Source organism: Salvelinus alpinus, chromosome 1 (genome assembly GCF_045679555.1).
Source record: "Salvelinus alpinus chromosome 1, SLU_Salpinus.1, whole genome shotgun sequence".
Taxonomy (NCBI): domain Eukaryota; kingdom Metazoa; phylum Chordata; class Actinopteri; order Salmoniformes; family Salmonidae; genus Salvelinus; species Salvelinus alpinus.
The window spans coordinates 46,993,622-47,115,650 of NC_092086.1; the positions used below are offsets into that span (position 1 = coordinate 46,993,622).

The following is a 122,029-nucleotide window of genomic DNA, read 5'->3' on the forward strand; positions in this document are numbered from 1 at the left end:
GACTTCAGCTGTCAATCCTACCAAGCCCTGTATGTACAACACAAAGACAACTACAAATACATTTTTCAGTTCATAGACATATATAGAAATGTTACATATGCTATTGATAATACCAAAAGTGTGTATTCTGAATCCTGATTTTCTCATTACTTACAGTGTCATGGGGCTGAGCGATCAAACTTCTCAGTGGTTGGTACTAGTTCATGATTTTGACCTTTTGAACTTACTGATTCATCCAATGTCATTTGTAACCAGTTTGAATCCATGTTCTTATTCCACTGTGTAGGTGGATGTCCTGCCTATGCTGAGGCCCAGGCAGCTGGGGGAGGTGGCCTCCACACCTGGTCAGCTCAGAAACCCTGGAGATGTCCACATGATACTGATTCATGTGCTTCCCAGAGATCTGGGCGAGTTCTTTGACATTGTTTCTCCAGCTGTTGAGGTATGGATGAGTGATGTCCATGGTCAATTCTTATACCACTGCCTTATTTCCTATATACCTTTGCTTAGTACAATCACCTCATGTGTTTCTGTCCTTCAGGGTCTTCACCTTCCGGTGGATGTGCGTCAGGTGCTGCTCCAGCAGGTGTTTGACAATGCCAACCTATCAGATCCCTCCATCAAAGACCCTGAGGTGCTGGTGTGGTTGGGCCAGAGACTCCGCCCACTTTTACCCAACCTAACAGAGGAGCATGTGGCCCCCCTCTTCAACATCGTCAGACACAGAGACTGCAACACCAGCCAAGAAACGTAAGATCAGCACAGTGTATTATAGAAACACTAATCATTTTCAATAATGTGATGCACGTTTGCAACTGACCTTCGTGTACACTACATTACTGCTCTTAGTTGTGCTTGACAATGCATATCAATGGGTGCTCTTTCTGGTTTCTGTTATCTACAGAGTGGCGTTGCTGAACTCTATCCTACCATCACTGTCCAACGGCACACAGGCTGCTGTCCAGCATCAAATAATCATGTCTCTCAGAGGTATTCACCTAGTCATCATCTCCAGTGGTGTGAAGTACAGCTGCAATCCCGTTAACAAATTAACAAATTCAAACAACAGAAATCTCATAATTAAAATTCCTCAAACATAGATGTATCTTATACCATTTTAAAGGTAATCTTGTTGTTAATCCCTCCAAAGTGTCTGATTTCAAATAGGCTTTTCAGCGAAAGCACCACAAACGATTATGTTAGGTCACCACCAACTCACAGAAAAATTCAGCCATTTTTCCAGCAAAAGAGAGGAGTCACAAAAAGCACAAATAGAGATAAAATGAATCACTAACCTTTGATGATCTTCATCAGATGATGAGATCAGACTCATCATAAACTTTGATGAAAGATACATGTTTTACATAGAATTAAAGATACACTTGTTCTTAATGCAACCGCTGTGTCAGATTTCAAAAATCTTTACGGCAAAATACAATATTCAATCATCTGAAAACGGCGTTCAGCCACAAAAGCAAGCCATACAGTTACCCGCCAAATTGTGCTGTCAACAAAACTCATAAAAACCATTATAAATCTTCACTTACCTTTGCTGATCTTCGTCAGAATACACTCCCAGGACTCCCACTTCCACAAGAAATGTTAGGTTTTTTCGGTAATGTCCATAATTTATGTCCAAATAGCTATTTTTGTAGCGTGTTTGGTAAACAAATCCAACGTCAGGGAAGCGCGTTCACTAAAACCTGGCGAAATGTCCAAAAGTTCCGTAACAGTCCGTAGAAACATGTCAAACGATGTATTGAATCAATCTTTAGAATGTTTTTAACATAAATCTTGAATAACGTTCCAACCGGAGAATTACATTGACTTCAGATGAGCGATGGAACAGAGCTCCCTCTCATGTGAACGTGCATGGTGAAAGCATGGTCAGGTCATGGCAGACCTGACTAATTCCCCTCTCATTCGGCCCCCCTTCACAGTAGAGGCATCAGACAAGGTTCTACAGACTGTTGACATCTAGTGGAAGCCGTAGGAAGTGAAAACTCATCCATATCTCGCTGTGATTTCAATAGGATCTTGGTTGAAAATCGACCAGCCTCAGAATTTCCACTTCCTGTTTGGATTTTTTCTCAGGTATTGGCCTGCCATATGAGTTCTGTTATACTCACAGACATAATTCAAACAGTTTTAGAAACTTCAGAGTGTTTTCTATCCAATACTAATAATAATATGCATATATTAGCAACTATGACTGAGGAGCAGGCCGTTTACTCTGGGCACCTCTGTGCACCTTTCATCCAGGCTACTCAATACTGCCCCTGCAGCCATAAGAAGTTTTAAGTAAAAATACTTGAAAGTACTACTTAAGTTGTTTTTTGGGGTAACTGTACTTTACTTTTACTTCACTATATTTCTAAGGAATATTATGTACTTTTTTATGTCATCATATCATGCAAAACTCATCATACCAGCTGTATGTTTGCCTGCTTGAACAGCAATAGCTCAGATGCACATGAAACATGAAATGACCCCGGAAATGAATAAACAAAGTTCAAGAGATGCAGAAAAATTATCTAACATTTAAAATAGGGGAATCTTTCCAGACAGCTGGGTGATACAACAACATATTACAATCGTAGCAAGTACATCTTTCCTCAACAAAGTACAAGTTACCAGTAACAGTAGTAGTATCTCACTTTACTTCTCATGATCCTTCTCTCTATAATTCTCCCTAAATGCATGATAATATAGAATAATGGGTTTTATATACCATGGTCTGAGGGCTGCAGTTTTGGGCTTAATGCTGGACCAAATGAGGAACGAGTTAATTTACAGTATCTCATTGTTCGCAGAATCAACTCCACTACGTTGCTATAGGAACAACAGCTTCTTCATGTTCCTGAGACAATCCTTCCTCATCTTTACATTCCCAAAGTTGACCAACTTCCTCTCCCTTATTCCACCACAGCGGGAATCTGAGGTACAGTACATTGAACTTGTTTCAGCTACACTTCAACTTTTGGAAAGTGTGTTCTGGCCTAGAGTCACTGTGTATCCTATGCTATCTGTGTTTCCAGCTGCTCAACACCATGCATCCCTCAGAGCTCGGCACCTTCCTCAGGAAGCCAGAGGTGGTGGACAACAAGACTAAGCTCTGCACAATCTTCCAAAACTACAAAAATACTCCAGAGTTCTTGGAAACTGTAAGGACACACACTGCTGATTTGTGGTCACCATTTTCAAGCACTCACTGAGTATCCCTTTCTTAGGATTTACTGAAAGAAAAACCTCTGTTAAATGGTGCATTCTCTCAGTCCTTTGACTTTGATCATTATCTGTCTGTAGGAGAATCTTCCGGATGATGTGAAGCGTCCAGTCCTGCCCTGCGTCTGGCCTTTGGCTCTGGCCACTGATGACAAGGCTGAGGTTGACCGCTGGTTTGACAACAGACTGAGGAACTACCTGAAGTTCCTCAACAGAAACCTGCTCCAGTCCTCTGACACACTCAACGCCTCCTGCTTACCCTGAGTACCCTGAGTACAATCCCTGAGTACTCTGAGCAGTGTTTCTGGATGAAACTTGGGACAGTCCTTGTCCATCATACAGATTCTCATCACCCAAAACTTCCAGGTGATTCACTTTTTAATAGGTTTATTGCTAGTGGCCTATTGGTTGTGAGCATCATTCACAACCATGATTCATGCTTTAAACCATTGTCACGCCCTGGCCTTAGTATTATTTGTTTTATTTATTATTTTAGTTAGGTCAGGGTGTGACATGGGTTATGTGTGTATTTTGGGGTATTATATGGTAGAGCGGGGTGTTGGTTGTAGTGTATGGGTTTGTGTTGAGTGTATGTATCTAGCTGTGTCTATGGGTGTGTGTAGTTTTCTAGGAAAGTCTATGGTGGCCTGAATGGGTTCTCAATTAGAGACAGCTGGTTTCTGTTGTCTCTAATTGGGAACCATATTTAAGGCTGCCATAGGCTTTAGCTGTTTGTGGGTCATTGTATATGTATATGTCGACGTAAGTAGTTTGTGTGTGCACTTGCGGTTTAGGTTTCACGATCGTTTGTTGTTTGGTTAATGTGTTAAGTGTTACGTGTTCATTCTTCGTCGTTATAATTAAAGAAGATGTATTCAAGTCATGTTGCGCCTTGGTCCTCTCTTTCACGTCAACACGATCGTGACAGAATGACCCACCAATCTACGACCAAGCAACATGACCAGCGGCAACAGGAGCAGCGCAAGGAGAAATGGACTTGGGAGGAGATCCTGGACGGTAAAGGACCCTGGGCTCAGCCAGGGGAATATCGCCATCCCAAGGCGGAGCTGGAGGCAGCGAAGGCAGAGAGGCGCTGGTATGAGGAGGCAGCGCGGCGACGCGGTTGGGAGCCCGAGAGTCAGACCCAAAAATTTCTTGGGGGGGGGACACACGAGGAGTGTGGCAAAGCCGGGTAGGATACCTGAGCCAACTCCCCGTGCTTACCGTGGAGTGAGAGAGCGTCGTACTGGTCAGACACCGTGTTATGCGGTAAAGCGCACGGTGTCCCCAGTACGCGTGCTTAGCCCAGTGCGGGCTATTCCACCTTGCCGCACTGGGAGGGCTAGGTTGGGCATCGAGCCAGATGTCATGAAGCCGGCCCAACGTATCTGGTCTCCAGTACGTCTCCTCGGGCCGGCATACATGGCACCAGCCTTACGAATGGTGTCCCCGGTTCGCCAGCATAGCCCAGTGCGGGCTATTCCACCTCGCCGCACTGGCAGGGCTACGGGCACCATTCAACCTGGTAAGGTTGGGCAGGCTCGGTGCTCAAGAGCACGTGTCCTCCTTCACGGTCCGGTATACCCGGTGCCACCTCCAAGTACCAGTCCACCGGTGGCAGCCCCCCGCACCAGGCTGTCTCTCCGGGTTCTCTCTCCAGCTGCTCCCACCTGTCCAGCGCTGTCAGAGCTTTCCTCCTCTCCAGCGCAGCCAGTGCCTATACCACGCACCAGGCCTACTGTGCGCCTCAGCAGGGCAGAGTCGGCCGTCTGCCCAACGCCTTCTGCACTGCCTGTCTGCCCAGCGCCGTCTGAGCCATCTGTCTGCCCAGCGCCGTCGGAGCCATCTGTCTGCCCAGCGCCGTCGGAGCCATCTGTCTGCCCAGCGCCGTCGGAGCCATCTGTCTGCCCAGCGCCGTCGGAGCCATCTGTCTGCCCAGCGCCGTCGGAGCCATCTGTCTGCCCAGCGCCGTCGGAGCCATCTGTCTGCCCAGCGGCGCCTGAACTGCCCGTCTGCCCAGCGGCGCCTGAACTGCCCGTCTGCCCAGCGGCGCCTGAACTGCCCGTCTGCCCAGCGGCGCCTGAACTGCCCGTCTGCCCAACGGCGCCTGAACTGCCCGTCTGCCATGAGCCTGCAAAGCTGCCCGTCTGCCATGAGCCTGCAAAGCCGCCCGTCTGCCAAGAGCCTACAGAGCCTTCCGCCAGACCGGATCAGCCAGAGCCTTCCGCCAGACCGGATCAGCCAGAGCCTTCCGCCAGACCGGATCAGCCAGAGCCTTCCGCCAGACCGGATCAGCCAGAGCCTTCCGCCAGACCGGGTCAGCCAGAGCCTTCCGCCAGACCGGATCAGCCAGAGCCTTCCGCCAGACCGGATCAGCCAGAGCCTTCCGCCAGACCGGATCAGCCAGAGCCTTCCGCCAGACCGGATCAGCCAGAGCCTTCCGCCAGACCGGATCAGCCAGAGCCTTCCGCCAGACCGGATCAGCCAGAGCCTTCCGCCAGACCGGATCAGCCAGAGCCTTCCGCCAGACCGGATCAGCCAGAGCCTTCCGCCAGACCGGATCAGCCAGAGCCTTCCGCCAGACCGGATCAGCCAGAGCCTTCCGCCAGACCGGATCAGCCAGAGCCGTCCAGCCAGGACCTGCCAGAGCCGTCCAGCCAGGACCTGCCAGAGCCGTCCAGCCAGGACCTGCCAGAGCCCCTCAGCCAGGACCTGCCAGAGCCCCTCAGCCAGGACCTGCCAGAGCCCCTCAGCCAGGACCTGCCAGAGCCCCTCAGCCAGGACCTGCCAGAGTCCCTCAGCCAGGACCTGCCAGAGTCCCTCAGCCAGGACCTGCCAGAGTCCCTCAGCCAGGACCTGCCAGAGTCCCTCAGCCAGGACCTGCCAGAGTCCCTCAGCCAGGACCTGCCAGAGTCCCTCAGCCAGGACCTGCCAGAGTCCCTCAGCCAGGACCTGCCAGAGTCCCTCAGCCAGGACCTGCCAGAGTCCCTCAGCCAGGACCTGCCAGAGTCCCTCAGCCAGGACCTGCCAGAGTCCCTCAGCCAGGACCTGCCAGAGTCCCTCAGCCAGGACCTGCCAGAGTCCCTTATCCCGGTGCTGCCCCTTATCCCGGTGCTGCCCCTTATCCCGGTGCTGCCCCTTATCCCGGTGCTGCCCCTTATGACTATGGTGGGGTGGGGACCACGACCAGTGCCGGAGCCGCCGCCGTGGAAGGAAGCCCACCCAGACCCTCCCCTAGACTATGTGCTGGTGCGCCCGGAGTTCGCACCTTAAGGGGGGGGGTTATGTCACGCCCTGGCCTTAGTATTATTTGTTTTATTTATTATTTTAGTTAGGTCAGGGTGTGACATGGGTTATGTGTGTATTTTGGGGTATTATATGGTAGAGCGGGGTGTTGGTTGTAGTGTATGGGTTTGTGTTGAGTGTATGTATCTAGCTGTGTCTATGGGTGTGTGTAGTTTTCTAGGAAAGTCTATGGTGGCCTGAATGGGTTCTCAATTAGAGACAGCTGGTTTCTGTTGTCTCTAATTGGGAACCATATTTAAGGCTGCCATAGGCTTTAGCTGTTTGTGTGTCATTGTATATGTATATGTCGACGTAAGTAGTTTGTGTGTGCACTTGCGTTTTAGGTTTCACGATCGTTTGTTGTTTGGTTAGTGTGTTAAGTGTTACGTGTTCATTCTTCGTCGTTATAATTAAAGAAGATGTATTCAAGTCATGTTGCGCCTTGGTCCTCTCTTTCACGTCAACACGATCGTGACAACCATTCCATCCTCTCTACTTCCAATGTAGAGGATATTTCATAATTAATGTTCTCTTTCTTCAGATAAACAATACAGACAGTCTAATAAACCTCGGCTCTTTAGTGAGAGGTCTTCCTACCCAAACACTCACCGCAATACCCGCGCAGCAGGTTCTAACAACATCCTCCAACCCAAAATTTGTTACCAACATGCTGACTGCTCCAACAATTGTGCAACAGATCTATGTTAATAAGGTATGTACTTGGCTAGCTAACAGTAGCTAGACTAACTGATGTGAAGTAGGCGTTATGAGTTTCCCTCCCAATATTTCTACATGCCTCATTTAAATGTGTTATAAAAAAATCTAGAGTAATCAATCATAATAACAGTATTAATTTTTAAATGTTGACATGTTTTTGTATTACTTATTCAGATCATCACAGTTGACATGAAACCAACAGAACTGATAGTCAATGTCCCAGATGAAATGGCAACCGAAATTCCCAGGAATCTACTGAATTTCCCAACAACTGGAAATCAAACACTCACTGCTGAACATCATCAAGAAAAAATGGAAACCTCAGCAGGTATTGGGGGGTTTGTAGTATTCAAAAGCCATGTAGACCTTCAACATTTACACGATTATACAGTGGTGAACATGTGTATTATACGTCTATAAATGTGTCTGCACCTCTGTTTCTCTCTGTTTAATTTATAGGCTGTGCTGTTCTTTGATACAGTAGCAAATGGATTGGATGAGCCTGATGAGTAAGTGTAACAGTGTTTAGAGAATGTTGGTCCTGACCAATAGCTGAGCAGAAATCATACATGTATCATTTTCACATGGGGATACATTTTTATTATGTACTTGAACAAAAATTGGTTAAAAAATACATTTATAGTTCCTGTATTAACTCTAATGAATGTACTGCATTGATTTCTTTGTAGCCGTTCTGAGTACGTGCTTCAAGGATTCACTTGCTCTCGTGTCCAGACTTTCACCAAAACAAAAAATTAAACCTCTCATCAGAGCTTGCAGACGTAGGGCCGGTCGAAGAAAGGTGGTTCTCAAGGAGACACAGGTGAATATTAAAAATACTACTTTTTCTACATAAACTAAAGGGCCCTACTCAATCAAAACCGGTAGCCAGGCCTCCAGATTACATTGTTAATGTGCCTGTATGAATTATAACTGCTTTAATGTCTTTTTCATGGCTACATGAATCCAAGCATGTATTCTCTCAGCACCAGAATGACAATAGTTACTGGAAACCCAGTAACTGAATATATATTGAATATGTTTCTCTGTTTTCAAGGAGCTTATTTTACAGACATATGAGAAAGTAACATTTTGTTTTACAGCTAACTTGCATGTGGAACAACATCAAAGGTGAAAGTCCTCAAGATTTTGACAACTATCCATCAGATATGTTGCTGTATTACAGGTAAGTTGGTCATGTCACTGACATTGTAAAATGCATTGTAAATGACGGTATCTAATTTCAGATTAACTATTTACTGTTAGTTTATTACGCTGACATAACCAAATGAAAATGCCTTATAAATGGAACCATAAAGACAATGTAAACTGTTTGTATCTTTCTCCAGCTACACCAACATACAACAGACCGACTGCAGATCATACTTCATTGAAACAGGAAGAGCAGACTTCTCCGTCCTGTCCAGCACGTTGGATGGAAGAAAGGTTGATCTACTGAACAATGCCAAAAAGTGCCTGGTGAGTTATGTATTCAAGACGAAAGACACAAGTTTCTGACTGAATGTTTAAAAGCAATGATTAGGATGACATTTGATTTATTCCAGAACATCAAAGGGACACAGCTCAGTCGAGATAATCTCGAGGTCCTGGGCAACATGGCATGTACTCTGGATGAGAACTACATTCAGAGCTCTGACTCTTACATCCTGGAGAAACTAAAGAACTGCAATGACTTCTCAGATCAGCAGATTAAAGCTATGGAGACTGTTATCTGCAGTGGCAACACCACATATGGGTATGTCACATTGCTGATATCGGAGCTGTGCTGATTTCAAATGAATGCATTTTTGTCTATAGATTTTTTCTTATTAATAAGTCTGTCTTTATTCTTATCTGTTCAGAAACTCAAGCACATGGACTGAAAAAACTCTAGAGCAGCTTGACATTCTTCCACTGTACTTAACAGAGAACTTCTGGAAACACATCAGCGCGGTATACTATACATGACAATTGCATAGCACTTTGACAATATGTTGTATTCAAATCAAATTGTGTTTGTAACATGCGCCGAATATCAAATCAATTAATCACATTTATTTTTAAAGCCCTTCTTACATCAGCTGATATCACACGGTGCTGTACAGAAACCCAGCCTAAAACCCCAAACAGCAAGCAATGCAGGTGTAGAAGCACGCTGGCTAGGAAAAACTCCCTAGAATACAACAAGTGTAGACCTTACCGTGAAATGCTTACTTACAAGCCCTTAACCAATAATGCAGTTTTAAGAAAATAGAGTTAATAAAATATTGACTAAATAACTAAAAATAAAAAGTAACACAAATAACAATAATGAATATACATTGGGTACCGCTACCGATTCAATGTGCTGGGGTCAGGTTAGTCAAGGTCATTTGTACATGTAGGTAGGGTTAAAGTGACTATGCATAGATAATAAACAGCAAGTAGCAGCAGTGTTGTCAGGGTGGCCATTTTATTAATTGTTCAGCTGTCTTATGACTTGGGGGTAGAAACTGGTAAGGAGCCTTTTGGACCTAGACTTGGCTCTCTGGTACCGCTTGCCGTGCGGTAGCAGAAAGAACAGTCTATGACTTGGGTGACTGGAGTCTTTGACAATTTTTTGGGCCTTCGTCTGACACCACCTAGTATATAGGCCCCGGATGGCAGGAAGCTAGCTCCCTTATCTTTTGAATAACATCATTTGAGTGACATCATTTGAGATTGTTACCTATCTCAATTTGAAAAGCTCTCATTTACCTTATATGCGTTTCTTATTTCTTAATATGTTCTCTTTTGACTGAAACAGCAGAATAAAAGCAAGTTCCTGAAGAAATTCATGAAAAACCTACGTACAAACAAGACAATGAAGAGGAAACTGAAGAACCTGTTCAAAGAATGCACCATGTCTTTGAGATCCAAACGAAGCACTGGTAGGTTTAAATAATATCAGGTCAATATAGCTGTTCTGTGGTTTTAATAGTGGAGGCTCCTTTATGACATGAATGATCACATTTCTTTTCAATACTTGTCTATTTAGTAAATGCATGTCCAGATTCCCTTGGAAACATTACTCAAGTGACCATAAGCAATGACGCGTTCCCCTTTGGGTATGACACCACCACGTTCAACCACTGTCTGAGCGCTCAAGTAGTAATGGACAATCTGGCCACCCTGACTGAGAAGGTAGATGATGATGACATGCAAAATGTCATTTTGGAGAAGCTACACCAGGTATAAAACTTTACTGACACAAAACAGGAAATCACAACAGATTTCAAACTCACAGGTTGCCAAGAGGTGGTCATTCAGTAACAGGTCTTTATGGTGTGGTCTTGTCCACTAGGCGTACCCCAAAGGTCTCTCAGACCAGCAGGTTCAGGTGCTTCGGTCGGTGTCTCGCGTGGCTTCCATGGAGCAGATTAACAAGTGGAACATCACTACAGTGGACACACTAGCAGCACTGATGGACAATGGCAATGGAGAATGGGACTCCGACAAAGTAGGGATATTTAACTTTACACCAACAATGTCTTTAAATGGTGTTAAAAAAACAACATGATAAACATTTTGCTTCTAAAAGGTGTGCATTTAAATGTATCTTTCATCTTCCTTTTTCCATTTCAGGCCAAAGTTATTGTCACCAAGTTCTTAAGTGCTGGCAATTTGCTTGGTGCCTCTGAACTGAATTCAATTGGAGGGCCTAACCTGTGCGCACTGGACCTCAGTGTGTTGCAAGGCATCAGAAATGACAGTCTCTGGTAAGATCATCAACAGATCTTGCTGTGTGAGAGAGACACCTTGTGGTTGAGTCACTCCACTTCACATGTATCTTTGTTGTGCTCTTGCAGTGGTTGACCTCAACAGAGTATCGAGGCCTAAATGCCCCTTAAATGATGTCGGAACATTTTCATATGCTTTTTTTTGTTTGCGTGTTCATAGTTAGTGTTTTTCTTGTGCACAACAGAACAGAAATGGAACACAACAGAGATGCAGATGCTCTGGAAATCACTAACTGTTCCTCAGGACATAAGAAGGCCTTCTTTGCAGTAGCTGAGAACGCCTTTCCTATCAACTTCGTCCAAATCCGCGCCACTGCAGATCAGCTAACATCCTACCAGCTCATTCAGAGATACCTGGGTAAGGGCTCCCTTTTCTGCATACATACATGGTTTCTTGGATGTCCTGTAATAAATGTGATTTAAAAGATTTAGTTCACTCGGGCTGTGACATTAGAGAACACTTGTGCCACCCCAGTCCTCATTCTCACCATGTTCGTTGCCCTTTTTTAGGAGGTGCCAGTATCACCTACATACGGAGTCTGTCTAGGGTCAATATTAGCATAGACATCGACACTTTTATTGGTTTGGATTCAGCTGTTGTCCAGGTATGTGCTCATTCCCGTAACCATACCATTCATCAATGACCTGTGATGGCAGTGACTCATATTCATTGTCATCTACCATTTTTTTCTGTAATTCTCTGCCTCTAAATAGGCTCTTAGTGTGCGTGAAGTGTCTGGACTCCTCGGCTCCAACCTAAATGACCTGAAAACCTTTGAGAATAACACTGTAGTGCAGAACTGGGTCTCAAAGCAGTTACAGTCCGAGCTTGACAAGCTGGGTATCAGTCTGACTGGAGGAAGGGTGGATTCAAACACCACCCCCATGACAACAAATACTGCCACCACCATCATCAATACAACTTCCGGTAAGGTGTCAAATGTTGCATTAATGGTTCGCATGCTTCGCCAGTGCTAAATCCATTTTAAAATGTGATTCCATTAGAACGTGTACAAATAATTAGCTTTCAATGAGGGAAATTAGTTATCTGTAATGTACCGTAAACATAATTATACTTATAATGTATAGGAATGTGTTTGGGAATATATAATATATAGTGTTTTATCAACTCCATTGCTACAATTGTATTTTCTATTGGTTAATCATTAATATTAATATAACTACTGTAGGTTATTTATCAACTACTTAATTATTATTATTTTTTATATATCATTTTTGTTTATTTCATTTTGTATGTTGGGAATGGGAAAGAAATGCACATTAATATGAGGGTGTTCTGTTGTGTGTTTTACTAAGAAGAGACACTTTAACCTGCCAGAAATGCTTTTCTCAAAGAAAGGGAGAAAGATGTGACTTTTCAATTAAAATGAAAAAGTGTCCAATTTGATTTTCTTGTTTTATATTTGCTCGTCAATGTCATTATTATTTACGGACCATGGTTTTACTTTGTTTGGTTGATGGTTCACAATAGTGATAGGCCTAAGAAACTGCATGGGTCAATCAGGATCAAAGAAATCAAATGGGTACGACAAAACGTGTGTTCCCTATGCCCATCATCAGCAAGTGAAAATACCAGAGAAAAAGAGGCCCAACTCGGCGGAAAATCTTTCTCCCTGCAGCAGGTGGCTGTATTATTTTCTATTTGAGGTTTATTTGGTTGAATATAACTTTCTTAAATTGTTACGAGTGTACTGATATAAGTAGGACACGTGACATCCCGGAAACTTTGAGAAAAAAACACTTTATATAGGAGTTATCTCGAGATAGCTATGCATATTCATTGTATGAGGCTAGTAGCACAGTCTCTCTCCAATGAATACAGGCAGTTTACGTCAACAATCCTCATGGAAATGTATCCACCAATCCAAAGTAAGGATAGGCGGGAGCTAGACAGCCCTCCGTGTCGCTTTGTGAAAAACAACTCCCATTGTCATGTATAAATAAGAAAAAATGCACGAAGAGGTGTGGTATATTGCAAATGTACCACGGCTAAGGGCTGTGTCCTATATTGGCCATATATCACAAACCCCGGAGGAGCCTTTTTGCTATTATAAACTGGTTACCAATGTAATTAGAGCAGTAGAACTAAATGTTTTGTCATACCAGTGGTATACATTCTGATATACCATGGCTTTCAGCCAATCAGAATTCAGGGCTCAAACCACCCAGTTTATAATCTTTGATAATATCCTCTGTTAGCACCACGTGTGCTTTTATTTTGAAATGTTCAAATATTTTATTGTATTTTTATTATTAACGACAAATCGATATAACAAGTACATGGGGGAACACAAGTCTATATATAAACAATACACAAAAGACAAATGTTGAAATCAACATCCCGGAAATTGGTCACAATTACGTCAAAGGTCACACGAAATATTTTTTATAACTAACTCGTTTGAAAGTTTTCACTCGCAGATGGCATGGACTCTGGACAAATTTCAGGCGAAAAGAAGAAAAGTCCTCCTATCAAAGTTCTTTCCAGCCAACTCCGAGAGGGAAAACATAGCCGATTGAATGGCAAGCTCGAATTTAATATAAAAAGACTGGGACAATGGAAAAACACTGCACTCGTAGTCTCTGTGGTTTGGATGCAAGGCACAATACTGGAAGTTCGGTCGGATCATAACACGGTGCTTCTTTTGGACGAGACAGGGACATTCGTTGTCAATGGCGTCAACAACATTCCTAAGGGCAACCCATGCCTACTTCAGGGTGAGATGCACTTTTATTTTCCTTCTAGTTGCAGCTAAAATATGTACAACATTTAACAAAACCCTTGATTTGTTACCCCCTGATTTTACACAGGTAACTATGTCATGGTGATGGGGATGATCCAGGCCCTCTCTCCAGAACCTGTCCTGCGCGCGGTAAAGATGGCAGACCTCTCTGAACGTGCTGCGATTCACAGAAAAATGTGGAAGTTGGAGGTGGAAGACCTTCAGCAAACGCTCACGTAGAAAGAAGCATAAGCAGTATGTTGCTATCAATGCCTGTTTGTTTTCATTTATTTTTAGCAAAATGTAAATATTGTTACTGGTTTTGAGTGGTTTCTGGCCTGCCTGATATTTCATTGCCAAAGGTAATGGATCATAGCCTAGAAGTACGTGCCCATCACGTTTATAATAGAAAGGTTATAATATATGCATATAATGCACTAACACTGTTTATGATAGGCTATAATTAAGCAATAAGGCACGAGGGGGTGTGGTATATGGCCAATATACCATGGCTAAGAGCTGTTTTGTCATACGCTTAGTATACTCTCAGCCAATCAGCATTCAGTGCTCGAACCACCCAGTTTATAATATATGCATATAATACACTAAACATATCAGAAGTGCTGGAAGAGGGTTATGATGGGAAAAAAGCTAGTCCGGGCAAGAAAGCACAAACTCAAACAAAAGACAAAGAATTTAAATTAAAGAATGAACAATGATCTCATTTGGTGGTAAAATGATCTCATTTATTTGTGCTTATGTCATGCATACACATTGAAAAAGTGCCATTAAGTGAATTCTACAGAAGCACACAATTGTATGTGATGAATGAAAATAAATAGCGTCTATACAATCAGTGACACCCTTGTGAATCCATGGAATTGGGAATGCTCAAAGGTGCCTGGATTTAAATTAAAACATCCTGAAATAAGACTTCTTCCGCAGCATAACCACTCATTCATTCAACCTAAAGGCATTTAAGCCTAAGACAGCAAGTGGATCTACGTAGGGCAGTTTGTACGATGAGCTTGATTACTTACCAGTAGCCATCACAATAAGACTGTATTAACAGGTAGTCATGTTGCAGTTTGATTACATATAGATCCTATGAAAATGTACAATCACAATATCGACCAGTCTTACCTCTAACCCCACCACCAACATTGTGCACATCACTATTCAAACTGACTGCATATACAGTGGGGAGAACAAGTATTTGATACACTGCCGATTTTGCAGGTTTTCCTACTTACAAAGCATGTAGAGGTCTGTAATTTTTATCATAGGTACACTTCAACTGTGAGAGACGGAATCTAAAACAAAAATCCAGAAAATCACATTGTATGATTTTTAAATAATTAATTTGCATTTTATTGCATGACATAAGTATTTGATCACCTACCAACCAGTAAGAATTCCGGCTCTCACAGACCTGTTCGTTTTTCTTTAAGAAGCACTCCTGTTCTCCACTCATTACCTGTATTAACTGCACCTGTTTGAACTCGTTACCTGTATAAAAGACACCTGTCCACACACAATCAAACAGATTCCAACCTCTCCACAATGGCCAAGACCAGAGAGCTGTGTAAGGACATCAGGGATAGAATTGTAGACCTGCACAAGGCTGGGATGGGCTACAGGACAATAGGCAAGCAGCTTGGTGAGAAGGAAACAACTGTTGGCGCAATTATTAGAAAATGGAAGAAGTTCAAGATGACGGTCAATCACCCTCGGTCTGGGGCTCCATGCAAGATTTCACCTCGTGGGGCATCAATGATCATGAGGAAGGTGAGGGATCAGCCCAGAACTACACGGCAGGACCTGGTCAATGACCTGAAGAGAGCTGGGACCACAGTCTCAAAGAAAACCATTAGTAACACACTACGCCGTCATGGATTAAAATCCTGCAGCGCACGCAAGGTCCCCCTGCTTAAGCCAGTGCATGTCCAGGCCTGTCTGAAGTTTGCCAATGACCATCTGGATGATCCAGAGGAGGAATGGGAGAAGGTCATGTGGTCTGATGAGACAAAAATAGAGCTTTTTGGTCTAACTCCACTCGCCGTGTTTGGAGGAAGAATCAGTATGAGTACAACCCCAAGAACACCATCCCAACCGTGAAGCATGGAGGTGGAAACATCATTCTTTGGGGATGCTTTTCTGCAAAGGGGACAGGACGACTGCACCGTATTGAGGGGAGGATGGATGGGGCCATGTATCGCGAGATCTTGGCCAACAACCTCCTTCCCTCAGTAAGAGCATTGAAGATGGGTCGTGGCTGGGTCTTCCAGCATGACAACGACACGAAGCACACAGCCATGGCAACTAAGGAGGTGCTCCGTAAGAAGCATCTCAAGGTCCTGGAGTGGCCTAGCCAGTCTCCAGACCTGAACCCAATAGAAAATCTTTGGAGGGAGCTGAAAGTCCGTATTGCCCAGCGACAGCCCCGAAACCTGAAGGATCTGGAGAAGATCTGTAGGGAGGAGTGGGCCAAAATCCCTGCTGCAGTGTGTGCAAACCTAGTCAAGAACTACAGGAAACGTATGATCTCTGTAATTGCAAACAAAGGTTTCTGTACCAAATATTAAGTTCTGCTTTTCTGATGTATCAAATACTTATGTCATGCAATAAAATGCAAATTAATTACTTAAAAATCATACAATGTGATTTTCTGGATTTTTGTTTTAGATTCCGTCTCTCATAGTTGAAGTGTACCTATGATAAAAATTACAGACCTCTACATGCTTTGTAAGTAGGAAAACCTGCAAAATCGGCAGTGTATCAAATACTTGTTCTCCCCACTGTATATATATACAATTATATAATAAGATCCTTCATTTGAAAGTGCAATATTGACAAGTTATCTAGTGGACAAAGGTAATACATTTATATAGATCACTCGAAAAAGAATAAAAAAGCAATACGCAACATAAAAGTATTTAACAAATTTAAATTTAATCTTGATATGTAATACTGTTTGGTTTATACTGTCTGTTAGGTTTATGTACTCTTGTTTGTATATTTATGTTCTTTTGTATTTGTTGTGTTCATAATAAAAAATACTTTACAGTAGCTCGAGCCAACGTTCAGGAACAAGCAGCCTGTATGTATCACGTGATATTTTGGCGTCTGGAGCATGTACCAGTATTTGCATGATACCACCACATAACATTGAGCTAGGACTGATATGAGACCAAGAAGGTAACACGGCAAATCTGAGCTCCTTTAACTATTTCACTTTTCAAAATTGTGTCCATAGACAAACATTAAGTGATATATATATTTTTTAATGTACAAGTTGTCAATGAAGATAATATAGCTACTACTGTTGCTTTAAAATAGAGATTAACAGCACAAATAACATTTGTTTCTATATATTGTGCATCACATGGTCTCATTTCCTGCACTGAAACAGGGGCCTTGAAGTTCGGTTCTTTCGTGAGTAGCTACTAGTGTATTTAATACACTGTATTAGCGTTTTTTTTTTAATGAAATCGGTTCCTTTAGGAAGAGCCATGAATTTTATATGTTGATGCAGGCAGGGCTGTTGCTGCATAGCACATTGATGAAGACACGCGATCGCGTTGTCTGTCGCAATGGAATTGTAAGGAATCTCATTTAGTGCGTCTTGATTCTCCTTCCGACCCGATGTATCATGCATGTACATACATAAATGCGTATTACTGTGCAATGATTCGGCGTGCACAGTTGAAACATGCGTTAGCGTTGATGGGATAAAGGCGTTCCGTTCATAGTTCATTATTGCATACGCTGTTATGCAGAATATAGCGTATAGATACTATATGATTACCTACCACAGGGTGGTAGGCTATCAACTTAATGTTGTATCAATACATTATTTCAAGCCTTTTGCTTCTTTGGTGGATTTGGAGGTTAGATTCTGTTTTGAGTCCTATTACATAGGTCTATGGTTGAGTCAGCAGATGTCTGCCGAAAATTCATTGTAAACAGATTCAGATGTGCAGATACAAGCACTGACAACAGGGTTTATTTTGTTATTTTTTGTTAGTTAAATATTCAACATTATTTGCTTTATGTGACCCCCAGGTCTCCCAAGCAGTACCGTAAGACACCAAAATCAACAAGGGATCATACCACGCTGTCCTTGTCAAGTACCCTGTTCTGTGACAATGCTCTGAGTCACCTTCCTGTTGCAACATGTACATCACAGACCACAGCCCAACTACTGGGGTGGTGACAATCGTAGTGATCCTCATTGCTGTTGCTGCCCTCGGTGTTCTCATCTGCGGATGTTGGTGCTACCTTCTCCTGCAGCGGATTGGCCAGTCTGAAGATGAGGAGAGTATTGTAGGAGAGGGCGAGACCAAGGAGCCCTTCCTGATGGTACAGTACTCCACCAGGGGCCCTCACGTCGAGCACAAAACCAAGCTCGCCCACAACGGCACTGAGAATCACACTTAACTGAGTCATTAAGAAACCGTGTCATCACCTGATATTAACCAAGAGGATCACCTCATTCACATTTCCTGCTGATCATCATCTTTCATCATGCCATTGAAGGATGATAAACGGACTGCAGCTCAATGTCAATCAATGTCTTATGAGTAAATTTGATATTTTTGTTTCTCATTCCACTGTGGATCTCAGTCAGGATGTGAGGTTGTGAACAGTTCGTTGTTATGTTTCTTAAGTATACATATTTTGAACACAAAAATGTACATCTGATTGGTGTTGATAGTTTTTGTTAACTCAGCAATCCACTACTGAATTGTGACGGTAGACACTAGACAGCGCTCTGAACAAATGAGTGGGCAAAACCTGCTTGTTGGAAGAATGTATGACAAATTGATAACAAAACAATTTACTTAATATCAAGTTGCTCAAATGATTTTAAATTAGCTTAATTTGTTTGCTTATTTTGCATAGTTGAACTTGGTTTTGTTTACCTTCAGTATTCAAATGTGAGTTAATAGCCATTTTAATAATTTGCTAAATGCCAAATTTGCCCAAAGATACAAAGTGTGATTTACTCCCTAGTTTATGTTTGTTGTTGCTACTACTTACTAAGTAATCTTGTGTACAAAATACTGTTTATTTTCTCCTGTGGTTGCATAGGCAACCACTCAACTAAAACCAGTCATTGAAAGGGCAATTCTCCTTTGATAAACCATCACATTTCACAAGCACAACAGGGTCCAGGGTCTGAGTTTTAGTGAGGTCCGCACTCTAAAATACTATTTGGAGAACAGCAAAAATTTGGCCATGATTACTACACATTTAGATAGCTGGCTAGACTAATTGAACAATCTAAAAAAATATATATTGACATGGGCTAATTGAGTGACATATAAGAGGGAAACTGCTGATGCACAACCAAGTTCGAAATTGCACCTTGTGTATTCTACTATTCTAACTGTCAACAGTAAGTTGAGACCCCAACTGTTCCCTAAAAAAATTGATTATTACATATATTTTTTAATGTTGGCAAGGTCCGTACCTCGGTGTCCTCATTTGTAGCTACAACACCGAGTAGCTGCTTCAACTGACATGGGTTGAGAAGTCCTGCCAAGAAGCTACCAAGAGCCAATGACATATTTTCTATATTCAGTTGCAACATAGGAAATCCTGATGGCCAGATTCTATGGTAGCTGAGCAGGTTGATATTTGATGAAACAATGTTATAAAGTATTATGAAATGTAAATAACATTATGAAGACTATTGTTCTCTTTGTCATTTGATGTACCATTGTATAATTTCTTGACTTGCTAAGTAAAGGTCAAATAAAAAAATACAAATACAAATCAACTTTAAATGTTATATCGGTCCATAGGCTTTATGATTCCTTTTAGATTCATTCCTTACAGGTGTATGTATTGTTGATAGTTATTCTTATTGCTGTTTATAAGATGGCGAAATATCAAAATAATGTGACAATTTGTAGATTTTTCAAATGTTGATTTAATTGTAATTAGTCATTAATCTACATAAAGTAATCCATAATGTCAGTGAAAATAAAATTCTATACATTTTTACAAAATTAATTAACTAAAATATAGTAATTGCATAAGTATTCACCCCCTTTGTTTAGGCAAGCCTACCCTTCCTCTGACCCCGATACAAACATCTGTAAGGTCCCTCGAACAAGTATTGAATTTCCAGCACAGATTCAACGACAAAGACCAGGGAGCTTTTCAAAAGCCTCATAAAGAAGGGCAGTGATTGGTAGATGGATAACAATAACAAATCAGACATTTAATATATATCTTTAAGCATGGTAAAGTTAATAATTATACTGTGGATAATGTACTGAACCACCCAGACACATCAAAGATGCAGTTGTCTGGCAAGTGTCTTCACTGACATTTTCAACATCTGAGTCTGTAATACCAACATGTTTCAAGCAGACCACCATAGTCCCTGTGCCCAAGAACACTAAGGTAACCTGCCTAAATGACTACCGACCCGTAGCACTTTGTAGCCATGAAATGCTTTGAAAGGCTGGTCATGGCTCACAACACCATTATCCCAGAAACCCTAGACCCACTTCAATTTGCATACCGCATCAACAGATCCAAAGATGATGCAATCTGGATTACACTCCACACTGCACTTTCCCACCTGGACAAAAAGAACACCTATGTGAGAATGCTATTCATTGACTAAAGCTCAGCATTCAACACCATAGTGACCTCAAAGCTCATCACTAAGCTAAGGACCCTGGGACTTAACACCTCCCTCTGGAACTGGATCCTTCCTGACGGGCTGTCCCCAGATGGTAAGGGTAGGTATCAACACATCCACCACGCTGATCCTCAACACAGGTACGTGGTCAGTCCCCTCCTATACTCCCTGTTCACTCATGACTGCACGGCCAGGCACAACTCCAACACCATCATTAAGTTTGCTGATGACACAACAGTGGTAGGCCTGATCACCGACAACAATGAGACAGCCTATAGGGAGGTCGTCAGAGACCTGACCGTGTGGTGCACCCCCCTACGCTGTTGCTACTTTCTGTTATCTATGCATAGCCACTTTAATAACCCTACCTGCATGTACATAATTACCTCAATTACCTCGATACCGTTGCCCCCACATATTGACACATTGACTCTGAACCAGTACCCCGTATATACAGCCCCGCTATTGTTATTTACTGCTTCTCTTTAATTATTTGTTTTTCTTTTCTCTTTTTGTGTAGGTATTTTCTTAAAACTGCATTGTTGGTTAAGGGCTTGTAAGTAAGCATTTCACTGTAAGGTCTACACCTGCCGTATTCGGCGCATGTGACAAATTAAATTAGATTTAATGATCAATTAGCATTTTAAACTGATAAACTTGGATTAGCTAACACAATGTGCCATTGGAACACAGGAGTGATGGTTGCTGATAATGGGCATCTGTACCCCTATGTAGACATTCCATTAAAAATCAGCTACAATAGTCATTCACAACATTAACAATGTCTACACTGTATTTCTGATCAATTTGATGCCATTTTAAATGGACACATTTTTTTTGCTTTTCTTTCAAAAACAAGGACATTTCTAAGTGACCCCAAACTTTTGAACAGTAGTGTATATTTGTTATCTATTTTTCATTCATCTGTAAATGTTAGAATTTCTACTCCACATTATTTTATGTAGAGTGTAGGCAAAAAAACGAATCCATTTTAAACCCACTTTGTAATACAATAAATTTGAAGAAATCCAAGGAGGGTGTAGAGACTTTCTATAGGCACTGTATATTACATGGGTCGCATTCCCCTGCTCAGACATGGCATGCATCAACCAATGGTATTGACTAACAGATCGCTACAACATGACCAGAATTATGTGGACACCTGCTTGTCGATCATCTCACTCCAAAATCATGGGCATTGATATGGAGTTGGTCCCCCCTTTGCTGCTATAATAGCCTCCTCTTTTCTGTGAAGGCGTTGGAACATTGCTGCGGGGACTTGCTTCCATTCAGCTACAAGTGTATTAGTGAGGTCGGGCATTGAAGTTAGGAGGTTAGGCCTGGCTCGCAGTCGGCGTTCACAATTCATTCCAAAGGTGTTTGATGGGGTTGCGATCAGGGCCCTGTGCAGGTCAGTCAAGTTCTTTCACACCGATCTCGACAAACCACGGACCTTGCTTTGTGCATGGGGGAATGCTGAAACAGGGAAGGGCCTTCCCCAAACTGTTACCACAAAGTTGGAAGCAAATAATTGCCTAGAATGTCATTGTATGCTGTAGCATTAAGATTTTCCTTCACAGGAACTAAGGGGCCTAACCTGAACCATGAAAACAGCCACAGACCGTATTCCTCCTCCAAGCGTTACAGTTAGCACTATGTATTCGGGCAGGTAGTGTTCCCCTGGGATCCGCCGAGCCCAGATTTGTCAGTCGGACTCTTAGGTGGTGATGCGTGATTAATCACTCCAGAGAATGCGTTTCCACTGCTCCAGAGTCCAATGGCGGCGAGCTTTACACCACTCCTTCCGACGCTTGGCATCGTGCGTGGTGATCTCAGGCTTGTGTGCGTGCGGCTGCTCGGCCATGGAAACCCATTTCATGAAGCTCCCTGCGAACAGTTCTTGTGCTGACATTGCTTCCAGAGGCAGTTTGGAACTTGGTAGTAAGTGTTGCAAGACAGATTATTTTTTACGTGCTATGCGCTTCAGCACTCGTTGATCCTGTTCTGTGAGCTAGTGTGGCCTACTACTTTGCGGCTGAGCCGTTGTTGCTCCGAGACGTTTCCACTTCACAATAACAGCACTTACAGTTGACTGGAGCAGCTCTAACAGGACAGAAATTTGACTGAGTTTTTGGAAAGGTGGCATCCTATGACAGTGCCACGTTGAAAGTCAGAGCTCTTCAGGAAGACCATGCTACTGCCAATGTTTACCTATGTAGATTACATGGCTTTGTGCTTGATTTTACACACCTGTCAGCTACGGGTGTGGCTGAAATAGTCGAATACACAAATTTGAAGGGGTGTCCATACTTTTGTATATATCGTGTGTGGTTAGCTGATACGTAAAATACCTATCCAGGCGTTGTATGATCTGGCCGGTGTCAGCAACGTCTGGCCAGAGGAATGGCCCATGTTGTGTTTAGCTGACACCTATCCAGGAGTTGTAAGATCTGGCATGCATCTGCAATGTCGTCAGGCAGGAACTCAACTATTGTCATCCCACAAACCATTGATCAAACTTTGCAAAATGTCTTCCATTTTAGACTTCATGACAACTAAGCACATTGCATAGAATGTCAACCTACATTTTTAGGCTGCTACCCTAATGAACAAGTACAAAATCAATACTTGCAACAAGAAATCAAGATTTTATTTTGGTTGGTTGGCATATTCCAAAACCAACAGGCATAAATGCAACAAATTATGCAAATAATGAAAAAGACCTACGTGAACATAATTTGTGAAAGGATGCAGAATTCCATTTCAAACATTCCAATCTTCAGACTTTTGAATCGTATAAAACAAAAAGGAACCTTTCTTAAAAACTCTAATACAAAAACAAGCCTTTTAAGTGACCTTTCGACATAAGAGCTGTTCTGATGGTGTCTACCCCTGCTTTGGCTTCTCTGAGCAGGTCATCAATCCATTTTATGACAAGCAATCTTTGTGACGCGTCAATGATTGCTACGTTACGTAAAAGGCAATGGTGCATCTCTTTATCTGTGATAAAAGGAACACCGCTATGATCATTTGGAACACATGGCCAACTGTGTACTTTCCATTAAAATCAAGCTGTGATCTGCATCTCTCCTCTTAATGGTACAGACTAGAGCCTCCCAAAGGCTTACCTGAACCTGTAACTCTTTTACTTAACACTGCAAAATATATTGCATCCCAACATAATCATTGTCATCAAATCATTACTTTATGTCTTTAAGCAGAAAACTATATTTGCCAAAGTCATTGTCATTTGGGGCTATAAGATGGTCTTTTCTTGCTTTGGCCAGTTTCATCAAAAGAAACTCCCTGCGCTCCGTCCATTCCTTTAGTTCCTCGTTTCCATGAGCCAGCTTACACAACTCCTCCTCTGTGCAAGTGCCTTTAAGGTATCTGTGGAAATGGATGCAGTATCAGAAATGTCAGTCACCAATAACACCATTTCCAGTAATCAAATTAGGCACCAGTGACCTAAATAAACATTGAATTAGCATAGAAACCTTACCTCTCACAAACTCTGAAGGTGCCAGTAGGGAAGCGATACTGCCAGCAGTTCTGATCGTCTTCAGAGTTAAACACTTTCTCTCTGTGTTTTTCTGAGGTGATGTGCTGCTGCCACTGCCTGTCACTGTTGCAGTTCTTACCACAAAGCCAACAGTGGTTGCCAGCCTAGCATAACAGATATCATCAAGATGATATTAGCATGTTGAAGGTTTGTGGTCACTTACAGCATGTTGAAGGTCATATAACCATCTGGGCGTGGTTAAAACAAAGATTGCTTACCACATCCTCAGCATAGTCTGTGGGCATGTGGATCTGCTTCCCGTTCTCCTTGATGGCGCTGTTGGAGGCCTCCTCGCTCCAGCCAGGCTTCTGAGACTGCAGCCAGTGCTCATACAGCTGCTCCATGTCAGGAACTAAATGGACACACACAGTTTAGTATCTGATTAAGTTTGTATTAGTCATCATAATATATTTACTGTACATCACATAGGCATGAACTGCTGTACAAAAACTACAGTCTATCTGTAACAAACTCACTGTTGTTCTCTTTCATGTATGTCCACAGGTCCCTTTCCTCTGTGCTGTGTGCAAATGTGCAGTTGCCAATGTACTGGCACTTTTTGCCAGTGGACACGTGCATACAAATCTGTAAGTAAAACACACACAAAACATGAGCACTTTACACGAGGACAAAACATGATTCTCTCTGGGAGATTGCCATACGAGTCAGCTGAGTATGTGGTCAGATCAGTTGCTCTGGGAGCATTTTCAGCCCTCCTAGGCCTACCTCAAACTGAGATGGGATGGGCTTCTTTGTTGGGAGAGGGCGGATCGTTGTCCACTTCTTGCGTTCGATGGAACTCACCAGCACCACTCGTTTGTCTTTTGACCACCTGCAACACAGGTCAGATGAAATTCACTATGCTGACCAGGCTCATTATTCAAATTGTCCTGAAATGGTTTCAGGGGAGAGAACTACTCACGAATGCCTGGCTTTGGCAGTGCAGTACTTCTTGTTCTTGTCTGCCTCACTAACTTGGCCGTTTCTCCAACACTGCCCACACACAAACTGCATCTTCAGATTTGGGGGTCCAAACCTCTTCAGTGGTGTGGTGAATTGCTGGAATGACACAAAATAAATGGTTTGTGTTAGGTCATGTGGAAAATCTGCAGTCAAATGAACATTAGAAATACATTTAGGAAATAAAGCATGTTCTGAATATAGTGTTGTGTACAATGACTGTTTACCAGGGATCCTTGGGAGCCTGCCTCCATGTTCCAAAACCTATTGGCCTCATGGACTATATTTTCAGGAGTGATACCTATATGATCATAAACAGATTGCAAATAGTTTTAAGAGGGATGTTCACTTAGAAAACCCACAAAAGTTACCAGAAGGTCCTTAAAATACTCTTTCCGGCTGTATGTAATAACACAAAAAAACGTTCTGGGCTAATAATGTAAGAAATAACACACAAAAACAAAATACTACAAAGTTGCTTAGGAGCTAGAAGCAGAGGTGCCATGTCTTACAACTGGTAAAAGTAATCTTGTTGAATTACCAATAACATTCTTTGATTAGATGCTATTTGAAGGCACCTTTAATAGGTGGTAAGAGCTTACCTAGCTGGTGCTGCATCATCCACACCTTCAACTCGATCAGGCTGTGGGCATAGAAGCACTCGTCTTCCCGCACGCAGCCGTAGCGCACCTCATGCCGACAGATGTCCATCTGGTTCTGCGGACTGTACGGACGGATTTTGGAGTAGCGCACAGTGTTCTCCCTCAGAATGTGGACCAGGCACCTGGAAGCACAACAACTCATCAAGTTCACAACCCCACTGTGCAGGGCATAGAATCATGTTACAATATACACTAGTGGGCTTAATTACTAAAGGAACCAGAGCGGTAGCCACAAACCATCACTTACAAGGTAGACCGCTGCTTAATTCACTTAAAAACCTCTGCATCTCTCTCAGCATGTGTAAACAAGTGAAATGGCTTACTTCTGATCTTCAAAGGCATGTTTTGTCACGGGGTGAGAGCAAAGAGATGGGTTGTCCTTATTGGTTTTGCTGATTATTCTGGGTTTGTGATCAAAACACACCTGGAGATCAGATCAGATGCATTAGAGGGATGGACAACTCTTACAAGACACTGTACACAAAGTAGAGGTTTTAATAAAGGGCACAGCTCCCACTCATAAAACTGACGCTGAAGGTTATACCAGAGGCAGTAATATGACAGTCAACGTCAGTGTTGTATCAAGGTAATTCCACGGTAACAGAATGATGGCAAAAACAACTAACCGTAATTCTGTTACCAAACTTTTTATCTTCAAGTAAATGTTTAATTTTATTTTTTATCAGTGGAAATTGTTAAGTTGTCCTAGTGCATAGATTTGTATGGTTTAACTTTGTAATCATTGGTTTTTGTTTGGTATACTTTTAAAACAGAAATAAAATCGTAGTCTCAGCCTCATTGTTACCGTGAAATTGTATTGCTCATGAGAAGAATGAGGATAGAGGATGTGGTTACAGTCAGGTTATATCAGGGGAACTTCAAGCCAAACTTTCTCTCTATAACACAGTGGTGCTCCACTCCAGTCAGATGTCCTCAGTCCTGCTGGTTTTCATTTCTCCCTGACACTTAAAAAAATGGATTGTCTAGAGTCCACACACTATTACTCTGGGGTTATTAAAAGGCAAAACCAAGCATCCACTGCAGCACTCAAGAACCAGATTTGTGCACCCTTACTGCTCTAACACAACAATGGCAATGCAATAAGACAGACCCAGCAACTTATCAATGAAGACACCCCATTACAGGAGGAACACATCACATTTTTTTTTTTTTACATTAAAAAGCCCAACTTACTCCGCAGAGGAACATGAATATGCCGTGATGCTCCTGTAGGATCTTGGGGACAGTCAGATTGATCTTACTGGTGGGCCCAAATGGATCAAAGAGAAAGTCTCTGCAGATGAAGCCTTTGCGCTCCAGGGACCAAACATCAATCTCCTCTTGGCAATAGGCAAATGTGCAGTGACCAGGGTACCTGCACCCCTCTCCAATGGCGACATCTACAAGGTCATCGTTTTAGTTAATAATCCCCATAGGCAGCTGAACACTGGCACAGACGGACCATGAAGCACATTGGAGTAGTAGTATTGGAGTAGTAGTAGTATTATTATAGTAGTAGTATTTTCAAGGCTTACCTTTGCAGATGTAGTATGGCCCAACATACTGGGATTTTGTCGGTCTGGGTCTGATCAGCTTCCATGACTTGTCTGGTTGATTTTTTATCCTTCCAAGTAATATGTCCTTCTTGCATTTGTGCTCTTCGGTATAGAGTGTGAAATCCAACACTCCAAGCCCTAGTGATAGGATATCAACATGAGCTTTCACATACAATAATTATCATGTCCCATACCCATTTATCAACCCAGTTTCATACTCTTAGATGTCACACAATAAGCAAAACAGACTTATTCATATACACTGAACAGAAATATAAAAACGCAACATGTAAAGTGTTGGTCCCATGTTTCATGAGCTAAAATAAACCCCTGCCCAATCATGTGAAATCCATAGATCAGGGCCTAAATCATTTACTTAAATTGACTGATTTCCTTATATGAACTGTAACTCAGTAAAATCTTTGAAATTGTTGCATGTTGCGTTTATATTACATAAAGCATGTTCTTACCAGTTTTGACATAGCAGTTTGAGCATGCCTGTTTGAATTCATGAGTATCAGCCAGGGGATTTTTGGCCAGATCCACAACAGCAGGGAGGGGGGTTACATCCGGCATCCCCAGGGCCATTCCCATTGGCTTATCATGGTCGGTCAACTGGAGGGGGAACAAATATCATGATTTATTAAAAAAATAGACAAGAAAAACTAAACATATAAAACACAAGGTACTGTTGTGAAAATATCAGTGGGACATGAAGACTAGACTAGCTAGACTCACCTGCATGAATGGATGCTGACTATATCCTAGATTTGGGGGGGGGGGAGAAAAATACATCAGAGACAACATTGACAAAACGTTTATGAAAAGTAAATAACAAAAAATAGAATTTCAGTTGATTGTTTTGTCAAAATCCAAATTTGTTAGCAATTGAGATTTCACTATTCAATAAGAAGTTATTTACATTTTAGTCATTTAGCAGATGCTCTTATCCAGAGCAATTAAGGTTAAGTGCCTTGCTCTAGGGCATATGGACAGATTTTCGAAGCAGCTTACTGGTTACTGGCTCTCAAGCGCTAGGCTACGTGCCGCCCCAGATATAAGACATAAGGATAATAACAAATGTTCAACACATTCGAGAGGTATTACCGTTAAGCTGGCTGTATGCAACTCCTTGCATACCTGTCTGAGGCTCTGACATGGAGAGACTATCCAGTGAGTCCAATGGAGAAGAGACCCCGAAGGTGTCCAGACCTAAAGAGTACCCGCTGGCTTGTGGCTTGTGGTAGGGAGGAGGCAGAGTCACTGTGCACTGTGATGCCACATGCATAAAGGGGTTCATGTGAGATGGCATAAGGAAAGGACTAGACATGGAATTTGAGGGGGCACTGGTTGGAAAAGGGATAGGGCCCTTCATGGTGGGAATGACCTAGAGAGAGAACAATACACTCTACATTAGATATTGTTTTAACATGATAGTGAAAAGGCCAAATTGAAAACAAAAACTAGAATTGAATGTGCAAAAAATAAATAAATAATAAAGTTTTCCTACATTAGCAGCAATCTCCCATGAACGTACAATGGGAGATTCTGTGGGGCCGGGGCCGGGGCCAGCTTGGTCCAGCAGATCATCCAGGTCATCTCCAATAATTTCCACATCGAAGTCCGAGTGAGACTTTTGCATTGGCAAATGATAAGACTGGGTAGGGCTGGCTCTGGCACCGTTGAGCAACGTAGGCATGGGCTTGGAAATGGGCAGGGGCACCGGAACATGATTGGGCTCTGGGGTGTGAACCTCAACAGGCGATACCGAAGGGATGATGCTGAATGGGGGAGATTCAGCTTCTATTCCCTCATTCCGAGGGGGGTGCACCTTCATTGCTGCCAATGGGTCTAGGCTTGGGCGGGCTGGGTCTGGACCGTCAGTTTCCTGAGGGGGCTGATTCACTTCTACAACACAGGTGGGAATATGGAAAGTGCAAACATTATTTTTAGCAACAAGACATTCCACATTTAAAAGGTCCAATGCAGCCGTTTTTCTCTCATCAAATCATTTCTGGGTAACAACTAAGTAACTTACTGTGATTGTTTTCAATTAAAATTAGTTACACAATTTAAAAATAACTTATTCGCAAAGAGCAATTTCTCAAGTAAGATATTTTGCTAACTGTCTGAGTGGGGAGTGGAAATGGAAAAAAAGCTGTTATTGAAAGAGGTTTGGATCGCTCCCTTATGGACGGGTTGGTTGTTGATCAACAAAACTGACGCGTGCGCAACTATGGGGCAAAACAGACAGGGTTGGCTTATTTTGTCACAAAATGTTAATTGAAAACAAATACATTTGCACAATGAGCAATTGTTGTCTCAAATACACTGAACAAATATATAAAATGCAACATGTAAAGTGTTGGTCCCATGTTTCATGAGCGGAAATAAAAAAAATCCCAGAAATGTTCCATATGCACAAAACGCTTCTCACAAATTTGTTTACATCCTTGTTAGTGAGCATTTCTCCTTTACCAAGATAATCCATCCACCTGACAGGTGTGGCATATCAAGAAGCTGATTAAACAGCATGATCATTACAAAGGTGCACCTTGTGCTGGGGACAAAAGGCCACGTTGTGTCACACAACACAATGCCACAGATGTCTAAAGTTGAGGGAGTGTGCAATTGGCATGGGGGGGGGAAGTATTTCTGTCTGTGATAATGCCCTTTTGTGGGTAAAAACTCACTCATTGGCTGGGCCTGGCTCTCCAGTGGTTGGGCCTAGTGGGCCTATGCCTTCCCAGGCCCACCCATGGCTGCACCCCTGCCCAGTCACGTGAAATCCATAGATTTGGGCCCAATTTATTTATTTCAATTGACTGATTTCCTTTATATGAACAGTAACTCCGTAAAATCTTTGAAATTGTTGTACGATAGGTTTATATTTTTGTTTGCCATATCAGCATAGACATGAGTCAAAACAAGACATGGTATCAATAACAATATACAACGAGTTGAAGCGAGCTTACTACAATTCCACACACGACAGCTTCTTGTCAGTTGTTACTAGCCATCTGACCGTTCAGAATCATAACAACGCACGCCTTCCAGCCACATCAATACAGTGCATCACTTACGTGATGTCAGCCAACCCATCTATTGGTCTATTAACTAATTTAGCAAGGCAGACCAAAATTCCATCCCACCAAAACAGCCTGAAATTTCAGGCGGTCTTTTCAAACAGCTCTTACACTAAAAGGGCATTATAATGTACATAATTTCACAGTATTATTCCAACCTCATGGTTGAAATATACACGGAGTATACCAAACATTAGGAACACCTTCCCCCCCCTGTCCTTAGAACAGCCTCAATTCGTTGGGCCCATGGACTCTACAAGGTGTCGAAAGCATTCCACAGGGATGCTGGCCCATGTTGACTCCAAGGCTTCCCACAGTTGTGTCAAGTTGGCTGGTGGACCATTCTTGATACACAGGAAACTATTGAGCGTGAAAGACCCAGCAGCGGTGCAGTTCTTCACACAAACCGGTGAGCCTGGCACCCACTACCATACCTTGTTCAAAGAGTCTTAAATATTTTGTCTTTCCCATTCACCCTCTGAATGGCACACATTCACAATCGTCTCAAGGCTTAAAAACAATGGCGGCTGCTGAGGGGAGGACGGCTCATAATAATGGCTGGAACGGCGCTAATGGAATGGCATCAAACACATGGTTTCTACCATTCCACTCCAACCATTACCACAAGCCCGTCCTCCCAAATTAAGGTGCCACCAACCTCCTGTGCTTAAATCCTTCTTTAACCTGTCTCCTCCCCACCCCTTTTTAACCCCCTCCTCCCCTTTCACCTGGATTTACCTGGTCAGTCTGTCATGTAACGAGCAGTTGTTCTTAATATTTTGTATACTCAGTGTATTCAAAACACAGGGAAACCACATTTGACTGCACTGGGCCTTTAAGTAAATTACTCAAACTAAATCACAGAATCTCTTACCAATTTCTATATCTTCCACAGATGTAGATCCATGAGACTGAAACAAATAAAAAAGAACGCTCTTAAAATCTTTACTTGCTGGTACACCACGTTCATTTGGTGCAAATAATCTGTATTGTGTGCAGATTCCCACAAAGAAATGGAATTCCCTTTACCTTGTCATTGGATGCACCTGAATAGCTTAATCCAGGCAAAACATTTAAGGCAGGCTGTTGAAAGAAATGTCTCACGGTTAGATACCAAGCCACATACTGAAGTAGCCCATGTGCCATAATTCATACTCCACACAGTACACACTCACCTTACTCCTGACATAGGCTTTACGGATTTTCAATCCCAACATTTTGGCCAGGTCCTGAGTCAATCCTATGACATTGGGATCCTGAAAAAACAATCACATATTGACAATAAGGATTATGAACTTAAGACAATAAAAGGAACAATCTACAGAACTTTACCACATGGTATATTTCCTCTGCGGTCTCACCTGAGGCACTGCAAGGGAGCACTTCGCTACAGTCTCATAGGCCTCTTTATGCCTGCCCATCTCTTTCAAGGCTCTGGCTTTCCTATAAAGAGCTCTATGGTTTCCCTCATTCAATTGAAGAGCTTTCTCACAGTCTACTAGTGCTTCATCATGCAGACCCTGAAATACAATTCCCAAATTATACCACTGTTTGAACAGAAAATAAATAGAGAAATAATACATCAGTCATAAATGTAAGACAAAACACACCACTTTCTTAAACTTGACCTACCGGTACAATGTTCAAGTAAGCAGCAGCTCGATTGGCATACAGCTTTTCCAACGTTCCAGTAGGTACACTGATGTCTTCCGAATCTGCATATTCTGCTATGCTCAAGGCCTCAGTGTACATTTCTATAGATCGCATCCATTCCCCTTCATTGAACACGTCATTTCCTTCACCAAACAGATTCTTCACAAGGTCCTGAATGAACACCTGAAAAAACAAATTAAACTTCTAAATACCAAAATATGAGGTGCATTCTGAGCTTCATATGTCATGAATGTAGGTGCTGCCATTTGGCTTGATTGCATAATCACCTCATAGCGTTCCTGAGTTCCAGGATAGGGCAAAGTTGACCTAGAAACAAACAAGTTCAAACTTAGATCTCCTTTCGTTGACACTGAAAACATGAGCATATTCAAGTGTTACACCATTCAAGGACATCATGGAGTAATCTTTTCCCAAATAATACAATTTCAATATTACTCACATTGAGGCACAAGATCTAGAAATGGCTAAACAACATCTGCCTGGAACTGTACAACAAGCCAGTTACCACTATGCAAACACTTAGGCTGTCTCCTGCGAAAATTAATTGTAATTCTCTTCCCCCAAGACCATCCATTGGTGGCTGACAACAGCTCTGTAGCCTGATTTCCCTATGCGCTCAACCAATCTGCATTCCCTGGGTACACTGACTTGGACTGGGGAGTCCTGATCATACTCACTGGATGAACTGCAGCCCATTCTGAATATCCTGCCAGCGACCGCTTCGGTCCTGACACAGGATTGACATGTTCACCTGTTTCTTTAGGTCCTGGTCTCTGTCAACACAATATGTATTTAAAAAAAAGTTAGTTACCTTTCTAGTTAACATGTTTTAGGCCTACTCTGAGTATAATTCTATTATTGTCACACCCGTTTTGTCGTAGGCCTTGCATACCGTAAGAATACGTACAAACATACATTTTCATTAAGTTACTCACTCATTAACTACTCAAATAAAGACGAGACAATTCACATCATGAATTTGTATAATGTTAAACAGGTGAAAATTACTTTTCAGGCTTCACGTGCTCCTGACTCAACAAAGCATACGACAGCCTCGAAAACCCATGGCTTTAAAATTCGTCATGCTTTGAACTTCCTGTCTGTCGTCTTTACAAGCTAGTTAGTTAAAAGTAATCGGTCAATATTTCAAGATAAAAATCCAACTAGCTAAAGTGAGTCTGCTTACGACTGACGAGTCTGGCTATACAAATCTACAGTACAGTAGTTGGAAGAGTTGATCCTGGACGAACGTTATAAAGTGTACATTATCACAAGTTAGCCCCATATCGAACATTTCCTCTGTTACCCACTTACATATGTAGCTAGCTAGTTAGCGTCCAGGTCGACCAAATACCTCAACCTAGGTAGGCTAGTTCAACTAAATTAGACTAACTGATCTGGCACGAGAAAGATGTTGATATTCTAAACACAAACCGTGTGCAATGTGATTGCTAGATAGCCATGGCTATAGAGTTTACAGTTACATGCTTGTCAAAGATAACGTTCACTAGTAGAGTACCTGTACATGTTTCTACAGTAACGTTAGCTAGCTTCCTAGCAAGCTAGTTATCAATATGTCGGGCGGGAGATGCAAGAGCGCTAGCTACAGTACATGACTGTTAGCGGTGTAGCTAACAGCTAGATAGCAAACTAGCTAGTTAGCCATCTTACAAATAATGACATTTAAAATATGCTCACCCTTAAGAAATATTTAGATGTAAAAAAAAGTCCACATCTAAATGAGTACAGCTTAAGATGAACGACTTGTTCCCTGGCCAGCATCAGTGATTTCTTGAGTGTTGGGGACACGAATCATGATGTGGCCTGGTCTCTGGCATGACGTTTTTTTAATGTTTGTTAGATTCCATTCTTATTGGAGGAAACAGGGCCCCCTGTTGACCACAAATTGTGTTCTGACTTTTTACTTTAGTAAACTATGAAATTACAGTACTATGTACATGAGGTCTTGAAATGTCAACAAATAAATATAATTCATATGAATTATTAATGGAAATATAGCATGATATACAACCTTTTGACACAGTTGACTTGCTGGGCCTTTATGAACATGTTTTCTGTGAGGAATTGCCTGCAATAAGGCTGTTGACATGATAAAACAATGACCACAGCCATTCATTTATTGATCAATTAGACCCACTTCTAGTATTCTACATGGCATAAGTCCTGAACTGAAGTTCTTGGTCTTCCAGAATCTGAACAAAAGTCAACTAAAGTCCTTGGTCTTTCAGAATCTGAACAAAAGTCATTGAGCAATTGGCTTTAAGTAATACTAAATAATGGACTCTGGGGTGGTTCTAACAGAGAGGGAACTCAAACCAAGTTCAGATCAGTATTCAAGGATTAGTTTACAGCAGATTTCTCCGGGAGGAGGAGGGAATGATGCTCAGGAGATTATTCAAACCAGACTCTAAAAAAAAAATGTCCACTGCACTGAATGCCTATGTCCACCAGAGTGTAAATAAGCAGCAGTGCATGCAGACTCCCTCTTGCACACCATGCCTGCGCTTTATCGGATACTTCTACTGTTCTCTGGTAAATTGCTGCTTGAATTTCTTTACCTTTTTAACACATTTTCAGGGAATAATTAAGAGGGATTGAGAGGGAGTGAAGTAATGTTAAAGGACAATGTTATGAATGCCTTCAGGGATCTAACATGAAAGGAACTTAGATCTGTTATAGCCTGATGATTCAACTCCTTAATTTCACACAACAATGCAACTGTATCATCTTGAAATGGTTGAATCTTTTATTTCCATAATCTTGTGATATTTATATAGAGCTCATTTTATGGTTGAATTTTTACTTTAATGCATGTTTAATGATTGAACAAATCAGTACCAATGTCAATTGTCATGTCTTGTATGTTGACAACTAATATGCACATTACAAATTCATGTTAATTTGATCTGGGAAAAGAGGTTATAGAACTAGACCATAGTATAAGAGTGTAAAGGGAATTTCCAGCTGAACAAAAAGGAGAGCAGTCCCATAAAAAGTGTGAAGTTGTTTTGTATTGTGGGAAAGGGGGTTACTTTCAAAAAGCTATGGTTGTCTAAAAATATCAGTGTCAGAGAAATTGTAGTCAATCATAAACACATTTGGTTTAATACAAGTTGCAAAAAGGAGACACCCCAGCATAGAAGCATAGAAAACGTTAAACGGGCCTTCTCTGAGAAGGTACTTATATATTAATCAGACAGTATCAAACGTTCTCTAAACATCATCCTGAGAGGCTTGTACGAAGTCAAAACAAAAGACAGTGACTTTGCCAGCTGCTACAGAATCACGATGTTCATAATGTCATTGTGTCCTCAGTCCTTGTACCTTCAGTAGCGCTGGCGTCAATCACTATCAAACGATATGAGAACAATCCATAACATTCAGTGACAAGTCTAGTGACCATCAACCCGTACCCGAATGAGTGTCACAAATAGAACACTGGAAATCATGTGTCTGACAGAAAGGGAAAACTTAAACATTTGCTAAGCATTGCGTTTATTACTCTTGAATATGAACTTTATTCGTCTTAAATATTCCCCATTACAAAGAGCATCTTTCTTGGAAAATGTGAGGGACTTCTCCAGGCTTGCAATTGCAATATTAGGTCGTCACTTCATAAATAGACTTGTAATAATACAGCATGTCCATTCCGACTCTTTAAACACTTAGACATTCAGAATCATTTTCATATGAGAGACTAATCACAGAGCTACACTTCTCAATATTCACTTGATGACAGGACATATGACTAAAGAGATAGTATGAAGCAAATGGCACATACTAAGCAAGGCTGCTACATACAGACAAGTATATGTAAGTGCACATTTTGAACAAGATGTGTGTATATTTGATTGGTGTACATGTGATGCGCTGAGTTTCATGTTCTTCTTCTGTTGTTGTTGTTTTTGCAGTGGTAATAGCCTCTATGGCACTGCAGAGCCCCCCACGGACTAAGAGAGGGCTACTGGAGCTGGCAGGAGTCATCAAGTGCAGCACAGGCAGATCAGCCCTGGCTTATATGATGTATGGTTGCTACTGTGGACTGGGGGGTCAGGGCTGGCCCAGGGATAAAGCAGACTGGTGAGGCAGTTGTAATGATGTGTTATAAATATGTTATAAATATATATATTTTTTGGGGAGGGATAGTGCCATTTCATAACAAACTCCGATCATTTAAAGTACCACTGAATGAAAAACCCCTCCATTAACTTTTCAGTCTGGTAGGCCACAATAACAACCTGCATTATGCGATGCAGTTCAAACTGCAAAGTGTATCATTTTGGGTTTTCTTTTGAGGTTTTGCCCTCCTGTCAATTGGATATTTGGAAATAGACATGCACAACCAGCGCTCCCACACCCAAAATCCTAACCATAACTTCCTTCTGTCCAGTAATCACAGACATGAACTCCAACAAAACCGTTAAACTACAGAACCTCCAGCCTCCAGATCTCTCACAGGCCTGCCTACTAACAATAGTTGGGCCCATCCTCTTTCATTTCCTTTTGTTTTAAATAGAGCTGCTGTTGGTCCAAGCTACAATAATATGGAAAAACACTGTCTATGCCTTTTCAGTTAATAGTTTCTAGAAAAAGGGAATGTATTACTTATGTAGTGCATCACTGAGACAGTAAATAGTTCTTATAATGCCCTGTTTTAAGTGTTACAGTAGTGTATTTTCACCTTCATAAAGGTGCTGTCACAAACATGACTGTTGCTACGGAGATGCAGAAGTTGCTGGTTGCCAAACCAAGACAAGAAAGTATCAATGGACATGTGAAGACAGGACTGCAGAATGTGGTATGCCATCTCAGTGTTATGCACATGAATGAGACATAATGATTAAATCAAGCTGAATAAGTCTATCCCTCCCCTTACAGAGGTGTGGTCATTTAGAGAAAGAAAATACTACATGCTATGACTTTGTCATTTTTGTATAGTTTTGCTGTTGAAAATGAATGGGTCTTTTCAGTGCATGGAAAATAACAGATGTGTGATCAACAAACATCTGAGTAGTTTACAAACACTGCAGACATTATAGGGGACGGGAGTGCTAGGAGGGAATGGGCACGAAAGGAATCATTTCTCACCCACATTTTCAGGTATTTTAAGCTCCCACCATAATTGCTAATCGCAGAAGCACATAGCACAAGCAACACAGTTCAGGATGTTTACGATGTTGTTTTGAGCATCAAACATTTTATAACATTTCCTTCATATCCTCCACAGACCACTCCTTTCACATCAGCTGTCATTTAAGGAAACTACTCACCCACTTAACCCTCTTTTCATTCCAGATGATCTCAAGGACAAATGTGAGAAGATTCTTTGTAAATGTGACAGGGAGGCAGCCAAATGCTTGAGAAAGGCACCTTTCATCCGGAAATATGCTATGTGGCCAGACTTTCTCTGTGGGTGTACACTGCCAACATGTAATATCTACTGATTCAATAAATGTACACTTGTTGATTTTTACATTTGCTGTGTGTCTATTTATGTTAATAGAATATCAGAAGGATCTCCTTCACAACATTATAATGACATGTAACAGCAGTAATACTTCAGGGCATTTTGTATTGGTATCTCCTTTTTTCCATTTTTATAAAAAAGAAAAATATGCTTAAACCACTATCACAGTGTGACTATGTCATTAGATAAACAAACTGTACGATGAGGCTCTCCAAATTGAGTATAATGACCAGAAATGACAAGCGCAGGTAACAAACTAGTGTACAAAACAGAGAGAGCTCAGTAGTGGTTACATAACATCCCAGGGTTTATTCTTAGGGGGTGGAATGTTGCAGCCAAGGTGAGATCAGGTAGCCTAAGTCCTTACAATAGTGTACTTATACCTGGGTGTGTTGTGCCTTACCTTATACTCCCTGAGGTTCTGCCGAGGTCTCTTTTCCACTGCTCTAATCCTCTCAAACCAACCCAGCATGATATTTCACCTCTTAAAAGGATTCTAAAAGCATCCTGAGGTTTTCACCTGATTTACGTTTTCAACTTAATGTTTACATTGCTGGAGCTCAGTAGCCGTAAAGTATCATGTACAGCACGTGACCAACAGATGGCACTGTTGAATGTTTACTGCAAAGCTAAGATGCATGTTCATGTTACAATTTACAGCAACGATGCAAACACGTTCATACACTATTAGTAGCATACTGTATACTTACATCTAGCCTAATGCATTTCTATCTAAGGCAGACCTGGGTGCAAATACTATTTAGGGTATTTCAATTACTTACAAAAACACTTTATATATATTTTTGAAAATACAAGTAGTTGAATTGTCACGGCCGTCAACAGAAGTAGACCAAGGTGCAGCGTGGTGAGCAGACATATTCCTTTATTATATAAACGCCGACAAAAACAATAAACAATCCAAACAATCGTGAAGCTAAAGGCTATAGTGCCAACAAACAAAGACAACTTCCCACAAAGACAGGTGGGAAAAAAGGGCTACCTAAGTATGGTTCTCAATCAGAGACAACGATAGACAGCTGTTCCTGATTGAGAACCCTACCCGGCCAAAACATAGAAATACAAATAATAGAACGAAAGAACATAGAATACCCACCCCAAATCCCACCCTGACATGAATATGTGACATGAATATTGCAATGTACTTGGAAATACACTTTATTTCATGTATTTGAAAATGCTTAAATACACAGACTTGTATATTTTCGAATACAAATATTAAAATACTCCTTGCATTTGTCCCCAGGTCCATTTGGTCCTAGGGGTATTTGAAATAACTGAGGATGGCTATTTATATGATTATTCAAAAATACTTTCAAATACTTAAAATTAAAGTAGCTGATTTGGCAAAATCATTTGAAAATACTCAAATACACAGAAATGTGCATGTATTGAACCCAGGTCTGCTCCGAGGTAGATCAATGTTTTGTCTACGTTTGTGGCAGGTGACATATGACCAGCATAGGGAATGTCAAATTTGAGGCAACTGAAGTCTGTTTTATACTTTATTTGGGCATGTTTTGTCCTGCGACGCTGCATCAGAAATGAATTCCTAACTTCAAATGATTGAGAAGTTTGGAATGTTTTGGTATTTCTGTTTTTGGGCATGGCTCTTTGAAATTATTAAGACAACAATAGCCTTAAAGAGATACAATTCATTAGAAACCCAAACTCCTGTAATAAGCTGGATATATCACACAGATGCTATGACTATAAGTAGTCTGTATAGAAGTCCTGCTTTAGTCTAATCTACAGCGGTATGTGTTCGTATTCTGGGAATGTTGGGCATTCTCCTTCGGCAGTGCAGAAGTAGCTCCACAGATGCTCATGAAAGGAATCTGGCTCCCCCTCTGGGCAAAAGGAAACACAGGCTGCTTGACCTCCTTCAATACAGTCATTGGTATGATGCTTTTTCCCACGTCACTCCCACATGGCTCAACAGTGAGTTCCTTACAGAGATGGCCTCAGTTTCCAGACCTGAGTTTGAGGACATAAGGTTAGGAAGTAAATCCGTTTGTGTGTTAATGGTGTGGTGGTGGAGGATGTTCCCCCAGCTGAATGATTTCCTTGTTTCGTAATCTGCTGTAGGTAGTGTCAGCGAGTACTCAGCACCAGTAGGTGGTGTCATACACATAGTTAACTAGACCTGAGACCAGATGGAGAAGGGACAAGACAACACAGATGTTTATTGTGTCTGAATCATATTTCAATTCAATTGATAAGAAATAAATAGTTGTACTTTAGTTTGGCTGAACATTGTGTCTACTGTTGTACCTCATGTAATGCACAAGGACCCAAAATGAATTCAAATAGTTTTCCAATAAGTGTGAGCAGTAGGGTCAAGAGATAATTATTATGTCTGACTCCTATTTTGAACCCAAACTATATTGCACATAAATTCCTTCCCACTTATATGGCCCGACGATGATCTCTGTTGCTATATACTGTATGACACTACTGACCAGTAAACTCAGAAGTACAGCAGTCTTCATCATGTGAACTAATGTAAACAACCATATTAGTGTAATCTGATTACTTCAGTAAGTGCATCCACTTTTCACAGAGCACAGTGAAGTAGCTAAGTCTCCGTGTCCCATTTTCTAGCTCACACTGGACACTCCCCATACGGAAAAAAAGAACATTTAAAATATATTTTGTAGCTACATTTTGTGGGATGTATGTGAAATATTTGAAATTGGCCCCCCAAAATATTTCATAACTTTTAAATACATTCCAACATATAATACGGAATGTATAAATATATTGTATATATAAACATTTGCTTCACAATATATGTTAAATGCATCAGAAAATGTATTTAATATATTTCAAAATACATTCTGAAATACATTAAAGAGTGTATTTATTGATGTACTTAATGTATTTATTTATGTATTTGGAAATGTTTTGTAAAATATATTCCAACATGCATTTAAATGTATTTGTAAGAAATACATTCTTAAATTAAAATCTATGGCAAATATAAAAAAATTGCCAAATCATATTGTAACAAAATGGTGAGTGTCTTAACAATGAAACTTTAGTAGGCTCTTTAGTATCACATGCACTTTTGTCAGTGTCATTAAGACTGTAGAACTAGCACTGTACAAGCTTAACCGTTCTTCTTCTTTGGTATTATGGCGGTCAGCAAACAAATGTTATAGGTGCATGCTGCCACCAACCGTATCGGCTCTAAATAAGCCTACTAATCTGTAGTATAAATTCATTACACATTGTGAAAAAATTGCCCTGTCAACTAACCCTACACCCATTAAAACCTCATCACTATTCCACTACTTTGGCCCTATCTGATCCTACACCAAGCCAGCAGCCTAGAAGGACAGGACCCTATCATTCAAAACACCTTGTAACTCTTTTGCAGACACTAAACATTACTCCTGCACACTTCTCACATCTAGGAATCTCCCTCATACTCACAGCTGCCACATGACCATAACTTGACTTTATCTGGTAAAAACTCTGCATCAAAACTCAGTAGTACAGAGAGTGTCTTCTCTCTTTCACCACACTCTCCGCCGGGTCTGCATCGCACCAAAAGGAGGGCGTCACAGACACCGGGAATCTTCAACTTCAGTTGGCCCTCCTCAACACTTAACGCCACTCCAGTTATCACTCCTTTCAACAGCGCCATCCACCAGAGAGGAAAGCAAGTCACAGTTCTTGTCCTTCTGGATGGCAGAAATGCAAAAAATCAACATAATTCCACTTCGAGTCACTTTCACCGACCCAACATTCTCCAACCTCTTCTCCACTCAACCCAACAACACATATGGATCAGCCAGAAGGCAAGGACACATTCTCTTCAAAACTCTCACTTCCACTTAGCAAAAAAAGTATTTATCCTCATCTGACGAGGCTCAAACTTGGCGGTCTTCCCGACACCTGCCACCACAGTTAATTCATCCTCAGTCTCGTCATGTTCAATTTCCTTCTCCAGCACTCTATATTTACTCGTAATATGTTCCATATCATTCCTTTTTTCCCTACCCACCTCAATGGGTTCCCCTGACTCCATCCCCAAGTCTGACAACCATTCAGGTGTACCCACCATCTTGCGACTCCACAGCAGCTTAACCTTTACAGAACGCAACTTAACACATTAACTGGCATGACAAACCGTCTCATGGAAGACTACACTCCCAAAAAGCGAAGCCTCCAAGTCTTTTAATAGGCTGTCGCCAATTATTGTACTTGACACATACCAAAAGCATACCAAAAGCACTAAGAAACATTTAAATGACAACATAAATGACTACACACATGATACATTATTGATCATGTAGTGACCGTGTGTGACAAATAAACAAACAAACTTAACGATAGCATTGCAACCAACATCCAACTTAACATGTATTGGGTAGCTTTTGCATTCAATTGGACCTCCCTGTTGCACACAACAAGCTTCCATTCCCCCTGTCATGGCGGATTTAACTAGTAATTACCAATGATTTATAGATACACTAGATGACTAATAGGGGCCACCGTGTCTCCATATAGGCAGTCCCCCACCGTTGTAAAAAATATTGACGAGTGCATTGCAACCAACTTCCAACTGGCAGAACTTAACGTGTACTGGGTCGTTCGAGGAAATGAGTGACTTTTAAATGCATTTCATATGTTAAGTTGAAATGATGCAGCAATATTGCATTTTAAAAGGCTGGTATATGAAATGAAGTGCCCTTTAATATTGGTCACATGGAGAATTCAATAAATCAGATTTTCAATATGAATTAAGACTTGCTAAAGTGCAAATATTCAGCATTTTGACAAATATTCCCCTGTGCACCCTCTGTGACATCTAGTAACATTTTAACCCACCAACCCCAGAAAATACATAAACATGACATAATACAGAACAGTAATAGACTAATCAAATGTTGTTGGTCACATACACATGGTTAGCAGATGTTAATGTGAGCGTAGCGAAATGCTTGTGCTTTTAGTTCCGACCGTGCAGTAATATCTAACAAGTAATCTAACAATTTCACAACAACTACCTTATACACACAAGTGTAAAGGAAGGAATAAGAATATGTACATATAAATATATGGATGAGTGATGGCCGTGCGGCATAGGCAAGATGCAGTAGATGGTATAGAGTACAGTATATACATATGAGATGAGTAATGTAGGGTATGTAAACATTATATAAAGTGGCATTGTTTAAAGTGACTAGTGATACATTTATTACATCCCATTTTTTATTATTAAAGTGGCTAGAGATTTGAGTCAGTATGTTGGCAGCAGCCACTCAATGTTAGTGATGGCTGTTTTAACAGTCTGATGGCCTTGATAGAAGCTGTTTTTCAGTCTCTCGGTCCCAACTTTGATGCACCTGTTGACCGCGCCTTCTGGATGATAGCGGGGTGAACAGGCAGTGGCTCGGGTGGTTGTTGTCCTTGATGATCTTTTTGGCCTTCCTGTGACATAGGGCGGTGTATGTGTCCTGGAGGGCAGGTAGTTTGCCCCCGGTGATGCGTTGTGCAGACCTCACTTCCCTCTGGAGAGCCTTATGGTTGTGGGCAGAGCAGTATCAGGCGGAGATACAGCCCGACAAGATGCTCTCGATTGTGCATCTGTAAAAGTTTGTGAATGACAAGCCACATTTCTTCAGCCTCCTGAGGTTGAAGAGGCGCTGTTGCGCCTTCTTCACCATGCTGTCTGTGTGGGTGGACCATTTCAGTTTGTCCGTGATGTGTACGCCGAGAAACTTAAAACTTTCCACCTTCTCCACTACTGTCCCGTCGATATGGATGGGGGGTGCTCCCTCTGCTGTTTCCTGAAGTCCACGATCATCTCCTTTGTTTAGTTGACATTGAGTGTGAGGTTATTTTCCTGACACCACACTCCGAGTGCCCTCACCTCCTCCCTGTAGGCCGTCTCGTCGTTGTTGGTAGTCAAACCTACCACTGTTGTGTCGTCTGCAAACTTGATGATTGAGTTGGAGGCGTGCATGGCCACGCAGTCATGGGTGAACAGGGAGTACAGGAGAGGGCTGCGAACGCACCCTTGTGGGGCCCCAGTGTTGAGGATCAGCGAGGTGGAGATGTTGTTTCCTACCTTCACCACCTGGGGGCGGCCCGTCAGAAAGTCCAGGATCCAGTTACACAGGGTGGGGTCGAGACACAGGGTCTCGAGCTTAATGACGAGTTTGGAGGGTACTATGGTGTTCAATGCTGAGCTGTAATCGATGAACAGCATTCTTACATAGGTATTCCTCTTGTCCAGATGGGTTAGGTTGGGAAGGTTTTAATAGTCACCGTGGGTACAACATCACCGATGCACTTGCTAATAAACTCTCTCACCGAATCAGCGTATACATCAATGTTGTTGTCTGAGGCTATCAGCTCAAGGACAGAACTACATACATAATATGGTGAAACTATTTATTTTTAAAATATTTATTTCACAAGTCAAAAGTCAAATCATAGTGTAAAAGCAGGTGGACTGGTTCTACTCTTTTTGGCCATTTTATGTTTTTTTATCGTGAAAAACTGAGCGGGTCGAGCATAACACGTCAACCCTGCTCTACCCATAACTAGACGGGCTAGAAATGTTTTAACAATTTAACAATTTTTGTGATTTTTTGCATTCAATTGGACCTCCCTGTTGCACAAAACAAGCTTCCATTCCCCTGTGACAATGGGGACTCATGGTTGATTTAACTAGTAATTATCAATAATTTATATTCAGTGCCTTCAGAAAGTGCCTGTTGTTAAAATCAATTAAATGTAGTTTTATTTTGTCATTGGCCAACACACAGTACTCCATAATGTGGAATTATGTTTTATCGGAATTTTTACAAATGAATTAAAGCTGAAGAGCTGAAATGTATTCAGTCAATAAGTATTCAATTCCTTTGTTATGGCAAGCCTAAATAAGCTCAGGAGTGAAAATGTGCTCAACAAGTCATATACTAAGTTGCATGGACTCACTCTGTGTACAATAAGAGTGTTTAATATGATTTTTGAAGGACTACCTCATCTCTGTACCGACACATACAATCATCTGTAAGATCCCTCAGTCGAGCAATGAATTTCAAACACAGATTCAACCACAAACCCCATTGACGTTTTCAAATGCCTCGCAAAGAAGGGCACCTATTGAATATATTGAATATCCCTTTGAGCGTGGGGGAAGTTATTAATTACACTTTGGTGGGTGTATCAGTACACCCAGTCACTATACAAAGGTACAGGCGTCCTTCCTAACTAAGGTTACCGGAGAGGAAGGAAACTGCTCAGGGATTTCACCATGAGGCCAATGGTGACTTTAAAACAGTTACAGAGTTTAATGGCTGTGATAGGAGAAAACTGAGGATGGATCAAAAGCATTGTAGTTACTCCACAATAATAACCTAATTGAAAGAGTGAAAAGAAGGAAGCCTGTACAAAAACAAAAAATATCCCAAAACATGCATCCTGTTTGCAACAAGGCACTAAGGTAATACTGGAAAACCAACTTTGTGTCCCAAATACAGTGTTCTCGTTTGGGCAAATCCAATACAACACATTACAGAGTACCACTCTCCATATTTTCAAGCATAGTGGTGACTGCATCATGTTATGGGTATGCTTGTAATGGTTAATTACTGAGGAATTTTTCAGGATAAAACATTTACTGAATGGAGCTAAGCACTGGCAAAATCATAGAGGAAAACCTGCTTCAGTCTGCTTTCCACCAGACACTGGGAGATTAATTCACCTTTCAGCAGGACAATAACCTAAAACATAAGGCCAAATATACACTGGAGTTGCTTACCAAGATAGTGAATGTTCTGAGTTACAGGTTTGACTTAAATCTGCTTGAACATCTATGGCAAGACTTGCAAATGGTTGTTTAGCAATGCTCAAAAACCAATTTGACAGCGTGTGAAGTATTTAGAAAACAATAACGGGCAAATGTTGCACAATCCTGGTGTGGAAAGCTCTTAGAGACTTACCCAGAAAGACTCACAGCTGTATTCACTGCCAAATGTGATTCTAAAATGTGTTGTCTCAGGGGGTTGAATACTTATCTAATCAAGACATATTCATATTTTATTTTTCATTTAAAAAAAGTATTTTGTGTATATCAGTGACACAAAATGCCAATTAAATACATTTTTATCCCACTTTGTTACACAACAAAATGTGGAAAAAGTCAAGGGGTGTGAATACTTTTTGAAGGCACTGTATACACTAGGTGACTGATAGAGGGAGCTGTGTTGAAGCCAGTGTGTCTCGATTTTGCAGCTCCCCCACCATTGTAGAAAATATTTAAGAAACTATAGAAATGCATGTATTAATGTCTACATTCAGGTTTGCCGCATTTATTATATTACAGACAACTTGATGCATAGTTTTACAGTGTACTATGTGAGCTAAACATACAAATAAAAAATACAAATATATAAAAACATTTTCCTTAAAGTATAATTTACAGATGACTAATGTTACTGTCCCCACGACAACATCAAAAATACTTAAATACATGTTATTTTGTCCGAAATACTATAGAATTACATTAATTAATATGGAGGACTGCTCCGACAAGCCAATATGGCCGACTGGTGGCTTCAAAGCCTCTCAATGGCCAATACATAGCTTCAACAATCCAGGGTTTATATACAGTGGGGAGAACAAGTATTTGATACACTGCCGATTTTGCAGGTTTTCCTACTTACAAAGCATGTAGAGGTCTGTAATTTTTATCATAGGTACACTTCAACTATGAGAGACGGAATCTAAAACAAAAATCCAGAAAATCACATTGTATGATTTTTAAGTAATTAATTTGCATTTTATTGCATGACATAAGTATTTGATACATCAGAAAAGCAGAACTTAATATTTGGTACAGAAACCTTTGTTTGCAATTACAGAGATCATACATTTCCTGTAGTTCTTGACTAGGTTTGCACACACTGCAGCAGGGATTTTGGCCCACTCCTCCCTACAGATCTTCTCCAGATCCTTCAGGTTTCGGGGCTGTCGCTGGGCAATACGGACTTTCAGCTCCCTCCAAAGATTTTCTATTGGGTTCAGGTCTGGAGACTGGCTAGGCCACTCCAGGACCTTGAGATGCTTCTTACGGAGCCACTCCTTAGTTGCCATGGCTGTGTGCTTCGTGTCGTTGTCATGCTGGAAGACCCAGCCACGACCCATCTTCAATGCTCTTACTGAGGGAAGGAGGTTGTTGGCCAAGATCTCGCGATACATGGCCCCATCCATCCTCCCCTCAATACGGTGCAGTCGTCCTGTCCCCTTTGCAGAAAAGCATCCCCAAAGAATGATGTTTCCACCTCCATGCTTCACGGTTGGGATGGTGTTCTTGGGGTTGTACTCATACTTCTTCTTCCTCCAAACACGGCGAGTGGAGTTAGACCAAAAAGCTCTATTTTTGTCTCATCAGACCACATGACCTTCTCCCATTCCTCCTCTGGATCATCCAGATGGTCATTGGCAAACTTCAGACAGGCCTGGACATGCACTGGCTTAAGCAGGGGGACCTTGCGTGCGCTGCAGGATTTTAATCCATGACGGCGTAGTGTGTTACTAATGGTTTTCTTTGAGACTGTGGTCCCAGCTCTCTTCAGGTCATTGACCAGGTCCTGCCGTGTAGTTCTGGGCTGATGCCTCACCTTCCTCATGATCATTGATGCCCCACGAGGTGAAATCTTGCATGGAGCCCCAGACCGAGGGTGATTGACCGTCATCTTGAACTTCTTCCATTTTCTAATAATTGCGCCAACAGTTGTTTCCTTCTCACCAAGCTGCTTGCCTATTGTCCTGTAGCCCATCCCAGCCTTGTGCAGGTCTACAATTTTATCCCTGATGTCCTTACACAGCTCTCTGGTCTTGGCCATTGTGGAGAGGTTGGAATCTGTTTGATTGTGTGTGGACAGGTGTCTTTTATACAGGTAACGAGTTCAAACAGGTGCAGTTAATACAGGTAATGAGTGGAGAACAGGAGGGCTTCTTAAAGAAAAACTAACAGGTCTGTGAGAGCCGGAATTCTTACTGGTTGGTAGGTGATCAAATACTTATGTCATGCAATTAAATGCAAATTAATTATTTAAAAATCATACAATGTGATTTTCTGGATTTTTGTTTTAGATTCCGTCTCTCATAGTTGAAGTGTACCTATGATAAAAATTACAGACCTCTACATGCTTTGTAAGTAGGAAAACCTGCAAAATCGGCAGTGTATCAAATACTTGTTCTCCCCACTGTACATCATTGGTAATTACCAGTTGAAGGGCTGTTCAAGTGGATTTTTCCCAGATGTGGTAAATTCCCACTTCCCACTTGGCTACGAACGCACCATAACACCGCTAACCAACCACTGCAGAGCTGTATAATAATTCATTGGAAGCACAAGACATAGATCTACATTTTGACATATTGTGGAGCGTTGTAAAATGTATTTTGTTTTGTTTAAATCACTAAAAACTTTTTAAAAAACGACACAAAAACAACTCGATTTTTAAATTATTTAATTAAGCTGAAGAGAGGCACTTACTATATATTTTTTGGTGGGAGATAAGAAAATATGTTTTTTATGAAGTTGAACATGTGCTCTTATGAAAGAATGTTAAAATTCGGTGAAGTCCTACGTTTCTTTTTACTCACCATCACAATTTAAATGATATGACTGCCAACGTTTTGGCTTGGAGGCCCCAAAATATTATCTCCATTGATCATTATGTAAAGAGTAATTTAAGAAGCCGAATTAGGAACCACTTTGGCATATTGTCAGGCATTACATGTATTTGAGCAAATATGCAAATGTATCTATATGCATTAGAAATACATACATTTTAAATATATTAAAATGTATTTGTTTCCCGGTATGGGTCATCATGTAAAGCCCCTTGCAGCCTGCAGACAGTGTGGCCAGTGGTGAGTTGGCCTGAAATGGGAGTGGATGCTTCTGCACAGTGGCCAGATAGAGCTGAGGACTGGGAGAAACAAGAATCTAGGGCATGGCCCAAACAACACTCACTCAATTGTGTCCAGCCCTTCACTGGGTAATGAGCGATGAAGTTATGGAAGTCATATGCTGTGGTCGTCACATGGCAAGGCAGGAGGAGAGAGGGTGCTTTTAATTCCTCATTTTCATGTTGGCCTGTTAACTTCCTTTCAAAAGCTCCTCACTTTCATTTGACTAAGAGGACATAATGTGGTGCGTCATTTACATAATTTAACTCCTCTATTCTTTTGCCTTGCAACCCAAATGCTGAGTTTACTCTACTCCTCCAATTTCTCCATTACATTACACAATATGTATATTCATATTACACACAATATGTCAAATAACAGTATTAGCTATAAGATTTTTCTTACCTGTAATTCAAGGTGGCACTGGTTCGTAAGATATTTTAACAAGACACGAGCAAGTATGAGGAACCACAGTAGTTAAAATCTACTGGATTTTTTGAGAGAGGGCTGCTGCTGTGTGGGCCTCCTGTTTTACCATTTCCCACCTCACAGGCCATGCCAAGAAAAAAGCCTCTGACTGCCAAGGAGTTCATTTCTTGGAGCGGAGCAGCCCTTTGTGGGATATGTGGTGTTGCATCACAACACCTATTGTCACATGACCAAAGACAGGCTGAACTGGAAAACATTTCTCATGTGCTTCAATATTTTGAATATTACTGTAGCTGTTTGGCAGGCTCTGCTGTTTCTCATAAAAGTGAACACAACAAGGTTTCACCATCTTGAAAAGCTGTTTACATATGACATTTTTCAAATTGGCTAATACATGATACTCTAATGTTCCCTATACCCATCATGAGGTTGCTAAAACCTAGCCTGTGAATGAAAGTTTACAACATATGTGCACAGGTCGAGAGAAAAATATTAGTAATCAAGGTGACAGGCAGTGACACATTGCACCCTCTTGCCTGCATCTAGGTGATCTAGGGTGTAATCATTAGTCCAACAGTTGCGAACAAGAGTTTCTATTGGACACATTCAGGTATGTTTATCCCTGTTTGGTTCCGTTTGCTTCAGTTTAAGAAACGTTTTTCGACATAATGAATACACCCCTGATCACACGCAAACACAGTTCACTTTCATAGCAGCCACATTCAAACAGCATGATCACAAAAATTCCTTCTCTCATCTATGCGCTCTCCTCTCACCCTTTCCCTTCGCTGGACTTCAGTGCACAACAAATCAGCTGTCTGTGACCAGGCAAAAAAACCTTTCCAAGCCAAACTTTCATATCATAACCGCTGACCACTACACACACCCTACATCTTTAGCTGGTAAAAAAATAATAAAATGAAAGCTTACCTTCACTTGGAAGAGTTCCAGTGTTGGATAGCCAGCTAGCTAACATAGCATCCCTCTTTGTCAATGTACCCAGTGGAAGACAGGAACTCGATATCCTCAGGCTACACCATGGTGCTGCCCTACAGAGTGCTGTTGAGGCTACTGTAGACCTTCATTGCAAAACAGTGTGTTTTAATAAATGATTTGGTGACATGAATATATTTAGTATAGTTTTATCTAAAAACAACAACTTTTTTAGTGTTTCACTATTTTTATTTTTAAGGATAGTCCTCCCCTTCCTCCTTTGAGGAGACTCCACTCATGTAGACATGAAGAGGAGCAGCTGTGATCATTAATGCTACCATCACCCAATAAACCTACCACTCAGGTCCACTCAGCCTGCTGAGTCACCATGTTGACCATCATTCACATGGCAATTTACAGGCTTATAATCAACCGATGACTGGAGTGTGTGTAATCTGATAATGAAGTTAGAGGGATCTGTCTCCTCTCTTTCATGACTTGGAGAGGAAGGACTTTTATCTTCACTTCTTTGGTGAGAAAAGACCAAGGGGAATGTGTGATTATTCACAAGGAAAGTGTCCTGACTTGCAGCAGAAGAAGGTGAAAATGCTTTGCAGCAACTGAGGGTTTTGCTATGTGCAGTGAAACATGTCTCAACCTGTCTTGTGGGATATAACTTTAGCTAAATAGGAGAGAAATGTAAGTTATTTTGATTAATTGAGGTTGGGTTGGAAGAGTATTTCTCATTAAAATACAGAGGGATGGAGCCATGCAATTCTGCTCAGTATAACCTGTATATGGATGCACCCATTATTTTAGAGGGTTCACAAAGTATGTGATGATGGAGGGGGGGGATTGGGTCCCTATCTAGCTGGCTAGCTAAAGCAGAGCTATAGCTAGTATTACAGAAAAAATAAATGTTTTATGTATTCATCAAGAAGGAATCAATAGCCTACATAGCTTGATCAAACTCATTTACCAACATACCTCCTGCAAGTCCTGCTCATCACCAGCAGCTAAAATCGAATCAAACGCTGTGTGTCAATCAACACTCTATCTCCTCCTTCACTGGCGATACTGTCTGCACGCACTAGAGTATCGAGCATCCTGCCTAGCATATCTTTGCTCATGATGCACCTTGGAAGGAACCACTTACTAGGGGGGATGTAGGGGTACTCTTTGCCTGGTCCAGTCAGTGTGCTCGCTTTGCAAAATACCGCTGACAGGTATTTTAAGAACTAATTCATGCATAATAATAAAATGTTTAGTAATTATTTGAACAAAAACAGGACAAATATGAGGTGCCCTTGTGGCCCCTATGGCCATGACACCTCTATGTGGATATAGCATCCTATTTTTATCAGGTGTTCACCATGAGAATGCATTTTGGCTCTATTTTATTGCACTTTTAACAAGAGACATTATAGACGCAAACATAGATGGCCCAAATAGATTCTGCCAAACAAGAGGCCATACAACAAAGTTGTCCCCGTCCTCTACTCGTCTCATAATAGACATTCATTAATTTGGTTTGGCTGCAAAAGGCCTGCATGTGCTTCTGGTTAGAGGCTGTGCTGCACTGCATTAATCAGCAGAGGAGGCGTGGTTCAGCTCAGCCCGACCTATCTCCCCATCCCTCTTCCTTGACCCCATGACTTATGAAAATTAGAAGTATGGTTCTGTGTGGACTAGCAATGATCTTCTCTCAGTCAGGAAATACTAAAACAAAGAATGCAGACTGCTAGGTCGCCACACAATTATCCCATAACAGAAAAAGAGGGAGCGAGAGAAAAAAAACATTTGGCCATGGATCATGAAATGTCCCACTGGGCACAGATGTCAATTCAAATCAAATCAAATCAAATTGTATTGGTCACATACACATATTCAGCAGATGTTATTGTGGGTGTAGTAAAATGCTTGTGTTTCTAGCTCCAACAGTGCAGTAATATCTAACAATTCACAATAATACACACAAATCTAAATTAAAAGAATGGAGTTAAGAAATGTATAAATATTAAGACAAGCAATGTCGGAGTGGCATTGACTAAAATACAGTAGAATAGAATACAGTATATACATATGAAATGAGTAAAGCAGTATGCAAACATTATTAAAGTGACTAGTGTTCCATTATTAAAGTGACCAGTGATTCCATGTCTATGTATATAGGGCAGCAGCCTTTAAGGTGCAGGGTTGAGTAACTGGGTGGTAGCCAGCTAGTGATGGCTATTTAACAGTCTGATGGCCTTGAGATAGAAGCTGTTTTTTAGTCTCTCGGTCCCAGCTTTGATGCACCTGTACTGACCTTGCCTTCTGGATGGTAGCGGGGTGAACAGAACATGGCTCGGGTGTCCTTGATGATCGGGTGTCCATGCTCAGCCCCCTCTTGTACTCCCTGTTCACCCACGACTGCGTGGTCATGCACGCCTCCAACTCAATCATCAAGTTTGCAGACGACACCACAGTAGTGGGCTTGATTACCAACAACGACGAGAAAGCCTACAGGGAGGAGGTGAGGGCACTTGGAGTGTGGTGTCAGGAAACCAATCTCTCATTCAACATCAACAAAACAAAGGAGATGATCGCAGACTTCAGGAAACAGCAGAGGGAGCACCCCCCTATCCACATCAAAGGGACAGCAGAGGAGAAGGTGGAAAGTTTAAAGTTCCTTGGCGTACACGTCACAGACAAACTGAAATGGTCCACCCACACAGACAGTGCGGTGTGCAACAGCGCCTCTTCAACCTCAGGAGGCTGAAGAAATTTGGCTTGGCACCTAAAAACCTGACAAACTTTTACAGATGCACAATCGAGAGCATCCTGTCGGGCTGTATCTCCGCCTGGTACGGCAACTGCACCGCCCTCATCCACAAGGCTCTCCAGAGGGTGGTGCGGTCTGCACAACGCATCACTGGGGGCAAACTACCTGCACTCCATGACACCTACAGAACCCGATGTCACAGGAAGGCCAAAAATACATTCAAAGGACAACAACCACCCGAGCCACTGCCGGTTCACACTTCTACCATCCAGATGGCGAGGTCAATACAGGTGTGTCAAAACTGGGACCGAGAGACAGAAAAACAGCTTCCATCTCAAGGCCATCAGACTGCTAAACAGCAATCACTAACTCAAAGAGGCTGCTGGCCACTTTAATAAATGGGTCACTAGTCACTTTAAACAACGCACCTTTAAATAATGTCACAGATTTTTTAACATATCTTACACTACTCATATATTATGTATATACTGTATTTTATACCATCTATTGCACCTTGCCTATGCCGCTCATCCATATATTTTTATGTACATATTCTCATTCACCCCTTTAGATTTGTGTTTATTATGTAGTTGTTGGGGAATTGTTAGATTACTTGTTAGATATTATTGCACTGTCGGAACTAGAAGCACAAGCATTTCGCTACACTCGCATTAACATCTGCTAACCATGTGTATGTGACCAATAAAACTTGATTTGATGATTTGATTTGATATTTTTGGCCTTCCGTGACATCGGGCGCTGTAGGTGTCCTGGAGGGCAGGCGGTGTGCCCCCGGTGTGCCCCCGGTGATGTGTTGGGCAGACCACACCACCCTCTGGAGAGCCCTGCGGTTGCGGGCAGTGCAGCTGCCGTACCAGGCGGAGATACAGCCCGACAGGATGCTCTCAATTGTGCATCTGTAAAAGTTTGTGAGGGTCTTAGGGGCCATGCCAAATTTCTTCCACCTCCTGAGGTTGAAGAGACGCTGTTGCGCTTTCTTCACCACACTGTCTGTGTGGGTGGACGATTTCAGATCGTCGGTGATGTGTACACAGAGGAATTTGAAGCTTTCAATTCAACGTCTATTCCACGTTGATTCAAAGTAATTTCATTGAAATGACGTGGAAACAGCGTTGATTCAACCAGTGTGTGCCCAGTGGAGTAGGTCTTGCACGATATTCTATGTAAGTTGTGCCAGTCAGCATTTTAAATCCTATTTGATCTTTTCAACTGGGAGGATAGAACGCACTCCATTTGGTTTTATATTCAACTTACAGTAACATTTCCCTTAGACAAATGGCCTCTCAAAGGCAAGAAACATGATCAGTTGCAATGATGGATTGAACAAAGGGAGTCTTTCATACTATTTGTCACCATTTGATGTAAGAAAAAAGTCAAATAAGCACCATTGTGCAGAATGGAGCATGTCTGTCATGTGAAAATGGAGCATGTCTGTCATGTGAATAGTCCTCATTTTTCAGAACCCTGTCAATACAGCATCCTTGAAACACTGTCAAGGGGTTTGTTGACATTCTGCCAGAGGCCCGAAGCATAGAGACATATTACCTGCCTCTTTTCCACAATGTTCCGACTACGGTGGACTCATAATAGCTGGCAGTGCAGCTTGTCATTGACCTACAACAACATGGCTACATCCCAAAGTCATAACCCAACCAGCCAAAATATCTCTGAGTGATTTCTTAACCACTGAATCAACAGGAGGATCTAATTTTGCCTCTGTGTTTTTACCTGCCTATTTAAAGACAATAACAACACCACCTGCATTTATTTTCTGGCATCTTTGCCTAATGTAGATATATCTTTAGGTGCCGTACATGTCCGTTGTGGTTGTTAATTAAGCTGTTCCTCCTGGGTCTGCATGCTAGAGAGCACTGGGCCAGAATGCAGTAACCAGGGCCTGCTACGGATTCATTTGGGGGCTTCTCTCCAAGGCCTGGCAGTCATATGAGGAAGCTGAGCTCTACTGCACAGAGCTGGTCTCCAGGGATGTCTGTCAAGGATTATGGATTTAACAAGAATCATAGATTCAGTTCATGTAAATCCTACTTATTGCTCAGTGAGGAAAGTGTGCTATGCTGTGAATTGGAACTTTTTAAACGCCCCCCCCCCACAGTTTTGTTTGGGGATTGTACATGCACCTAGATTTTCAATAGCCGTGTCCAATTGTGTGGTTTGTCCATGCACTTGAGTGTGGTTAAAAGCCGTGCTTAGCAGCATGACAGTGAAAAAAACAGTGCACATTCCCATATGTCTAGCAATTGGACCACTTTTGATGACCCTCCTGGGTGTTCACATAGGTCACAGAACAACAACGTTCAAGTATGGTTTATAGATGTGATTACTACAATGAATGTTGTCCAAATATGCTCAATGCTAAACACATTTTGCCTTCACAAAGAAATCTCAGAAAACGAGACATGTGCCATGAGTCATATGATCCGCACCCCCTAAAGGCATATTCAGTGGTGTAAAGTACTTAAGTAAAGTCGTTTTTTGGGGTATCTGTACTTCACTTTACTATTTATATTTTTTGACAACTTTTACTTTTACTCCACTACATTCCAGAAGAAAATGATGTACTTCTTACTCCATACATTTTCCCTGACGCCCAGAAGTACTCGTTACATTTTGAATGCTTAGCAGGACTGAAAATGGTCCAATTCACACACTTATCAAGAAAAGTGGTCATCCCTACTGCCTCTGATTTGGCGGACTCACTAAACACAAATGTAAATGATGTCTAAGTGTTGGAGTGTGACCCTATACGTAAATAAATAAAAAACATGAACATTGTGCTGTCTGGTTTGCTTAATCTATGTAATTTTCTATTATTCATACTTTTACTTTTACTTTTGATACTTGTATTCAAAGTGTATTTGAAAACCAAATACTTTTAGACTTTTACTCAAGTAGTATTTTACTGGGTGACTTTCACTTTTATTTGAGTCTTTTATATTAAGGTATCTTTACTTTTACTCAAGTATGAGAATTTTGTACTTTTTCCAACACTGGGCATATAATAATTTCTCGTGATTCAAATGGGACCTCGGCACGGTAGTTACACAAATGTATATTGTTACGAACCCAATATCTAGCCTATTAATATTGTTTCACTTGCTTTGTCTAGGGGTTCTAGGCCTAGTTACATGGTCTGTTACCTGAATCAATGTGTGCATTTATGTGAGAAATCAGCGTCTGATGACAGTGTTGGATGCACATGTGCCCAGGAGACAACTACTTACCGAGTTAAGGGCCAGCTCCATCTTGACGTATTGGATGGACATATATGAATTTTGTTTAAGTGAGAGCGACAACTTGGTAATATTTGTCTGGACACATTTCTATTGTCATTATTACATTGTCATACCAAGAGAGCACAGCCTACAATCATTAGTCTTACTGTGTTAATCATGTTTGGTGTCTGATTCGAGCATAAGAATCAAGAGAATCCTCTAAATTCCTTCCCATTTAGCTTCAAATGCATCACGATGTCCTCTGTTCGCCGGTTCTACTGAAGCTCTAAATATAACTGCTGAGGCAGAAAGGGTAAATGTATCCCCCTCGCTGTGTGAGGGTGGCTTGTCATGTGAGATTTTTCAATATACTTTACCCAGCAGAGTTCCCCTGCAAGGTCTCTGTGTGTGTCCCTCTCTGTCTAACTAGTCCTGCTTCAAAATGGGACTTCAACAGTGCTCATCGTGAATGACAAAGGAATCTGACATCAGCAACTGTAGAGCACTCAATATGGCCTTATCTACAATAGGATTAGATGTGGGTGCGAGTCTTGGCTGTAAGGATTTCATACCGTGCCTATTGCTTCACACGTGTCTTGATGTTTTGGACAAGGAAATATATATTTTTCCTGACTAACATTGTTATAAAGCATTCCCGAATGGAACAATTCCAAACCTTTATTATCATCAGAATGTGTAACACTTACATTGTAACAAGTGTTGTTTTGACATTGTTCTTACGCTGTATTTAGGGTCAGGATTACTGTAATTACAGTAATTACAATACTTGTTGTATTACTTACAAGTAAGATCAGCATCTGATGTATGCTGAAGGACTGACACTAAATGTGTCATCCCATCTTGTGGTCCTGTTCAAGTATTATGTGCATTGACAAGAAAAGGCACATTTCATCTTGCTATGCCACCTGGTATTTTGTTTAAAAGCTGTGTGTGTGTGTGTGTGTGTGTGTGTGTGTGTGTGTGTGTGTGTGTGTGTGTGTGTGTGTGTGTGTGTGTGTGTGTGTGTGTGTGTGTGTGTGTGTGTGTGTGTGTGTGTGTGTGTGTGTGTGTGCGTGCTCTTGGCCTGCTAACTCTCACACCCTCAGATTGTTGTATCTGGCAGGCTGTCAGTATGGAGAACTGCGAGCAGAGATTATTAAACAGTAAACTGGGTCTGTGTGCCCTTCTCTCTCTGCTCTGCCTTGTCTGAAGACCACTAAATAACACTAGGAGGACTCATGTGCATGAGCGTAGTGAAAGAATACATGCCACCATCTTCTATTCACTCATACATACAAATCCATTCATCCTATGATGAATAGAGGGAAGGTTCTTGAAGAAACACATACACTGAGTGCACAAAACATTAAGAACACCCTTTGAATGGCACACATACAGTCGTGGCCAAAAGTTTTGAGAATGACACAAATATAAATTTTCACAAAGTCTGCTGCCTCAGTGTCTTTAGATATTTTTGTCAGATGTTACTATGGAATACTGAAGTATAATTACAAGCATTTCATAAGTGTCTAAGGCTTTTATTGACAAGTACATGAAGTTGATGCAAGGAGTCAATATTTGCAGTGTTGACCCTTCTTTTTCAAGACCTCTGCAATCCCCCCAGGCATGCTGTCAATTAACTTCTGGGCCACATCCTGACTGATGGCAGCTCATTCTTGCATAATCAATGCTTGGAGTTTGTCAGAATTTGTGGGTTTTTGTTTGTCCAACCGCCTATTGAGGATTGACCACAAGTTCTCAATGGGATTAAGGTCTGGGGAGTTTCCTGGTCATGGACCCAAAATATCGATGTTTGTTCCTCGAGCCACTTAGTTATCACTTTTGCCTTATGGCAAGGTGCTCCATCATGCTGGATAAGGCATTGTTCGTCACCAAACTGTTCCTGGGTGGTTGGGAGAAGTTGCTCTCGGAGGATGTGTTGGTACCATTCTTTATTCATGGCTGTGTTCTTAGGCAAAATTGTGAGTGAGCCCACTCCCTTGGCTGAGAAGCAACCCCACACAGGAATGGTCTCAGGATGCTTTACTGTTGGCATGACACAGGACTGATGGTAGCGCTCACCTTGTCTTCTCCGGACAAGCTTTTTTCCGGATGCCCCAAACAATCGGAAAGGGGATTCATCAGAAAAAATTACTTTACCCCAGTCCTCAGCAGTCCAATCCCTGTACCTTGGCAGAATATCAGTTTGTCCCTGATGTTTTTCCTGGAGAGAAGTGGCTTCTTTGCTGCCCTTCTTGACACCAGGGCACCCTCCAATTGTCTTCGCCTCACTGCGCGTACAGATGCACTCACACCTGCCTGCTGCCATTCCTGAGCAAGCTCTGTACTGGTGGTGCCCCGATCCCGCAGATGAATCAACTTTAGGAGACGATCCTGGCGCTTGCTGGACTTTCTTGGGCGCCCTGAAGCCTTCTTCACAACAATTGAACCGCTCTCCTTGAAGTCCTTGATGATCCGATAAATGGTTGATTTAGGTGCAATCTTACTGGCAACAATATCCTTGCCTGTTTAGCCCTTTTTGTGCAAAGCAATGATGACGGCAATTGTTTCCTTGCAGGTAACCATGGTTGACAGAGGAAGAACAATGATTCCAAGCACCACCCTCCTTTTGAAGCTTCCAGTCTGTTATTCGAACTCAATCAGCATGACAGAGTGATCTCCAGCCTTGTCCTCGTCAACACTCACACCTGTGTTAACGAGAGAATCACTGACATGATGTCAGCTGATCCTTTAGTGGCAGGGCTGAAATGCAGTGAATTGTTTTGGGGGGGGGTTCAGTTCATTTGCATGGCAAAGAGGGACTTTGTAATTAATTACAATTCATCTGATCACTCTTCATAACATTCTGGAGTATATGCAAATTGCCATCATACAAACTGAGGCAGCAGACTTTGTGAAAATTTATTTTTGTGTCGTTCTCAAAACTTTGGGCCACGACAGTATACAACCACGTCTCAATTGTCTCAAGGCTTAAAAATCTGTCTTTAACCTGTCTTCTCCCCTTCATCTACACTGATTGACGTGGATTTAACAAGTGACATCAATAAGGGATCATAGCTTTCACTTGGATTCACCTATGTCTATATAGGTCAGTCTATGTCATGGAAAGAGCCGGTGTTCTTAATGTTTTGTATACTCAGTGTAGAGTACTATACGTTGATGTAGAAGAAGGTTGTACAATTAGAAACACAACAGTCTAAGGACTGGCAAGGACCAGGATATATTGGTCACATCTGGAATCTTAACGGTGGTTGTGACAATCCAAACCATTTTGTAGGTCATTGTGAATGTACATTGCTAATTCAGAAGAAAATTAGGTTCTCCAGTGCATTCCTCTCCTCTGACGTCAGTTTGTCATAGCAAGAGTCATTTGGGGATTCATTTTTGCAAAGTTAATTAGTTTATCACAGAATATAATCAACATAGTTTTGGTTTATGCACAGAAATGCATCAGAAAACATTCTACACCGTTAGGATTTGAGGGATCATTTAATAGAGATTACTCAAAGTATTACATCCATTGGAAAAAAGTCAAACAAGCTTATGCTATTATCTCATTATATTGAACATCAAATGTCTCAGATGAATATCTGAATATCTGAATATCTCAACTTTGACAGTCATCATCTACTTCTTGAGGCACCAGGCACCTGATGCAGAAATTATACCAACAATTAAAGTTTCTACTTTCATTATTAATCAGTCTATTTAATAGTTTATCTGTTGTTTTCTCGTCTTGTCATTCACAGTTTAATATTTTAAATTCTCATATTGCAATATTCATATTTCAATATTATTACCATAGGCATTCGCTGTGATGTTTTATTTCAAATCAATAAAGGCACAGATCCTTTCTGCCATGTCATTTAGACTGGAACGTTCTGTTGAAGGTATAAGGTGTCAATAATGACTTCCCCAGCTGTAACTGCCTCCCTCACGATAAGCAACGACAAACCTGTCTGGAAAGCCAGCAAATGCTGTGATTCAACACAGCCTGACCATATTCTTCATACACAGCGCCTTCACAGCAAGGGAAGGTGTTTACGACTTCACAGTCACATCTCACGATGCAAATTATTACAGTTTTGATTCCATATGTCCATGGCTAGGATATGTTTACAATGATATAGATGTGTTTATTTACTGATATTTTGAGAGTTTATTTAGATGGGCTTAGTTATAGAGGGTTCTCCTCCACTGATATTCTACTATGAACGCAAATACAACAATGAAATCCCAAAGACTTTTGTTTCATGACCCATTCTGTCAAAATCATTCTGATTCCGTCATCAGTTACAAGGTAAAGGTGAAGAGAGCTAAATATCTATTCTGCTCACTCACAGTATATCCCACATAGAAGGAAGTGCTCTCCTGATAGCAGTAGCTACAGGCTTGTGGACATACAGAGAGCATGATGGGTGTGAATGACCACTGACCACCTGTTTTATGTCTTAGCCCGCTTGCTGTGCAGCATATTTCATGAAGATGAGCAGAATTGCAAATGGCCTACTGAAAGTGTTCCTTTTAATCAAAATTCCATTGGTCTTTAAAAAATATATATATATTTCACCTTTATTTAACCAGGTAGGCCAGTTGAGAACAAGTTCTCATTTACAACTGCGACCTGGCCAAGATAAAGCAAAGCAGTGTGACAAAAACAACAACACAGAGTTACACATAAACAAACGTACAGTCAATAACACAATAGAAAAAGACATGTACAGTGTATGCAAATGTGGAAGAGTAGGAAGGTAAGGCAATAAATAGGCCATAGAGGTGAAATAATTACAATTTAGCATTAACACTGGAGTGATAGATGTGCAGATGATGATGTGCAAGTAGAGATACTGGGGTGCAAAAGAGCAAGAGGATAAATGATAATATGGGGGTGAGGTAGTTGGGTGTGCTATTTACAGATTGCCTGTGTACAGGCACAGTGATCGACAAGCTGCTCTGACAGCTGATGCTTAAAGTTAGAGAGGGAGATATAAGACTCCAGCTTCAGTGATTTTTGCCATTTTTTCCAGTCATTGGCAGCAGAGAACTGGAAGGAAAGGCGGCCAAAGTAAGTGTTGGCTTTGGGAATGACGAGTGAAATATACCTACTGGAGCGCGTGCTACGGGTGGGTGTTGCTATGGTGACCAGTGAGCTGAGATAAGGCAGGGCTTAACCTAGCAATTAATCTGTTCTCCCTCATCTAATTTACAAAACATTTTGGTAATCGAACTAAACCATCGGTTTGGTATTTCAATTAGTTGATCATGAATCCACAGCTGCTGTGACTGCACTACACTGCACAAAATTATTCAGGGGCTTAGTAAATATTATCCCCCAAAATATATGATTTTCACATACAAATTCAGGTTTTACTTCAATATTTGTAATACCTTACTTCATTTGTATGTACTCAAAAAGCATGACATTTGAAAATGTCAATTCAATTTAATATTCAGTGAATAATTTACTACAATTTCATAATATTTACTCTCAGCTTAATAATATATTTTTTTCGCAACAACTTGCCATGTGGCCTCGTTTTTAGAGGATTGTGGGTAATTCTAAATTGTTTGACTTTATGATACTTTTACAGAACTTTATATGCATGTTTCTGTATCAGTATTAAGCAGCTTGTTGTGCTATGAGGTATAATGGATCATGATGAACTGATATGAAAACCATCAGGCAAATTGACGTTCAACGATGAGACCACCCATTCCCACCATCAACAAGGTTACACAACCCTTAATGCTAGAGACACATGCAGCATCTTAAAATGCCTGCAGTTCTACCTCCACTGACTGCTCGTGGAATGGGCACTGTGTTCAGCAATGGGTTAAAATGGCAAATAATCAAAGACATAAAAAAATATTTGACATGATCACAGAAAGTAACTGATCAAAAAGATGAAGTAGACCTAACAGTTTTGGAATTGTATATTATATATAGTAATACCTCATGTTGGAAATACTCAAAAGGCTGATGCAATTAGTTCATTTAAAAAAAGTAGAATTAGCACAATATTTTTTTTTTTACAATGTATACAATGTATAGTGATCCCAGTCATCTGGAATTTAACAGGAAAGTGATACACACACAGGGTCTGTGAGCGGACCTTGGTGCAAAACAACTTAATTGTGCACTCAAGGCCATCTGTGAGAAGCACAAATTGTAGGCATGACATTATGTGAACTCCCTACCAAAGGGCTTGTTCAAGCCAAGGAGATACATTGGTAATGTTAACACAAACAAATATTGAGCAGTGGCTTGTGTTTGTGTCACATGCTCTGAGCACTGAAAGAGTGTGTTCTGGCCTTTGCCTCAGGACTAGGATGGAACAATCTGGGCTTTGAAAGAAGACATGGCTCCTTTCTTTAAAGGGAAATGCTAAGAAGTCAAAACTCCCCTGCGCTTATATTTAGAGGAATTTGAACGCCTCCTTACATGTTGTAAATGATGCAAACCTCTCACAATTGATATAAAGCCAATAACCATACTGAATTATGATTTATGCAATGCAATCATTATTTATTCATCATTAGAAGTGAGATAACAATCTACAAAATTATAATTTTTCTCCTACCTACAGTACATGTAATACTATTTATAAACATTACACTGTGGATCTAATTGCATATATGACAAATAAACAAAATACAGGTATAACCTTTTCTTTATCCTTAGGCATGAAATTAACAATTTGATAGAGATGTACACTCCCGATCAAAAGTTTGGGGTCACTTAGAAATGTCCTTGTTTTTTCCCTTGTCCATTAAAATAACATCAAATTGATCAGAAATACAGTGTAGACATTGTTAATGTTGTAAATGACTATTGTAGCTGGAAAAGGCTGCTTTTTAATGGAATATCTACATAGACGTACAGAGGCCCATTATCAGCAACCATCACTCCTGTGTTCCAATGGCACGTTGTGTTAGCTAATCTAAGTTTATCATTTTAAAAGGCTAATTGATCATTAGAAAACCCTTTTGCAATTATGTTAGCACAGCTGAAAACTGTTGTTCTGATTAGAGAAGCAATTAAACTGGCCTTATTTAGACTAGTTGAGCATCTGGAGCATCAGCATTTGTGGGTTTGATTACAGGCTGAAAATGGCCAGAAACAAAGAACTTTCTTCTGAAACTCGTCAGTTTATTCTTGTTCTGAGAAATTAAGCCTATTCCATGTGAGAAATTGCCAAGAAACTGAAGATCTTGTACAACGCTGTGTACTACTTCCTTCACAGAACAGCGCAAACTGGCCCTAACCAGAATAGAAAGAGGAGTGGGAGGCCCCGGTGCACAACTGAGCAATAGGACAAGTACATTAGAGTGTCTAGTTTGAGAAACAGACGCCTCACAAGTCCTCAACTGGCAGCTTCATTAAATAGTACCCGCAAAACACCAGTCTCAACGTCAACAGTGAAGAGGTGACTCCGGGATGCTGGCCTTCTAGGCAGAGTTACTCTGTCCAGTGTCTGTGTTCTTTTACCAATCTTAATATTTAGTTTTTATTGGCCAGTCTGAGATATGGCTTTTTCTTTGCAACTCTGTGGTCTACGTTAGTTCATGTTTCAACTTTATTTGTCCCAGAGGGCAATTGGTTTTGCAGCAAGGGGCACATACGACGTAAAAACATAAAAAACACATATGAATCACAAAGATACTGAATGTAAAGGTAGTACATACAATGCTAGTGCATTAGTCATGGGTTGGCAGCCATAAATATATCAATAGTAATGTTCAACAGCAATAGTACAAAGTAAGGCCTACATAGAAGGTAAGTACATTTTCAAAAACATCAAGTCAACATCATCATCATCAAAAATATGGTGACCTAAAACTAAACATCAAAAATTATGATTACATTATCATCATCATCATCATCATCATCATCACCATCATCATCAGCCCATGTAATGGAATCCAAGACAATAAAGCTAGTTAGGACATTAATCCAAGGGTACTGTGAAATGTATAGAGCGGAAAGAGTTGGGTTAGTTTAATCTGATATATATTTTAGTTTAATCTGATATATATTTTAGTTTAATCTGATATGTATTTTAGTTTAATCTGATATATATATTTTAGTTTAATCTGATATGTAGTTTAGTTTAATCTGATATGTATTTTAGTTTAATTGGATATGAATTTTTGTTTCATCTGATATGTATTTTCTACACCCCTATAAGCACAACGATAGGAGATCAGTGCAAGAGCAATAAGGATTTTTAGGGGCATTATGATGGTGAAACTGAAACACAAGTGCCCCCAAAAGCCCCTTATTCTCCCTGCGGCGTTACATTTGAACTTCACTGGGCACCACCGCCTGCCATTATTTTGACTATTTATTCTGTCCCTACATAATCACAGTATCATACAAACAAACATAAAGTTGGGCTAATTGGTTTTAAGATGAGAGGGTGAGTCCCAGAAGCGGGACTTTGCGGGCCAGTTGGATTCTGATCAAACTCATCTCGCTCACAAGATCCCGTGACTGAGACCACACTAAGGCCACCTGACATTCTCATACACATTACAATTACTTATAGATACGATATTACATCATCCTCAGCTTTTGTCCTCAACTCATTTTCAAAGAGTGCAATTTGTGTGTAGGCTATTGCATAACTGACATTGGGTTATGGTCTAGGTAGGGGATTTGTCTGGCTATAAAACAGATTACACACTTCCACTCACTGTTATTGAGAATGTGTCAGTGTCAGCCTGCTATAATAATTAGTTAATTTAGCTACATCCTACATGACCTACAATAAGGCTGATTTCACAAGAACGGCTTTACAGTAGCCTGCGTATTTTCTACAAATTATGTGATTACTGATTATGCAATCCTCATGATTTGAATCACTGTGCAATCGTTGAACATGTCCTTTCATAAACTACACACTTGATTAGGATCAAGCTGACATTTCCTGTACAATAACTGGATTACAACATGCACATTAATATCATATTGCTGCAATATACCCCTCTGTTTAGAATGTAAAACAACATGTTTTAATATACAGCTCTTGTGTGCATTTAGTGAATTCACTGGGCGTTAGTTGAGTCCCAGACAGTGTCTGGTGGTCCATAGAGAGTTCAGGTACTCTCAGACACAATCTGTCTGCTACTCTGAGAGACCACCCCCTGAAAAGAACAGCACATTTAATACGACAACTAATCATGCAAACCTAATATCAACACAATAGCATTATCTTAACATTCACAGACAAGTTTAGCGTTCATTGTGCTATTCAAAATGATCAATAACAAAGTCCTATAATTATTAGATAATCGGAGTGACAGTAATACAAATTACCCTCACACCTGCTGGCCCTCCCAGCCCTGGTAGACAGACGACATGACAGCCGCTCCGACCTCTCAAGCCAAACATCTTCCGTGTGTCATGGATATAACATCGCTTTAAACTTACCATGATGATATCAGACCAGTCAGCAGGATAGGAAGGAACGACTGTCTGATTTTATCGGTTGTTGTTTCTTTAAGTATCCGTGCTCCTAGTGGTGAGCTCAGCAGTGTCTGGCGGACTTGACTCAATGCATTTAAATAAAATCTCGATTACCAGCGCCTCAAACATTGCTTCATGGTCTCGCCACGAGGTAAGAGAGGCCGTGAAGGGGGTAATGCAGTCTCAAAAACAGACAACAGCAATATGGCATTTATCCAAATATATTTGTTTTTGTTGTTAATTATAGGCTGTTGGAATTCAGAAAAACATTCTAGGGGAGTCGTATCAGAGTCAGAGATGGCGTTGTCCTGCGTTGTTTTCTGCAGCTATTGGGGGGGAAAGTTTGGCATATGCTAGGCCTACTGTAAATGGAATTATGAGTTTTATTTTCCTAAAAGTATTATACAAATATTGAAACTGGGAAATGCATTCCTCGAAATCTATGGAGCTTCACACTGTTTTGTGCGTTTATGGTGCCCAGAACAGGGCTCCGCGCGCGCCAAAAAGATTCTCACAATAAGGCTAATGATGAAAGGGTTTGAAAATGCAGATGAAATGGGATGTAACAAAAACAAAACATTGCGTTGTTTTAATGTACAATTCTTACAAAAGTCCCCATGTCTCTTTTAAAATATGAATATATTGCGCAATTTAGCACTAATTTAGGCAGTTGCTGCCTATATGTCACATTTCACTCTAGCTACAATGTTATGTACACATTGTAAAGAAAAGATTGTATGGACGCATTAAAAACATGAGTGTTTGCTGCCCCCTATTGATGGTAAAGTAGTCCCACACAATGTTTCAAAAGTCATGTATGCAGTCGAAGTGAAAATCAAATAAAAATTGGACTGTTGTTGTGGCTAATTACGCTTTCCATTATAAACTCTATTTCGAGTATGGTAATGGTACATTGATTTTTTATTTAGCAGAAATGCTATTGATAATCTCCTAAAAGGCACGGACGGGGTTCGAACCCGCGATCTTCGGTTTACGAGACCGACGCCTTACCACTTGGCCACCGCGCCTGCGCTGGTTAGCGCATGAAAGAGTGTTCCATATCTCATGTAGACGTACATGTTACACAGTGAACTCGTGGCGGACCTGTGCAGTTAAATTCCACTGAAAATGTTTAATTTAGAATCATTTTTTTCATGGCTTATGCCGTGTTCATGTATTTTTTTGTATGTTCTACACTCAAACTATTAAAATTGGAAATAGGTAATGTTTTGTTTAAGACAGAAGTAACACAATTTCACTTGAAAGGGAGTAGCTTGTAGGGCCCCTACCAATGCATGTCAAATATAATGTATTTTAGCATAGGCCTATTTAAATTAACTGTCACTTTGGAAGTTACATTTGGTGTGAGTAAAAAAAAAGAATGAGGAAAATATTTTTATTTACATGAACCACAAGGGGAGGCTATTACACTGCAATGTCTTTCAATACTTCACAAGGCTTGCGAGTACACACACACAAACACACACACACACACACACACACACACACACACACACACACACACACACACACACACACACACACACACACACACACACACACACACACATAATTTATGCAATAAACAGTTCAATTAAAATTATTATTCAAACAGCTTTTTACATTTAAATTACCCTTCAAAAATGTGATATTCAATCAGGTTTTCATTGTTGCAGACATGGGACACATTTGTCACAACATTTTAAGAATGACCCAGCTAGTAATGTAACATTTATGTAATTGCGATTGGCCAAACATTTATATATTTTTTAGGTGCAGTGAAATATGTTGTTTTACAAGGTCAGCCATAGTATTACGGCGCCCTTGAATGCCTTGTTCAAGGGCACATTGACAGATGTTTCACCTCGTCGGCTAAGGTATTCAAACCAGCGACTTTCTGGGTTACTGGCCCAACGCTAACACGTCTGTAATTTTCATCCATCCAAGCAGTGCTAAAAATACTTATTGAGGCCTAAACAGGAATGCAGAAACGACAAGGCGTCTAAGCAGAAATGCAATATAATCTGTAAAAATATATAATCTGTAAAAAAACAAAAATGTTTTGTTTAACGGCAGTGTGTGTTCTGTGCTGTTGCCGATGTGTTCTTAGAGGCACAGATGGTTTGGTCAGTTGAGTTACACCAGTTGTTTTACTGGGTCCTTTAATCTTCTCTGTTGGTGGGTTCTTTGACAGTGGGAGTGGGCTTCAGTCCTACAGCCTGGAGGGAGGAATAAACAAACACCTTTGGGAGAGAGGAGAGAGAGAGAGAGAGAGAAAGAAAGAAAGAAAGAGAGCGAAGAGAGAGAGAGAGAGAGAGAGAAAGGAGAGACTGCTAGTGATGGGGGAGGGGAGAGAGGAGAAGGAGAGTCATGAGACAGGAAATGTAAGCGTGAGATGTATCCTTATTTTCAGACTGTTAATTGCAGAACACTGGGAACAGACGGACCAATATTCAAATTAGATTGCCTGTCCTAGGGGGGAAATGTTACATTGTTACTGAGGGTATATCGTTATAGAAATACAAATCTGTATTTTAGAATACTGCAGATATATGTATGTGTTATTTCTGAGTCTGGGAAAATGCACCCCAGAAAAGGAAAGGAGTTGAACTGCTCTACGGTATTGATATGGCAGGTCAGTACATTTGTATTGCCTCTACATTTAGTGATATAATATGCATGAGGCTGGTGGAGCTCTCACTATCTTCTTCTTCCCCGAAACCTCAGAGAGAAATGCTTGCCTTAGGGCTTTCATTTGATCAGATATCCTAGGGGTTGTTTCAAAGGCTTTCCAAAATGAATAAGACTCATTACCATTGGGAATGAGTCAGTGTTGAAAACCAACAGATGTTGTGGATGAAACCTTGACCTGCTTATCCCTAATCATCAGTACCTAGAGACGAACAAAAGCTTGCTCTGTTTTATGTTAAACTATTCTTGAGGTTTGCTGGTGCTAACAATGTCTTTATTACACTAGTGTTACCTTTTATGCTTAGTAAGTATAGGAAGCAACTATACTGAGCCATATTTTAAACAAAAATGAAATCTAAACGCACACAATGAAAAAGATGAGTTGTGTTTAGTTTGTCTTTGCTTGCTACATCACTGCACAGGCATGGCCAATATCAATAGAACTTCCACCACAGCTAATGAAGTCCCAAATAGTTGTAATTGTTTCGGAAGAAACATGAGCAGAGTGATTTGAGAAGGACAATGGAAATGCAATATGTCATGATGCAATGTTCAGGACACAAATGGTTTGAATGAGCTCTGCTCCTGCCATAGTGTCTATGACATACAGAATGTGTCAGTCAAGATTAGTTGTGGAGGGTGTCTATTGTTTGTTTCCGTGCTCATTGTTTTGTTTCTGACTGAATTGTAGGTTGAGATTAAAAATGACTGCAGCTGCTGGCTACTTTGTCCCCTGCTGATCATTGGTGGAATTTCATTGTGCGTGGTTTATCTCAGGGTTCCATGTTCTGTAGTCTGGGGATGCTGATAGGTGCAGGGCTGCCCAGTTAGTAAAATGAGGTAAAAACAACACCAATAGTAGGAGATTATTTGTTGGTTCACAGGAATTGTGAAAGCCATAAATATAGGGTATACAGTGGTGAAGCGTGGAAAGTTATGGAATTTGTGGATTACAATAATCATCAACCACAACCCAAAGCATTTCTGAGGCCTAAATGAGGATCCTTGAGCTAAAAAATACTATTGTTAAAACAAATAAAATTGGTAACAAATCTGTAGATCACTAACCAAATTCGGTATAAGAAAGTCACTTGTATAATGAGGATGGATCTTATTGTATTCAGTAGTGACTACCCACAGACATCAATACATTTGAGTCATTCTTATCCAGAGTGACTGCATACATTTTTGTACTGGTCCCCTATGGGAATCAAACCCACAACCCTGGCGTTACAAGCTCCATGCTTTACCAACTGAGCCACACAGGACCCTCAGTCAACATCTATTCCACGTTGGTTCAACGTAATTTCATTGAAATGACACGGAAACAACGTTGATTCAACCAGTGTGTGCCCAGTGGCTAGAATCAACCAACACAGCAACACACAAGTTAGGTTATTCTTACTTTTCTGCTCTGCCAGGCCCGTATTATAAATGCCAAGCACATACACCTAAATGCCAAGCACATACGCCTATAACATCCAGAATATATCACACTCTCCAGTAGCCAGAGCTCAAGGTTCTGTCCAGAGCACAGCTGGTACAGAAAATGAGGCTCTGGCCTTGGACATTCTGATCCACACAGGAGGACATTCATCCTTCTAGCAGTCATTACCAGCCATATCCATTGTCCATTGCACTTCTGTTGATAGGATTTTGTTCAGTGACTTTAACTGGGCTTTACTGCCCATTATGGATGAAGAACAAAGGCCGCAGAACATCTAGGCTTTATAGTAAAGAACAGGTATTTGAGGCATGGAGAATGTAGGGGAACATTTGAAATGAGACTGAAACAATGGTGCCTGCTCCCGTGTTTGAATCTTTATGACAAGAAATTGTATCCCTGAAACTAAAATAGTATGGAGTTTGTAATTTTTTATTTTATTTTATTTAACCTTTATTTAACCAGGAAGGGCTCATTGAGATTTAAAATCTCTTTTTCAAGAGCGTCCTGGCCAAGATAGGCAGCACCAAGTCATTACAAAAAATTACAGACAGACAACAAAAAAAAACTACAAGTAATCTAGTAAAAACCATTGAGTTCACAAGAGTATAACAATATCAAAAACAGCAAATTAAAAACATTGACAGGTCAGGGAATCAGCCTCAAAATCCTTCATCAGTGATTTAAAAACACCAATCGGGACAAGTTCTTCCAGTTTAAAAGTATTTTGTAAGGTGTTCCAAGACGATGGTGCAGAGTACATAAAAGACCTTTTACCAAATTCAGTTCGGACATTTGGAACAGTTAGCAGGATAAAGTCTAGCGAACGAAGAGAGTACCCACCACATTTCTGAACAATAAAAATGCCCAAATAAAAAGGTAGTAAACCCAAAATGGCTTTGTAAATAAAAGTATACCAGTGACTGAGCCTACGAGTGACTAGAGAAGGCCAGCCAACCCTGGTATACAAAGTGCAGTGGTGCGTAAGGGTTTTGCAGTTTAAAATAAATCTCAAAGTGCCATGGTAAAGAGTGTCAATTGATCTCAAACACTGAGCGGAAGCATTCATATATAAAATATCCCCATAGTCTAGTAAAGGCATAAATGTAGCTGATACTAGCCTCCTTCTGGCTTCAAAAGAAAAACAGGCCTTATTCCTAAAATAAAATCCCAATTTCAGCTTCAATTTTTTTGTAAGTTGTTGAATATGCAATTTAAAAGAGAGGCCGTCATCAATTAGAATTCCAAGATATTTATATGAGGTTACAACCTCAATCTCCTTGCCCTGACAGGTAGTAATAGGTGAAAGGTTCAGAGGTCTATTTCTTGCATTAGAAAACACCATTAGTTTAGTTTTGTCAGTATTGAGGATAAGCTTCAATTGACACAAGGTATGTTGAACAGTATAAAAAGCAGTTTGCAAGTTCTGGAAAGCTTTTGTAAGAGATGAGGCACAACAGTAAATAACAGTATCATCAGCATAAAAATGAAGTTGTGCATTTAAAACTTTTGTAATGTCATACAGCATTGATTTTGTGCACAGAACAGCTCCGTAAATCCGTAAACAGAATCGTAAATCAATTCAGTTGTAAACCCTGAGAGCTATTTCTTAGCCTGAAATTACATCATTATGAGGCATTTTTATTCATGTGATGAAACACCAAGAAACTCACTTTCTGCCTCTGAGAATAAGACAATATTTAATGTGGCTATCTTTTTAATAATGCATTGCTCCTTGTTATAGACACAGTGGCCAAACTGCTCTTTGATAAGCAGGGCTTGTTTTTCCGTTCATGAGGGGAAATATGGGAGTGAGTGTGTCCATGAAAACACAGTCGGCTTCAAATGAGAAATCCACCACGATGGAATATTACCTGATACACACACAGAGTACAATATAAAACACTTGTGTGGCCAGAAGTCGTAGCACTCGTAGTTTATTTTGTCCAAACTGAGGTCTGAGTGTTTGTCTCTGTGGTCATACAATTCAGATGTCTTCATTTGTGTACATGGCGGGGTAATGTTTGCTTTGTATTTTTTGTGGTAGTGGATCTGTTTGACGAGTCTCTCTGATGTAGTGAGGACGTCATAGTCAGAGAATGTGCAGAGAATGCTGGGAGGTGGCAATACGAACAAAATCAAACACGATATAGAGAGGACAATATGTTCCTAACACACCCATGCACACACAGACTATTTTGTAAAATGTGCATCTACAGTACTATAATAGTCACTTCCACCAAATGAAAGATTTGTAGACTGTACTTTAGCTCTAGATTTCTTTTCTTCTCTAATCCATCTGTTCAGGTAAAAATACAAAAAATGTCAGGCAAAACTTTAGATCAAATTTCCTCTCCGTGAATATTTCCTCTCTGTAGGTCTGCGTTCCGCTGGGGGAGTGTTAGAGAGAATCTGCAGGATAAGAAACAAATAAGACAAAATAAATCCTTGTGTCCATGACAACTTACAACTCATCTTCGATGAAGAGCGAGGTAAATCAAATCTTACTCCCCAAGCCAGGACTTGACTGCTCCAACATCTCACCCCTCCCGAACATGAATCCCGGCTCTCCTTGATACCACTGGCCAGCTGTTTGTCCTGTGGTGCTCTCTTCTTTTTAAGAGTTACATGTCTTTGAGTTTTGTAGCTTCTCTTGTTTCTATTACAGATGCTGGCCAATGTGCCCAAAGGAGCGAAAAGAGAACCACTGAAATCAAGCGAAAATCTGAAAGTAAAATTTGTTTTAGTGTGGCGCAATCAAGGCAAATGCAAGTGGCAGCCATGGATGTTCGTTGGGGTAGTGTGAATGGAAAATCGGTCATTGTGGGAAGGGTTTGTAGAATCTGACCCTGGCTGCTACAAGACAAGCAAGTGTGAAATTCATATGAAAGGTAAGCAGCTGATAACGCTATACAACAAAGGCAATAATCATCTCTCCCCCTTTTTCCCAATGTTCTTTTCACTACTCTCATCTGCTTATACCTCTTCTCAGTGGCTGTTGTGTGTTTTGTGGCATTTCGCAATCTTCCCTATCCATTAAACACATGCTAGCTTTGATCTAAAAATAACCAAACTTCAGGTTTTATAACAAAGCACAGCTATTTCCACCACTCTCCATGGCTAGAGAGTTTATTTTTTAACCAGACTGGATAAAACCAGACTGGATTGCGGAAGGGGACTCTGTTCAGCTTTGTTTGTTCAAAGCCACTTTCATTTTTGTAATTGTCACCCCTAAGTCTCATCACAAACTGTGATCATATCTGCTAATAGTAAGTGGGCTATTTCTAATGTTTACCCAGCAATTAGGTGCAAATCACTCATGCCTGCGGGGTCTGTTGCTATAGTTACAATAGGATTCTGCAGACTATCATCTGGTCCTCGCATCCTCCAATGGGGTTGCAGTGAAGAAGCTGCAACATGAAGTAAAGATGCACATCTTTCAGCAATCCACTAGTAAGAAGCAGAAACAGGTTCATGAGTATAAGAAAGTAGTCTAGAGTGGCAAGCAGGCGACTGCGCCCAGTCATGGCGGACCAGAGAAATCAGAACCGACGACACACTCAGCAGGAGAGCCAGGTAAGAGCTTCGACCATTTTGAGACTTAACTGGTTATTGTACGAAAAAAGTACTTTACGGAACAACAAAAAACTGTGACAGTTAACAAGATTATTCTTAAAATCGAGTCTTCGACCATAAAAGAGTCATGTGAGTGGGGTGTCAGAATGGATGAAGAGCATTGTCGGGATGAAAGCAAAAAAAAATGTAGTCAAAGGCCTCTCAGAATTGTTTTGGTTTCAAATGGCGCGATCATAGAACTCCAGCTGAGCCCTTGTTTACTTACGATATGTTTTTTTGCTCTCGATTTTCGTACATCGGAAGAACGGAAGAACAACAAAGTCGGATTGGTTGGATCAAGCGTTTGTGTCTCTAATACCTTAGTTATCCGTAAAATATGTGACTGAGACTGTACGGGTGACAACAAATTGGCCTAGATCAATCAAAGTCCTCTAAATCTCATTACTCGGAACATCTGACAGAAAGATGTATTCAACAGACCCTATTGAGGAGCTTTGAATTCGGCCTTCCACACATCAAAGGCCTCGGTGCTGAGATTAATTTTTGTTTGGAATCGCTATTTTTTGGAGAAAAACTAGAAATGTGGTCAGTGAATGTGCGGCGAGGTAAAGGAGAGCGGCCAATGCTGCTGGTTTTGAGCTGCCCCCCTACCAGGCGGCACATGAGCCTGTCGATATGGCGGTTTGATGTCAGTCAGAAAAGAAGAACCCCCACAACAATCGCAGAGGGGGCCGGGACGGAGAGACAAGAACAGAGTAAGAGAGGGGAGAAAGGAAAGAACCATCGACAGATGAACTCAGTTGTGATTAAAGATGGCGGCTCTGCATACCGCAGACTGCGTAGCGCGGGACGTGATCCATAGCAAGACAATCGGAGCAGTCTGCATTTCAGCAGAACAAAAACAAGCATCGCGTAACAAGGTAAATTCAAATGGAGATGGTAGTTATGCTGTCTGCACAGCTTTGAACCTTTGAGAGCGATGGCTGCTTTTGCATTGTTTATCGCTCCATTTCTTTGTCATTTCGAAACAGTTTCCGTTTTTTCTTTCCCAGATGATCTTGCTACTGTCACGGGCCTCCTTGTTTGCCAAGGCAGAGCACATCAATTGTTTTGACTGCTTGAAGTGCATCCCAAGCCCAAAATACTGGGCATAATGACAAGCTTTCATGCCTAATTTCATGTGCATTTGTGTCCAACCCAACAGATCTTCTATGATCAGAGGACTTTCGCCATTGGGTGCATGGCCACCGCTGCATGTCACTTCAGGGTTCCATTCCATAACAAACATAAAGCAGCCTGAATATGTAGTTATATTATATGCATGTTTCGAAGAGTAGAAACTATAAGTAGTAATATAAACTCAAGACGGCAAACCGTTTAATCCTCTGTGCCTAATCCACTCTTGGGTTTGTTAGTCACGATATATTCAGCAATGACAAAGAACATCAGCAGGACTCCAGAATACATTTTCTGACAGTCTTTCACGTATTGCTCTTTTAAGACGTTCAAGCACTAAAAAGAACAGCATATCAATACACCAAAGAGACACTCTTTCTTTTAAGTCCCTTCTATTCAAGTAACTTAATTATTCTTGACCAAAGCTTGCACTGTGGTTCAAAGTATCCGCAGCTGAAAAATACCCTCAGCCGCTGAAAACATTTGTCCGTGTTTAATTTCATTGAGTCTTGTTCATAGTTTTTTAATGAGAACCTTGAGACAAATACATATTTTTTTATTGCTTTTGTTCTTATGCAAACTACATTTTTTGTGTGTGACTTGAAAACTACTGGTTTTGAAACATGATACCGCCGTGTGTGTACAAAGAAGTAGAGCATTCATTTTAATGTATAGATGGGCTATTGTCAAGTGAAGAGGCCTCACCAGAGATAAGCCTATTTCAAGCAAGGCCTACAAGGGAGTGAAAATCCACATTGGCAGCTGGAACAAAAGGCAATAGAAAAGAAGACCTGGGGATGTATTAAGTTGTTACGATTATTCTATGAAAGGAAGCTTGCATCATTCAATTAGATGATTGCAGATTTTTTGTTGTTGATTGCAATCATTTTTTTATCCTGTCACGAAGGAGAGGAAACAAAACATTCTGATGAATGTGCTTTTTAATTCTTCGTTGTCCATATTTTAACCTCAAAACCACATTATTTATCTTGGTTTATCCTAATTCAGTCCAACGATAATGCAAACAAATTAATCACATCAAGTAACAAATGTGAAATTAAGGATTTATTCATGTTTATTAAGAAAAATGACGGTGTATGCATTGTATGTATGCTTCGTCCATCCGTCTCTGCATCTTAAAACTGTTCGTAGTGGAGCTAGAATGGTGGCAATTACTATATTTACAGTAGTATTGAGTCGATGCCTATTTTGAAAGATCTCTCTACAGCCAACAGTGGTTCTCCAGGGCAGTGTGAAAGGAAGTCAAAGGAACATCTGCAGGTCTCATTACTGTTCCCTCTCAATCTCAATCGGCCGTTATGGCTGTCATTGCCTGTTTATTGAAAGCTTGAGCCGCGTATTATTCAGTCACGGCCACTGAAATAGTTGGAACAGAACTTGAGCATTTTGAATGGGTACATGAATTAGTGACATACAGCTGAGAGATCAGAATGTCTTTTGTCTTCGTTCCTGCTGATTAGGATGTAGGAGTGATTGTCCAGCATGTCCTCAAAGGAAGTTAGAAACTCTGAAATAAAAAGCAATGAATCAAGTAAGTAGGCTTAAGTGTAAAGTACATGTGCACAGTATCCTAAACTGGGTCGTAAATGCCATACACAAAATAGGAGTTTATGTGTCTGGACTTTTGGCAAAGTGGTATATAGCATGTTGGGTTGGCAAGCATCATGTAACTACAGATCCCATTCTCAATACTATCCACATTTCTTCAGCAATGAATAATGTGTCACATACTGAAGTCATTTAGAGAAATAACTCTGCAGTCAGTAAATTATCCCAAAAAGGAGTGAAATTGCAAAAGAAAGGCATGCCTGTTGTTGCTTCATTCCATTTCATGAGTTGATATTCTGTGATGTGACCTTTAACATTGTCACTTTCGAACTTGCACATTGGTCATTTTTTCCCCCTCACCAATGAGACTTTACTGTCTTTAAGCAAACACAGCTCTCAGATGTGCAAATGAGATAAAATGGGCAGGCCCGTGGGAGAGCCCTGAGACTTATTTTGGATTTACAGGAAATGTGTCTGGAAAATGAGAAGCTAAGCAATCTTAAGGAGAGGAGGAGGAGATGAAATTGAAATACCACTTGCTATGCAGAAAGCTCATTTCATGTCATCACGGTCTAAGACAGTGCATGAATTCCCTGCGCGGCCTGGCCCAGGCTCCATTCTTGTGTGATATAACTCACTGGAGGGATCCCTGTAGAAGCATTTTCATCTGCTGTAGGTGAGCAGATGGCTGGGCCACAGACAATGGAGAACATGAAAGACACCTAGAGGCCTGGTTTAGGTTACCTTATCATCTTCGGCAGCTGTGAATTGCAGCACAGGAAATCAAGTCCGCCATAGCCCATAGGTGGCAAATGTTTAAGCTGCTGTTAATTCAGATATGAACATTTTGACTTCTGGTCTATGAGATACAAATAAAGATGGAGTATTCCGTTGCGTTTACCTGTTCGTTCTATTCACTTGTAACACGGTGGATCTCAGTTCAGTGAATATCTGACTATGGGCTCAACTCAATCAAGCTCACATTGCAGTAGCATAAACATGCTTTTCCACACTAGGTAGTCCCCCCCCCCCCCACAGGTAAATGTTTAACATTTTCAAAACAAGACTTGTAGTCTTTGGTGGAGAAAAAAAAAAACACAATTCTATGTCAGGTCTGATTGAATCCCAAGTTTTACTTGGATTTTACCACTAATGCTAAAAGGCCTCATGTTAAATTATAACTCAATTCATAACACGTACTATGTTGACGGTAAAGCAGTAGGATGAGTAATTGTCCATGAATATTCTCTTGCAATAAAGCAGTATGGTATTTTGCATGCACAGCACAGCAACTTTGTAAACCTTGCACTTTCCACACCGCATGCATTCAATATGTTGATACCTTACCAACAGATAATACATATTACTTGGACCGTTACAATGAATTGAAGGAATCATCCATGGGTATAATATAAACATTGCATTATTGTACCCAAGGGTTTGTCTCCTGATAATTCAGAGAGGAAGACAAACTAAAGCATAGCTGAAACCAAGGATGTGTTCCTCTGTATTGCATCACTTTGTATTGTTTCACGTGTACAGAAGAATCATCAACATTTGAGACATAGTTTAACAAAGGCATTCAAAAGGAAATCCTTCTTATGTACAGTATATGTCCCTGTTTTAGGAGCTAACTACCACCATGATGTAATGATGTCAGGTTAATGTGTAACGTAGAGGGTATGATAGGGTTGGGATTACCACCCTGAACATTGTATCTGATGTCCTGACCACCTTACTCATGCTATTCTCTAGCTCTGCAACATGCAATGATAGGATTTGTTGACCATTTAACTGTTTGTTGATCGCAAAGTGATTATATTACAAGCACCAAAAGGCTCCATTTTTCCAATTATACTTATGAGAATAATGTGTAATATTGTTATGTGAAGTTTTGTGAATACTTATAAAGGAAGCAACCTCATTAGTTACAAGTGGAGACAGTTGGATGGCATGGTGTCAATAAGAAAGTGAGAGCAAGTGCTTGGTTAATGAATGTGTTTTATTTTGTTAGATAATAATACGCTGCAGTGGATGACATCATTGTACACTATGGGATCTATTTTAACAAACTAACCTCTAACATAAATCTAAGTGCACTCAAGTTGTGGGTGTGTCAGAAATATTTTAGCTATTTTGACAGTGGGAATTATGGGCGCAAGTAGTAGGTGTTACGAGGGCTTGACCACTCACTGGCCAATGAAAAACTGCTCCTAAGCTTTTTGTGGTTGCTTTAAATTGTGTATTTACGGTGTTTGGTGTTCTGTTGTCATAAACTCCGGCGGGAGAAAATGGATGTTCATCCTATCTGTGAAAGATAGGGCTACTAGTTTATTAAATAGCATAGAGTATAAATAACATAGGGTAGTAACACTATAATAGTCCTAGTTATGACAAATGTTTATGTATCCAAATATTCATATGCCTTTTAAAAAGGGTAATGTCCTTCAACATGGGAATGTTGCATTCTAATTTCAGTAGCCTTGAGCCCAAATTGCATTGCATATCCGAACAATAGACATTGCCTACCAAATGTTATAATAAGATTAGCCTACCTTCGCAGTGATATGGCCTGTATGTTGACTTTGCCATGTGAAGAATTTTACAGGTAAACAAACAAACAAACAAACACACAGTCAAATATTAGTCTACCTATAGGCAGAGGGGTGGGTTGCCTCCCACAATGTATCCACCTAGGGTTGGGGTTACCAGACTATGCAAATATGAATAGAATAGCGGATTCAGCACCACGGACAACAATCAGAATTCAACTAAATGATAAACGAGAAACAAGCAGACTTTTTAACTACTTGATGTTTCTAAATAGGCTTCCTACAAATAACTACTTGATGTTTCTAAATAGGCTTCCTACACATAACAACTTGATGTTTCTAAATAGGCTTCCTACACATAACAACTTGATGTTTCTAAATAGGCTTCCTACACATAACAACTTGATGTTTCTAAATAGGCTTCCTACACATAACAACTTGATGTTTCTAAATAGGCTTCCTACACATAACAACTTGATGTTTCTAAATAGGCTTACTGACATCTTTCATTCAATGGGCATCGCACGTGTCTAAAGTTTTTTTAAGGGAGCTGGACATAAATATTATCAAAAAACTGCTCCCAAAAGTGTTATTTTAATATAACATTGGTGATATGCTATTCTATTGATAAGGATACCGGGTGCCTCCGCAGGCTAATTCCATGCCACAGACAACTGCCCTACTGCTAAGATCAGCTTTTGGTCTGTCTTTAATACCCCAACAGAGCTGCCTGAAATTGGCACTTTAGTGCACGTTTTTAAGGACACACCTCAAATATTTCCACCCCTCCCAGCTCAGCGTAAGCGAGCTGATATAAGACAGGTAAATTACCGACCCTGGCGCAATGGTTTGAAAAGAGCAGGGTGCCTGCTTTAAGAGGTTGAAATTGCACAATATTGTGCATTTGAGAATTGTGCTGGGTTAACGGCAGCCGAAAATAGAGCCCTACACCTTTACGAGGCTGTCATCGTGACATGTGCTGTGTCACGTACCATTCTGTTCCTTAGCTGGGTTTATGATCAGGGATGCCCTTGAAAGCTAGTTAATACCACTTGAGACAGATAGACTGTGACATGGTGTCATGATTTTAAAGGTCAAGGAGAGACCGTTAAACTCCCTAAGTATATGGTAATGGTGGTACGTAAAAATCTCTTGCCACCCCAAACTTGATGTGTACCCCATCTTTATATTTGTTACTGCACTGTGCTTTCACTTGCATATCAACTGTATATTCCAACCAAACCTTGTAAGGCAGGTAACAAGATTTGCCATACCTGCAAAGCAAATGTGATTTCGTATAACACAACGGTTTGTTGGACCTTCACTGTACCTTTGCTGCTGAGGAATTGGCATTGGTCAGAAAAGTTAGACTGATGCCGGTTACACTTGTGATTACACACTCAGTGGAGTTTTCCTTATTCAGACTTGTTCTGAGGGCAGCTCTGCCTTGAGGGCAGGACAGAAGACAGCCCTTACTGTCAATAACACACCCACCCCTCACTAGCTTGTCAGCTGCCTTATAGAGGGGGCAGGTACTAGCAGCCTGCACCTGTCATGTCATTTGTCAATCAGTCCCAAGGCCAATCAACAGGTAGCTGATTGGCATCTACAGCTGCCAGTCGCAATCCCTACACATCATAGTAGAGGAAAACTGCCGAACACAGCTGTCAAATGATTCTAATAGTTTGCTCTATGGGGGGGAACATGATGTCCATACGTTATGTGCAGACATCGATATAATGTAAAATGAACGTGCCACAAGCCAAACAAAATTCATGTAAGGGTTAACGATTATTTGAAGGCAGCTTCAATGGCTTTACGTAATACTTTATGCAAGACTGACCAGAATTGCAAAGGTAGTTCCTTAATCTGTGTAAATCGTTTCTCTTGCTGGTCAGCTGGTGTTGAGCTGAATTGGTATTCCCTGGACTCCCGGAGCCCTGGGGTTTGTTCGCCGTGGGGGGCCCAGCGATCAAATCCAGGGCCCAGGAAGGCCAGAGAGAGGGCTGTGTGTGCAGCTGCTGATGGCATCTGATGGGAGATCTGCTCTGCCGTTTCCACTCAATTGGGGAACACTGCTACAGACCTTGTGCTATTATTCACCAGGTTATGGTAATGTTGAAATAGCCCCTTATCTGGATGACAGTGCTACATAGCTGAGAAATATTGAAATAAACACAGTCTTGAGTTAAAAGGGGGTACAGCAGTACGTCTCGTTCAGGGTTCTGTTTCTGGCAGGTTTTAGATATTATTTTGAGATGCTGGTTTATTCTCTCAATAATGGCATAAATTCATTTGATGTTTATGCATTTCTTCAATTTCTATTTGAGTGAGGTGTCAAAACTTTGAAAAATAAAAGCACAAGTAAAATTTTCATTAGCATTTCACATCCTCGGAGCATTGTTGTCAAATTGAACATATTTTATATTTGGTGATAATGCAACCAAATGTTTTCTTGTTCCTCTGTTTCAGAACCGAATGGATAAAAAATACATCCTGGTATGGCAAGATTCTCCATGGGCAGGCACCTTCATTTTGCTAGTGTTGAGAGAGATGTTGTCTTTACTGGCACCTGATTTATCCAATGAGATTGCAATGGGAGCCTCAGCAAATGGGTGTCAAATTGGAGGAGAGAAATCCATTAAACAATGGAGTAACATTTTACTAAAGGTAAGGCATGCTGCTTTACATAATTAAGAAATATTTTATTATTTTATTTCAGAACTTGTGGCATTTTTCAATATCGAGCCTATTCATTATGTTATGTCTTCAGTCACATGGGCCTGCAGCCTAAGACTTGAGCTCTTGTTTATAATGAGACACAGATGTCAGGCAGATACCGTATGTCTGTGAACAGTGCTGCATGTCCTCCTCTCTTCATCATCATCATATAGAATAGCCCATGGTTAGGTGTGGTCTTTCAAATGGTTTTCTTCACCGAGAGAATAGAGCATCCTTTTACTAGCACACCACTCTGCTGCTGTTTCTGTATCTCTTCTGAACATATTTCTTGGAAATGTTATACACACCGCACACTGCTTGTTGTGCAGTCATATGTAGACACTCCATGTAGACACTCCAGATAATAAATGCTTATACCATGGCAATGTTTGAATACTTGTTTCTGATTGGCTTGAAGGGCGTTCTAGAGTGTGCATTATTTCCCTATGGCGCACGGTAGAATTTTGAAAACAAAAGTGAATTGAAAACATTAATGGCATTGTTGAATTTGATTTTCGTAATAGAAAGCTAGGACTGATGGTTTGGTTAGCTAAACTAGGAAGACTGTTTGGTTACCATCTAGTAGACTTGCTAGCTACTTCAGTGGATGTTAAATACATTTCTAGCAGCAAATGAACACGTCTAGTGGCAAATGTGTTCAATTACAGCCATGGTATAAAAGGGACAATCAACTTGTTGCTCTATGCGTTCTCTGGAAAATAATGCAACTCCGTGGAAGGTCAGTTCCACTCCGCCAGTGTGTCGTTCATTAGTTTCCATAGAATGCATAGCCTCTTATCCCTTACATAATGAATACATGTACATGTGTCATAGAGGAGGTGTGATTAGTGCAGGGGCACTGCGCTCCAAGTCACTCTGTTGACAGACAATTCCTCTAGTCAGCCATGCTGTGTCATTTGAGACCTCTGGCATGCTGTGTGCCCTTGTGGCTACAACGGTTGAATAATAGTGCACTTGAATGCAACAGCAAGGGCTTCGTCAGGAAATCTTCACAGAGGCAATTCTCTATAGGAGGAGAGAGAAAGTTCTGACTTAAAGAAATGTATGTCACTGTAGTTTACAACTTGTCCTCATTGTTTATGGCTGATTACAGCATGATGGAAATTATATTTGCATGAAAAATCACAACTTTAATGTCTCACAGAAGGGACAAACAAAATATAAATGAAACGTTTCATGTGTGTCTATAGTACCCCTTGGGGTGAGTGTACATTCCCTAAAAGTGGACTTCTAAATATTGGTATGTTGGAGAAATAAAGATAATAAGAAGTGTTATGGATGTTAAATTAAATGGACATCTTTTTTTGGGGAGACTGATGCTGTGGCACAGTGGTCTAAGGTCTAAGTGGCACAGTGGTCTAAGGCACTGCATCGCAGTGCTAGCTGTGTCACTACAGATCCTGGCTTGATCCCAGGCTGTGTCGCAGCCGGCCGCGACTGGGAGACCCATGAGGTGGCGCACAATTGGCCCAGCATTGTCTGGGTTAGGCCGGCCGGGTTGTCCTTGTCCCATCGCACTCTAGCGACTCCTGTGGCGGGCCGGGCCCAATGCACGCTGACACGGTTGCCAGCTGTACGGTGTGGCTGGCTTCCGGGTTAAGCGAGCATTGTGTCAAGAAGCAGTGCGGCTTGGCTGGGTTGTGTTTCAGAGGACGCACCGCTCTCAACCTTCGCCTCTCCCGAGTCCGTACAGGAGTTGCAGCGATGGGACAAGACTGTATCTACCAACTGGATATCACAAAAAAGGGGTAAAAAAATATAACAAAAATAATAATAAAAAACAAACATAACTACAGGCAGCCTGAATAGAATACAAGGCCAGGCACCACCTTTAAAAAAACCTTTAAACATATACAGCTTTCCTCCAGTGTTAGTCATGAAGATGAGATGTTAATGAAGCAATACAGACCCGTTGAATGTTGACACAAATATAAGATGTTTTTGTAATAAACAAATTGTTGATACACTCTTCTCATCTTTCTATCTAAAAAAACAGCACTGCATTCATTGTATGAGTAATCAGAATATATTTTCCCAGAGAACCTTATCTAGAACACATCATTTTCAAGATATCAACAATTACTTCAGGGCAAGTCTGAAGAATACTTCTCAGAACAAGCAGTCATAATGGGGTGAATTCACAAGCTTCTGAAGCTAAGATATGATACATCAATATCCATCACATCCACAACCGTTATGGATGTTAAGGATATCATTGCGCTGAAAAAGGATACTCATAATGAAATGTAAGAAACCAATTATAGACCATATGAAACCTTGTTGAAAGTTGGCTTTACAGAGAAAGTTTCAAGATGATCCAATGTAAGGTGCATTTACATTTACATTTACATTTAAGTCATTTAGCAGACGCTCTTATCCAGAGCGACTTACAAATTGGCATATTTTACAAAAACGTTTCCTGGATGGATGTTACATTGCCTGTTCCAGTCACCCCACTATCTTTATAAGATAGTAGAAAATGAAACAAAACTTTGGCCTGTATTGCTTCATTAACATCTTCAGAACTAACACTGGAGGACAGCTGTGGGTGGAAATACAAGCTCTGTGAGCCCTTTCTGAAAAACCTTTTTTGAGACTTGGCAGCCTACTCTGTAATGGTCCAAATTTCCTACATAAACTGGTCAAATAAAGCTTGAACTCCAACATATAGAATAATTATCAACGTGGTTTCATTTGGAAATGAGTAACTTTATTTGTACATGTTCAGGTTGACCTTCCCACGGAATCACCCTTATCTTATTTGTATTGCACAGTGGTGTACATTGAAGCATACCATGGTGGCATAAAATCTGCACTTCAAAGACAAGACTCAAAAGAATGTAACAAGAATTGACCCTTCAGCCTCCCGGGTGGCGCAGTGGTCTAGAGCACTGCATCGCAGTGCTATGCTGCGCCACCAGAGTCTGGGTTCGCGCCCAAGCTCTGTCGCAGCCGGCCGCGACCGGGAGGTCCGTGGGGCGACGCACAATTGGCTTAGCGTCGTCCGGGTTAGGGAGGGTTTGGCCGGTAGGGATATCCTTGTCTCATCGCGCTCCAGCGACTCCTGTGGCGGGCCGGGCGCAGTGCGCGCTAACCGAGGGGGGCGGGTGCACGGTGTTTCCTCCGACACATTGGTGCGGCTGGCTTCCGGGTTGGAGGCGCGCTGTGTTAAGAAGCAGTGCGGCTTGGTTGGGTTGTGCTTCGGAGGACGCATGACTTTCGACCTTCGTCTCTCCCGAGCCCGTACGGGAGTTGTAGCGATGAGACAAGATAGTAATTACTAGCGATTGGATACCACGAAAATTGGGGAGAAAAGGGGATAAAAAAAAATTAAAAAAAAGAAAAAAAAAGAATTGACCCTTCATACGACTTATTTCTCAGAGAGTCTTTCGTATTTGTCCATCTTACTTTAAAAAACAATAAAAAAATGTATTGACCTGATAAGAAGAGTCAAAGAAAAAAAGGATGAGGTCACTGAATTCTCAGAAGAAGATGGCTCCAGGCCAATCATATAAAGTAGATAATTTACAGTACATGACACACCTGTTTGTTAAATTTTTTTGCCATTGGAGGTGAAAGAGTTTATGAACAAGAAAAGATAACTTGAAAAATACCAGCAAATAGCCCGAGCAAGGTCAACCCACATTTGTATTTTGTAAGTGCACACCAAAATTCAGACCAATGAGAATTTTTTCCCCAAAATAATTATTTTTGGTTGACAAATGTGTCATTAATTGAATAGAAATTACAGTTGAAGTCAGAAATGTACATACACCTTAGCCAAATACATTTCACCTCCGTTTCACAGTTCCTGACATTTAATCCGAGTAAAAATTCCCTGTCTTAGCTCAGTTAGGATCACCACTTTATTTTAAGAATGTGAAATGTCAGAATAATAGTAGAGAGTGATTTATTTCCACTTTTATTTCTTTCATCACATTCCGAGTGGGTCAGAAGTTTACATACACTCAATTAGTATTTGGTAGCATTGCCTTTAAATTGTTTAACTTGGGTCAAACATTTCGGGTAGCCTTCCACAAGCTTCCCACAATAAGTTGGGTGAATTTTGACCCATTCCTCCTGACAGAGCTGGTGTAACTGAGTCAGGTTTGTAGGCCTTCTTGCTCGCACACACTTTTTCAGTTCTGCCCACACATTTTCTATAGGCTTGAGGTCAGGGCTTTGTGATGGCCACTCCAATACCTTGACTTTGTTGTCCTTAAGCCATTTTGAAAGTATGCTTGGGGTCATTGTCCATTTGGAAGACCCATTTGCGACCAAGCTTTAACTTCCTGACTGATGTCTTGAGATGTTGCTTCAATATATCCACATAATTTTCCTTCCTCATGATGCCATCTATTTTGTGAAGTGCACCAGTCCCTCCTGCAGCAAAGCAGCCCCACAACATGATGCTGCCACCCCTGTGCTTCATGGTTGGGATGGTGTTCTTTGGCTTGCAAGCCTCCCTCTTTTTCCTCCAAACATAAGGATGGTCATTATGGCCAAACAGTTCTATTTTTGTTTCATCGGACCAGAGGACATTTCTCCAAAAAGTATGATCTTTGTCCTCATATGCAGTTGCAAACCATAGGCTGGCTTTTTTTATGGCGGTTTTGGAGCAGTGGCTTCTTCCTTGCTGAGCGGCCTTTCAGGTTATGTCGCTATAGGACTCGTTTTATTGTGGATATAGATACTTTTGTACCGGTTTCCTCCAGAATCTTCACAAGGTCCTTTGCTGTTGTTCTGGGATTGATTTGCACTTTTCACACCAAAGAACGTTCATCTCTAGGAGACAGAACGCGTCTCCTTCCTGAGCGGTATGACGGCTTCGTGGTCCCATGGTGTTTATACTTGCGTACTATTGTTTGTACAGATGAATGTGGTACCTTCAGGCATTTGTAAATTGCTCCCAAGGATGAACCAGACTTGTGGAGGTCTACAATTTTTTTTCTGAAGTCTTGGCTGATTTCTTTTGATTTTCACATGATGCCAAGCAAAGAGGCACTGAGTTTGAAGGTAGGCTTGAAATACATCCACAGGTACACCTCCAATTGACTCAAATTATGTCAATTAGGCTATCAGAAGCTTCTAAAGCCATGACATAATTTTCTGGAATTTTCCAAGTTGTTTAAAGGCACAGTCAACTTAGAGTATGTAAACTTCTGACCCACTGGAATTGTGATACAGTGAATTATAAGTGAAATAATCTGTCTGTAAACAATTGTTGGAAAAATTACTTGTGTCATGCACAATGTAGATGTCCTAACCGACTTTCCAGAACTATAGTTTGTTAACAAGAAAATTGTGGAATGGTTGAAAAACGAGTTTTAATGACTCCAACCTAAGTGTATGTAAACTTCTGACTTCAACTGTACATTCCCCTCCACGTGGGCCAGCCCACTACCAATTAGAGTTCTATCCAATGAGCTCTAGCCCCTCGCATTTGAGTGACAGCTAGGGAAAGGCCTGCCCAGCATTATCCAACGAGATTGCAATGCAGGCCCAAAGGTTCAGTGGACACAGGAGAGAGAGAGAGAGCAATTACTTTGTGCACATATGTTGCGTAGTACGCAATTTTCGGGGACCACTTTTGGCTCGTGAGTGATACTTTCAGAACTACTGGCTAAAAAGTATACAAAAGTACACGGATAATCTCTTTAATAAAATGTGTCTTGAAGCACATAGTTATATCTAACCTCAACCAGGTTACAACAACACTGGGTGTAACTAAGTATACCTCAAAATGTTGTTTACTCTGATCATTTTACACAACACCAGGACCTCCAATTCTAGAAGGGCTGCACATATGGCAGATTTGTGTTGGCTCATTCAGTTCAGGTGTAAATCCCCCCCTAAAATATAATGTAGTTGAAAAATATGTACAGTCATTCTCTGTACTTTTTGAATGATCTAATCTAATCAAACCATCAAGACCAGTAATGGCTTTCTGCATTCCAATGGCCTTTGATCTCAGTACAATAAATCCTTGAGATTACAGACCTGATTGTTTGCAGGTGTGTGCAGCTAGTTTGCAGGTCTAGATCAACACACAATGTGTGAATACACAGTCAAAACACATATTGCCCTTGCAAATATACATTCCAGTAAAAATAAATGTTAATTCTTACTCCCTTGTGTATTTCTCAAAGGGGGCAAAAGATTCAAATAGCAAGTTGAAAGGCACCTTCATGAACTTTTGTCTAAGCATTTCTCTCCTTTGGTCAGGTGGAGGAATACAATCACAGGCATACCTTTGATCTTTATCTCTTTACAAGCTGTGAGAAGGGAGCTAGAAGAGTTAAAGAGTACTATCATACCACCCTGCATTTCTCTTTGGTAAACTCCGGCAGAGCTGATAGAATTAAATGATAAGATACAATAATTCATTGGCTGTTGTAATGTAGTGGACATATGTGTGATAATAAACCTCTCTCTGGCTCTCTTCTTGTGTGACCTTCAAGGTAGATAAGCTGCACTCCATGTTCATATTCCCTGTGTGTTGATATTGATGTTTCACGGACATTTTCAAAGTGAACTAACTACAGTACAGTGGCAGCAGGCAAACACAATTACTCCATTCTTCATTATTCTGTGCCAGCCGTATGCATAAAAGAACGGGGGAAAGGACAACCACATTAAATTATTACTTGCCTTTTTGAATCTATATTCTCAAAACAGTTCCTTGGCAACAGTTCTTGTGAAAATATTGTAAATAGCATTCGTAAAGAGACAGGTGGTCTACTGTCTCTTATTGCCACATCATCTGCTTTTACATGCGGCATTGTTCCTCTCCTTACAAATGTTATGTTTATCTCTGTAAGAATATCGCTTATACATTTTTTCCATGATATGAGCGTTTTCATTTGACCCTTTTCTGCCAAAGGATTTCCAAATAACGGTATAGATGTAACGTTATCATTCTAGGGTTTTGATTTGTTTAGATGGTTTGATCAGGTTGTCTTTATTATCATCAATACATGTGATAACAAGATATTGTCGCCTGGGTAGAGAAAGCTACAATATAGAATATTTGAAGAGAATGCACATCATCCCTCTCTCTCCAGTTCAGGCCCCCCCATTTCATTTCTTCAACACCGCGACAGTATGTTTTTTGAACGCTCGTGGCGCTGTACATCTTCTGAACCACCACACAGACAGGAGTGAGAGACAGCCATGGAGAGGTGGAGAACGGACTGTTTTCTTTGTTATTTTTAAACTCTTGCTATTCGCATCTATGACACGATTCACAGTGAGCTGTACAAGCAAAAATTCCCGATGCACTCGAAAACGGCAAGTAGGTTTTCACAGGTGAAGTATAGAGCACTTTTTTTTCAGCTCATGGTTTGGGATTGCGGTAGCCGGAGATGATATGTGCCATCGCTTTGCTGTGTGTGTGTGCGCTAGTCAATTCCGAGATCGAGTGTTCTATCTCTGCTGCGTCTTTTATCGATTCTGGAAAATGGTGTGGTGTTGGTCGTGAACAACTCTGAACATTCATTACCTAAGATACTTACATTTTAGTAGGCAAATAGTGTTGCAAAGTTGTGTACCAGTCGGTCGGCTGCGGAAGGGCCTGGCTGTGTGTACGGAGTTTGTTTCTGCCTCCCCTCCCCCATCCGTTTCTGCTGCTGTGCTGCTCATACTCAGAGGCCAAGACATGAATGCAATGAATGTGGGGCTCACTTCAAAGCATTAGGGATGGTAGGGAATGGGTGTAGTAATACAGTTATAGTAGCGACAGATTACGCTCTTTGGAAATGTACGTGCATATTACGAAACTGAAGACCGCAACACAGTATTTGTGAATGTGCGCATGATAATACTTGCACGATCTACGTGTTCACAGTTGGAATCATATCACAGCCTGTTCTTGAAAATGTGATCTTGCTATTTTGGTAAATGTGCTACTACGTAGGCTACATTGTGGTTTAATAGAATTCCAGCATCAATATTGTTACTTTTTTTTGTTTCAGTATAACGTCAGCTTCCTACATGTTTGTTACGTTGTTGCTGGAAGGCTATGTTGCTAAGTTAATTGATTCCAACTGTGTTGTTTTGGTATTGTACACAGTGAAAGTTGTGAATTCATTGTAGGCTTCGTTTTTCATTATCACCTAAGCTTTCCCCCCTGATTTTTAAATTGAACCGTTTAATTAAAGCAGTAAAGAGGGGAACTTCGATGTAAGGTTTGATATTGACATGATAAATTGCATATAATGTTGATGATTGTACAAATCATTCTGAGTAGTTGGCTGAACTAATACCTAGTGGTCAAAGCAGTTGTCATTAGCTAACGTCCACACCTACTGTGTCAATAAAGATCAAATTCTTATTTACAACGAGACCTCCGGTAGCAGGCGCAGCACGTATAACACACACATAGGTTAAACAATATCATAGATACAACAGTCAAAAGTACACACAATGCCCAGCCAGTAAACCAGTCAGTAAGATATTGAGTAATGTGCAGCATTTAATTAAGAGGTAGTGGGAAAACACATGCAGTTATCAGTTAAAATCTCAGACAGTTTGTTTTTAAATGTACCAGTTGGCCCAAAAGAGCATAGTTTGTGTTTTTTTGAACCATGGTCCAGTCTCTAGCAGCAGGTAATTGAAAAGCATTTTCACCAAAGATACTGAGTGTCTTGGGGATTGCCAGGTTTATGTAATTGCTGGATCTCAGGTTGGTGTTGGTGGTGCGGAGTCTTAGTAGCGAGCTGAGATAAAGGGAGGCCTTGCCGAGGAGGGACTTGTAAATGAATGTGAGCCAGTGGGTTTTATGTCATACATGTAGGGATGGCCAGTTAATGAATGACTATAAGTCACAGTGATGGGGTTGGAATGGGGCACTAGTGACAAAGCTTATGGCAGAGTGGTAAAGTTCGTCCAGTTTATTGAGGGTGGACTTTGGGGCCATATTGTAGATGACATCACCATAATCCAGGATGAGATTATTGTCATTTGGACCATGGTGTGTTTAGCGCTGTGTGTGAATTAAGATTTGTTCTGGTAGAGAAAGCCTATTCTGGACTTGACCTTTGCTTGAAGATTATTGATGTGCGTGTGGAATGATAGTGCCAGATACCCAGGTATTTATCTGAGCTGACATTCTAAGTCATTTGGTGTCTAGATAGATGAGAACATTCTAAAGATATTGAGAATCTTGAAATGTAACATTTTAAAGAGAAGTACTACTCCTGCTACTAGAATTGAGCGTATCACATTTTTGTGTAGATTCATCATCACTGTCAATGTGAAAAGGAGAAATTGAGGATAGTTAGTGGTTCATTGCACTGTGATGTGTAAAATAACCTGTCTGTCCACTCCATAGTTCCCGGACAGCCACAGGGGAGGGCCACTTCCTCCAGGTCTCAGCAGGGACTGAAAATATTTGACTCAAGGTCGTCCTCTGATATGATCAGTCGGAGTGCCTGCCTGGCTACATTCACCACACACAGCAGCCATGGTCACAGTCATGGCAGATTGGGCTCTGCCTGCACCCCACAGTTCCTCTTTGAATGTCCAGAATGCTCTGCCCTTGTCGCTCTATTTCATGCTCAGGGTCGGCTCCTGTAGTACACTGCTCAGATCTGTGTCTGTCATCAGTGGCCTCAAGTGGCGTTTTTGTTCTCTGTATCCTTTACATGACACATGTCAAACATGCAAGTTTATTTTCAATAGTGAAGAGGGGCCGATGTGCACATCTGTCTCTACTTACAGGGAGAAAAAAACAAAATAAGAACCTGACAGTATTAAAGAATGGAAGGAAGAGAAACCCTACTACTCGGTGTCCATGACCCTTTTCCGTTCAGTTATTTTCAGCCAGTCATTCGAAGTCAGAAATACATCCAATAGGATTGTCACGAAGCAGTTAGGCTATCTATATCTGAAATAGTGTTCTTTATTTTCACTACCTCTGTATTTTATAGAATAGATTTCATTCACACTAACATATAGCCTCGCCGCAGTTCAGAAACCCAACAATAAAAATATGTTCTAGAATCTTCTGATGTTAAGGTATTGCTATGGGGAATCATTAATGGAACGTGCTAATCTGTGTGAACACATGACACACAGATCACTTTTTTTCGTGAGCATCGATTTCTTCAATGCCCTTTGCTTTAGGGGATATTGAATTTTATTTCTTAGTAGTCAAAATATTTTTTCAACCTTTAAATGGGTGCTATCGATGTGAGCAATGAAATAATTTATTGCATCTCTGTTTTGGCAAGATTTCTTTTTGAAATATTAGACTTGTGTGAATTCGAAGCTTAGACATAGATATGCAGCCCGCTATTATTTTCTCAGTATTGAATGGATTTCCAATTTGTCTCAAACGTTTGTTCGTTTTTACTAAGTTGTCAAAATGAGATAATAAACGTCTGAGTCATTGCCTGTGAATACGTTTACATTTTATGTGTTTAAAGTTTCCACTCATTATATATTTTTGTATTTTTCTTACAGGAGAAATTCTTTCACGGTGGCATAAGTAGAGGGGTGGATCTGATAGTTCTGCACTGTGGGCTGTACTGGGACGGGGTGTATGGACGCTGTGAAGATGAGCGTGGGCGACAAGGTGGGGGGTTACCTGGTGGATCTGGGGGGCAGCTTCACTGAGGATGCCCCCAGACCCCCGGTCCCTGGGGAGGAGGGAGAGCTGGTGTCCAGCGATGGACGGCCCTACAGCCACGGTTTCTATTCCTTCAAGAGCGAGAGCCTCAAGAACGAGGCCTCCACGGCCACGCCCAGACGACCTGACCTGGACCTGGGCTATGAGCCGGAGGGCAGTGCCTCCCCCACGCCGCCCTACCTTAAGTGGGCAGAGTCCCTGCACTCCCTCCTGGACGACCAGGATGGTATCCACCTGTTCAGGACGTTCCTCAAGCAGGAGGAATGTGCCGACATGTTGGACTTCTGGTTCGCCTGCACTGGCTTCCGTAAGCTCGAGGCCAATGAGGGCCAGGGCGAGGAGAAGAAGCTGAAACTGGCGAAAGCCATTTATAAAAAGTACATCCTGGACAACAATGGAATAGTCTCGAGACAGATCAAACCAGCCACCAAGAGCTTCATCAAGGACTGTGTGATGAGGCTGCACATTGACCCGGCCATGTTTGACCAGGCTCAGACTGAGATTCAGACTATGATGGAGGAGAACACCTACCCGCTGTTCCTCAAGTCAGATATCTATCTGGAATACACCAGGACTGGGGGGGAGAGCCCTAAGCTCTACAGCGATCAGAGCTCTGTCTCTGGGGGTGGGAAGGTTTTACCAGGGTATTTGCCCACACTGAATGAGGACGAGGAGTGGAGATGTGACCACGAGTTGGAGGAGCAGCAGGAGAGTGATCCCACTCCCAGCAACCGGCTCACTCAGAAGCTGCTTCAGGAGACAGCTTCCCAATGCGTCACCAGCACCAAGAGATTCCAGGACAGTCACGAGTACAGGTAAATCCTCTCTCGACATCCTCTCTCTCTCTCCAGTCTCTATAACTATCTAGCTTCTCTGTGCAAGTGCTGAATTAGAAATAAACTTGTCCTCCCCCCCTCTGTGCGAGTGCTGCCTGAAGTTGGAGATGAAAAGTGGCTCTGAGTTTAGCACAGCGGACAGCTTAAGATGAGAGGAATGCAGTGTAGGCAGAGGCCTTTAAGTACCTGTGATGGCGAGGCAGGGGTCGAAGGGAGAGCATTTGCTGGTTGTTAGAAGGTGGAGGCAGACGCTCTTTGTGTTCCCCACGCAGGTGTCCTGTGAATGGCAGGCTTTTCTAGTGGAAGAAAGGTTCTCTCAGAGAAAAGCTCAACATGATTTCTCTTTTGACTGTGGAAAATGGAGAAGTCTGGTTTAACTGCAGCAGAAAGTCAAAGGAATTATTCCCTGTCGAAGGAAATGAACCTGGCACAAAAAAAAGGAAGCACTCCCCATATTTCTCTTCTGGATGACTAAAATAGGATTGTAAAAGTACAGTCTTGTTTGTCTGTCTTCCATTCTTTAATTAATAGTAATATGATGCTTATGTTATATTTGACAGAAATCTTTGTCACAGCCTTCTGTCATTTCATTTGCGCAGAATGGGATTGTGCGATGTGACTGACTACTTAAAACTCTAATCCTCGTCCTGTTGGAACAGAAACAGCGCATCTGGGCTTTTTAGTCCACTATGCAAAGGATTAGGCCTACAAATGTTCCTGCCAAAGTCTGTGAATTAAATATCAATCTTTTTTTAAAGACATATTCACACATCTCTGAATTTGTTCCATATTTGTCACTAAGCAAAGCTGCTATCACCAGTTGTGAGAAGAATATGTGCAGGGATTTTGTGGCCTCATTTAGCCTTGCTCTGAAATATGTAAAAACACAGCATTTTTACTTTTCAGATGTGCTTAAGGATAATGTATTCACTGTTGGCATTGTCTGGTGCAGAGATTGAAGATTGCAGAATTCTATCCCTAGAAGTTGACCCACTTTTCTATCAACAGTCTTAGACAAACCTTGACATATGCAGAAGATGCAGTAGCACCTTAGTGTGCAGAGGATGTTTTGAAGAGTTGTGGTTGCAGGGCTGAAGGTCTTGAAATCAGTCTTTTCAATTAGCCTGACTAAATGGTAACGTTTCCAAGTCTTTGTTTCAGTTTAGGACTAGTGTTGTGATGTTGAAAATAGGTCTACTCAGAAATAGCACATTGTTTAGGCTAAGGAATATTGTTTTGTCTGACTTTAGTCTATTTGGATGCTCCGAACTGCGTTTTTAGTATAGTTATAGTGTATAGGCATATATGTTTCTCATTTACAACTGGCCTATAAATGTGACAGAATGAAAGACTAGGATATTTTAAAACCACAAACACTCCCCACTCCACCCTACTTCTCACTGTGTATTCTATGGCCCCCGGATATGATTGGCTTTAATTAGTGAGAGCAGTGCATTTTTAAGGTTGTTTTCAAATGACTATTTCATTAGGTCTAGTATTTGGCGGAAATTACAAAAAGATTACCCTCCATTTTTAAATAGCCTTTTAGCATCACCCTTCGGGTTTTTGTGCAACTAAATTTTGCACCAGTCAGATGTCTTAATATGTGAAGACCAGAATCCAGGGAATTAAAAGGGAGCAGCTCTGTAGTGAAGATGAATATTTTTCCTCAGTTGTGTAGTAATGCACAAAAAATGTTGCGTGATATTTTTACGTTGTTCTCAGACAAGCAGGTGACGGCCTCAGCCAGTCACTGTTCTTGTAGAGACAAAGCTCTCTGAATATGTTTACATGCTATGATGAGCATGAACACATATATTTTATATGAAACTGTTCATTCTGAAAGACTCATTCAATTCACCCCTGACACAGGTTCCCTGTGGAAAATTTCTCCTGGTGCCCCTCCTCTCTCCAGGTCTCCCTCGGAAAGTAGTTTAGATGGTTTATCTCAATGACAATTTCTGTTTTGAACAGGTTAGATATATAGCTTCCATTTTTATATAACACTATCATCTTCAGAGTAATTGTAGAGAGAATGTAATGAGTAACTAACCTGCTAGCAGGTCTGATTCCTTCGCCTATGTTGCTGTGTAACCAATCAGTGGTGATCCAGGGGTGGCTGCAGTCCAATGTAAAGGGGAGTGACAAAGGACCAGTAATTATTCTCTAGGTGCAAAGAAATGCCCAAGTCGTTGGAACAACAAGAGGCCCTACATCTAATGCTTTGGCATTGAGCTTCTATCACTGTGCATCAGGAGGACAAGTTCATTTAGTTTTTCAGGACAAGGCTAATCAAAGGTATGGATGATGTTTTGGTGGTCTTTCTGCGAGGTATGAGTAACGTTTTGGCAAGTGCTGCTGTTGTACTCGGGTATTTCCTCATGTTCATCGAAAGCCGTCTGGCCTACTCGTCGGTCGTAAGAAACGTGATGAAATGTCATCCATTTACAGCTGTGCACCCACACTGTCATAGCTAAACAGCAGACAAAAATCTACCATGATGAAACCAGTGTTGGTTTGAAAGCATCTCTCTCCTCCGGCTCCCTCTCTTTGCTCTCTCTCTCTGTGATTCTGTGGACATTGACATCATGGCTGCTGCTTCAATCATTAGAAGATTCTAGATCATGGGCATGAGTGCTGCCTGGGAATAATCATCAGAGGCTGCAGTAATCCGAGAGCTGCTTCCATCCGTGATCCATCCGTTTCCTCCTCTCAGGCTGAACCAGGCTGGGCTTAGAGGCTCATAAACAGATGCCTCACTACCAGTCAGTAGGATGGATGGCCATGGTTCAGGTTCTGGTAGGAGGCTGCCATTTTCCCTGTGGTGCCCTGAAGAGAGAGAACAGCCAGGTTGTTGAATTTGAAGCCCTGGTTTCTAGGAGGCAGCAGGGGAAGCAGGCTTCCAGGTCAAGGGGAAACCCTGGTAGAAAGGAGGCTTCCTGCTTGGCGCTCGCTCCCCTGCCGTGCACACTCCTTAAAACAGACTGCGGCCTCCTGCAGCTGCCCCTTTCAGTTGTATTTCCTCTCGCAACGCTCTTTCCTTTAAATGAATCCCACTCATTTGAAACCGTGGCCATAGAACGTGGTCGTTATCCACAACCACGTTGCACCTCAGCCACAAAATTTACATTTCTATGCATTGACGGCTCGTGTATTGGTTGGACTTGTTTTTGTTTGATAAATGTAGCATGAGGGATGCCATCATGGTTTGTGTTTTTTCCTCAAAGCAGTTTTTTAGAGCATCCGGAGCAAAGATGTGTTCTCCTCAGAGCCTCAGTTTTGAGAAGTGAATCCATTTTTACTACCCAACTGTTTAAATTTTCTTTTCTTTTTATTGATAGGTGTTTTTGACTTCAACGGAAACTCACTTTTATTGCAAAATTGCTGACTATTCCAAATGAAGTACTTATCTGAGCTCTTTCCCTTGTTTTCTTAGTTGTTCACGTTATGACATTTCATGTTTTTGTTAGATTTGGCTTGTAAGCTAAAAGCAAATGTCATGCATGTTCTCCATGGGTAATTCAGTAGACTTCCCTTGAAGGGCAGATGATGTAATGGTTTACTGCTCACAGTGCTTATGTGCGGAAAATGCTAAAAGGGCCATAAGCATCATTTCATGACTTAAGTGCTTTAGTATTAAACTGTAATCTCTTTTCCAGTGATAAAAGCTGATAGGACTTATGGTTGATGGACAGGACAGGGCTCTCTCTGTTCAGGAAGCATGACTGGACACATGTTCTTTACGAAGATTAGACCTGTATTTATGTCCATCTTATGTTGAATAGGAAGTGAGGCATGTGTCTGTTTTTTTTCTCGGGGGAAATTTGACTCCGAGATTGTCGAGGACTTTATTGCTCTTTGCCGAATAGTTGTACGCCACCCTGATATGGTCCTGGTGGAATGTGACGGCAGTACCACTAGCCTAGGTCCTGTCATTTATAGCCAATACCCACGTTTCCAACCATAGATTTTATGTGAGTAAAGTCATACAGTTTAAAAATAAAACAGCTGTGACAGAAACAGGAAGTTTCAGTCCAATTTTATAAATGCTGACAGATACGTTGTTCGTTTGACATGGTGGGATCTCTTTGCTTTGGTAAAATGTTATTATGCGAGAAATGGTGGTGGAAATGCCTTTATGCGCAAATATTGATAGCCATTATATCGAAGTAAACTTGGAGTCACTCGATCACATGGTGTGTGGTCCTCCCACTACGACTCAGGAAAGCATGCAGTTTATTAGGCTACAGATGAAATAAGTTATGATGAACTTCACAGGGTGGTGAAAGTGCACGATAAAGTGCACGGTGATGAGCTTCATGCTCCTTTCCAATAAATGTCGAGGGTCTTATTCTGGTGACATGATGATCGATGCTTGACCGCCGTGTGGCTCAGTTGGTAGAGCATGGCGCTTGCAACGCCAGGGTTGTGGGTTCATTCCCCACGGGGGGACCAGGATGAATATGTATGAACTTTCTAATTTGTAAGTCGCTCTGGATAAGAGCGTCTGCTAAATGACTTAAATGTAAATGACAAATAAGAAAATATTCTCGCTCTTATCTGTGATAATATCATCATGTAGACTAGCCTGCTGCAGGGCCTACCCAAACTGTATCTGCTGTTGGCTAAAGAACACGTACCAAGACCCGACTTGTCACATTTGCTATTTAAAGCAAAAAGGTTTTGTGGCAAAACTATTGGTAGAGTTGAAAATGCGATGGAAACACGTTAAACATTCACATTTTATTCGGTAAGCGAAAAAGTACATTTTGTGTGCACTACGTCATCACGCACTGATTTTTATCCGCGACAATTCAGTTTGGTGGAAACACAACTGGTGGGAAAATGCGCGTATTTACCTTGTGGATTTAGCAACATTCGCATGAAAATCTCTCACCAATTGGATGGAAATCTAGTTTATATCGTCATTTTATTCGATAGATTGGCAGTCTAGTTATGACAAAATAAATGATATCTTCCGTCACGACTGCCATTGCTTTTCAAAGAGAACCATTTGTCATTTCTAGACATATTAGAATCTCATCCCTTTACTTACATAATGTAGAACTAAAAGACATTCTTCAACCACTCTCCATTATTCTCTTAATCCAAAACGATTTACCACTTTGCAATAGATTACATTTTTCTTTGTTTGGGCAGAATATGGGCTGACTAATGATAACCAGTCAGAAGTAGCCTGGGTTTGGTCTGGTCTCCAGTAAGACTGAGAGCTTCAGAGTTCCCAGCGAGGGAGCACGCACTGAACACTTTAGGGATCTTCTTCAGTTTAAAGATGAAGAGAACAGAGGCCTACCCAGATCTATAATTCATGTGAAGGGAGCAGTTTGAGGAGTGTGTTGAGGGAGGTTGAGTCAATGATGGAGGCTGTGGTGATGCGATGCCTCCAATAAGAATTGAATCAGCATCTCTACTGTACCTACCCTTAGAAACCCTCTGGAGGATATTCATTATGACAATGTGGGTGGTTTTGTGTGAAAGACATGTATTACTACAGAGATACTACAGTAGTCTTATTTGGAAATGTTTCTTTGTTTTATATCTAAATGACATTTACATTGTCACTCAGTTCTTATCCAGAATAACTAACAACGTCCTTCCCTTTTAATGCTATGATAATACAGTGCAATAATCTTTGTCAAATGTACTTACGTGTGTCTCATGTGAACCTGAATCTATTGTTTAATGGTGCTAATACACTCTGACATCATTGATTGTGTTATATCACGTGCTATGTATTGTTAATGACTTTGCCTTAATGCTATCTCTCTGAATGTTGCGTTTCTTCTAGACGTGTGCCGTGGCGGGAGCCTGTCAACCCGTACTATGTCAACACGGGCTACGCCATGGCCCCTGCCACCAGCGCCAACGACAGTGAGCAGCAGAGCATGTCCAGTGCCAGCGACGTCGACACACTCTCCCTGACAGACAGCAGTGTGTATGTACTCGCACAGCCTCCGCATCACCTCCCACTCACACGCATGCACACACACAATCGGTCAAACTGTAATAGTACATACCACAAGTAAGGGCAGAATGCCTCGAGAATGAAGTTTAGCTTCCCTGTTCCTTGCTATTCAGCATGAGGACCTTCACAAACAATTTCATGACATGTGAGTGTGTGGGCATAGAAAATAATAGTGAGTCTTATTTTCAATTTCATCCATGCCCAGTATATCTGAGCTCTACCTGGGTCGTATTCATTAGGGCACACAGTAGCAAAACGTTTTGCCACAGAAAACAGAAACAAGTTTCTCATTGAACAAGTTCAGGTAGTCCCTCTTTTTTAGTATGTTTTCTTCCGTTTGGTGCCGAATGAATAGGACCCTAGTCTGACTGTAGCACCTCCTGCTGCACGCAGACTGGTGCCATTTCCCCCTGTCTGTCTGTCACTGGGAGCAGCAACACATCTCTCTCTGCTCCTCTCCTCAGAGAACAGCCATCTGTTCATCACCCACACGAATGAAAGCCGCTAAATGTCATTACGTATGCTAATTATAGAGCTATAAACTGGGAGGTACGACAGGGCCACAGTATGTCATTTGAAGGCTTTGACTTGTTACCCTTTTAAATCAAGTTTCCCGGAATTCTGAGGAAATGGTGGAGAATTGGCGGTAAAAGGTTGAGTAGATTTTGACAGGCTCTCATAATTGTGTAAAAGGAGTCGGTACACAATGAATAAAAATGAAATGTTATAGCCTACGTCTTATATGACATACCCACATTGCTTGACAACGGTTTGTTTCAAGATGGGTACATGTATAAGCAGCGCCTTCGGAGGATCCCATGTTGGACACAAGCTGTTATTTAGCGCAGCGATCCTCTTTCTTCCGCCTTAGCGGGAAGCAGACTGTTTCCCTTTAGAGTAAATCGAGCTAGGATGTGTTGGCAGAGGGAAGTCAGAGAAGACCGGAACGGTGCTGTAAGTTCAGAGATGGCACAGGGGAACGCATGTTTAAAGAAACATCAAAGGCTGCTCAGCAGGACAAAAACATGTGTCTGAAGCAGGATAGATTAGAGGCCATTATCAGCTGTTTGTTGCACAGCTCCTGGCGCAGGCGAGTCAAACCCAGCAGGACCACTGAGACTTGGGATAAAACAATTCATAGTGTTGGTGTCGGCGACCGCACCACTCTCTGCTTGTTCACTACTGTGTATGGCTACAGAGGAAAGCCTCAGGGTTTAGGTACTCTGGTATTTACCGAAACCTAAATCCAGAAATCTCAACCCGCTCAATTTACCATGAACTCCCAAAATGTTGTCCTTCTCTTAGGATGATTGAGCTACTGTTTAGAAATGTAAGTGCAGCTTCAAAGTAACCTATGAGTTTTCTCGTTTTGAATATGTTTGTAAAATTGTTCTTTTTGTTTTTGTTCCAGAGATGGGGTTCCACCATACAAATATCGCAAACAGCATCGACGAGAGATGCACGAAAGTGCCAAAGCAAATGGGCGTGTGCCACTACCTCATATTCCTGTAAGTTAACCTTGGTTTAGCTGCACACACACACACACACACCCCTACACAAACAAGTACGCACGCATACCTGCAAGAACCCCACTCGCTCATCAAAGACGGCTTACGTGGCTGTAATCTGGTATTCTAGAAACATCAGTCTTTCTCAAATGTTCCCATCTCTCCACCTTCCTGCATCTGTAAGATGCCAGACTGCATCTCTCTCTGGGCCCGTGTAGGGTGTGTGAATAGCTCATACTGAGGCTTGTGCTTTCTAAACTGTGCCTGGTGCTCTCCTCAGCTGTCTGTCTGTGTTGAAGCCTATCAGACAGCAGGGTTTCTACTCTGTGGCAGTCCCGCCTCCCTGCATGCCTCTGCAGCTCCCTACAGGAGAACTCCCATCCTAATTGGGCCTCGGAGTCAAGAGTCCTGCTTAACAAGACTCTCCCTCACATTAGGATGCATGTATGTTTTTGTGTAGAATATTTTTTTTTTTCATTGACTTCTGTTTTTCGGTACACAGAATACAAAATAATAAAGAAACTAACTCTATGCATAGCAGAAAAATGGAAACGCCGGCTGCCTTGTCCTTGATTGTTCCGTTTTTGTCTAATGGATTAGTCCCAGACACATACTGCAATGGTAATGGAGAGACGTACAGTGCAGTTGGAAAGTATTCACACCCCTTGATCCCCCCCCCCCCCCCCCCACATTTTGTTAAGTTACAGGCATATTCTAAAATGGATTAAATAAAAAATAATCCTCATCAATCTACTCAATAATGACATTTCTGCAAATGGATTAAAAATAAAAAACAGAAAAACTTTATTTACGTAAGTATTCAGACCCTTTCCTATGGGACTCGAAATTTAGCTCAGGTGCATCCTGTTTCCATTGATCATCCTTGAGATGACTCTACAACTTGATTGGAGTCCACCTGTGGTAAATTCAATTGATTGGATATGATTTGGAAAGGCACACACCTGTCTATTCAAGGTCCCACAGTTGACAGTGCATGTCAGAGCAAATACCAAGCCATGAGGTCGAAGGAATTGTCTGTAGAGCTCCGAGACAGGATTGTGTCGTGGCACAAATCTGGGGAAGGGTACCAAAAAATGGCGGCAGCATTGAAGGTCCCCAAGAACACAGTGGTTTCCATCATTCTTAAATGGAAGAAGTTTGGAACCACCAAGACTCTTCCGAGAGCTGGCGACCTGGCAAAACTGAGCAATTGGGGGAGAAGGGACTTGGTCAGGGAGGTGACCAAGAACCCGATGGCCGCTGACAGAGCTCTAGAGTTCCTCTGTGGAGATGGGAGAACCTTCCAGAGGGACAACCATCTCTGCAGCACTCCACCAATCAGGCCTTATGGTAGAGTGGTCAGACGGAAGCCACTCCTCAGGAAAAGGCATATGACAGCCCCCTTGGAGTTTGCCAAATGCACCTAAAGGACACTCAGACCATGAGAAACAAGATTCTTTGGTCTGATGAAACCAAGATTGAACTCTTTGGCCTGAATGCCAAGTGTCACATCTGGAGAAAACCTGGCACCATCCCTAAGGTGAAGCATGGTGGTGGCAGCATCATGCTGTGGGGACGTTTTTCAGCGGCAGGGACTTGGAGACTAGTCAGGATCAAGGGAAAGATGAACAGAGCAAAGTACAGAGAGATCTTTGATGAAAACCTGCTCAGGACCTCAGACTTGGGTGAAAGTTCACCTTCCAACAGGACAACGACCATAAGCACACAGCCAAGACAACACCGGAGTGGCTTTGGGATAAGTCTCAATGTCCTTGAGTGACCAAACCAGATCGAAGATCTGGAGAGACCTGAAAATAGCTGTGCAGTGACACTCCCCATCCAACCTGACAGAGCTTGAGAGGATCTGCAGAGAAGAATGGGAGAAACTCCCCAAATACAGGTGTGCCAAGCTTCTGGCGTCATACCCAAGAAGACCAGAGGCTGTAATCGCTGCCAAAGGTGCTTCAACAAAGTACTGAGTAAAGGGTCTGAATACTTATGTAAATGTCATATTTGAGTTTTCATTTTTTATTTTATTTTTTTATTTAAATCTAAACCTGTTTTTGCTTTGTCATTATGGGGTATTGTGAGTAGATTGATGAGGAAAATAGAAAACATGTATTACATTTTAGAATAACCCTGTAACGTAACAAAATGTGGAGAAAGTCAAGGGGTCTGAATACTTTCTGAATGCACTGCATACACTGAGTGTACAAAACATTAGAAACACCTACTCTTTCCATGAGAGAATGACCAGGTGAATCCAGGTAAAAGCGATCAACCCTTGTTGATGTCATTGTTAAACCCACTTCAATCAGTGTAGATGAAGGTGACGATAGGTTATGTGGGTTGTGTATGTGTGTATGTGTGCCATTTCAGAGGGTGACTGGACAAGACATTGCCTTTGAACAGGGTATGGTAGTAGGTGCCAGGCGCACCGGTTTGTGTCAAGAACTGCAACCCTGCTGGGTTTTTAATGTTCAACAATTTATTTTGTGTATCAAGAATGGTCCTCCAGCCAACTTGACACAACTGTGGGAAGTATTGGGGTCAACATGGGCCAGCATCCCTGTGGATCTCTTTGACACCTTGTAGTCCATGCCCTGATGAATTGAGGCTGTTCTGAGGGCAAAAGGGGGTGCAACTCAATATTAGGACGGTGTTCCTAATGTTTGGTACGCTCCGTGTACAATCTTCACAAATAGAGGGTAATAGCCAAAGTAGTGAAGTAATTTCTACAGCCAGGCCTTCTAACGGCCATAAAGCTACTCTGGGCTGTTTGTGTGTAAAGCTTTGTCTGTGTTGGGTAAAATGAATATGAATCCAACTGAAACCGAATTCAAAGAGAAAATAGCAGTCAGAGCTGGAGAAATCTCCGGCTTTGTAATCAGCATGTGGACATATCCTGTGTGCTTTGGTGGGGCCCAGAGTAAAACGGCCCTCTACAATATTTAGGCTATCCCCAGAATGTACTTTAATCTCTCTTTGCTAGATTACTACAACAATGCACCTTACAGGCTTGAGTTGTGTTGGGAATACCAGCTAAGAGCTGCATATTCCCAGCATCTTCCTTTGATAAAAAATGTACTTCACTCTGCTGCCTGTAATTAAACATGCAATGATGGGGATTATTTTGAACGGACAATCACTTTTTAGAGATTAAGTCTGGTCTGTGGTGTACCAGTGAGTTTTCACTGTGTTTTTCCAGACGTGGTCTGTAGCTCAGACGCTGTTAACCTTTATTTAACTAGGCAAGTGGGGCACGGTGTCACACTGCGACGCGTCGATCTGGAGATTGATTTCGGTGTTTTTGTTTTTAATGGCTATTATAAAGTCACTGACCAACAAAGTTGTTTATGGCTGATATTTGACTATCTTATACATTTTCTCTAACTTTGGAAGTACCCTATGTTGAAACTTTATTGTTGAGATGAATGCCTGCGGCTTACAGCATACATTATGCAGAGCAGCCTATATCAGACTATTCAAAGCCTTAAACCATGTCAAATCAGACCTTGTAGGTACTACATTAGCTACTAAGCAATAGTCTTCTTGACTTTGGTTTGAGGTTATTGTTTTGGCACCTTCATTTCCATTACAGGTCCCCTGTTAGCTTTTCCCTGATAAACTGTAGACGTGTTTGATAAGTCTTTCCTCCTTCTGTATCATTTTCTCCCTTGTTCTATCAACCGAAGTGAACAGCATAGTGACCACAGGTTTTACCTTTCAGGAGAAAACGGTAACATTGTTATCAGCGAATGACTACTGGTACAATTTGAAGTGAACTGGAAATTGTGTGTTTCCCTCTGTTAGCGCACAAACCGGATACCAAAGGACATTCACGTGGAGCCGGAGAAGTTTGCGGCGGATCTGATCAGCCGGCTGGAGGGAGTGCTGAGGGAGAGGGAGGCCCAGGAGAAACTGGAGGAGCGGCTGAAGAGAGTCAGATTGGTACGTTGTTGTCCACAGAAAAACCACCATGCTGTCTGTATGATCCCTCTCCCTGGTCGGGCACTGTACTACTCTATATGTCCCATCATCCTCATAACAACCTCTTACCATGTTCTCTACAGCTGGTCGCCGTTTGTCTGGCTGTCTATCAGAAGGTACACTGTAATATCTCCGTTTTTTGAAAGGACTGGGTTGATTCATTAAAAGGAAACAGACATTATTCCATTATGAATCATTTATAAAAGTGTAGCTCTGGCCTATCAGGGATCCATCCCACTGTATCTTGGATCCCTTTGTCTCTGGCATCAGATGGAACACCTGCAGACAGCTTGAGCCACTTGTGAGCCTGGCTCACTGTAATGACTTTGTTTGAAGTCAGTTGGAGCGTGAAGAAATGCCTGGACTCACCGCAAATGGAATCTCTTTCGGTACACAGAGCCAGGTCTTAAGTCTCAAGGCAGATATTTTATGTCGTTTGGCCCCTCCGTAAGAGGAACCGCCATCATGGAACAGTAGTTCTCTCTTTATTAAGAGCTGGTGGCAGACAGGGGAGTAACAAATAGTGACTCTATTAACTGATATTCTTACCTTAATCAAAGATAAGCTAGTCCCCTCCCCAAATTCCTCCTCTGCTCTCTTACCTGGTTTTCATCCACAGACTTACACCCTGATTTCACTGAATGTGGCCTCAATCCAATGTTGATTGATGGAGATGTCACATCCGGTCTAGGCATACTCCCTCAGTAGTGTCTGAAAGGAACGGGTCAATATTGCAGGATAGCCTGTGGTATTATGGTGCTGTTTACTGATTAAACCATTTGTCTTCTTTATCTCGCCTCTAAACAATACAGAACCTTTAGGATCAATGCATTGGTGCCACTGAGAGCTCAATAGGTGTTTTTTGCTTTACTTTTCAACGCTCTGAATATTGGCCCACCTAATGTATAATTTACATGTTCAATAGCAGCAGTACATTCCACTTCCCTGAGGTGAGAGTGAGTGAGAGAGATTCGGTACATCACATTCATTAGTAGATGCCTTTTAGCAGGATGGGCTCAGCAGGTCTGGATCTGGCCTCATTTTGGCACGAACAGGGTAACTGAGAGTGCAGAGCAATGGCCTGCACAGCTGCTCTGAGCCAGGCCAATATCTGCATGCGCCAGTCAGACCCTCATCAAAAAGTCCTTCGCTCCCGCCCAGGATTCCTCTACCTGGAGTGAGCATCAAAGCCTCCACCACATAAATTGCCCACTGTTATTTGCCAATGATTCCCATGTTGAAATGCCATAAAAGGTGTGTGGGAACGGTGAGGAGCCAATGGAGGCTGATGTGTTTTAGTTAGGGGAGTGGAAGACCGGGTCAACACATCCTTAGCAATTCAGTTAGTCGCAGAGACAGAGACAGACCTGGTGAAATAAGGGCACAATGGTATGCACTGCTGCTACATGTCATACAGTTAGTTACTATGGCTGTACGTGCCATACAGTTAGTTACTATAGCTGTACGTGCCATACTGTTAGTTACTATGGCTGTACGTGCCATACTGTTAGTTACTATAGCTGTACGTGCCATACAGTTAGTTACTATGGCTGTACGTGCCATACTGTTAGTTACTATGGCTGAACGTGCCGTACAGTTAGTTACTATAGCTGTACGTGCCATACAGTTAGTTACTATGGCTGTACGTGCCATACTGTTAGTTACTATGGCTGAACGTGCCGTACAGTTAGTTACTATAGCTGTTCGTGCCATACAGTTAGTTACTATGGCTGAACGTGCTGTACAGTTAGTTACTATGGTTGAACGTGCCGTACAGTTAGTTACTATGGCTGAACGTGCCGTACAGTTAGTTACTATGGCTGAACGTGCCATACAGTTAGTTACTATGGCTGAACGTGCTGTACAGTTAGGTACTATGGCTGAACGTGCCATACAGTTAGGTACTATGGCTGAACGTGCAGTACAGTTAGTTACTATGGCTGAACGTGCCATACAGTTAGTTACTATGGCTGAACGTGCCATACAGTTAGTTACTATAGCTGTACGTGCCATACAGTTAGTTACTATGGCTGAACGTGCTGTACAGTTAGTTACTATGTCTGAACGTGCCTTTGTCTAGAAACTAGAACATAGCAGTGTTGTAGCTTGAAATATATAGAGCTATTTAATTGTAGTAAAAATCAAGGGTCTATTAAAAATCAAGGGTCGATTATGCTGGCAGGCGTGATGTAGAGTGAAATAGCTTTGCACCACAGAGGAAGAACATTCCCTCTGCAGCAGAGCCGTGATAATGCCACTGCACGTGTTAACACATGGTCTTGTGGAAGTGTGCCATCTGCTGGTGTGACTGATTGGAACAAATAGCCTTTTGCCTTTTGAAATGACTTTAGCAGTTGTTCTTTCGCAATGTGGTGAGTTGGGGCTCCATTTATTTTCTTGGGAAATGACCAGACACTGAAGCTCATACATGTGGGTAGGATATATTTGTATATTATATACTGATGTAATCTCTGATATGTCAACTTGTGGTATTGCTGTTGAGTTGGGTAGTAACCATTTTCAGTATATTTAATCATATTTTTCTTTCTGGAAGGAGGAAGAGGGTGAGGATGCAGACGTCTCCACATCCACCTCGTTCTCCAGTCACAGACTGCCCCCTGGTGCCCACCCACAGCACTACAACAACCCCCGCTACTCTGACATCGGCTACAACGGCCTGGCGCTGCGGCCTGACGCTCACGAGGAGAACCCCGAGAGCATCCTGGACGACCACGTCCAGCGAGTCATGAAGACCCCCGGCTGCCAGTCCCCGGGCACCGGCCGCCACTCCCCCAAGTCCCGCTCACCCGACAGCTTCCCTGCAGGTGGCAAGGTGCCCGGACCTGGCATGCCACTACCCACAGGCCCGGGCAAACAGCCAGCTCGGCTGGGGCCCAAAGGGGAGGCTGCCAGCCACCAATACCACCACAAACACGTGCACCACATCCACCACCCGGGCGGAGGGAAGCCCAAAGAGCAGGTGGAGGCTGACGCAGCCATGAGGGTCAATGGTAACTTCCACTTGGGGATGGAGCAGCACAACTATGGGTCCAAGTCTCGCAACTATGCTGACAGCATGGGCCCCAGCCCGATGGATCCTATGGGCTACAGGTACGCACAGAAGCACACAGCCTCTTCATGTCTCTTTGAATTATGTCTTTAGTTCTTCCATGTCTACGTTTTTTTTAAACACTTGCCATTAACGTTGTTGTCCTTTTAATCATACAATTTCCGTAGTAGCAAAGGTAGCACGCTATCGAAGCGGCCATTTAAGAAGGCTGAGGAGGTGCGGACCTTTGAGGTGCCCGTGCCTCCAGAGGACGTGGAGAGGAACCAGAAGATCCTCCAGTGGATGATGGAGGGAGAGGCGGTCCGCAACAAGAAGAGCCCCTACGGGTGAGTTCCGGCTTTATGGGTGACCCCTAGCTGTCTTTCCCACGTAGGGAATCGGTAACGTACAACCACAGAGATGCAAGTCAATTGAATTAACTCGGATCTGTATTATGGTGGTATGTGTACATTTGGGTCAAACAATGACAAGGATGTCTCCCAGGAGCACCACAGGGTCCAAGAAAACCCCGTCGGGCCACGAGGTGTCGCGGCCCAGCTCTGTGGAGCGTCCTGGGGCAGTGCATCCTTGGGTCAGCGCCCAGCTGCGGAACAGTGTGCAGCCCTCACACCCCTTCATCCAGGACCCCACCATGCCCCCCAACCCGGCCCCCAACCCCCTCACCCAGCTGGAGGAGGCTAGGAGGAGACTGGAGGAGGAGAAGAAGAAGACTGGGACCTTACAGACCAAACAGAGGTGAGTCGGCGTTACCTGGGGAGGAATGGAGATGTCTCTGTCACAGCCTGGTTCTTCATGTCATGTCTAGCCATCCGTTGTATTGTTGTAGTGATTGTGGCAGCCATGTGACTGAATCACCAAATTCATCCTTTTGTTAATACAGGAAAAAAGAGTAACGTTGTTATCGAAAAGTAATGTTTGTGCTGAAACAGCAAATGTTGGGGTGAGCCGAAGCATGACAGGGTCTCAGACTTCTAAATAATTTTTTTTAAATCAAAAAAAATTCTTCACTTTTCCCATTGATCAAACCCCCCTTTGAGTAGCATGATGCACTGACCAACCTTGTTTTACATTTTCATTGCACATCTGTGCATGATCACTGGTGTGTGTATCCTGGTTGGTGTGGCCCTGTGGCTGGTCCGTGTCTAACTCCCAGGGTTGTTGGGTCCTTCAGGTATGTGATGGAAGTGATCCAGCGGGGGCCCGCCCTGTTCCCACCGCTCGGCGTGGTGCCTGCCACCAGGCCCGCCCTGTTCCCACCGCTCGGCGTGGTGCCTGCCGCCAGGCCCGCCCTGTTCCCACCGCTCGGCGTGGTGCCTGCCGCCAGGCCCGCCCTGTTCCCACCGCTCGGCGTGGTGCCTGCAGCCAGGCCCGCCCTGTTCCCACCGCTCGGCGTGGTGCCTGCCGCCAGGCCCGCCCTGTTCCCACCGCTCGGCGTGGTGCCTGCCGCCAGGCCCGCCCTGTTCCCACCGCTCGGCGTGGTGCCTGCCGCCAGGCCCGCCCTGTTCCCACCGCTCGGCGTGGTGCCTGCCGCCAGGCCCGCCCTGTTCCCACCGCTCGGCGTGGTGCCTGCCGCCAGGCCCGCCCTGTTCCCACCGCTCGGCGTGGTGCCTGCCGCCAGGCCCGCCCTGTTCCCACCGCTCGGCGTGGTGCCTGCCGCCAGGCCCGCCCTGTTCCCACCGCTCGGCGTGGTGCCTGCCGCCAGGCCCGCCCTGTTCCCACCGCTCGGCGTGGTGCCTGCCGCCAGGCCCGCCCTGTTCCCACCGCTCGGCGTGGTGCCTGCCGCCAGGCCCGCCCTGTTCCCACCGCTCGGCGTGGTGCCTGCCGCCAGGCCCGCCCTGTTCCCACCGCTCGGCGTGGTGCCTGCCGCCAGGTCCGCCCTGTTCCCACCGCTCGGCGTGGTGCCTGCCGCCAGGCCCGCCCTGTTCCCACCGCTCGGCGTGGTGCCTGCCGCCAGGCCCGCCCTGTTCCCACCGCTCGGCGTGGTGCCTGCCGCCAGGCCCGCTCTGTTCCCACCGCTCGGCGTGGTGCCTGCCGCCAGGCCCGCCCTGTTCCCACCGCTCGGCGTGGTGCCTGCCGCCAGGCCCGCCCTGTTCCCACCGCTCAGCGTGGTGCCTGCCGCCAGGCCCGCCCTGTTCCCACCGCTCAGCGTGGTGCCTGCCGTCTCTGACACGGAGCTGTCCGAGTACGTCCAGTCTGGTTTACCCCAGTAGCCCTTAACCCCCATCCCATTGGTCACTGCAGCACCCCACCTCACCACCTCCTCCCATGTCTATCACCAGCAGCATCCAGACCCGACTGCTCTGTATCTGCACAGCCAAACAGAGGCCTGTCTGTATGACTAGACTCCATAGAGATTAATTGAGGCATACATGTTTGATTACTGGCATTAATACTTGTATCCCCATATTCTAGTTGTAGTTTCCTGTACAATAACATCTGTGTGTAGTTTAGTTTTTTGTCAATTATAAATTCATATTTGAACTGATTATTTGCTCATGTATGCGTGGGGATTAGAATAATCAGTCTCACCTCTTCAGCCATTTCTTAGTCAGACAGTAATCCGTAGCTGCAGGGTCAGGGCTAAGACGGTGGATGGCAGTGAGAATGATCATACCTCTAGCTTCACACTGGTAAGCAGAGGGGATGAGAGGGATTAGAATGATATTAAGTGGAGAGAGATGGGGAAGATAGAACTGGAGGACAGGGAGGGAGGTAGCAGGAGGCAGCAGCTAGGGAGAGGTGTACTGTAAGCTGCGTGGGGCGAGAATGCAGAGCTTTGATGTTCTCTGTGTGAAGCTGCAGTCTGTTTGATGTTCCGTGGCTTCTTCCTCCGATGGACAGTTTAGTGATGAAGGGGGACAGGATAGCTGCAGTAAGGAGCAGATGAAAGCTTGGCTATCCTGGCATAGCCCCTGAGCCTCTATCACTGGGCCTCCACCACCTCACCCCACTCCATCAAACCCAACAACAGGCCCGTGGGCATGCAGTTGGAACACTACTTACTGTAGTAGCCTGCTCCCTGCTGGTAGCATTTGGGCATAACACGTCTTCATCACAATCCCATTTAAACTCTGAGCATTTCCTTGCTTGAACAACATTACCTCCAAGAACTCTGATTGATAAATTATGACTTTCCCTGGACAAGGTCCTTAGGGCAATATTACCTGTGCCGGGAGTGCTCAATTTGATAGCATTTTAGAGAAAATCAATGCTGTAAGGTCACACATTGTGGATCATGAAGTATTCAAATCATGAAACTGATTCTTTGAATTTGTTTGTCAAACATATTTTTGCATTTATTGGTTGTCTCCTTTTTGGCAGACCTCTGGAAATCAAACTAAGGGCCCCACTAGGGGTCCCCGGCCCCCTGGTTGATTATGCTTCGCCACCTAAACAGTCTGCATTGCAACTCTGGTGGCTGTCACAGCCAAAACATTTATAAGTTATAAAGAGGGAGTATGAGTGACTTGAAATCTTGTTTTCTTACATCAGATTCTGACTGAGAGGAAATTATACCTCGATGTCAGAATCCCCCCCCCCCCACTCTTACTCTGTCAAATGATCAGAGCTTGGAGTTCTGCCTTGGTCTTTGAAACATCTCATTTGAAAGATGAAAGGAAGCCTTGACTTGACACATTGAATGAACCTCTTTCTTGTTTGTTTGCAGACATAAAGTGACGAAGAAGCCCGCGTGTGAGAACATTACGGTGGCCTACTACTTCTGTGGGGAGCCCATCCCGTACAGGACGTCGGTCAAAGGTCGCATGGTCATGCTGGGCCAGTTCAAAGAGCTGCTGACTAAGAAAGGAAGCTACAGGTGAGGTCACGACTCTACCTGGTGAGGCACAGGACACTAGATTTACAGGATGATGTTATGTAACATTTTAGTCTATTGAACTCTGAAGTCATTGACATTGAATATCATGTTTTTGTCGTGTTTATGGTAATGTGGAAAATGATGAACCACATTCCAAAGTAAATTTTTTGTCTTATGTAAATTTGGTGCATAATAAATAAAGCTTTTTCAATGCACTTGAACTAACAACCAACTGTTCTCTATCCAACCGACTCTAGGTATTTTTTCAAGAAGGTAAGCAATGACTTTGGGGTGGTGTTCGAAGAGGTACGCGAAGATGATGCTATCCTGCCCATCTTCGAGGAGAAGATCATTGGGAAAGTGGAAAAGATTGATTGATTGACATGGAGGTGGAGAGAAAGGAGACGTTCACAAAGTCGGCCTGCGCTGGAGCTATCGATGGATGAGCTGTTCACTTGAGAGAGACAGAGAGAAAGTGTTTGATTAGAGGGAGGATTGGCAGTGGAGAAAAGGTACGGAGTAAGTCGCTACAGGAGGGAATGGATGAAAGGAGGAGAAAATGAGAGGAGTGCATAGTGGTCACTGTGGGAGACACTCATGACTCCAAGGCTTTCATATCTGCTCAGTGCCACTGCATTGTGCAGACAGAGTAGGAAAGCATTGGACTAAAAAAAAAGCAGACATTCTCTCCTTCAGTGTCTTTCTGTAAGTGTAATGTAATGTAGCATTGTACAATTTGACGAGAAGAAAAATGCTATGAATCTGCTTACTAAAGCAGCATATTATTTTTAATATGACGTATCAGAAGGTATCCTTTCTAATGTAACCAAGCGTGTCATTTTTATGTGTTGGTACCAGATGTGTACAGATTGTCTGTTTAAAACATAACGATAAAGTTTTATATTATCTATTTAAATATTTTGAAAGAAAGCGGTCGTTTTAATCCTTTTAAAGCAGTGGCGCTGTTCCAATTCCACGAGATCCAAGTGTTTTGACAGGGCTGTTTTTCAAGTATTGTTGGAACTATTATACAGCCCCATGTTCTACCAAGTGCTTTTTACAGGAACACTCAACCTTGCCAGTCCTCTAAAGTTAAGTGGTATTGAGTTATCATGCTGCACTTATCACTCACTGTATTATGCATTAGTGTCAATGGAGCAAAATGAAAAGGAATGCCTTCTTGAGGTTGCCCTTAACTGATTCTGCCTTCATGTTTTGTGTTTTTCAATTAGGAAGGGACTCCCCGGCAGTAGCTCGATCTGTGTACAATGTACTGTACTCTGAGGTCTCTTAACTTTCCCCATAGTGTACGTGTGTATGCACATTAAATACATTATTATACCCATACCTGCAGACATCTGCCAACTTAAATTGATCCCCACTATGTTCAGTAACTTTTAGATTTTGCTACAGTTAGGTCTTAATCGTAGCAGATCAGCGCAGAAAATAACATCTTTGATCAGAGATAATCACAACCAGTTGTGTACATGCTACTGACAGTTCAGATCCAGATTCTATTTACAGTCTAGAGCTTTTGTAGGCATTTAAGACCAGAGTCCATAGTAGAAGTCTCCTGGAGGTTCATACACGGGTGTCTGTGTAGAGAAAGGGTCTGTGTGCGGAAGTTTGTCACAAAGTAACTACCGTGTTCAATAGAGCATTGATCATCTAATGTGTGTTCACATGCATTCAGAAAGGCTCCTGAACCCATGCTTTCACTCTGGACAATGAAAGGACATAGTATATGTTTACCTAGTTAATATATCACAAATACAGCTGAATAATGACTTGTAGCCTTTCATAGCTCTATAGAGCTACATTTGGTGCCTGGCAGAAATTGTCTCTAGAAATAACTTTAGTATGAAATGATCTACTTTTTTGATAGGTCACAATACACCAAAGAGAACAGTAGAAGTTGATATGTTTGTCATCCCCTTTTCTCTTCTTTATTTCATTCACATGGTACTCTTTGATTATTCTCCAAATCCCTGTGTTGAAGTGGAATTCTCTTGTACAATGTTCTAGGGCAGGGCTCCAACCCTGTTCCTGGAGAGCTACCCTCCATGTAGGTTTCCGCTCCAACTCCAGCTGTAACTAACCCGATTCAGCTCATCAATCAGCTAATTACTACAATCAGTTGCGCTAGATTAGGGTTGGAGGGAACCTGCAGGGCGGTAGCTGTCCAGGAACAGGGTTGGAGAGCCCTGTTCTAGGGCGTTGTGCCGGGGTCAGTGCAAGGTGGAATGTGCTAACCATTGTGTTTGATTAGGATGGTAAGGACCTTTTTCATCAGAGTGCTGTATTGCTGGGAGTTGTTCTGTATCAACACCACATATAAGAGGACGATCTCCTTTTCTGAGATGCTGTTTTTGTATTTATTTAGATGGATATTTTTGAAGAATCTGTATGAAGTTAACATACGTAGTGGACAACCCTCTATTGCTCCTGTTTAAAGATTTGAATAACCGTATTTTATGTTTTTATAACGAGAGGTATTTACTCCATGACCTTTGACAATATTGGTACTCAACCATCATCTGTCACACTACAATGTAGAATTTGGCTCTCTGTTATGATTATCATTCGATTATTAGATGTTCACTGTCTGTATGTATTACCAATGGAGGGCAGTGATTCTTACTGTGAAAGCCCCAAAGTGAACTTCCCCCACTTATGGTCAATGAAATGTATATAACATCCATCACAGAGTGCCTTTTATTGCCATCCTCTCATGTCATCCGCTATGTGATTCTCAAGTATTACCAGGGCCTTGCTTTATATTTTTATTTAGCGTCTTACAAACAATGTTCTGTCGAAGTGTTTCCTATGTCACATCTCACTTTGGATGAAACTTTTCTATGTAAATATGTAAAAATTGTACATGTCATCAACCAGCAATTCACTTAGGAGATATTCAATACCCTGGACCTGTTTCTTTGTGCTGAGTTGTGCGGTTATCATTTAAAGGTACTTGAACAATAAATACATGTAATTAACCTCAACTTCTCCATTACTTGTAGTCATTAAAATGTGTTAACTGTTTATTACTGATTTTAAACTATGAACTAACAACACTTTATGAAATACTTAATGTCCTATTAAAGTATACTTTAATGTGTCACCCACAAAGTAGATTTAGCAATAAATAAATAAAGAATGTTTTACTGGCACAGCTTCAACTGAAGATGGCAGTCTTGATCGGCTGACATTGTGAGCATTGCTCGAAGTGGGCTGGTTCTCACCCGTACAGGTACCTGCACTTCAAGTGTTCTACTGCTTAACTACTGGGAACCTCTTATAGAATATTGGCTCTAGAATATGACACCTAAATATCCCAAAATTAGTACTGTAACCTATTGCAGTCCATGTCAAGCAGAGTGAGAGAACCATTTCCCGGTGTAAGGAGTAGATTCTCAAATGTGGCTGAGATGACAGCAGTTACAGACAAATCCTTTGATAATGGTTCTGGTGGTGAACTTTGGAGACTGTGGGTGTTGTCTGAATAATGGTTCAGGCTTCCAGATTGAGGTGATTAATTAGAACATTGCTACAGAATCAAATCTTGAGAATCAGAATCAAACTCTTGATTGACTCTTGTTGTGGATTGTATTAGAACAGCTTTGCTTTTTGTTCATGAGTTTGAATCAAGTTTGTATTTCAAGTATTTCAAGTCTAATTACAAAGGAAGATGTTGCAGTTCACTCTTGTCAGTTAAAAATCCTTAATAGTCTATTGACACCCGTGAGTCAATCTAAGTAACATAATAAAAAAAATCCCCGTCAAATGAAGCTAGAGATAACAGTTTGCATGGGCTGAGTCTCAATCCACTGATTCCGCATGTGTCTGCCTTCCGCGTCTGCGGTGGAAGGTAGTCGAGCTACAGAGGTATTTGTCAGAACATGAGACATCCCGAAAATCGGTCTTCTCACGGAAACGTCTGTAGCGTCCGAACGGTTTGGTCTAGAAACTATGACACCCACAAGTGTCACAGGACTAGTCTGAAGGTAACCTATACAAATGAATGGAAGTATGGAAGTAGATCTGTGCCCCAAAAATATGGGGTTAATTATGTGAGAAGAAAAAAAATCCCGAGCTTTCTTATATCTCCTAGATATAGGACAGACACTTCATAGCCTTATTCCTAATCTTTTTTTGCCATTTAGGATTGTGTCACTCAATGTGTTTCCATTGGCTGTAGAATATATATTTTTGGGGGATACCTAAAGGGGTCCTACAATTCCAAATCAAATAGCTAAATGATCTATGGTATGACCATCTTAAAACAATTGCATATGTTAGCTTTGTACCCCAACGACTTTTAGAGGTTAACCTGGCCCATCACTGGCTACATCAGAAAGAGCTGCATATACAGACACAAGTCAGACGTGAGTGGTTACATTTAATGAATGATAGACTTGATTGATTCACTTTGATGTAGACATACGAAGGGATAATGTTGTGATAAGAGTCAGATTCAAGTATTTGTAAGATGGTGTATATGTGAATAAATGTTATTAGGTTGAGATGGTTTGTGGAAATACTGGACATTTGTATAAAGCGGAAGCAACGTTACCTTTAAAACAAGTGTTCTCAGAAATGACAGAGTTTCTAAGATCAAAACTGATAAGTACATTTGTAGGATGTTCTCCATTAACCTTCAATGACAATCTCTTCAAAGCTCTGCCGTGTGGGTGATTATGCATCGAGCAATCTCCTTATAAAGAGCTCTGTATATATCTGCACATTAGCTACTGTTACTGCTCAAAAACATCTTTCTTTTGTCTTCCAGTCCCTAGTTTGAGGCGTGTCCTAGTCCCAGACAAGTGTTAAAAACACTGCTGCTAGCACACTGTTGGTTAATTGTGTTCTCGCTCACTTCTTTCCAATCCAATAGCAGTACCATGAGGCCCCTACTGTTTCAACCCAACAGGGCCCCAGCTCATATTGACTTGTAATTAATTCTGGAACACAATGTTGGGCTCCGTTTAGAAAAGCAAGCAGCTTAATTGAAAAAGTAAGATCATTAGTGTGTTCTCCAGCAGTGCCTAAAACTAGCCAGACCAAATCAAAAGAAATAGGCCTTCATTAGTGGGTGCCACAGCTCCAAGAGATATATAAATATACTATACAGTTGAAGTCGGAGGTTTACATACACCTTAGCCAAACACATTTAAACTCAGTTTTTCACAATTCCTGACATTTAATCCTAGTATAAATTCCCTGTCTTATGTCAGTTAGGATCACCACTTTATTTTAAGAATGTGAAATGTCAGAATAATAGTAGAGAGAATTATTTATTTCAGCTTTTATTTCTTTCATCACATTCCCAGTGGGTCAGAAGTTTACATACACTCAATTAGTATTTGGTAGCATTGCCTTTAAATTGTTTAACTTAGGTCAAACGTCTCAGGTAGCCTTCCACAAGCTTCACACAATAAGTTGGGTGAATTTGGGCCCATTCCTTCTGACAGAGCTGGTGTAACTGAGTCAGGTTGTAGGCCTCCTTACTCGCACACGCTTTTTCAGTTCTGCCCACAAATTTTCTATAGGTTTGAGGTCAGGGCTTTGTGATGGCCACTCCAATACCTTGACTTTGTTGTCCTTAAGCCATTTTGCCACAACTTTGAAAGTATGATTGGGGTCATTGTCCATTTGGAAGACCCATTTGTGACCAAGCTTTAACTTCCTTACTGATGTCTTGAGATGTTGCTTCAATATATCCACATAATTTTTCTTCCTCGTGATGCCATCTGTTTTGTGAAGTGCACCAGTCCCTCCTGCAGCAAAGCACCCCCACAACATGATGCTGCCACCCCCCGTGCTTCACGGTTGGGATGGTGTTCAAATCAGATTTATTTATATAGCCCTTCTTACATCAGCTGATATCTCAAAGTGCTGTACAGAAACCCAGCCTGAAACCCCAAACAGCAAGCAATGCAGATGAAGAAGCACGGTGGCAAGGAAAAACTCCCTAGAAAGGCCAAAACCTAGGAAGAAACCTAGAGAGGAACCAGGCTATGAGGGGTGGCCAGTCCTCTTCTGGCTGTGCCGGGAGGAGATTATAACAGAACATGGCCAAGATGTTCAAATGTTCATAAATGATCATCATGGTCAAATAATAATAATCACAGTAGTTGTCGTGGGTGCAACAAGTCAGCACATCAGGAGTAAATGTCAGTTGGCTTCAGCTTTCATAGCCGATCATTAAGAGTATCTCTACCGCTCCTGCTGTCTCTAGAGAGTTGAAAACAGCAGGTCTGGGACAGGTAGCACGTCCGGTGAACAGGTCAGGGTTCCATAGCCGCAGGCAGAACAGTTGAAACTGGAGCAGCAGCACGAAAGTGTCCCCAGGTGGACTGGGGACACCAAGGAGTCATCTTGCCAGGTAATCCTGAGGCATGGTTCTAGGGCTCAGGTCCTCCGAGAGAGAGAGAGAAAGAAAGAATTAGGGAGAGCATACTTAAATTCACACAGGACACCGGATAAGACAGGAGACGTACTCCAGATATAACAGACTGACCCTAGCCCCCCGACACATAAACTACTGCAGCATAAATACTGGAGGCTGAGACAGGAAGGGTCAGGAGACACTGTGGCCCCATCCGATGATACCCCCAGACAGGGCCAAACAGGCAGGATATAACCCCACCCACTTTGCCAAAGCACAGCCCCCACACCACTAGAGTGATACCTTCAACCACCAACTTACCATCCTGAGACAAGGCCGAGTATATCCCACAAAGATCTCCGCCACGGCACAACCCAAGGGGTGGCGTCAACCCAGACAGGAAGATCACGTCAGTGACTCAACCCACTCAAGTGCCGCACCCCTCCTAGGGACTGCATGGAAGAGCACCAGTAAGCCAGTGACTCAGCCCATGTAATAGGGTTAGAGGTAGAGAATCCCAGTGGAGAGAGGGGAACCGGCCAGGCAGAGACAGCAAGGGCGGTTCGTTGCTCCAGAGCCTTTCCGTTCACCTTCACACTCCTGGGCCAGACTACACTCAATCATATGACCTACTGAAGAGATGAGTCTTCAGTAAAGACTTAAAGGTTGAGACCGAGTCTGCGTCTTTCACATGGATAGGCAGACCATTCCATAAAAATGGAGCTCTATAGGAGAAAGCCCTGCCTCCAGCTGTTTGCTTAGAAATTATAGGGACAATTAGGAGGCCTGCGTCTTGTGACCGTAGCGTACGTCTAGGTATGTACGGCAGGACCAAATCGGAAAGATAGGTAGGAGCAAGCCCATGTAATGCTTTGTAGGTTAGAAGTAAAACCTTGAAATCAGCCCTTGCCTTAACAGGAAGCCAGTGTAGGGAGGCTAGCACTGGAGTAATATGATCACATTTTTTGGTTCTAGTCAGGATTCTAGCAGCTGTATTTAGCACTAACTGAAGTTTATTTAGTGCTTTATCCGGGTAGCCGGGAAGTAGAGCATTGCAGTAGTCTAACCTAGAAGTAACAAAAGCATGGATTAATTTTTCTGCATCATTTTTGGACAGAAAGTTTCTGATTTTTGCAATGTTACGAAGATGGAAAAAAGCTGTCCTTGAAACAGTCTTGATATGTTCATCAAAAGAGAGATCAGGGTCCAGAGTAACACCGAGGTCCTTCACAGTTTTATTTGAGACGACTGTACAACCATCAAGATTAATTGTCAGATTCAACAGAAGATCTCTTTGTTTCTTGGGACCTAGAACAAGCATCTCTGTTTTGTCCGAGTTTAAAAGTAGAACGTTTGCAGCCATCCACTTCCTTATGTCTGAAACACAGCCTTCTAGCGAGGGCAATTTTGGGGCTTCACCATGTTTCATTGAAATGTACAGCTGTGTGATATCCACAAAGCAGTGAAAGTTAACATTATGTTTTCAAATGACATCCCCAAGAGGTAAAATATATAGTGAAAACAATAGTGGTCCTAAAATGGAACCTTGAGGAACACCGAAATTTACAGTTGATTTGTCAGAGGACAAACCATTCACAGAGACAAACTGATATCTTTCCGACAGATAAGATCTAAACCATGCCAGAACTTGTCCGTGTAGACCAATTTGGGTTTCCAATCTCTCCAAAAGAATGTGGTGATCGATGGTATCAAAAGCAGCACTAAGGTCTAGGAGCACGAGGACAGATGCAGAGCCTCGGTCTGACGCCATTAAAATGTAATTTACCACCTTCACAAGTGCAGTCTCAGTGCTATGATGGGGTCTAAAACCAGACTGAAGCATTTCGTATACATTGTTTGTCTTCAGGAATGCAGTGAGTTGCTGCGCAACAGCTTTTTCTAAACTTTTTGAGAGGAATGGAAGATTCGATATAGGCCGATAGTTTTTTATATTTTCTGGGTCAAGGTTTGGCTTTTTCAAGAGAGGCTTTATTACTGCCACTTTTAGTGAGTTTGGTACACATCCGGTGGATAGAGAGCCGTTTATTATGTTCAACATAGGAGGGTCAAGCACAGGAAGCAGCTCTTTCAGTAGTTTAGTTGGAATAGGGTCCAGTATGCAGCTTAAAGGTTTAGAGGCCATGATTATTTTCATCATTGTGTCAAGAGATATAGTACTAAAACACTTGAGTGTCTCTCTTGATCCTAGGTCCTGGCAGAGTTGTGCAGACTCAGGACAACTGAGCTTTGGAGGAATATGCAGATTTAAAGAGGAGTCCGTAATTTGCTTTCTAATGATCATGATCTTTTCCTCAAAGAAGTTCATGAATTTATTACTGCTGAAGTGAAAGCCATCCTCTCTTGGGGAATGCTGCTTTTTAGTTAGCTTTGCAACAGTATCAAAAATAAATTTTGGATTGTTCTTATTTTCCTCAATTAAGTTGGAAAAATAGGATGATCGAGCAGCAGTGAGGGTGAGCAGTGAGAAGTGAGCTCTTCGATACTGTACGGTACTGTCTTTCCAAGCTAGTCGGAAGACTTCCAGTTTGGTGTGAGCCATTTCCGTTCCAATTTTCTGGAAGCTTGCTTCAGATCTCGAGTATTTTCTGTATACCATGGAGCTAGTTTCTTGTCCCCATGTTCTTCGGCTTGCAAGCCTCCCCCTTTTTCCTCCAAACATAACGATGGTCATTATGGCCAAACAGTTCTATTTTTGTTTCATCAGACCAGAGGACATTTCTCCAAAAAGTACGATCTCTGTCGAGAATGTGCAGTTGCAAACCGTAGTCTGGCTTTTCTTTTTTATGGCTGTTTTGGAGCAGTGGCTTCTTCCTTGCTGAGCGGCCTGTCAGGTTATGTCGCTATAGAACTTGTTTTACTGTGGATATACTGTAGATACTTTTTTACCTGTTTCCTCCAGCATCTTCACAGTGTCCTTTGCTGTTGTTCTGAGATTGATTTGCACTTTTCGCACCAAAATACGTTCATCTCTAGGAGAAAGAACGCATCTCCTTCCTGAGCGGTATGACGGCTGCGTGGTCCCATGTTGTTTATACTTGCGTACTATTTATTTGTACAGATGAACGGGGTACTTTCGGGCGTTTGGAAATTGCTCCCAAGGATGAACCAGACTTGTGGAGGTCTACAATTGTTTTCTGAGGTCTTGGCTGATTTCTTTTGATTTTCCCATGATGTCAAGCAAAGAGGTACTGAGTTTGAAGGTAGGCCTTGAAATGCATCCAGAAGTACACCTCCAATTGACTCAAATGATGTCAATTAGCTTATCAGAAGCTTCTGAAGCCATGACATAATTTTCTAGAATTTTCCAAGCTGTTTAAAGGCACAGTCAACTTAGTGTATGTAAACTTCTGACCCACTGGAATTGTGATACAGTGAGTTATAAGTGAAATAATCTGTCTGTAAACAATTGTTTAAAATTACTTGTGTCATGCACAAAGTAGATGTCCTAACCAACTTGCCAAAACTATAGTTTGTTAACAGGATGAATGACTCCGACCTAAGTGTATGTAAACTTCCGACTTCACTGTATATATCCAAGTTGTTTTGCAAAAACCTTGCACTTCACAGCCTTTTGCAATGAACATCAATTCGAGGTTGTCTGTAATGATCAGACGTGTGCTTTTCTTCTCACTTCTGATGGAGACTGTGTTCTTCCCAAACCTGTTTGATCTCTCTTCACACCATCCCAGTGAATTACTTGCTTTGTCTGATGGAGTTATGTCCTTTTCCAGCATCCTTGGTTCTTTAACATGGACTAGTGTAAGTCTACTGCGTTTTGTCAGACCATGGTGTTCTTCATTGTCTTGACACATGCACACAAGCAGCAGGATGCACCTGCTTAAAGCATGAACATGCACTGACATGCACTTACTGTAGCTAAAGAAAGGCCACACTGAAACGTTGGCTAGGCTGGTGACTTCATATACAGCTATATCAGTATGTCATTGTACACATTGTACATGCTGTGCTTAGTATGGAGACCTGGACTGGACTGTACATCAAAAGTCAGAAATGAATGTCAGCCTGTCAGGTCACTATTGTCCAATGTTCCAGGCTAGTGGAAGGTAAATGCCAGTCCAATCTCCTTTCAGGCATAACCTTCCATACAATACCACACTGCCTCACGTACTTTACAGGGTCATAGACCTATAAATGGAACATGTCCTTTGTATGTAACACCCAAGTAGGCAATGTTCTGACGGAGAAACCAGTAATGACTGGGAGCAGTGTGTGAGAAACAGAGAGAGAGAGAGGGAGGGGAGGGAGGGAAGGATAATGTCTTTTTATTGCATGCAGTCCTTGTATTGCTGACTAATTTATGCATGTTTTAGATTGCAGCACAGCGGTCAATAAATCCCACTGAACCTGAGAGTCTGAAATCCCCATGATAACCAAATTTAGACACTCATAATTTATTTAATCACGATACATCCTTTAAAAGTAAATGTCAAAATGGCCTCCATCAAGATACCATGGTGAAGATATGCTCTCATTAAATCAATTATTGCTTGTCGTTAGACTGTGTCAGGACTCCCATTCTGCATTCACACCGTTATACAGTCGCTGTTGTTGTGTGTGGGGGTGTATCCAGTGTTGAGAATCACTGGCGTCTAAAGCACACATAAAAAGCAGCTGTGCACTTTACTCCCATCCAACAGAACAGTATGCCTAATTAGACTCAGTCAATTCATCATGCATGGCCGAGAGGAATGCACAGACAGCAGCACACACAGGACGTCCCTTGTGTAGAAAATACACAATTGCAGTACTTGTTGTTTATGACATATTCTGCTTAATGTTTATGGGCAGCTAAATAGAACCAT

General features: G+C 41.9%; 5 protein-coding genes, 2 long non-coding RNA genes and 1 other non-coding gene across 20 annotated transcripts; 4 read left to right on the forward strand and 4 right to left on the reverse strand.

The window, feature by feature from the left end:
- The first annotated feature begins 10,069 nt into the window (after nt 1-10,069).
- On the forward strand, nt 10,070-11,061 carry LOC139561898 (mesothelin-like protein). The gene is made up of 5 exons (XM_071379341.1): nt 10,070-10,136; nt 10,244-10,437; nt 10,550-10,705; nt 10,831-10,964; nt 11,055-11,061. The coding sequence occupies exons 1-5, from the start codon at nt 10,070-10,072 to the stop codon at nt 11,059-11,061; spliced, it is 558 nt and encodes a 185-aa protein (XP_071235442.1).
- Nucleotides 11,062-16,837: 5,776 nt separating this feature from the next.
- On the forward strand, nt 16,838-19,514 carry LOC139578121 (stannin-like). 3 transcript variants are annotated; one of them, XM_071405372.1, is made up of 2 exons: nt 16,838-16,927; nt 17,795-19,514. In XM_071405372.1, exon 2 carries the CDS (start codon nt 17,906-17,908, stop codon nt 18,167-18,169), a length of 264 nt encoding a protein of 87 aa, XP_071261473.1. In that variant the 5' UTR covers nt 16,838-16,927; nt 17,795-17,905; the 3' UTR covers nt 18,170-19,514. The 3 variants fall into 3 exon arrangements, with proteins under 3 accessions (XP_071261473.1, XP_071261465.1, XP_071261482.1); XM_071405364.1 differs by lacking the exon at nt 16,838-16,927 and adding an exon at nt 16,991-17,164; XM_071405381.1 differs by lacking the exon at nt 16,838-16,927 and adding an exon at nt 17,189-17,330.
- Nucleotides 19,515-23,018: 3,504 nt separating this feature from the next.
- On the reverse strand, nt 23,019-33,747 carry LOC139578107 (zinc finger CCCH domain-containing protein 7A-like). 4 transcript variants are annotated; one of them, XM_071405352.1, is made up of 23 exons: nt 33,589-33,747; nt 32,568-32,663; nt 32,157-32,196; nt 31,849-32,052; nt 31,578-31,736; nt 31,392-31,472; nt 31,246-31,299; nt 31,091-31,127; nt 28,641-29,038; nt 28,271-28,517; nt 27,869-27,894; nt 27,601-27,745; nt 27,110-27,268; nt 26,769-26,974; nt 25,898-25,998; nt 25,515-25,696; nt 25,140-25,213; nt 24,875-25,011; nt 24,679-24,784; nt 24,429-24,537; nt 24,171-24,304; nt 23,893-24,056; nt 23,019-23,780 (listed from the first exon to the last, which is right to left on the reverse strand). In XM_071405352.1, exons 2-23 carry the CDS (start codon nt 32,633-32,635, stop codon nt 23,591-23,593), a joined length of 3,021 nt encoding a protein of 1,006 aa, XP_071261453.1. In that variant the 5' UTR covers nt 32,636-32,663; nt 33,589-33,747; the 3' UTR covers nt 23,019-23,590. The 4 variants fall into 4 exon arrangements, with proteins under 4 accessions (XP_071261453.1, XP_071261424.1, XP_071261432.1 ...); XM_071405323.1 differs by having other exon boundaries at nt 28,238-28,517; XM_071405331.1 differs by lacking the exon at nt 33,589-33,747 and adding an exon at nt 32,899-32,992 and having other exon boundaries at nt 28,238-28,517.
- Nucleotides 33,748-34,343: 596 nt separating this feature from the next.
- On the forward strand, nt 34,344-37,384 carry LOC139578139 (phospholipase A2-like). Its single transcript, XM_071405393.1, has 4 exons — nt 34,344-34,443; nt 35,823-35,991; nt 36,603-36,709; nt 37,207-37,384. Exons 1-4 carry the CDS (start codon nt 34,407-34,409, stop codon nt 37,353-37,355), a joined length of 462 nt encoding a protein of 153 aa, XP_071261494.1. The 5' UTR covers nt 34,344-34,406; the 3' UTR covers nt 37,356-37,384.
- Nucleotides 37,385-66,166: 28,782 nt separating this feature from the next.
- Nucleotides 66,167-66,238, reverse strand: trnat-cgu (transfer RNA threonine (anticodon CGU)). Its single transcript has one exon. It is a non-coding gene; the product is annotated as a tRNA-Thr (tRNA).
- Nucleotides 66,239-69,756: 3,518 nt separating this feature from the next.
- LOC139578186 (uncharacterized) lies at nt 69,757-71,944 on the reverse strand. Its single transcript, XR_011675506.1, has 2 exons — nt 71,854-71,944; nt 69,757-71,757 (listed from the first exon to the last, which is right to left on the reverse strand). It is a non-coding gene; the product is annotated as an uncharacterized lncRNA (long non-coding RNA).
- A 171-nt stretch (nt 71,945-72,115) lies between these two features.
- LOC139578147 (axin-1-like) lies at nt 72,116-113,799 on the forward strand. 8 transcript variants are annotated; one of them, XM_071405465.1, is made up of 12 exons: nt 88,070-88,268; nt 91,425-92,405; nt 98,236-98,382; nt 99,824-99,920; nt 103,734-103,871; nt 106,465-107,021; nt 107,148-107,306; nt 107,464-107,715; nt 108,152-108,187; nt 109,085-109,186; nt 110,648-110,797; nt 111,055-113,799. In XM_071405465.1, the coding sequence occupies exons 2-12, from the start codon at nt 91,504-91,506 to the stop codon at nt 111,173-111,175; spliced, it is 2,661 nt and encodes an 886-aa protein (XP_071261566.1). In that variant the 5' UTR covers nt 88,070-88,268; nt 91,425-91,503; the 3' UTR covers nt 111,176-113,799. The 8 variants fall into 8 exon arrangements, with proteins under 8 accessions (XP_071261520.1, XP_071261512.1, XP_071261530.1 ...); XM_071405419.1 differs by lacking the exons at nt 88,070-88,268; nt 108,152-108,187; nt 109,085-109,186 and adding exons at nt 72,116-72,236; nt 80,691-80,888; XM_071405411.1 differs by lacking the exons at nt 88,070-88,268; nt 108,152-108,187; nt 109,085-109,186 and adding exons at nt 72,810-72,921; nt 80,691-80,888.
- On the reverse strand, nt 75,153-88,743 carry LOC139578180 (uncharacterized). The gene is made up of 2 exons (XR_011675504.1): nt 88,475-88,743; nt 75,153-75,625 (listed from the first exon to the last, which is right to left on the reverse strand). It is a non-coding gene; the product is annotated as an uncharacterized lncRNA (long non-coding RNA).
- Nucleotides 113,800-122,029: the final 8,230 nt, after the last annotated feature.

Coding starts and splice junctions, on each gene's coding strand:
- LOC139561898 (XM_071379341.1), top strand. CDS start 10,070: ATGAAGAGGAAACTGAAGAACCTGTTCAAAGAATGCACCATGTCTTTG. Junction 10,438..10,549: donor TTTTGGAGAAGCTACACCAG/GTATAAAACTTT, acceptor CTTGTCCACTAG/GCGTACCCCAAAGGTCTCTC. Junction 10,706..10,830: donor GAGAATGGGACTCCGACAAA/GTAGGGATATTT, acceptor TTTCCATTTCAG/GCCAAAGTTATTGTCACCAA.
- LOC139578147 (XM_071405465.1), top strand. CDS start 91,504: ATGGACGCTGTGAAGATGAGCGTGGGCGACAAGGTGGGGGGTTACCTG. Junction 103,872..106,464: donor GGCTGAAGAGAGTCAGATTG/GTACGTTGTTGT, acceptor TCTTTCTGGAAG/GAGGAAGAGGGTGAGGATGC. Junction 108,188..109,084: donor ATCCAGCGGGGGCCCGCCCT/GTTCCCACCGCT, acceptor CCCACCGCTCAG/CGTGGTGCCTGCCGCCAGGC.
- LOC139578139 (XM_071405393.1), top strand. CDS start 34,407: ATGCCTGCGCTTTATCGGATACTTCTACTGTTCTCTG. Junction 34,444..35,822: donor GATACTTCTACTGTTCTCTG/GTAAATTGCTGC, acceptor TTGTTTTTGCAG/TGGTAATAGCCTCTATGGCA. Junction 35,992..36,602: donor CCCAGGGATAAAGCAGACTG/GTGAGGCAGTTG, acceptor ACCTTCATAAAG/GTGCTGTCACAAACATGACT.
- LOC139578121 (XM_071405372.1), top strand. CDS start 17,906: ATGTACATCACAGACCACAGCCCAACTACTGGGGTGGTGACAATCGTA.
- LOC139578107 (XM_071405323.1), bottom strand. CDS start 32,635: ATGTCAATCCTGTGTCAGGACCGAAGCGGTCGCTGGCAGGATATTCAG. Junction 31,128..31,245: donor CAGGTGCATCCAATGACAAG/GTAAAGGGAATT, acceptor TATTTGTTTCAG/TCTCATGGATCTACATCTGT. Junction 25,697..25,897: donor CATGCCTTTGAAGATCAGAA/GTAAGCCATTTC, acceptor TTGTGCTTCCAG/GTGCCTGGTCCACATTCTGA.